Source organism: Gymnogyps californianus, chromosome 3 (assembly GCF_018139145.2).
Source record: "Gymnogyps californianus isolate 813 chromosome 3, ASM1813914v2, whole genome shotgun sequence".
Taxonomy (NCBI): Eukaryota; Metazoa; Chordata; class Aves; order Accipitriformes; family Cathartidae; genus Gymnogyps; species Gymnogyps californianus.
The window spans coordinates 48,561,858-48,691,806 of NC_059473.1; the positions used below are offsets into that span (position 1 = coordinate 48,561,858).

At 45.4% G+C, this 129,949-nt stretch overlaps 1 protein-coding gene across 2 annotated transcripts; it reads left to right on the forward strand.

The window, feature by feature from the left end:
* The first annotated feature begins 77,319 nt into the window (after positions 1 to 77,319).
* FRMD1 (FERM domain containing 1) lies at positions 77,320 to 120,872 on the forward strand. Of its 2 annotated transcripts, XM_050894836.1 has the most exons (14): positions 77,320 to 77,367; positions 87,322 to 87,486; positions 93,157 to 93,247; positions 102,493 to 102,572; positions 104,675 to 104,751; positions 106,416 to 106,602; positions 109,109 to 109,264; positions 111,558 to 111,623; positions 111,832 to 111,900; positions 112,091 to 112,265; positions 114,003 to 114,338; positions 114,479 to 114,607; positions 115,317 to 115,396; positions 117,505 to 120,872. In XM_050894836.1, exons 2-14 carry the CDS (start codon positions 87,391 to 87,393, stop codon positions 117,790 to 117,792), a joined length of 1,830 nt encoding a protein of 609 aa, XP_050750793.1. In that variant the 5' UTR covers positions 77,320 to 77,367; positions 87,322 to 87,390; the 3' UTR covers positions 117,793 to 120,872. The 2 variants fall into 2 exon arrangements, with proteins under 2 accessions (XP_050750793.1, XP_050750794.1); XM_050894837.1 differs by lacking the exon at positions 114,479 to 114,607.
* The last annotated feature ends 9,077 nt before the right edge of the window (positions 120,873 to 129,949 follow it).

Sequence of the window (129,949 nt, forward strand, 5' to 3'; positions counted from 1 at the left end):
GCACTGGGGCTGGTGCTCACACCACCCGGGGTAGCAGAGTCCCCAGCTTGCCCCACAGACCTGGCAGGGACACCACAGTGGTCACTGGAGCTGTGGAGGAGAGACAGAGACAGGTTTATGTGCCACCACACCTGCCATTCCCCTCTTCCTTGCCATAGCCTTGGCATCATTCGAACTCCCAGTGAAACACCTGGGTAGTGGCTACAGTACCATGGAAAGGTGAGACATAGGATTAATGTATCCAGGAAGTGACTCAAGTTCCCTGGTCCTACCATGTCCTCCTTGATTTGTTATCCATTATAGGTTGCCTCTGAAAGAGAAAGAAAGAAGCTGAGCTGAAGTATCTGGTCCTAGATCCATTTATCAGAGCATATTTCTACTGCTCAGTCATGTCTAGATCTGAATGTCAGGAAGGTGAAAGCACCAGGGCATTTACTCCCCCATGAAAGCTTGGGGCTGTGGGATTAAGTAAAGAATAAATTTGACCCAGTCAGAACAGTCTCCACTAAAAAAGTTGGTAGATAATAGTGAAAATGTTTAATATTGCCACCAATATGACATCTGCCAACACTATAAGTTTTTACAGTGGGCTACAAAATCAAAATTCACAGCACCAGGCCAAATCAATAACCATGAGATTATACCATACTGAATGCTGCACTGTCAAGCAGGAAACACTGCAGGCATGGTAGTCTCCCCACTGAGAGTGCTTGAGGGAGAGTGTCAGACTTCTAGGCTCTTCCCCACAAGAGAAGAGCATGGTAGAGTAGCATGGGATAAAGCCCTGGAGGGAAGAGGGTCCCAAGAAAGCTGGTTAATATTCAAGGGTCACCTCATCCAAGCTCAGGAATGATGCATTCCAACAAAGAGGAAGTCAGGCAAAAATGCCAGGAGGCCTGCATGGATGAACAAGGAGCTCCTGGACAAACTCAAACACAAAAAGGAAGCCTATAGAATGTGGAAGCAAGGACAGGTAGCCTGGGAGGAATACAGAGAAATTGTTCGAGCAGCCAGGGATCAGCTTAGGAAAGCTAAATAGATAGAATTAAATCTGGCCAGGGACATCAAGGGCAACAAGAAAAGCTTCTATAGGTACGTCAGTGATAAAAGGAAGACTAGGGAAAATGTGAGCCCTCTCTGGAAGGAAACAGGAGACCTGGTTACCCAGGACATGGAGAAGGCTGAGGTACTCAATTACTTTTTTGTCTCTGTCTTCACCGGCAAGTGCTCCAGCCACACTGCCCAAGTCACAGAAGGCAAAGGCAGGGACTGGGAGAATGAAGAACTGCCCACTGTAGGAGAAGATCAGGTTTGAGACCATCTCAGGAACCTGAAGGTGCACAAGTCCATGGGACCTGATGAGATGCATCCGCAGGTCCTGAGGGAACTGGTGGATGAAGTGGCTAAGCCACTATCCATCATATTTGAGAAGTCATGGCAGTCCAGGGAAGTTCCCACTGACTGGAAAAGGGGAAACATAACCCCCATTTTTAAAAAGGGAAAAAAGGAAGACCCAGGGAACTACAGACCAGTCAGTCTCACCTCTGTGCCCAGCAAGATCATGGAGCAGATCCTCCTGGAAACTATACTAAGGCACATGGAAAATAAGGAGGTGATTGGTGACAGCCAACATGGCTTCACTAAGGGCAAATCGTGCCTGACAAATTTGGTGGCCTTCTACGATGGGGTTACAGCCTTGGTGGATAAGGGAAAAGCAACAGATGTCATCTACCTGGACTTGTGCAGAGCATTTGACACTGTCCCGCACAACATCCTTGTCTCTAAATTGGAGAGACATGGATTTGATGGAGGGACCACTCGGTGGATGAGGAATTGGCTGGATGGTCACAGTCAAATAGTTGTGGTCAACAGCTCAATGTCCAAGTGGAGACCAGTGACAAATAGTGTTCCTCAGGGGTCAGTATTGGGCCTGGTGCTGTTTAACATCTTTGTCAGCGACATGGACAGTGGGATTGAGTGCACCCTCAGCAAGTTTGCCGACGACACCAAGCTGTGTGGTGCAGTCAACATGCTGGAGGGAAGGGATGCCATCCAGAGGCACCTTGACAGGCTTGAGAGGTGGGCCCGTGCGAACCTCATGAAGTTCAACAAGGCCAAGCACAAGATCCTGCACATGGGTCGGGGCAATCCCAAGCACAAATACAAGCCGGGCAATGAGTGGATTGAGGACAGCCCTGAGGAGAAGGACTGGGGGGGTTGATTAATGAGAAGCTCAACATGACCTGGCAATGTGCGCTTGCAGCCCAGAAAGCCAACCGCATCCTGGGCTGCATCAAAAGAAGCATGACCAGCAGGTCAAGGCAGGTGATTCTCCCCCTCTACTCCGCTCTTGTGAGACCCCACCTGGAGTACTGCCTTCAGCTCTGGGGCCCCCAACATAAGAAGGACATGGACCTGTTGGAACGAGTCCACAGGAGGGCCACGAAGATGATCAGAGGGCTGGAGCACCTCTCCTATGAAGACAGGTTGAGAGTTGGGATTGTTCAGTCTGGAGAAGAGAAGGCTCCAGGGAGACCTTATAGCAGCCTTCCAGTACCTAAAGGGGGCCTACAAGAAAGGTGGAGAGGGACTTTTTACAAGGGCCTGTAGTGATAGGACAAGGGGTAATGGCTTTAAACTGAAAGAGGGTAGCTTTGGATTAGGTATAAGGAAGAAGTTCTTCACTGTGAGGGCAGTGAGGCACTGGAACAGGTTGCCCAGAAAGGTTGTGGATGCCCCCTCTCTGGACATGTTCAAGGCCAGGTTGGATGGGGCTTTGAGCAACCTGATCTAGTGGAAGATGTCCCTGCCCATGGCAGGGAGGTTGGAACTAGATGATCTTTAAGGTCCCTTCCAACCCAAACCATTCTATGATTCTATGATCTGGTGGGTCAGAAGGAGACCAGTGTCAGCTGCTTTGGTTGGGGTCAGCCATGGCCTGAGCTAAGTATCCAGCCTCCAAAACAATGCAGTGGGATCTCCTGTTACTGATAACTTACATTCACCGGTCCATATCCTTGATTACATCCTGTTTGGATCTGGTTCTGTATATTTATTGTGTCAGTGAGTCAATCTGATATTCTAATATCAGTGGTAACAGGTAAGCTGTTTCTGTAACTATTATAAAGATGCTGTATGCTTGTGACTGGGGAGAAGGACCCTGAAACCACATCTCTATGATAAACGATGAAAACCTTTCTTGGTAAATGATAGGTAATATTTTGGGAACACTCTGGACACTGAGAGGAAATAGCTCACTATCCACCAGAGCAGTAAGCAAGGAGAAAAATAATTATGCACCCAATCTTACTCCTGTTCCACAAGCAGCTCAAATGTCCAATATGAAGTCAAGCATCATTTTAGAGGACACAGCAGAGTCTTGTTCTCCATGCCATTTCTGGAGCTGCAGCCAGGCTTGCGCAACCCTTGCAGTTAGTACTGACAATGAACTGTTATATATCTGCCTATACGTAACACTAATACGATCATTTAGGTCATGCCTGGACGAATCAGTCATGATCACAAGCTCCCTTTACTAAGCTCTGTACAGGTGCGCACTATATATTAGCCCTTTCCACACAGATCCTCCTTACTAAGAAATACATCTATGGCACTTTATTACCTTCCTCTCGAGCAAATGTGCTTAACATGGTTACTGTGTTTACTTACCTCAGTAGTCTCCATGTGTATGCATTCAAATAATCTTGCATGGATGAGGGTCATGTCTGTGAATGGTTGACATCCTCTTTAATCTTATTTCAGGGATGATGGAGAATTTGGATGGTGCCTGGGATTTGTGTAGTTATACAGTAAAGTGAAAAATTTCACCCTAAAGGAATTACCTAGTATTATTTACACAGATTATTCATTGAATCAATTTATCCTAAATATGTGCGCAGCATGCTTTATCTCATGCAGATAGGTAAGAGCTTTAAAAGTGTTTTCAGCTATTTTGAAGACCGGTTTTGGTTTGCACATTTGCAATTCGCCATGTCAGGTAGTCAGCCAGAAAAGTCCTCATTTTTGTACTTGATTTGTTTGTATTACTGTAGTTTATTTTGTCTCTTGTGACCTTGCTCTTCCCCATAAGAGTATCTACTTTGATTAGTGTAATGGCACTTCCTTGTCTACTTTCCACTGTGTGCTTAATATTTTACCTCTTTGTTCTTTTTCTTCTCTATCCGTGGCTCATTATCAGTGTGAAAAAAATACAGTACTTGCATGACATCAGTCTGAGATGATAGAATTTTCTCTCATGAGCAGTGAGTCCCTCACATCTGCGTGCAGGTGCTCCCAACACTCCTTCAGTAACTTCTTGACACCACAGTTCTGTTTCTCAGTTTTGTATTTCTTTCATGACCACTCTCACCACTACCACCACCACCATTCTGATATCAACAGATCAAATAGGGCAACAGTTGGCTTCTTCCGAGGAGTAATTTATTCTGATTAGAAAAATAACGCCCATAAGCAGAAGAGCCTTCCCACCCCCAGCAGCTGCTGTTTCCCTTCACTTAGGCAGGGGTTAATTCCTTTTTAGTTTCTTTCAAAAGTGATCTTCACTTCAACAAGCTTGTTTTTTTCATTCCCATCCTGGTCTAAATCCTTGTGGTTCAACCAGGAATCCATAAATCTTTATTGCCTCAGGCACTTCTCTTTCTGCTTTCATCAAGTGTTTATTTGTATGATAATACTTTAGTACCTTAAATCACTGCTAAGTCATTTATCATAATAAATGGCATTTCTTTAATGTTATGTCCCTGTTCTCCAACCTTATCTCCAGTTTGTTTGTTCAGATTGTACACTCTTAGATATTACGGCCAGAATTTCCGAGAGGGATTGGTTATTTTTGTGCTTTTTAACCTGAAAAGGGCTCAGCATACAGGTTTACAATGGGCTATAGGACAGCCCTACGATTATGCCACATCAGGCTGTGTGAAAAGCAGTTTAAAACACAGGAGTGCTGCAGTAAGGCTGCTGCTTCTCCCCATCTCCTCCTACAGAGGAAGGCAGAGCGATCAAGAAAGTCTTATGAATGATGTGTATCATACTCCCACTTCCACAGGCAGTATCCACAAGAGCATCCTGGCTTACCAGGTGTTGTCAGTAACTGCCAGGGATAGGTGCAAAGCAATCAGAGATCCTTCCTAAAACTAACCAACATTACTGAACTTGTCTGTCTTGCTTCCCCATTTGAAATATTTGATGAGGAACTTCCTTGCCTGGGACCACTAACAGTGATGCTCCCCTGAACACAAGGGAACGGCACAGGGCGAAGATCATTAGGAAACATGGGAAGTTCGTGACCATTTGGTAAAAACACAGCAACAACCTACCCACAGCAGGAACTAACAAAATGGGGTTTTTCCCTTCCCCTTCCTCCGCATTTGCAGCTACTGCATCTAACAGCTCCCTCCCTGCCCACCAGCGCAAGTGTCTCACAGACAAATATGCCTCTATCACATCACCTCCCCTATCCACTTGTCGTGGTTTAACCCCAGCCGGCAGCTAAGCACCACGCAGCCGCTCGCTCACTGCCCCCCCACCCCTGGGATGGGGGAGAGAATCAGGAAAAAAAAAACTCGTGAGTTGAGATAAAGACAGTTTAACAGGACAGAAAGGAATGAAAAACAATGATAAGGATAATAATAATATGACAATTGTAATACTAAAAGAATTAGACTATACAAAGCAAGTGATGCACAATGCAATTGCTCACCACTCATTGACCGATGCCCAGTTAGTTCCCGAGCCGCAATCCACCCCTCCCAGCCAGCTCCCCCAGTTTATATACTGGGCATGATGTCATATGGTATGGAATATCCCTTTGGCCAGTTTGGGTCAGCTGTCCTGGTGGTGTCCCCTCCCAGCTTCTTGTGCCCCTCCAGCCTTCTTGCTGGCTGGGCATGAGAAGCTGAAAAATCCTTGACTTAGTATAAACACTACTTAGCAACAGCTAAAACCATCAGTGTGTTATCAACATGATTTTCCTACTAAATCCAAAACACAGCGCTATACCAGCTACTAGGAAGAAAATTAACTCTGTCCTAGCTGAAACCAGGACACCACTAAATCTTCTCACAGTTTGTCATCAGTGGGTGGCGCTTTCCCAGACCCTGAGAGGCACTTTGGCAGGGCTGTGCTCAGTCTCCAGAGAGGCTCCCTGGTCCTAGTCTTCAACTCCACCACTTAATTCAGCTATGGATACTTCAACTTAATGAGTGACATTAGTAGGAAGAGGTTGGCAAGAGCTGATTCACCACTGCTGCTAATCTCTGCCATTTTGCAGGCTTCACTTGCCCCGAAAGATCTTGTCTATACCAGCATTGAAAGCTGTGGCTGATGTGACATCTGCTCAGACAAGTGCCTTGCCCTGGCTGCAACCATCCTGACTGTCATGGCAAAGCTCATCTGTGGGCTTTGTCCCCTTTCATAGCCAAACGTACAGGCCTGGCAAGCCACCACTGGAAAGAGCCAGAGTGAGAACTGAAATGGGTGACCAGGCAGTGTGGTCATGAGCCACAGTCTGACTTGACAGCAGAGCTGTTATACCTCTCCCACAGGCACGGGCTTTGGGGGAGGGAGGGAAGGGAGGATGGAGGGACACAGAAATCCTCCAGGAAAGTGCTCAACCTCAGCAGTGGCACCTTCTCACTCTTACCCGAGACCCTTTTTTCCACCACCGGGCTTTGTTGGCCAGTCAGTTCGGCACTGAGGAAGCAGTTCCAGTTGGCTCCATGTGCATTGTGACAGGAACTCAGGACAGCATCCGTAAATGCGTCTCCTTGGTCCTTACCTGTATTTCTGCTCACTCCCCAGATGGGACAGAGACCTCTCTCCCCTCAGGAGCTGCAGGCTACAGGGCTTACCTATTTGCATGATTTTTCTCCACTTTAGCATGAGAGTTTGTTTGCCATATAATAAAGATGGAGCTGATTAAAGCATGTCTGGACCTGGACTGGTACGTCATTGCAACCCCTTGGAACTGGCAGCATTAGACAATCCTCCACACCCCAGGTGGATCTTCTCCTATTGGCCTAATTATACCTACCTTGCTATCCACTGCACTGACATGAATCATAAATGTCTTTACGGGCATACATGCTGTTGTACTGCATAATTGCATAGATACTGCTCCTCATGGGCCAGATTTTCCCTGGTGAACAGCGCTGGCGGCTCCTGCTGCTAGCAGAGAAAGCAGAACGTGGCAGTCCTGCTCTGCTTCAGTGAGGGACGTCGAGCAGGCAACCGCACTGCTGTCATTTGCACGCTGCGTGAGGAGAGGCCATCTGGACGGCCGCATCCCACCATTTCCTGCAGGAAGGATTTTATCCTGAAAATTCAATAGGGTTTGAAGTTGTTAGAACCCTAATTTCAGCCCTGTGGCATATCAGTCATAGAATCATAGAATGCCAGGTTGGAAGGGACCTCAAGGATCATCTGGTCCTGAGAGGGAGCTGATGGGCAACCCTTTAAGACACTTAAAGAAAGCACCTAAAGAAACTTCAACTACTGCTTATTGGCAAATGTCAACATGGTTAACCTGCGACCAGTAAATATTCACACTCCAGGGGCTGGGAAGAGCCCACACGTCTGCATATGGCTTCTGTGTCTCCCTTGGGGCCTCAAGAAGAAAGCAAAGACCATCTCTTCTGGATGTAAAAAAGTAGCACTGGCTTTAGATGTCTGAAGGGAATGAGATGTACAGTCACGGTGGGGCTCAGGCTGCTCCCGGCTGATTGTTAATGGAGGGTATACAAAGAAGATGTAATCACTACCTTAGAGCACATACCAGGTTGCCTGTGCACAGCACCAGTAACCGTCAGCTCTGGGTCATAAGTGATATTTGTCCCTGCCTCTGTCTCCACTGAAGCAAGGCGGGGGGAGAAATGACCTCCAGAGGGAAGGAGCTGGACCCTGCTGGCTGTGAGGAGGGGTGGGAGGGCCACCAGCCTCCTTCTCCCTCCTGGTAGCAGAGTCTTTGAAATGCTGACGGGGACAACAGTCTCCTGAGACTCAAACTCCCTCAATGAACATCCCCAAAGGGCCAAAACAGCTCAATGGCTCTTCTGTGTGCTAAGGGCCTGAAGACAGCGCTGCTCCTCATCCTTCCTGAGCAGCTAGACCATATAGCCACATGGTTTAGAAACTGGATCTCTTATTTTCTTTAAGGGGGTGGAGGAAACTAACCAGTGTATAGCAGTTGTCAAAGGCTTATGTTTCAAGATCCAGAGACACTGTGGTTGAAGGCCAGCCTTGGGGGACACGAGGGAAAGGGACTCATTACATGAAAATTGCAGTATTTCGGGAGACTGAGGATTACAAATGCTAACACTTTTCTCCGTCACTCAAAATTTGGATTCTCCGCAGTGATTTCAAGGTGAAAATATATGGGGCCTATTACTTATTTCCTGAACATCCAATACCTCTTTATAAACACTGTGATTCAATACTGTTCCCACATGTGAATACCCAGCAAAGCCTGGGATGCAAAGAACTGTGTCGACCTGCATAAGCCCAGACATATATGTGTAGAGAAGAGTCTCTAAAAATCCCAACCCCAGGAGTTTTCAGAAACAGGGAAACGAATGCAACCACTAAAAGAAGAGAAGATGCAAGTGTTCTTCCCAAGATCTTAAAATAGTTAAATTTGCTCTCTATTGATTTATCCAGCTGGCTTATAAAGATAAAAATTAATGAGACTTTTTTTACAAGAAATGTTTTAAACAGTTTTAAAAATCTATCTTTCTTCTCTCCTGTCCCTCCCTGACATAAATATTACATTCGTAAATCTAGCCTGTGATAAAATCCTCTCCTAATTTATAGGATCCAGTCCCCAGAAGACACCATCTCCTGTGAAGCTTTGCCAACTACCCATCTAAGCCTGGTACTGTGAGCGTTTCACACCACTTCTTGTGGATTGCTCCATTCCTAAATGAGTTTTACAGTGTTGTGCCTCTGGTGGTTTTTCATGAGCCTTCCTCAGGCACAGCTTCCACAGGGTTTCATCTAAAAAACAACAAAAAAAAAGGCATTTAGTGCTGCTTACGTAGAGGCAATTTGCCAGCCTCTGAACAGGCATTTCCCATAACATCCTGCCCTGTTTAACCAGCTTCTTTATCACTTTGATATTGAAAGCAAACAGAGGAATGTGTGATGGGAATCATTTTTAACAAACTGCCCTTACCAGTAATTGAGTTTGACTCAAATCCACAATTCTTCAGTGCTTACGCTACTGACGAGCCTGGAATCTGAACCATGAGACCAATAAATATTGTAAGATGATTCCCAGATCCAAAGACCCTGGGCAGGACAGACTTTGGGAATGAGATTCATCACAAGCAATGTATAAATTCTGCACTCCAGTTTCCTCAGAAGACAGGCTACTTCCTAGCTTCCCTTGCTCAGTTCAACTTTCTGTCATTTAAACATCCTTTTAAAAGTTATACAGTTCTTACTGTTAAATTATGAATAAATAATATGACTTCTCCTGCCCTTTAAGAAATCTTTTCCCTGTATATAACTTGCTTAGAAGAGCATTGACTTACTACAGGAAAAAATGTACTGAGAATTTACAGTCAATTTGAGTCTGATCATTACCTATAAATCTCTTTTGACGTGACTGTTTCCTATATAACACTCTCCCATTAGTTCAGCCAAGGCTTCAAGTAGCCTGGCTGATCGGGCTACTTGAGTTTTCACATCTGATTTTTTCTTTTTCTTCTTCTTTTTTGCCATACATCTCAACTTTATACTATCAGTGTCTAGTCCCTAATGAGTACGCTGAATAACGTTCACTGAAGGCCTAGTGTCCCTTTACACATCTGCAGACTCATCCCCATTCCCCTACCAACCTCCCAGCTCACCTGAACTGCAGTCTTTTGGTAACTAGAAGCTTCCAAACTTTCAGAGACCTTTTCTTCAGACAGCCTATCTCCATCCTCTCAAAACGTCCTGAATGATGCTGCCTGATACGTCCCTCTGAAACGCAGAAAAAACAACATTTGTCGCATTATTCCCCCAGCTGGTTATTGAGTTGAAAGGGATGGAAAGAAATCTTGGAAAGCTCTACAGTTAGACCTTCCCCAAGTGTTATCTGTTCCAGCTTTAATGGAGTTACATCAGAAATGAACTGGCAGGTATACATTTTGTTGGTGTATACCACCAGCCTGGTGTGAGGCTGACCTGCGCAAGAGTGGGGCTGGTGCAGCCCATCTTCTACATTACGTGTAGCTGATAAAAATAAGGAGAAGAAAAAAAAGAAAAGAGATTCCATGCATTAAGGACCATGTTGTAAGGGAACTGTTAGACATGACCCAAAGTACCAGCCCACATAGACAGGTTATGTTAAAAAAATCTCTGCAATGTCTTTATTGATTGTAATTAATCCTGTAGGACATTTTTCACACCGGCTAAGCCTGCTGCCTACAGTATGCATGGCAAAGGTGGCACACAGGCCTACTTAAAATGCTGCTAGCCCAGGGCTAGGAGCTGGGTGCCATGCATCCTGCAATGTGCATTGATGTGAGTGAGTTCACACTCAGCAGGAGGTGGGAGCTCAGGCCTTCCACAGAAGCAAGCTACTTCCAAGCAGCTGAGAGTGGAGTCTTATTTCATGGAAGAGCAGCATCTCCAGGGGCCTCCTGAGTTCCTACATGTGCACATAACCACTAATCTGGGGTAAAAAGTATAGTCTCTTATACTACCCTTAAAACCTTTTAAAGCAACTTTATATATGTCAAATATAGGACAAATACATCATGTATAAGACAACCAAGGAACATAAAGTTGATTATCAAGTTATTACAATCCATACTATATTTTCTAATCTGACTGTTCTTCAGGAATGAACATGATAGTGTTACTCAGGTCTGATTTTTTCCCCACTGAAGCCAACAGTAGCAAAACTCCTACTGATTTCAGCTGAAAGCGCAGTGTACTTGCATGGCCTATGAGTAAAGCTACACTGCTAGTCTCAAACTTCCAGCATTATCAACTCTTGCATCTCTGCCACGAATCTCAGCATATTTATGAAAGAAAGCTAAAGTTCTTAGACTCTTATGATCAGAAGAAAAAATCAGCTTTTGTTTAAAAAATTAAACAGAAAAATAATCTTGGCTTTCCAGCTTGCAGAGGAAAGCTTGAAAACATGAGACTTGAAACTTGGTGACAAAAGTCTTAAAATGTCTCATGGTTCAGGTGTCTTGATTTTTTAGCTCTGTCTCATTAAGAGCCCACACATAGAACTACAAAACTATGTTCCTAATGAATATGCGTGTGGCAGACACTCAGTGAATAGTTTTCCCACTAAAAAGCAGATTTTGGAAGCATGACAAGAGTCCCCTAATCACCGCTACCCAATTTAGTTTATGAGTGGTGGTCAAGCACTCCAGCAGACTTTAGGAGGGTTTGGATGTTAGCAGTAATTACACAACATATCTGGATACAGTCAGTCTGTGTTCATTATACAGCAATGATATTAATTCCCTAAGATCCCACAGCCTTTATAAAATATTGAGCACTCAGGGGTAGGAAAACTGTTCCTATTAACTTTTTTGTCCAGTCTGATTTTTATTGCCTTTTTATGTTAGGCCCTCTTTAGACCACTTTGGCAGTAAATATCCTCCTAAAGGCTTTTTATACTGCCACTGGAAGTGTAAAGAAGTCTGGCTGTAAATGAGAATCAGGTCCAGTGAGTCCAAACAGAAATGCAAAAAGAAACCAACTACTTTTAAGGTTTAATCACCTTTAGCATAAATCCACCCCATACAGGAACAATAACAGCATGTTTCCAGCCATCCAACACTGGATTGTTTCTCCAATTGTCCCCTTTAATTAGCCTTTCTGTCCCCTGGTGCTCTTGGTTTATTACTTCAGTTGTAAACAGGACATTATTCAAGACTGTTTCAGGCTAATTGCACTACAAATATTAAGAGTCTGGCTGTTAAGTGGTCATAAATGAGTCTTTGTAACTACTGGATGGTTAGTAAAAATAATGAAATGCAATTGTTGCATGTAAATACAAGTGAGCAGTGTAATATTTTATAATGATGACTATTTAATTGAAATTTAGGTCCAATACTTCTGGATTTCTGACAATATTGCCATATTTGTAGCAACTGGCCTTTGAAAGCCAATTCTCTGTTGTAATTCCTCCCCAAGGAATTCTGTGTTAGATTCAACCCCAGGTACACAAACCGAATGCACCTAGACCACTAGTTGTCTTGAGAAGCTCAGTCTTGGCTCCTTGGCATAAATGCCTTACTTGGATGACCTGGGCCTCAAAGGTAATGAGCACCATCAGAAACTGTGAGCTCTGCAGTTACCTAGCATCTCTGAGAAGGGCTAAACCTACACTAGGAGATAGCTCCTAGCCTTCTGCCAGGGCCAAACTTGGTTAAGAGACAGTACTCCAGAGAAGTTTTTGAGTAAGTTCTGGAGCATGGCAATGAAGAAATCCTGAGCCTGAGCAGGATTAGTTCAGGCATTAGTTCTGGATTATCTGTGAGCTCTGGGATAGTCCAACATGTTGGCACAGTGCGGGTATGGCTAGGTTTGCTCAACCCAGCTCCATCAACTTTCATCTCACCATTCTTTGCAATGCTGTTATATGGCCAACATAGGCTACGCTTTTTCCTAGAATTTGGTGCGTAACGCAGCAAAGCAGTGCAGGATAGACAGACAGCTGTGTCACAAATGTCCTAGGCAGCAACGTAAACATCCAGAGCCACAGAGTAATGAGGATGCTGTGGTTTATAAAGTTCACTAGCATGTGCTCCAAGGAAAAACATGAATGCCAGCAATGGGATAACACAAGCAGTAAAATACACATTTCAGTAACTATCATTAGCGAAAATTTTCTTCAAGTGATCCTGCCTTACAACAAATTAGTTGACAAATAATTATGTAGCGACAGCTCTTGAGCTCATATAATCCCTGTCAAATTGCACCAAGTGAGGAGTGAGGACCTGTCCCACAAGTCATTATACAAACAAACAATTTAACATGTTGTTCTATTGTATTTAACCCAATGCTGTTGCAAGCAGAATATTTCAGTGAGTAAACCCAAGTATTTTAAACCAGAAACAAGATAGCTCGAAGGGCTAGATAAATCCCCAACATAAACATTTTGATTGGTGTCTTCATTTGTGAAGTGACTTGTTACAATGCTGACTAATTGGTTTGTAAATTTTGCTGTAGGTTCTTTTTCTTATCTCACCTACATTTTGTTGGCAAAAACCAAACAAGCATTAAGCTCCTAATGTCATCAACTAGTTGCTACAAGAAGCTGTGACCGTTTAAACTCCATAATCCTTAGGGGAGTAGCAAACTCCTCTGCTGCATTAGCTCATAAGGCCTCTTTTTTAATTAGAATTGTATTGAATGGACTAAAAATCCCGATCTCAGCTTCCAGTTACCATTCCCATCGATTCCTATATCAGGAAGGACATAGGAGCTACAGAAAAGAATACAGCCCACTCCCTCTGCCTGGAGGAGGAGGGTGTTTCCTTGACACCTGGCCAAAGGTTTGATATCCAACAGGGTGCAAAGTTAATCCCATTCCCACAAACTACTACAAAGTGAAACAAAGTGTGCTCATGAAGCCCAAAAATGCACGTGTTGTTACATTTCTTTCAGGACTTCTCAAATAATCACTGAGCAATTCTTCAGATAGCTATCCTCACAAACCCTTCTGAAAGCAGAAATTGTCACAGAGAGAGACAAAGCATCAGATCACTAGAGGTTCCTGATAGTCGTGGTTTAAGCCCAGCCAGCAACTAAGCACCATGCAACTGCTTCCCCCTCCCCACTCCCAGTGGGGTGGGGAGGAGGAAAAAGGGGAAAAAAAAGTAAAACTCGTGGGTTGAGATAAGAGCAGTTTAATAACTGAAGTAAAATAAAATACACTACTAACTAATAATAATAATAATATAATAATAATAATAATTGTAATGAAAAGGAATATAACAAAAAAAAAAGAAATAACACCCAAGAAAAGACAAGTGATGCACAATGCAGTTGCTCACCACCCGCTGACCAATGCCCCAGCAGCGATCCACGCCTCCCGGCCAACTCCCCCCTGTTTATATACTGGGCATGATGTTCTTTGGTATGGAATACCCCTTCGGCTAGTTCGGGTCAGCTGCCCCGGCTCTGCTCCCTCCCAGCTTCTTGCACACCTGCTTGCTGGCAGAGCATGGGAAACTGAAAAGTGCTTGGCTTAAGATAAGTGCTACTTAGCAACAACTAAAACATCAGTGTGTTATCAAAAGTATTCTCACACTAAATCCAAAACACAGCACTGTACCAGCTACTAGGAAGAAAATTAACTCTGTCCCAGCCAAAACCAGGACACTGGCTTGCATGATTTTCCACAGGAGTAAAATGAAACACCTCTAATCATCTGGGTCCAAGTGATTTGATCGCACAAGGAGGCTTTGTCAGGAGCGGGAATTATGGCCACTCCTCTCCAGTCCCAAGCTAATGACATAACCCACTGGACTGTCTTTCCTTACCCAGAGCTTGCCATTGAATTCAGGTTTTGGTATTGCTGTTGCAAGTACAGTTAATAACTTTAAAATAAATTAATAAAGAACACGATCTCCTGCGGAGTTCTCATCTCTAATTAAGTGGTGGCAGGGGAAGCATGTAGTGCAACAAGAAATAATTGAAACAAAGAACCTTTCTTTTTTATCAAGCTATTTAGCATTTTGGCATCCTTCCAAATACATTTCCTATAATTGGAAACATTAAATTGCCTGATTTAAATCTGCAGCCCCCTCTCAAGCACACGGTCACATTGAAGGATATGGTATTGTTCATGAGTCAGGCTCTAACAGGAGAGCAAGCTGGGAGGATAAGATGCTGTTATGTTCTACTGAAAGAGCTAGGTGAGGGGTTTTCTGCAGGGAATAGTTTCCTGAAAAATATTGTTTCAGCGATATCCATACATAATGTAAGCAAAACAAAAAAAAATCTGACCAATTTATCTTGACCTATCCATTTCAAAAGTGCAAAAACATGTAATATTTTATACAGACTATGAAAAGTATTTTCCTTTTTACCCTTTAACCTCCAAGCCTGAACACTATACAAAATGTACTATTTAGGAATGAAAGAAATATGTTGGTCCTCCCTGGGTAATTTCTTTTTGCTTCCATTTCAATTCCCCAAGAAAATTAAATACATTTTGTTTCAGGTAAATACAAACTGTTTTTCTTTTTTTTTTTTTGTTGAGTCATGTCAGACAAACAAAAAAGTCAATTACTACACAGCTCTAAAACAGATACTAATAAGAAACCCTTCTACTAATGCTCCAGGTGCAGTAATGCGCTGAAAGGTTTTTGTGTAAACACGGTGCTGTTGTATACGAGGGGATGTCTCCAGCATCTGTTCAGTCACTGGCTTCTCTATCTGTATTATGTGCCTTATTCCTTTGACTCATATTCTAAGGTTTGTATCATCGCGTACCATAATTCCTTTGGCTTTCTATTCTGCCAGGGGTAACAGCATTGGCAAACTCTGACCTCCCAACAAATTTCACCCCTGTGCACTCTCATGGACTGATCAGTAGCACAAGTTCACAGAGTGGGGCAGGATCAGACACGTCATTGCCATGAGATGTGGGAGAAAATGTCCTAGAAAGAGACGAAGTGGAGGGGGACAGGAGCCAAAGCTGAAAAAGAAAGATACTTAACAGTAATAGAGACAGGCTATAAATGCCAGCCACATGAAGAGTGAAAAAGAAGTCAGGGAAGTGTTTGCAAGTAAATATGGAAAGAAGAGTGGGAAGAGTGAGGACAGAAGCAGCAAGAAGAAAGGCATGCACCCTTTCAGACAGATGGCCATAGCTTTGGCTAGTGAAACTTCAAGGTGGATATTCCCTGCGCTGAAAGGAAAGGAGGGTCCCAGCAGGGAAACATGCACTCCCTGTTTCTCTAGAATATCCCAGAGGTCATGGCCTCCCCAGTACATTGCAAATGCTGCTTAATTGATGAAATTTTTGCAGGAAAATGAAGAGGTATTCCTGTGAATGTGCATGGCAAGAAGCTGGTTTTGTAGCTAATTCATGGACTATATTGAGGAGAATCACATGCTTTGTCCAAAAGTTTGTTTTTAATTCTTATGAAATGTTGCTAGGTTTTAACACTGTCAAGTCACCTAAAAGCATCTTTTAATGATTACTTATCATATCTCAAACAATAAATAGAAGTAGTCCCAAAGCCTCTTATATTTCTTATGAGGTGGGGAAGCATAGCAAGAAAGAGGTCTGTGAAGGAAGCACTGAGGGAAGAAGTATGACCTTCTGTACATAAGCAAGTTTGGCTAGATGTAGGTCTGGGTATAAATGAAATTTAGAGTAAAGAAAAGCAAAATCACTATTTTCCTATAGAAAATCTTTGCAGGCTGAAGTCTCTGCCATCAAAAAAATGGTAAAAATACTGTTGGCTTGGAAAAGGAGGAAGAAAGTTGCTCTGTGGTTGTACTCACTAATCAACCTCAGGGATGACTCTCTCCAAGACCTATTCTGCTTCCTTTTACACATACATTTGTTTTCAGAAAGGGATTTTCATTTTAAAACTGTCATTGAGCAGCATTACTTGCTCAAAATATTAAGACTTTTTAAGTAGCCCCTTGAGTAAGGACATTGAGAATGTGTTGCTTTGGATCCTGAAAGTCAAGGTCTGTAGTTTGACTTTGCTCTCCTAATGCTTTTCTACAGAGATTCATTATCTGAATTTTCCTCTGATTGGGCCAAAAAGGTTATAATTCTAAAGAAATACAAAACTCAGGAGGACCAGAGCCTGGGTATCTCAGGAGACAGCTAATCACTCACTGAGCTTTTAACCTCTAACCCTGATTATCCGCCACTGGAGATCATAAAAATAATAACCCAGTAACACCTTCAGTAATTCTATCTATCTTAGCCCTACATCTCATCCCAGAGAAGGAGCTGGCTAGTCTGCTCCTTTCTCACTTCTCAGCATCCCACATCCGTGGGCTCTTCCTCACTCATGTATCAGCTGTTCTTCCCTGGTATCTCAGAGAAGGATGCTGCCTTCCACATGTCTTGGTAGGTAAGGATTGCTGCTTGGAGGTCTTCTGCCCCCGAGGGCCCCTGTCCATTCCAGCTGTGCTCATGAGTGATTCTGGGAAGAAATATTAAACAGGTTCACATCACCACAACATGCAACCACTGGGTAATTGCTAATCCATTAAGAGATTTGTTAAAAGCAAAATTGCTGCTCCCTAGAGATACAGCTGATGACTTTGTAAGACCCTGACTCCCCACTTGAGAGCGAGGGCATTACCAGGTACGCTGCACAGGAACCAAACTCCCCTGCCTCAGCACCCAGTGCTTTTTGTTTGTTACGTGTGGAGTCTGCTTCTCTGTGAGATTTTTAACATGCCATCATGGAGTTTCTGCAATATTTAGAAACAACTGTTATGAAACTGTATAGTCTACAGCTGAAGAAGAAAAGGTGCTTTATCTACCGTTACCCTTGCTTTCATCTTCCTACGTTGTGTTAAAATAAAAAGTGTACAAGTGCACATGTCAGAGACAGTTTTTCCTGAAATGGACCCGCAATGCCCACATTTGTCAGATGCTTTGAATTTCAAAAAGCAACCTCAAAGGGCACTAGCAAGAAAAGGTGATATAGTTAAATGGTTAATACCTGAATGTTTATAATTCCAAGTCCATCTTTACACATACATATTAATACATTTCAAATCATGAGCTATGTTTTTAGCTGGGGGAGGGGAAGAGAATGGCTGAGGGAATGATTTGGGGAGTGTTGGTTTTTTCTGTTCAAAGCGCATGAGAATGGAAAGTCATTGGGCTTGAGAAGACTCACAAGTTCTGTTTAAAAAAATGTGTTCTTCTTGTCACTTCTGTATGGCAGTATTTTCCTATATATACTTTTAGACCAACGCTTGTTGTTTCCTAAGCTAATCATACCCATGCAAAGCAATTTAGAATCTGAAGTTAAAACAAACACGCGTCAGAGGAATATTTAGAGCTTCATCTACGACGAACTAAGCAAACAACTTGCTCCACTTGCCCAGGGCATCATTAATGATCTGGGGGTGGTGAAACAACAGTGGTGCCACAGCTGTGGTCGGAGGACCGGGCTGTATTGCAAATCTCCTCAAGCATCACACCAACTCCCCAAACAGGGCTACGGCAGGGGCCATGAAAGACATCACTGATGGGAGTTCCTTTTGAAGAGGGCAGGTGGGCCCAAAATGTACCTCTAACTATAGATTCTGGCCTTTCAAATAGTAGCAAGTTAAAGGCTAAATTCTGTGTCTGACTTAGGTCTATAGAGGGAAATAAAACAGAGCAGAAACTGACCTTCAATAAAAAGTCTTAAATAAAGATTCCTTATATCTGGAAAAAAGTTCTGCAGAACAGGCAAATACATTAAACATTATCCACTGTTTTAAAATATATTATTTTTATTGAAAGCACTGCTCTGTTACACTTACGAACCCAGAAGAAAGTATTTGTGTATGCAAAGACATTTTCAGAGCAGTTAACCTCTCTAAGTAAAATCAGAAAGAAGCAAATTGTCATAAGAAAGTGTCAGAAAACATCTTTGTGAAGGTGGTTGTGAGAGGAAAAAGAAAAGGTCCATTTCTCTCTAAAAGCAACGTCTGCTGGGTTTACTGCAGGCTCCAGAAGAGAAATGCCTTTGTGGTGTACACATACACCATACATGGATGTAAACATACATGGTGTACACATACACATACATGGATGGGGGCAGGTGTAAGTACCTTGTTCAGCTGTTGGCATCATGTCAGTGATGGAGTGCAACACTTTTTCTAGTTTTCTCTTCTGTATTTGGAAACTTAAGATTTAAGCTCAGATCTTCTCAGCTCACTTCTATGAAAAGCATACTTTGCTCCCACAACAAGCTCTGGGGTAACGTTCCTTAGATATATGTCACTGCCAAGAGAGAGACAGAATGCAAGAAAGCGGGGAAGGACAGAAGTGTTCTATGCTTTTTGTAAAATTTCACAAAGGCTTTGGTAGGTGTAATAAGTACAATATGTGCAGATGCTGGCAGTCATGACACTTCTACTTAGTATAGGCCAAATCAGCTTAGAAAGTGGATGTGTGGACACCACAGCAGGAGTAGCACAAGCTCTACTTATTTGGTGTTACTGGGCTTTTGTTTTGTTTCTTAAGGAATACAAAAGGCACGCTCCACTTGTACAGTGTGCCTTCATATTAAATTCATTTCAGAAGATTAAAGACATTGATGAGGTGATGATACAAGCAGGTATAACACTCTGATTCACAAAGGAATCCTGGGTAGAGCCAAGAGCCTGAAACCTGAGCTGGCAACACTAAACTGCAGCACTAAGGAATATCTTGGAAAGAGAAGCCAAAAACTACCCAGCTAAGATGCAGTTCACACTGAGTCAGAAAAGGGAGATCAAATCTTCAACAAAGAGCAATGAGAACAGAAGTCATTGTTATATACCTCACCTTAAAGTGCAGACAAAAGACTGAACTACAAGGTCTTCTCCAGCAGTCCTTGTGCCCCAGTTTCCCACTGAAATCAACACAGACGCCTCCCTAAAGAAGCTTGCAGTTGCTTGGGGGAGTCATCAGAAACCAGTACTCATGTCCATGTGATGGGCCTGTTAAGTCCCTGTTGCAGATACAACCAGCGATCTTCTACAAATCAGAAGAGTGAAAAATAGCACAAAATAACACAAATCCCAAAGATCATCAAGTACATCAGCAGCAAAAGGCTAGCAGACAAACACAACAGCAAGGATTTCAAAGATAATTTCAGAGCATCCGAGACTCAAGATGTCCCCATCAACACACTATAATCTCTCTACAGATGCATCAGACATGCTAGAAAATGAAGGTAGGATAGGTCTGGATAAGCAAGGGTATTTGTGACTGCCTGGAACTGTGCAAAATTTTTTGTCTCCCGAACAGCGTTAGACAAAGCAGAAGGGATTCATCCAAAGGCAGTGGTATAGCTGCAGGTAAACAGAGCTTTCTTCATTCCAGTTCTGGGCAATAGACATTACTAACTTTTCATATAGGTATGCTTTCTCATACGGGTGAGGTTCTTCATTTCCCCATTTAATGTCCCTCCATTCTTTAGAGACATGCAAGACTGAGCCTGCAAACCTCATCAGGACAGCTTGGATGCTGAGAAGCTAAATAAGGTACTTCACTGGGAGTAAGGGGACATGGTAGTTATCTGTGCCAAAGTGAATTCATTTGTTCCATTAACATACATAAAAAATCTCATTGAAGTTCATGAAAATACTCCCACTATCTCAAACAGAAACAGGATTGCACTTATTACAAGCTTTATAAGAAACACAATATTGATTTTAACAGAATCCGTCAAGAAGATATTATACTGAAGACAGCAATCTTCCCAGTGCAATTGCTCAAAGCCTTTCTAGAGCTGGGGGACATATAATACACTTGGAATACAAACAGTATAAAGACATTTTTTCCTACCAAAATACAAGAGCTGTTTGGGATTCATAAACATATTCACAACTACCCATCACTTGTCCAAACTCTCATAAATATCAGCAGCACAACCAGAATAAGAATAACATCAATCTGAATGGTATGCTTTTACTTACAATAATCTTTGTGAATGTTTCTTTTTATTGTAACCATATGTAGTCCCTGCATCTGATAATTTAGCTTTCAAAGGATGGTGGTTCTTGAAGCCAAGGCCAACATTTGTTGTTAAATTCAAAGATCCTAAAATGAAAGTATTAAAATTGTTTATGAGAGACATGTTCATGCAGTTTGTTGAATGTCTTCAACTTCTTGTAAATAGGCAACTGCTGAAAGTGATACAAACTCTCCTTCCTGAGTGGTTTGCAGCCTTCTGTGAAAAGAATACCGAAGCCTCCAGTGTAAAAGACAAGATGTTCTTTATTCAAAAAGGATGCACTCTAGGCTTGATACATTCCTTAAATTTCAGTGAAAATAGAGAAAAGCAGCAAGACAGAGCAAGTTTCAACCTTGAAAAGCAACTATTCTAGTTTTAGGGTTTGACTTGTGAAGAATGAGACATTCAGAATTAGTCCCCTCAGTTTTTCAGCAGAAAGACTCTTCCAAGTGGACCAAGAACATTCAGTTCTTCCAACTTGTACCTAATTGGGTTACCTAGTGCTAAACCACAAAATGAAATACATATATTACCTCCAGTCTGAAAACAGCCCCAGGGAATCCAGTAGAGAGAAGAACCATTTTTAGTGCATCAAACATAACAGCATATGGTTTATATTCCTTTCATTCTTAATGCATCCAGTTTAGTCTTTCATTAACAGAAACCATCTTTGTCAACAAAGCTGAGTTTCTGAAGTATAACCAATTCATTTTTAAAATATCTTTCTCAGAAAAGAAAATGTCATTTCAAAATTTAATTACAAAGCATGTACTTGATGCAAGCTAGCACACTAATTTAAACAGGATATACCAAAATTAAAGCAGAACAGATCTTGAATATTCTACGTTAGCTGCATGTTTGTAAGACTTTTTGAACCTGATCCAAGATAGCACTAAAGCATGTGTTTTCTCTTCTTTATTTGCGTGGGACTTCATATCACCTTTCCCAGTCTTTGTTGTTTCTCCTTTCCACTCCTCTGTCATTTCTTGATGGCTCCATCTGCTCTTCTGGGAAGAGTAACTATCCTGTTACTCTCTGTCAAGAAAGTCTCCTCGGTACCCTTGGTCCTTCACACCTATTGACTTGTGTTTGATGCATCTTCTTGGGATTCATGGCTTAGCATCTGGGGCAGAAGTAGACCCAGTATCTCCCTTTGAATCTGGCAGAGATTAGCCGTACTGGTCATTTCTCTGCTGTCATCACGCAGACGGGACGAGACTTCAGCACGTGCTTAATGTGAAACACAGGAGAGAACTGCTAATTGAGGCAGGACTGCAGATCCCTGTGTTGCTGTGTCATGAAGGTGGTCTGATAAATCTTGAAGGTGGTCTGATAAATCTCATCCCACACATTCAAATGCTTTCATGAACAGCATAGTTTCCAAAATTGAAATCCATATAGCAGTATAGGGAAACAACTACTCTTAAATTAAGATGTCAAGCAAACGGGTCAAGCTGCGGGCCCATTTCAAGAAATGTAAAGATCTGTTTTTGAAGAGATGGTTATCTGGTGAAAAAGAGGATTTCTAAGTAAAAAATTGTGAAACTTGGTACAATCTTATCTGTGCTCCTACGTGCTTCTTTACTACACACAGGGAGTGTTCAAAGGCAGCAACCATTCTCTAAATAACTTCAAAAGTTATTACCTTTAAATAGAGGCAGGCACATTATCTTCTGTCTTCCCAGCAAGCAGATAGTCTCACTTACCATCACCCTGCCATGGAAACCCTGCAGCACCACCAGACCTGCGTTCCTAGACTCCAGTCAGTAGGAAGGCAGCCCTGAGCCACGCTCCAGGACATTACGGGTTACATTCTGCCTTTAGGCTGCACCATGGGCACCTCTGCTCTGTCAAGTTGTTTCTGAGGTTGCTGGGAGGTAATGTTTCCAGCATCTCTGTTAGAGAATCTTTTGCTCTTGAAGTAATTTTTTCCAGACATTTCTTAGAAGCGGCAGCTCCTAATCCTTCAAAAGTAAATGGCGTTTTGACTGCAGTGGAGAACAGAGGAAAATAGCCAAGGAGGACATGGAGGACAGGTGTTTATGAGAAATAAAATATTGCCAAATTAGCACTAAAATTCCCTTGTGCAGCCAGAAGGATTTTAGCAGCTTCCCAGACCTGCCTTACAGATGTAGTCCAAAATGATCTCTTTTTGCTTTACCAGGATGCCAGCAAAGACACTGAAGCAGAGAGGTTTCGTGGACACAGCCCCACATTGGCAGAGCCCCGTCAGAGGACACTGGCTCAGCCCCTGCGGACATGCCCTGTGCCGGGCTCACAGCCCTGGTGCCCCCGTGGCCCGTTGGCGTGTGTTGTCCCCACTCCCTGAGCTCCCCGGGGTCCGCAGGTCCAGTGCAATCAGCTGGCAAGCAGCCCAAGGCCAGGGCTTCACCCTGCACGCAGGGGACTTCAAACATCCTGGCCAGCTTCCAAAAGGAAAGCAAAACCTGAACCCGACAGTGCTGAAATCGCTTGTTAAACACAGTCGCTTTTTTCCTCCCCAGCTCTCTCCTGAACCCTGGGCTCGAGGAGCGAGGGAGCAGGCTCTGAACAAATGCCCTGCTGGCGGCAGCTCTGGAGACAGCCTGGCAATGGCTGGGGGTAATACTTAGGGTGAGATGCACAAAGAAAAACGGGTGGCAAGTTTTGGGTTTAGGCTCACGGGCAGTGCAGGCACCTAATTCAACTCACAGCAGCCAGCATGCCAAGGAGCTGCTTAGGTTAGTCACCAGAAATTCAAAGGAGAAGGGCTTGTTATAAACTTTGTGTTTTGAAAGGTAATTAGGTCTGGACTTTTTAAAGTGTTTTGGTGTCCAACAGCTTCAATGGGGGCAAAGGGACAGTCCTTACCCAAAATTCCTCCAGAAACCGTTTGCCTGGATTTTCTCCTGCGAGGTAGAAAACACAGATTTAAATCCTGTAAGATTTAGGAAGCACTTGAACGTGGGCTTATAGACCTGTGACAGGGTGCTTGTCCTCCTGATGCCACTAGCTGACCCACCACTGCCTTACCAAAGGGATGCTGTGTAGTGCTCACAACGCACAGTTTTTCTCTGTGTCCTGATGCTTGGCACTGCCAGTCCCCAAGCTGACCTGGCCTTTCTGACCCATATCTATATTCTACATAGAGAATGTAGCCAGCTCGTGATATTTTCCCTAGAACAGTCACTCCAGGTTTCACATGGTTACATGAGACTGTGCAATCCTAGCCTTCAAAATCTCAGGGAAAAAATTGAAAATTTAAAGCTTTATGAGGAGAAAACAAACTTAAAAGACTTGAGAAGTTGTTTAGAAAAATAACACTATGATGCTTAAGCAAGTCTACAGGGTACTTCTGTAACACTCCTTCTCATGCACAGACTGCCACGAGCTGTGCCTGACTCGGTGCATTGCCAGGTGAGCCCGCACCGATAAACTACCTGCTGTCAACTCCCCTGGGCTGCACAAGTGGCAGCTGCTAAATGCACCCAATGGATGAAGAGTGCAGTTCCCTGTTTAGCTACCTTTGCCCATTTAAACCTCCACATGCAAAGACTTCGTCCTCCTATTCATTCGACTGAAAGCATTTATGAAATGATCAGGCAACAAAATAAAAGCGGGCTGCCTCTGTATGCTGCAGACTCTCTGAAACTTCCCCTAGTTTGTAAAAAACAAAAATGTGTCTTACCAGTGACCGGGGCAACATCTTCCCCCAGCTGTATGCAAGGGTGTGCTGAGCAATTACTAGAGAACACTGCAAGGCTCTTTTCAGAAGCACAGAGACCAGCTGGTCCTCTGAATTAGATGGGAACAAGCTGACAAAAAGGGATCTACAGCAGAACAAAAGAAACGGCAGCTGAGAAAAAAAGTCAGAGATAATGTTAATGAACTGATTTCCAGGCCTGGTGTGGAATATGGTCCCCTTCTTTGTGTGTCAGCACAAATAGCTCAAGCAATGGACACCAACCTCGTTCCCTTCCTGAAGTGGTCTGAGTACAAAAAGCAGTAAATTATGGGTTTTGCAAAACATCTCAGACAGTACTCGGAAGCAAGGTGGTCATAACTGTGGCCAGTTTGTCTGAGTCCCATGGTACCAAAGCACTATTTTACATGGGAGCTTTCAGAGAGGGTTTCTGAGGTGGGAAAATTGGCTTGAAAATAATTTTTTTTCCCATGCTGTGAATTGGCTCCTTTGAGACAATGATGGCAGAGGGGTGATGCCTCTGGTGGTACCAGACTAAACCTGGCTGGGCAGGTTGTTTCAAAACAGTCTTCAAGCTAGGGAACCCATTTGCTTTTGACATTGACACAGATCTCTTTCCCTGGTCTCTGTCGTACTGCAGAGCAGTTCAGCCGTGCCCTCCGTTTAATCTGACACAATCACCACTGCTGTAACACAGTGTGGCTTGGAGCAGCTCTGGGTACTGAGGCTCTGGCAGGAGGATAATATAAAGGTGACAGCTGTAAATCATGCGTGCTGCCCAGGACTAAAGTCCTACTTGTGCCCGATGAACTCTGCCAGAGTCAGAGCGTGTACTGTAATAACAACCCAGGGCTCTTGACAAAGAGAGACTTAACGCTGCCTATTCATTGTTCCTGTCCTGACGGTGTTATGTTGTCCATGCAGCTGCTGTACAGCCAAACGATGAGACAGCCATCACCATTAAAGCCCTCCGGCACCAAGGAGGAGGGAGAGGGGAGGAAGCCTGCCCCAGCCGCAGAGCCGGGGCAGGGGAGGGAACTGCAGAAAAATTTGAGGATGCTCCCGTCTCCATGCAGCTCTACCATTCACCCTGTTCCACTGCTTGCACAGAAGGCACATTTGTTAGCTGAAGACCTGAGTCTAAGAAGAACCAAAGTCCCTCAGACTACATCTGCCTGAGCTCATCATCTGCTCCGAGCCCTGTGGCCAGCTGCCTTGCCTACACGGTGGGTTTGGCAAGGGGTCACATCTGGCACAAGCCCGGCTGGCTCTCCTGCATGCACGAGTGACTGGCTCGGTTTGACACTGCACACTTCCATGCAGGACGGGCATGATGGGGGCACAGCAGCCTCTAGGCAGATCTCCCCCAGTTCTCAACACGTCACCCAGCAGATCTTGCAGACTCACAGTGTCCTTCCAGGCCATAAGCCCCAGGCACACAGCACTTCCCCACCTCGCGCTGCACAGCACTCCCCGAGCACGGGTCCACGCGCTGACCCTGGCCCTCTGTAAAACGAAAGATGCAGCCTAGTTTCTGGTGTGGTTTTGGCTCTCTCCAAGCAATGCCCAGGCATGTTTTGGGCCAGCATAGATGCCGCTGATCTTTCCCCACGGGCTGCCTGACACAGTGCAGGCAGCCAGTGAGAGCACGTAGGGCAGCAGGAGCTGGGCTGGCGGTGGGATGGGTTAGCTGGTGAACCCGAGTGTTCTCATGCTGAAACACTGCACGGACACAACTGGAGGCAGGAGTGCGTTAGCACTGAAAGACGGATGGGGCTCTGCAGGTACTTGCACTGGCCTGGGCACTGTCCACAGAGGTGGTAGAGGCTGTGGTCTCCCAGACTTAAAGCAACAAGTTGCTACTGACTAAAAAGTACCCCATTTCCAGTGACTGTCATGGATCAGACACATGCTTCCTGTCTGATCAATTAATCACTGCCACTGCTATTACTATGATTAATGATTTACTTCAAAATACAATTCCATTTTTATGGCAATCCCACTTACGCATACATAACAGAATAGCAAAAATCCAGCTTTCCAGGTAGCTTGCATGGCCTCAGCCACAATCCAAAACAAGTCCAAAATCCCCTACCACAAACCTCACACTTAGTCTGTGGTTGGAAAGTCACTGCAGTACGTAACTCATTTTTTGGGTAGGGCTATAAAATTTAGCAGTGGAAAGCTATTATATTTACCGAGAGGTCAGCACAAATGATCTTGGTTTTTTAAATTGAGCCAAACAAAGTAGGCTTTTCCCTTAATGGCAACAGGCAGTGACATTTTCTTTATCTGTATGATTTTGTGACTGCTGAATGAGATGGTGGGCTTAGTAGGTAGAACAAGTTAAGGATTCCCTCTTTGTGCCATGCATGAAACCATCATCCCTCTGTCTTTCAGAGCTTGAAAGACAGAGTGAACTGTGCTGAAGATGAGCATAACAGCAAAAAAACATTAAAAAAAAAAAACAAACAAACTCGCTTTCAGAGTATACTTAATAAAAGAAAACCCACAGGGAGGGAGAAGGGGGCAGAAAAGGTCAGCTAGAAGAGTTGGGTTGGCATCACCTATTGCACAGTTTTCTAGGTGTCTGAGGAACAAGTGGAACAGAAGTGTCTGGAGAAAAGACAGCCTAAATTGAAATTTCTGTCCTTCATCTGCACTTTCATAAAGCTTATGGCTGTTTGAATCTGAGGGATTTAACTCAGGTCAGTCTGAAGTCAAGAGTGATTGATAGTTTATTTTCCATGAATGCCAGTCACAGGCTTGATATCTTTTAAAAAAGATATAGTAGCTCCTGGGAGAGCTTTAAAATCCCTTCCTAGAAAGGCATGGGATCAGTAACTAGTGCTGGTAAAGGCTGCATGAACAGCACAACCCTGCCATCTCCTGGTGCAAAGCCCAATAACTTCAGTCTTGGTCTGTGTAAATATGAAAACTGCCAACAGTTACCTGCATTTTCTTTGCTGGCTTTTCGCGTGGCGGTAACACCCGGTAGCCACAAGTCCAGGGTGCCGTGCACGGTGCCCCAGCCCTGCAAAGTCTCACAAGTGAGCTTCCCGTACTGTGCTTTTGGGGAGGGTCCAGGCCATACAAACCCATGTCACATTTGGAAACGAGGAGAGCAATGCCTCCATAAATACAATGATGGGGAAAATTGACTTATTGTCTAAAGCAAAAGTGCCTGTCAGCTGTCAATCAGCCATTGAAAAATATTCATGAAGAGCAAAATCATTCACCATCTGCCAAACCTTGTCAGCAACATGCAGTTCAGTGAAAATGCCTGCAGTGATCTGTTAGCAGGGAAGGAGGCTTAATCTTCTAATTTTTTTATGTGCGAGTTCTTAAAATTCACTAATCAACTGATGTGGCGCAGATGTTTGACTTCTCTTTCAAACAGATCTGGCTGCATGTATTACCCAGTCAACATACGTATTTGAACTTCATCTCTGCCATGAATATGAGAGTGTAAAGAAGGCTTTGGTAGGACTGCATCAGGATTCAATCCTAGTTTTGATTAAATTAATGTCAAAACTCCTGTTTGGTTTCACTAATGTCAGGATTTCATACTCAGTAGGATCAGAGCCTTCTACCTATTAACTATCACAGCATGAATTGTAATGTGCAACTGCTATTGTGTACTTGCAAAGATTTGCAAAGTCAATTACTTGAAGAAATCCAATGAATGATTCTGAATCGCAAATACACTGGAAGAACTCCAGATCTATTTGTTGTCTCACCACGAACAGAAATAAAAGAATAACTTAATGGCTATTTCAGCTCTCATCCAGATTTTTAGCTAGGGCATCAGAGTTCACCTTAGCCACCTATGTGCTCATTAGTTACTGTTGAAAATACCCGTAAACCTACTGCTGAGGCTTTTTGATTGTTAAACAAAATCCTGTTTCAGCCGGGACTTTAGAGATTCCCTTGCCAGGAGCTGCACTGCAAAGGGGAAACGGACCTGTCACTCTCACGTGTTACCATCCTCAGTTACCAGCTGTGACTGGCAAACCTAATCAGAAGGTATCCCAATACCACCCCCAAGCTGCAGAGATCTCAACACCTTTTCATGGGAAAAGTCTAGATCCATATCTGTCAAGTCAGCTCTGAGTGCAAGACCCTGAGTTAGTCTCTTCTCCTCCTCGCTGCCTCCCTGCAGGGAAGCTCTCCCCTGCCTTTGCTGAGCAGCATCAGTGCCCGCCCCGCTGCAGCACCTGTGTGCCAGCACAGATGACCACCACATGTGCAGAGCCCCAGAGCAGGAGGGAGGTGGTATACTTCAACAGCAGCACCATGCCTTGAGAAGACATGTTCCCCTGTAGCAGCTGCAGCAGGTCCCACTGCATCCGAGGACCAAGACACCATCAGGATGAACCATGACATCACTCCTCACTGGAAAGCAAATGTCTGCTACTCGAATGGACACCCCTATACTTGGAAAAATGAAACAGACATTGACAGAAGAATCATGCAAATATGGAGGGAAATAAGGTTCTTTTCTGCCACCTCTCCTTGAGACAGCAGAGCACCAGCCCTGGCAAAGCAGCTTCCCCCATACTATATAGACTACAACACCCTGGACCATCTTCTTCTATTAGCCACTGTGGGGGAACAAAACCATCTGCTCTGCAGCCTCTGATCTACAGCAGACTTAATTATAGACCAAGCTCTGAAGTCCTTACCACCCTCGTTAGGCAGAGGGCTATTAACTCCGCTGAAGTTTAGCTTGAGATAGGACTGAGGAAAAATGTAAGGCCTAATTCTGTTGTTCTCATGCACACTGAAAAGCCAGCTATTCCCCAGCAAAAACTGCAAACACCCTGCCAGCAGGAGAGCAACACCCCATGAGAAAGGCCAGCACATCAGTCCCAGGCTTTCAGGATGAAACTAATAAGCTGGTATTCTTATCAGTTCTGATTTCTCATGCCAGATTTGTCTCACGAAGGGGCTGATACAAGATAAGTTAGAGGGAGTGCTCAGCCTACATGGTGGGAAGAGTGCACAAAAAGCTGCTCCTCATGACACCAGCCTGCCCACCCCACCGAGCTGGCCACCCTGTCGGAGGAAAAGGTGGAGGCCACAGTGTACTGCTACTCCTCTGCGTACCCTCAGCCTTTTCCAGACATCAGGGAGAAGGTTTTCAAAGTTATTTAGCTGGCTGAAAGCTGCAAGAGATACCCATCAAGACTTTCAAAATCTCCTAAAGCAGGCAATGGAAGTTAGGAACCAAACCTGCTTACAAGCTCATACAAATCCTACACCTTCCGACACTCACGCACCTTTGAAGACCTAGTCCACTATAGCCTTACATAAGTAACCCTATGCCCACTAAGCACAGCAGTTGAAATTTTGGCTATTTTATATATATTTTTTAATGTATTTTTATTTTTTTTAATATATATTTTATATATAATGCAGCATTCATTAGGCCTGTTTGGGACAGAAGGAACTATTCACTCTTCTCCTTCACTGCTCATCACCCCAGGAGGGCTGAGGGGGACCTTGCCCTCACAGCTAGAGGGGAAATTGCTTCCTGATGACAACAGCTGCTGTGCTGTTGTACCCTGTGGCACAGATACACAACACTGCTTAGACCGGAGACAGATGGAAGAAAGAGTTTGTTCAAAAAAAAAAAAATAAGGTGTGAAAGTTTTATATCAATTTACTCACTTTTTAATGTGCTGTTTTGCTTTTGAAATCAGGCTTCTTGGTACAAATCAAATAGATCATTCCACCAAATGACAGCGATGGTGGTCCCCCTTCCTGAGGATGTAAGATCCCAGCCAAGGGTCACTGAGATCACAGGACAACACGGGAACTGCTTTTGATCCACAAACCAGTTTTAATTTACCCCGTCTGTAAAGGTCCAAACCCCAAAACGTTTCAGGCTGTTAAGGGCACCAGGACTCTCTAGCTGGACAGATGTCCTACTGTAATGGGAGCCCTCTCATGAGAAAAAAACCCCACAGCAACAAGCTGGAGATGGAGCTTCAAAAAGCAGCAGCTTGGACTGTGATTTGCTTTCATTTACAACCTTAAAATGGTACAGCAGTTTTTAAAAAGAACTAAAAAGAAATTAGCTGCCCCATTGTTTTTATATACGTTATTGCATGCATTTTGCACCAAAGAGCAGCTCAGTGCCAACATCCACAGGAAGTTAAAATTTGTGGTATGCCTGCAATGCACAAACTTCAGCTGGTATTTAACTGTCCTCATAGCAAAGTCTTTCCAGGAGGAAGAAGTGGCTTTCCCTACTCAGTGAAGGCAGGCGATACAGGGTGTTTAGGTTCTGAAACGGCAAAAGGACATGTCACTTGCAGTAACACTCTTGGTAATGATAACAAGATATTATCGCCCTACTTCATATGCTTTTACCTAAAGCTCAAAGCATTTTACAAATGTGGGAAATTATTGGCAAAAAGGGAACTGAAGCATCAAGAAAAGATATCAAAATACACAGCAGATGTGTATCAGAGCTATTCCCTACTATCTTGCTAATCCACAGTGCCTCCGTGAATGGTTTTTGGTATTTCACACGATTTCAAAGTTTATTCTTTTACTTCAGTTGTTGATGTGCAAAGATTATTTTACCATTTTATTTTTCCTTCTGTAAACAGATGTGTTGGAAAAAAATTCAAAGCTTCCGAATGACTTGGAGACGTAATTGTATTCAAAATATAGGCTCCCAGATGCTAAGTTTTGAATGTGTGGTTTAAAACCTTACTTAGGCACTACAAGTTATAGTATAGAGTAGTTGGTGGAGCATACAAAAGCAAGTGATGTGCCTAGCTCTGCAAAAACGTGCAACCTCAGTGTACTATGGAGTTTTAAACACGAGTGAAAAAGAATTTAAAATGGAAAATCAAAACCATTTCTCCCAAAGCAATGTACCATGACCAGAACATTTTTTAGTCTTATTAAACAAAATTCCAGCAAATACTGATCCACCCACTGGAAGATGAGAAGTTATATACAAGCACGTGTTATTGCTTTTATTACTACGCAACTACAAATGCCCAATGGTCTTAGCTCCTATAATTGTGAACTAACTTTTCAAAACCATTATTTTGCTTTTTATTTCAAACCAACTTTGTTACACAATGTGTCTAAACTGCTTTCTTGCTTGATAAAGACAAAAATATTCTTGAAAATCATACAAAAATATTTGTTCACTTTCAAATTTTTTTTAAACTTGGATGAATTTAAGTTGTTTGTTTTCCTGGTTTGGATTTTTTTTAGTACAGCCAGTGAATTGCAAATCACTTATTTGTACAGTTTTACTGCAGACTTAGCACCTCAAGGTTTCTAAGCCCTCCTATTCCAAACACAGCAGTTGTACGGCGTAAAATGCCAAGATCCTTTCAATAGCACCTTGGCTAACAAGGAAGGCCACTCTGCAGCTATTGTTCCCACCTCACCTTTCCAATACCGTGCTAAAAGCTACTTAGCTGTTTCAAAGAATACATATTGCCCTTATGGCGATAGAAACACACACAGAGTCCTAAGAAAACTCCAGCAGCTGAGAAGCTATTGACTAATACTAAGTACATAACATTTGAAGGACGTACCAAGGTCAGTGGGGCTTTTACAAGAGCTGTCTGTGCAATCTCACAGATGGACCTTTATATCAGCACAGAAGCTGTGATCAGACAAAGTGGCCAATTTGCCTTGGGGTAAGAGTTTAAAACATGCCTTGATCTGTTTAAAAAAATCCCTGAGCTCCAGCATCAGTAGAGGCAGTGACAAGCAATAATAAAGGTCTCATTAAGCCTCAGTGGAACCAAATACAAATTCCCCTTGTTTCTGGTCTCCCCAACTTCAAATACTCACTTAGTTGCTTGAGGAGAGCCCTGGGAAGAGGTGGGAGCCAGGGCCAGCAAAGGTCACAGCTGAACCTCTGTTTCACTACAAGAAAATAAAGGCCTCCTTATACATAGAGAGGGTCTGCATTTATACACTCAGCTCAGGCCTGGTAAAGGGCTCTAGTATAAATAGGTCTTTGAACCAAAAAGATGTCCTAGTGCAGCAGAGTGTAATAGTACCTGACACTTAATCTCACAGTGGTTCCTTGGTTTACATGCCTGTTAACTACAGGGCATTTCTCCAGCTATCAGATTTCTGCTTGTGCTTTGGTCAAGCTCTCATGCACAAGGCTTCTGTGTCCAGGCGCGGGCAAGCTCCCTTATTTTACGACACAATGTCAGACTTGGCTGCTTTTCCTAAATGTTCAGACAGTTAGTTTAATGCCCTGAAGGGTCAATTAAATATATATATCCAGCAATATCATTAGTTTAACCAAAAAAAAAAAAAAAAAAAGCTAAAGAACCATTAGAATACAAATGCCTGAAAGTACAGATATATAATTGCTGGAATAAAAGGCTGCTGGATGTCTTCCAGAAAGCTTTTAGAGAAGGGAAAAGTTAGCTTGATCTCCTGCTAGTATGAAATGCTCTTGTATACTTCGAACAGTTTTTATGCTGTTTATGACATTTTTCCTTCTTGTCTGAACAAATGTTACAGTGAAAACAAGGATGCTGGCAAGAACTCTCAGGATTAACTTGTAGGAGCTAGTTCAGCATAAGAGAGGGCCATCAGTTGCAAGCACATCCTTCCTTTGCCCGTTGTCAGTCTGAAGAACTAACTCTACCCAAATCCTTGTTACAGCAGAATGACCCCTTTGCTCTAAGCACCAGCTACCTCTCTAGCTTTCCTCCCTTTTTTCTTCTTTAGGACTTGTAGAAGGTTTCAAATAGATAAGCACATCCCTTTCCAAAGCACTTGGAAATGGTACTGGCGACTTCTGCCTCAGCTGCTATGCTGACTTGTGGGAACTGTACAATGGCTGAAAGTCACTGATCATCCCAGCTACCATTTTCTGTGCTGACTCTGCCACAGAAAAAGCCTCTATTCCATGTCTGGGAGGTCACCCAGAGACTGGAGTGAAACCATCATATCACTTAATAGAAGCAAATGAAAAGTCATCAGGAATACATGCTGGTCTACACTTGGGAGACTCAGCTATGCCAACATCTGGATTGGAACCAGCAACCTTGGGAGAACAGTTATCCAGCCTCTTATCTGTCTTCTCAGCTGCTGAGGTCTTGACAACCTGTTATGCGTATGTCATCTGTAGTTCTCTTCGTAAAGTCTTTCTTAGTTAGAAATAGTCCAGTTTCCTGAGTAACGAGGCTGATAATTCACAAGGAAGATCTAGTCATGACGTGCTATTTTAAGTCAATTTCCTCCTCTACTTACCACGTTTAGAAAATAATCACACTCCTCTTCTGATGACTTTTTCATACTTTTACTCAGCAGTGCTCTCAGTAGCTCTCCCCAGTCTGTAACACACATGAAAGGAAGAGAAGAACAGCTGAAAAAACAAAGCAGTGGCCCATTCTGGTAGGGACAGACAGTTGGGGTTTGCTTGGCCACAATGGAAAATAACAGCTGTGCTCCGCTCTGGGATCCACAAAGGATCCCATAGGATCAAAGAAAGTGGCTACAACAGGTCTAGGGAAATTTAATCCCACTGGCATTGTGCACTCCCTGCTGTGACCCATGGCCTTTCGTCTACTCCCTCCCTTCCCTCATGACTCCCTCCCTCCCCATTTCTGCGATCTACTGTTCCAGTCACCAAGAATATTTCAGCTTTGAGTCAAAGTGTTGCTGAGGGAGAAGTTCACGAGCCTGAGTATTGAATTCATAACTATCAAAACAACCCTTGCTCCAGCTAGTCTTGTTCAAGGCTGTTATCTCTAGTGTATTGATTCAGAGCAGCCTTTCAGAAAAAAAAGGCCTTGACAGGTATGACTTCTTTTATTAGATTCTCTGAAATCAGATGAAATCCTGTCTGTTGCACCAGTTCATTCCCTGAGAGTGCCAAAAGGCAGATCGGAAATCTCTGCAAATGGGTGAACTGGAACATCTATTTTCCATTCTGTTGGTGTTTCCCACCTACCATGGGCATGCCCATGTGGTAGAGTTGCTTACTGTCTTCATTTCATCTGTGATGTGGTATGCACACAACATAAGATCAGCGGCTTAATACACAACAGAACAGCATGGCCTCCATTCAGCCTATGCAGATTCTTTGGACTTCCATGAGATTTGCATGAATGTCTGTCCCTAGCACTGAGCATTAAAGTAATGAATTAGTAACTTCTCAGCTCTATCTGCACCTGAAGGCATTTCGAAATTAAAGAGTAGTATTGTAGGTTGGCTATGTGGGAGGCAAACTCCTTCTGCCTTTACATCTTTCTAGCATCTTCTGCTGCCATCCTGCAAGATTAAGTCTGGAAAAGACTTAACTAGACAGAAAATTTAACTTCTACCCAGTGTGTCCTTGGAGCAGGGATAACCACACGCTATGTCAGCTGCCTTCTGTTTGTGGAGGCTCAGCCAATGCTCCTGTCCATGCTTCACATGGCAACGTTTCCCTAGGAAATGCCTGAGGAATTGACTCAGAGCCAAAGTTAAATCTTGATAGGAAGAACTGAGTTTCATTCTGAGCAAAGAAGGAAGACCTGCGAACGCAGGATAATTTAAGCTCACTTTTCCTGCAGGAGCCTTGATAAATCTGCCCCGCTGCATGCAAATGAGTATGCCATATGATGTGTGTGAGTCTAAGGCAAATGACCTGAAGGAGCCTGGATGATGTGGATGACTGATGGCAACTTCAAGCCATGACTCAGATTAGTGCGGATCACCACTCTGAGCTTTATAGGTTTTGAGTGGTCAGCTCAGCCAAGCAGTCACAGTTTAGAAGTCTTCAGTGTAGCCAGTTAACTGACATTATAAAATTGGCATTAAAAGCACTTTAATGTGTTTGCCTAAATGAGTCATATGATAGAGCAGCTCATTACCAAAACGCACAGCATTTAAACCCTAGGGGTTTTTTTTTGTTTTGGTAAAACTGCTACATGAATACACGGACCAATGTGTCACACTGGATTAAATTAATAACATCAACCATTTGCTAAGAGCTTTCTAGCTCCATTTTATTTTTTATCTCAATACAAATATTGTTTCTTCCATTTACCCCCACCTCCACCAAAGCCTGCCCACCTTATCCCTTCTTCTTTTTAATTTCTCTGGATCTATTTCTTCCTTTTTCCCTAAGCCATTCTTTTTCTTTCTCCAATCTGTTGTTCAGGGTCATCCTAGGCTTAGCAATATCACTGCGAAGTGTCAAAGCTTTAGAAATAATTGCTCCCAAGGTCTATGTGACTCACAAGCACAGAAATCTCAACTGAGCAACATGAGCAACCAATAAAATGCATACCCTTCATCACCACTTGTCTTGTTTGAAGACAGCAAGCAACTCTACCACTTGTATGCACTGATGCCTGAAGTGGCAGAAAGTACACTAGGAGTACTTTACAGTGTTTTAAATGGCTTATTATCATTGATCCATTTTTTAAATCCCCCTTATCAATGACCACCTCCAGCACCCAGCAGAACCTGGAGTGAGGTTCTGAAAGAACAACATGCTCTAACAAATAAAGCACCAAGTCCGGTCGTTGAACAGGGACTTCACCAAAAATTCCTCATCAACATACTAATTTTTGGAAACCCTGGCTACAAAGAAGACCAGGTTCTCCATCCCACTACCCACAACCACCACAGGAAGGAGATGGCAACAGATGTCCAAGCACTCCCTCCACCTTGCAGAACACAGCCTGCGACAGCCTAACACATTAAGCGACTACTAAGGCCATTTATCCAACAGAGGCAGCAAGAAGTGTGGCAAATTTCTGTCACAATATTGACTTTTTTTTCCTATTTGCACGTTTTATGGAATCTGAATGCACCATTTTGCAAGATCTGACCAGAACCAGTTTCTATTGCTGACATTTATCTAACTACACTTACACAAACCAAGTGATCCAGCTTTCCCTTGCACACCCACCCACTCACACCCCCCCCACACACACACAGAGAGCTTGGACACAGTTATATGTTAGTTTGCTAAACATACTTTATAATGATATTGTAATCTTCAACCAGGAAGAAAAAATCATAGTGGTCTAGCTATAAAGGATGCAGAAGTATATAAGATCCCTACATATATGCTGGCTACAAACCTGGGAGAAGAAGGTGAGCTTAGAGGTGAAATCGGCCAGAACTCACTCATGTTCCTGCACACAAAAAACCACATGGTAATTAATTGATCCCTGCTAATAAAATGCTTGGTATGTATCATCACCCACATCTTGGTAAAACTGTTTCAAGGCTTGGGCTTTTACCTATCTAAGCATTTTGAGTTTATTTTAGCAATTAGACCTTTAATCAAAATATTTCTACTAGTCAAGCTCTGAGATGTGGAGCAAGCCTCAGGGTTGGAAAATGCAGTGGGTGGAAATTCCACTGAGGCTGGCTTTTATAGATTCAAAATGCTGACATGGTGAGACTCAGATCATCAGAAAAGCTGGCCTCAAAAGCATATACCACATATACATATACATATACTTTTTATACACATAAGTATAGCTATTGTGTTCAAATAATTTTCAGAGGTTCTGATTAGAGTTGCTAGAAACACCAGCAATGACATAGAAAGTGATTTTGTGTGGGCAGCTGCAGGAAAAGGGAGTAGCAATTGTCAACATTTCTGTCAAGCATTCAGAATGTGAACTCCATGTAGCACTCGGACTTTTATTTTTATTTGGTTTCAGTAAAAGTGGTCTATGGCAAGGCCATTCTAATATGTATAAAAGTGACATTAAAAAATATTAGCTCCTAAAACTTGCAGTCAGAAAAATGTAAAGGCTGGCTCAGGTCCCCTCAGGACGCCTGCAGAAAGTCAAATGTCTGCAAACCTAGTTCAAAGTCCAAGTTACTCCAAGCAGAGTTATGGCCTAAACTGATTCACTATGAAACACCTCACATTTAGAATATTTTATCCAGAAACACATGAAAGATTTTGGGTTTGAATTCTCAGCTTAGTTGAGGACAGACCTCAAAGCATCCTGCAGGAGGCATTGCCGCACGCATGCATACAGGTAGCAATCAGACCGGAGTCCCAAAAGATCCACCTTGCAGAGCTTGTGCTTCCTAGAAAGATCCAGTGATGAGAGAAATCAGGGCCCACTACTAGTACTCAGTACTCTTCCTCTTGGGATACATTTTAAACGAAAGAGAGGAGAGCATGTGTCAATTTACAGCAATTTACAGCGTATAAATTCATGATCCCAAATAATGAAGCTCTCCATATCATCCGGTGTGGTAAAACCTAAACAATGCAGAGCAAGTCCTGAGGACGGGTGAGACTTCAAATCATGTATTTCTCAAACCAGCTGGGGGGGGTGGGGTGGGGTGTATTTTGTTCAACAGCTATCCAGCACTGTTGAAATGATTTGGCAAAAATCATTCAGTGGTGTTCAGTACGTTCAGTAGAGGCAAATAAATCAAAACTTACAACTCTGGGCAAATAAATTCCCCAGCTCATGAGTTTACTCAGCTTTGAAATATTGCTTTCTCAGGGCCATTTACCCTAACCACTGATTTTCCAGACCTCTCTGACCACATGGTCAAAGGAAAGCAATTACATGGTCACAGATGCCTGCCGTTACAGGATGTCGGACCTGTAACCACACAAAGCCCCTCCCAGTGACAAGCAAGGCTGGAATGAATGTGTCTGAGCAGAGAATGGGATAGTGCCCTGAAGCTCTTTCCCAGGTGGACTGACGTCTACATCTTAAATAATGCTAGAAATGGGGGAATTACTCAAAGCAGGATATTTAAAAAAAAAAAAAAATCCAGCTCCAGCATATTAACATAATTTATGAAGCACTCTGGATCATTAGGATTATGAAATGCCTAACTTATGGGTGAGGACCTTCCTTCTGTCTTACTAGGATCTCATTGGACCCAAAAGGTAGAAAACCTGCTATGTCTAAACCCAGGGTTAACAGGGAACTGCCACAGCTAAATGAAATTCAGCAACCAAACAGGGTAGATCTTGGAGAAATTCGTCACACGCCCCATCTTCTCTTAATCTACAAACCAGATTCACACGGTATTTTTGTGAACTGTCTGTCAGAGAAACCAAAATACATTTCCTCCAAAGAGATGGGCGAGTGAAAGTAAAATACTAACAGCATTTCAAGAAAAAAAAGTAATTGATTGTCTCATTACGGACATGCAGCACAACTTTTAGGCAGTCCTGTAATCAAATATTTACCAGGATGCATTAGCTCGGGGGGGGGGGGGGGGGTGCCCATCACGTTTCATGATGTGAAGGAGCAGGAAAAACAGGGACGCGGTTCATGCCACCCCACCGCGGAGAAGGCGGCAGAAGCCAGGAGGTGGCACTGTGGCTCTGCGGAGAGGGAGCCGGCTCCCGGCCAAGGCGCACGTCTGCGGCCACCCAAAAAAGCTGCTTCGCCTGAGGTAGCAAGGTCACCCAGACATGTTCTGAAACCACCGGGCAGCCTGTGAAGCCCTCCTCTGAGGCGCACCAGCACACGGGCAGTCCTTTTCCTGCTGGTGTCAAAGCTAATGAACCCCATTGTAAAATGATAACAAACACGTTCTGATTCTTTTTTCCCAGCAGAGGCACAGAGGTAAAAAACAAACGCCTCCGGTGAAGAATTTAGACTGGTTAGGAGCTTTTTTTCCCGTTTGTGGCAAAAGCAGGAATCCAGCAGGGCACTGATCAGGCCAGCACCAGTTTCAAAACCAACACCAGCTTCAGCAACAGGGTGCTGCTCTTTCACCTGCTGGATGGTGGCCATCAATGTGAAAGGTTTCCAGGCAGTGAAACCTGAGTGGCTCAGTGACTCCGACAGACATTTTATCCTTCTAGCCTGTGACCTGATGTGCAGAAACAAGCATTGTGCTGCTACATCCAAATTCCTCCTTCTCCAGCCTCTGGAGGATTTTCTCCAAGTCTTATCTTCTGCATACTACTCAAGAATTTTCTGACTCACTGTGGCAGGATTTTCCTGATATGTAACTCTTCCTGAGGACATGTCTTTCAGTGAACTCCCACTGCAGAAAGATGAGCCTCACAACCCTGGGATGCCCACTGAACCCACTTCATGTTGTGGTGTTTTGTCTTCAAGCTGCTTTCCTTCTGCCGGGCAGGGTCCAGCTGTCCCTTTTGGTTACCCATCTGCCTTGCTTGTGGCTCTTCTCCATCAGCAGACGACTTGAAGTTCTTCATATTCTGGACTTTTTCCAAGTTTCTGGCTAGCAGACGCCACTGTGTTACTGATCTTATTGTCACCATTGTTCCCAATCCCTTGCTATCTCCCGTGATCTGTGTTTCACAGGGGCTCCTGCCTTTGTTTTTGTCTCACTGGGCTGTTAGCCAGTGGGACTCTGACCTCCTCATGGGTCTGCAGACTCCATTCTTTGGCTCGTTTGCTCCCATTTACTGTCTGGCCAGGGACTGGTGGTCTCTTGGCTTCTGTGTCCTGTGGCATGTCATTCCCTGAAGGCTGCAGCAGGCAAACTCGTTGAGAGACGGCAGCATCTTGGCCACCCAGCCCATCAAAGCCTAGCACATTACAAGGAGAGAGTAGATTACATATAGCCAACAGAAATGGAACAACACTTGCAGGAAAATATCTGTGCTTTGCTTTTGCCGTGAAACCCTCCCTTGTCTGCAGTCCTGATTCAGTATTGTCATTGCTTTGTGAGTCCTCATGGGGAAGCATCTTTCCTTCATGTGATTTACTGTTGCATCATATGAATTCATAGGTGGTTTGTGGCCTCAACGTAGCACATAAGTTCTCCCAGATACTACAAAGCAGACCTTCTGCTTCCTGATCACAGCTTTTCAGTGGGTGTCCACCAGAGAATCCCCTTCCTGGAGATGAACTATGACCATGCTGTTCTTGCCATTAAGACGGCACTGGTTTATTCTGACCTGTACGAAGCTGTAAAGTTTCATTTTGCTGTTTGCACTTCATTACTGCACTGCTTTGCACAGCTCATATACTGTATATACAAGCATTGTTTTCCACAGTCAATTTGCGTTGACCCATCTCTCTTCTGCCCTCTGCTTCCTTTAGTTTGATCCCATTTATTTGTTCTGCATTACTAGGCTGTCCTCATTGCAGTCCTTCCCCAAGCTATCCTTCTTTCCTGCTGTGGTAGACTGCCTTGCAAAGACCTCAGGGTCCCAGTGCATACACAGACAGTCAGTGCAGAGGAGCTCTGGAGCTCCCGGAGCTCCCAGCTGAACGTGGGCTACCAGTCATATATCTGTGAAGATGTCACCCACCATTCCGGTCAGTGCCACTGACAGGTGGGATGTAGCCTTTCACTCCCCTCCTCATCCCTTGCCCTGTAAATCTGAACCTAGATCAGAGACTGAGCTGTAAGTTTTTTCCCTATTTTACCTTTCTGCTTGTCCATGAATCCACAGCTTCAAACTTAGGAAAGTCTGAAGCTTCATGCCCTGCATGAAGCATTCATTCATGCAGACTATCCTCTCCCCTCATTTTCCCTTTTTATTCCCAATTAAAACAAACTTTTTTCTCATCATATTCTTGAAACACATTGTAGCTACTTCATTTCAGAGAAAATGAGAAAGATTTCATTCCAAAACTGGATGGAAAGTTAACGTCTTCTACCGTTTGGAGTATAAGGCCCTGTGTTTGTTGACTGGAAATCTAGGGTAACAAAGCTGAGGTCACTGTTTAACTAGTGTAATTCAGGGAAGACTTTGACTCACTAATTCCAACTTTCAGCTGAACAATGCAAAATTCCCTTGGGTCATAGCCTTAGGAAACTAGCGCCCATTATTTAATTGGTTCACTAAGATGGTGCCACTTAAGATTCAGTCTGTCAGCAGACTAAATCTGCCCAAGGCTTACATGCCTCAGCACATTTCTTCATAGCAATGTTGCCATTTTGCTAGATTCATACAGCTCTTAAGACATGCTTTTAAAAGCTAGCTTACCCTTTTATGCCTAAAAATAATTGCAGGTGGGGTTTATAATTGCTAGGACAAGTTGCAACTCTTACACAGCAAACTACCCAACTGCCTCTGCAAGGCTAGCACCAGGAAATACTCCTCTAGTGCACTGCAAGAAAGTTGTTAACAAGTCAAGCACTCAAAAGTTAGGAAAAGTGAGAACAAAAGTAGTCCATGCACATCTAGACCAGCTTCTTTCTGAATACCACATGGACACCGAAATTATTTGATCATGTAACAACGTAACCTAGCATCACAGCTGGCCCTGCTTTGAGCAGGGCTTGGACCAGATGACCTCTGAGACCCTCTCCAAGCTAAAGCATGCTATGATCTATAAAGACTTTTCTTATAATTTTTGCCCTAGGGCATATGTTTTCCTCTGCACATGCAATAAATTGTGACCACCTACTTAATGAGCAGCATTTCATAATTCTCATCTTTTGCTGGTGGGTATCCTCCAGGCTTGACCAGTGTAGCTTGGTGTATGGAGCAACTCTCTGCAACTCTAGACATCTGAGTTCCATGGCCCCCCTCCAAGCAGTTTAGTTCTGCACAGTGAGAAAAAGTATTTCCCTCCATTTCCTTTTAATTCGCTACCTGATCATTTCAGTGGGTGCCTCTTAATGCCTAATGTCATTAGTAGGTAAATAATTGTTCTCTTTTCCATACCACTCATGGCGCTTTATGGTTTTCTTATATTTCCCTCTCAGTCACCTTTTTTTACCAGCCCAAGAGATTCATGAAGAGCTGAATGCATCACAAGTATTACTGAGTTAGTATTGACAACACCCGGGTGAATTCCCATTCCACAGGTAGTTAAATTAGGATTCACATTTCCAACTCATGCTGGGTGCAATACAGTCTTTCCTCTTCATATTTCTCATCCCTGCCCTGGGTCTCTAAGGGTGCTGTTCCACAGCACCTGCAGCTGATGCAAATCTGCCCTGATATGATCCCTCTCTCTGTCACTGGCTTGCTTTTGCTGTCCCCCATCATGAGGCCACACTGTCAGTTGCCATCTGCTCAGGGATCTTAACCAACTGCAGTCTATTTGCTTTTATTTGTGGGGTTATTTTTTAGTCTGCTCAAGTTTCCAAGCTAACCCACCAAGGGGGCAGAGAAGCACCAGTGGGGAGGGCAGGGATGCACAGAGGTAGATGGGCAGGAGGGAGGGCAGGACTACAGTGGTCCTCACAGACCTGCTGCTGGGAGTCCCTCATACCACCAAAAGGGTCTGGCTTGCTGGGAACTGCTGAAACAGTTCCTGCCTTTAACACTCAGCCCCAGCTCTGCTTTCAAAAGCATCAGCTGGGCCACAAGCACTGCTCAGACACTCATGGAACAGCTGCCAAACCACTAATTTACAGCCTAGCATCTAAAGCACTAATTCCTGGTTAACTTTAACAAGCCAAACTAGACTATAGCAATTCTGTACGTATTTAACTCTGGGAGAAATTAAATACCTTTGCTCCTGTCTCTATTAGTGACAATGGTGCTTTCAGCCACCATAAAAAATAGTTTGGACATAATTTGTATAGACAAGGAATCTAATTTCATTAAAATTGTGTGGCTTTTTGTTTCCCTAAGGAATATTAAATTACACTTGGATGTAATTTTGACCAAAGCAGAAGTTGCTGTCAATTGTGTTCATATCTTTCCCTGTGTGTAGCAGGGAAAATGAGTGCTAAACAACATGGAAAGCAAACCAGAACCTGCCAGATGCCCATCATAAAGAGCAAGATGTGTCCAGCCAGAATAAGATGTTCTATAAGCTCCTCATTTTTGCCCCATTTCAAGTTAGGACAGGGACTGTGCTGAGCAGGACTTAGAGTGATGTTTTATACCTTCCTTCACAGACCGTCATTCTCCCTGTCAGAAAGCTCCTAACATGATGAGATAAAGTCAGGAAAATTGGAAAAAACCCACATGTTTTTTCAGTTTTTTTTTATTATTTACACTATTGCAAGTGACTATCAGGCATGACTGAATCAGAGCACACACCTGAAAATGGAAATGATGAAGCCGCACAAGGAATGCCACAGTGCATAAAGGTGAAAGAAATGTAGCCAAGCGAAGCACACAGAGAGAGAGACAGGTTAGCACCCAGCCGGAAAAACAGGCACTCACTGTATATTTTACTAGCTCAATTTAAGTAAAACAGTATCAGCTCAAATGTCAGCTCGCCAAAGAGAGAAAGCTTTCCGGAGCAGGATCACCCTTTTAGTCTGTGTTTATAGAGTCCCAAGGTTAAGAGGCACTTGGTTCATAGCTCCTGGGAGCTACCACAGCACTGAAAAATAAACATAAATAATGTCATTAAGAGACATCTTCAGAAGTCTGCCTCTCATTGTGAGAGCCCCACATGATGCACACTTCCCTCTGCAATTAATATTTCCATTAAATCCAAGCCTCGGCATTTGCCCTCCTGAACAGAGTATTTATTTAAAATTTCCTCTGGCCTCCGAGGCAAAACCAGTGGCAGCCCCAGCTGCCTGGCTGCACGCCAGCAGTCCGCGTTTCACTCCTGTGTCCCCAGCCACGAGAGCTGTGACAGCCAGGGCAGCAGCCCTGGTTACACATTTGTACAGCTGGATCGTTTCTGAGTGCTTCGGTAGACCTCAGAAGGCAAAGGGGCCAGGATTTGCCTGCGAGGGAAAGGTGGCAGCAGCCGACCCCTGGACCAGCCTGAGTCTGAATCTATGCTGTTGTGCTGCCTCCCACAGCAGGAGATGACTTTATCTGGTGCTGTGGATAGCATCTCCAGTTCAGTGTTTCTCTGCTTCTCTGTGTCATCCCTCCTCTTCAACTCTTTAAACACATTATGGGGTCAAAGCCAAGCCTGAAGGAAACGGCTTCAGCAATTTACTAGTAATAAAGTACAGGTACATAGGGACTGACTGACTAAGTCAGGCTGAAGTTGCAGCGCTCAGCGGCGCCTCAGAAAGGACCCAGAAGAGGACATCCCAAAGGAGCCTGTGGGAGACCTCAGTAGGCAGACATGCTGCCTTCTCTTCCCCATCCAACCTCTGGCTGAAAAATTGGCATCCCCTGAAGCAGATGTATCTCTTTTGCCATGTCTCTTCCAAAGCACTCATTATCAATAACTATAACCCTCGATAGTCTTACTATCCATGATCAGCCCCTCCATTTTCACACAGGCCTTAATGAGACACAAACGGCAGCTTACCTCCAGTGAGGACTATTTCAAAAGTGGTTAGCAATGTCTGGACCTGGCTCCCCATTGCAACTAAACCCACATCTAGTGCGAACTTATCTGACTAGAGTAACTGTTTGCTTAGGGGTCTGTTATTTCACATTTTAATATGTTAGTACTATTATTATTAACATCACTGTTGTTACTGTCATTAGTTTGAATGAGGGTGCCTATCCCTGCAGAGCACACATCTGCAAACAGCGAAAGCCAGCCTGCTTTTGTTTGTTTGAAAGAGGTCTGCAGTTTTGGTTTGTAGGGCCAGACCTAATCCTAAACTTCGGAAATGTCCAAGTGTGATATATCTAGTGGTTGTGTCTGTTGACTGAAGCAGGAGTAGTCCTGACAACTGGCTAATGACGCTTTTAACCGGATTGTCCAGGTACAATTAGCTTTATTGACTGACTTTACCCCATGTTGTTTGCCAGTGAGATGAATGCACACTGTGCTATTTGCTATCTTATCACTTGGTTGAGTGAGGCTATAAAATAAAAGGAAACTATAATGAATGTATGCCTTTAACCATCTTTACAGTTAAGAAGAGTGGTCCAGCATCTGGTCACTCCTTCAGTAAATCACTGGAGATGCCCATATCCTGTTTTGAAGAGCACTCTTCTCACCTACACAATATGCTTCCACTGGGTATCACAAACCAAACATATTCATTATCTGACTTGTCTAATTTCCATCATGCTGCTGTATCTTCTTAATATTAACATACTTAGCATGTTTCCACTTAGTAAACAAAACTTGTAAAGAGCAGTAAAATGATGATAAAAAGCAAATAATTAGTAGTCCATTTATGTATTTGTGATTATTTTCTGCTGAAGGTGACAATGTTTATTTGGTTAATGATCTCTCAAACGTATTAAAAGAAGGATCAGAAATAACCTGTCTGCACTTAAAGCATGTTAGCACCTTCACAAAATGCTACTAAACCAATCTACAATAAACTAGGGTGCACAATAAAACAGTTTACAAGAAAGAGAAGGGGAACATTACATCCCATTGAAATTTCAGGGTGATTTATATCAACACAGTGTTTAGATCCCATGGAGGATTGAATTTCCACTAGGAAATAAAAAGCAACAGGAAAAAAAATCAGGGTAGATTTTGAGACTACAGCCTTTAAGCCACAAATCTCTAATCTCCAACAGATGGATATCACCATGGGTTATGACCAGTCTTCCCCAACCGTTCCTCTAAAAAGAAGGACCCTCACTAATCTGGGAATAGTTAACAACATTGCTATGACAAGCACTGTATTTTCCAGTCTTTTCCAGTGTCTCCCTCTGAAAAGCTTCCCTAGACCAGTTTCTCAAGGGAGTGAAAAGGAATACCTTCATTTCTTGTGCAAGCTTCTTCTCCCTAACTTCCAGAGCCTGGCAAGTAATTAGTCAACCTAAAATATTCTTTGACCAGTGCTAATCAACTTCGGCAACCATTCTGGTGCCACAGTGTGCAATGCCAAGGCAGTTATTTTCCTTATCAATCCCATAAGGATTTAGACCAGGATGCATAAACAAAGGAGCAGGGAATAAGGAGGTGGAGCTGGGAGACGGGTGGACCCCTGAGGACAGCGGTGTTCAAACACCATTTAGAAAGGGATTAGCAATATCAGCTCCTGGTGAGGGAAAGCCACAAAAATGCCACGCATTAAAGGTCTTGAAAAAGATTTCTTCACAGCTTCCCCTCCACCTCTCCCATTCAACCTACTGTAGACTTTGCAACTCTAATCTAGTGAGTGGCTTACCTCCAAGTCTCTTGACTGTGATCTGGCCTCTCTCTGTAAGACAGAGGATGCCATTGTTCCTCACACATTGTTGCAACTGTTCTTCCTTGCCCCAACTTTTAGAAATATAAATCAGCTAGAGATAAAGGGTGCTTGAAACAATAGTTGTTGTACAGTAGTGACAGCCTTTTCTTACTTACCATAATGAAATGTCAGAGAGAGTAGACTGAGAATAATGAAACTACAGGAGGAATAAATCCCAATCGAAAAGCCCAGAGAGCTTCTAAAACAAGAGAATCCAGACATGGAGGCAGAAGTGAATGTTTATGAGACTCAGACTCACTGCACGGTGCATCCATCCTTAGCAGAATTGTAGGAAAAAGTGACAATTTGTACAGAAAATGTATTAATACTTTGAAATGTTGTGACATTTTATGTGCCTTTTTTTATCAAAATGGGAAAAAAGATGAATAGGAGAACAAGCAAAAATGGTATGGAAGAGGAAAAAGGATTAAGAGATAGTCAATGACCCCTTTGATTCCCAAAGGGGCCACTTATCACGGGTAGAAAAATCTGAGAGAGAAATACTCTGCCCCACTCTGTTAATTAGCTGCTTTTACAGTCAAGGCCCGTTAGCCTTAGTTATTCCCACCAGCACTACCAATATGTGGGCAGATCTGCATAGACCACATGGCATTGATAGAGAATTGCCAAGACTCTGTTATTTGGCTGAATTCTAAACAAGAGCAATGAACTGTAAAAAGGGAGCGTAAGACAGCAGAACTGGGTGGATATTGCTGCGGTTCTCAGTCGCAGTCCCACAGCACAGAGGGTACCTGATCAGCAATGGATGCCCACCATGTGTCCTCCCAAGCAGTGTACAACATGCTCCTTCTCCCATTCTTGCCACAAGGCCTCATTCCTGCAGATTTGTTAGAAGTAGGAGGTAAGCAAGCTGAAGGTGTTCACTAGATGTATACAATACCCTTTAACCAGTTTGTTGGCCACTAGCTGTGTTGTAATTTCCATAGCAGCATGGCCACATGATGTTTGGAGCTCTGCTGGCAGTTGAGGTTCTTACTGCTGACCAGCCAATATGAACAGCTTAAGATGCGACTAAAAACATTAACCAGGAAAGGATATTTAGAGCAAGCAATCCTTCCCTCTCTTTTAGTTTTTGTGTAAACGTGGTGAAAGATGCCAGCTGGAAAGCTGTGGAGGTTTGACTCCCCATACTATTCTCCCCCTGTGCCAGGAAGTGACCAGGTCTGACGAGCAGTGATTCGCACTCATCCACTTAGACGTTTATAAGGAACGGATGCAGCCAGCGGCAAAGCACTGTATTCACACTGCCCTTCGAGGGCCCCACAAAATGGGGCAAGAGAGCAAGACAGATCACTGACTACTGACAGCCACCAGAACATGAAGATACCCGGAGCCAGAACTCCACTGTTTTGGACTGACACATTCCTAGATGGCAAAATGTGCTCTCCAAGACATAATTCTGAGTGTTTCTTAGACAGGACCTAGACACACTGAAGCGTATATAAGTTTGGCACCTATAATAGGCATTTTAAAATGACTGAAGCCAAATTTTCTTAACATGCAGTCGTGGTTGGAGAGAGCATCCCTACACTACATAATGCTCTGCTTTCTCAGTCTGGTTTGTATCTGACAGAAAACTTATCTTTTGAGGTTTAGCAGTGAATGACTATTATCAATAACTAAATACAACCCCCCTTCTTGTTGCAGAAGTCCACTCAGAACAATCATTTAGCATTTCTGTGGGAACTTATCTCCTCCAGCAAAGCCAGTTATTTATGACTTATGAATAAGACCTCTGTTTGCAAAAAAAACCCCCAACAATCCTAGCTTGTCTGGCAACAAGCCTGTAATTATTTAGAGCTTCATGTGGGTGTGGTGAATCAGTGAAGCATACTCCCTGTATTTATTTAACAAATAAGTACACCTCTAGCACATTTGGCTGCCAACTTGCAATAATAATGAAGTTTGTTACTGAACTAACTCATCTTGCCTAAGGAAGGGCAAAAAACAGATCAAACACACTTGAACCAAGCCGCCCTTGCATGTTGTTGCTCTAAACTTTTGAGTTCCAGCTCTCTTTGGGGAAAAAAGCCTCACACCATTCTGCGTGCAAAGATGATGTAATCTTTGAACAAATCTGCTGTTTTTAAGTCTGGGTGAGCTACTTTCTCACTAGGCAGCTAGAACCCATGAGTAGAACCCTTTGGGCAGTAGCCACACGGCACTGGAAGGCACACCGTATAGATTTTGCCATTGCAACAAAACGCAGAGCGTTTGATTTTGATTTCTGGAGGCCAATAACAACTCTGTCTCCCACAAAATTTTCAGGATTTCTCTTTCCACACACCTAATTTTAGTCATTCAGCTTCATTCAGCAGCCTGTGTCGTGGGGGTGGGAGGTAATGTTTTAAGGTTCCTGGTCAACCCTATCCCATAATCAATCAGAGATATCTTTGTTAAGACATTAAAAATATTAGTAAAATACAACTACACTAAGATATAGAAAAGAGCTGCTGTGTTTGTTTTACCAAGCCAGCCATGTCATTTGCACAATGTGCTCGCACAGTAGCTGCACATGTATATGCCATGTAGACAGGTTGTACAAAAATTGAACAAAGGTATCTGTGCATGGAATAAACCAGTCTTCTTATGGTGTTCATGATTATCAGGTAAGTGAATTAGAGACATGAGTGCAAGTATTGTTTCAGCAGGTGTTCTGTGCCTCAGAGCATGTGCTGTTGTAGTTCATTAAACCCTGAACCCATTACATTTGATGGGGAGAATTTCCTCACGGATGCTGTGGATAGAATAGTTCTTCAGATGGATTGGCAATGCCTACCCAGGTGTGAGGGGAGGACTGGTGGAAAAGCAACCAGTACCATGATCTTACGACATCCCGCATTGTGGCAATAGCTCCTTTTGAGCCCCAAATAGAAATCTTACAAACTTCTTATATAGTTGTAAAAGAAAACTATAGGTCTTTGAACTGTGAATCAACTAAAGCCCCATATGCAAGCCAGCACCTGTGACACCTGATACAGTTCTCATAGAAGGCTTTATGTCATTCCTGGAAAAAATAGCTACTGAGCACATATGATTTTCCCTTTTTTTTGGATATTTTGAGAAGGAAAGTCTTTTGAAACATTCAAAAGCCACACCTCTTGAGTCTTACCCGTATCTCAGTTAAAGCCCATGGCAAAATATGCATTGCCTGTAGTGGGACTTAGAGCTCTGATCTGCAGTCATTGTCAGGTAAAGCTGCTGTAGTTCAAGATGTAACCACCTGTAGTTGTTTCCCTGCCCCACTGCTGTGATCACATGTAAAGACCAATGCTGTCCATAGTGGCTTAATCCCAGTGCTCTGATTCAGAGAGTTGCTGTCAGATATGACGATATAAACTGTCAGTGCCTGTCCCAATCTCAGAGATCAATTTTCGCACAGAAGCGGAGCTGGCAGAAGAGGTAGCCTGTCCTCTGCTGAACTGCCCCATTCACCACTCAAAACATTAATTTAACACATTAATTCAGTCAATCATTTTTAAAATAGACTGAGCAATGCCAGCTGAGGAGCAAGCACAGCATCTGTCCTGCCACTGCCCTGGAGGGAGGGATGCTCCCTGGCAAAAGTGGGAGCAGACAGCTGGAGCTAGGAACAGCTTCATCAGGTGCCATTGCTAGTGCTGATGGGAGTGATGAATTTGGGCTCCCGAGGTCAGACCCAGCCCAGATCTCACAGAGGGAACTATTGGCTCTATGTGATTGCAGCAGAGATTGTTTCTTCTGGCACAGCGGTGTGTTGGCTCTCCTGTCTAATCTTCTCCATTGTTTTTCTTTAAGTTTGCTACTGGAATAGGAAAGGTCACAACTTCTAATCAGACACAGACAGGACTTGAGTATTACGGGTGTGTATATGTAAGCTAGAGAACGTATTCTGTATCAGAATTCATCTCAGGCAAGTATGGGACTGTGCCTATTAAATGTTTCCTTTCTGTTTCTTTTTTTCTGTCTTAAAGTATATACATATGTTTTGCTCTCAAAGGCTGACAAGTGTTAGCCTCAGATTGCCTATAACTCTGTCCGTGCCAGCATGCTAACACCATCAGAGGCTCCTCCGTTCTAACCTTCTGCTGTTTATAGTATTGTTGGAAATATATGGCTACAAAGTCACCCTGGAGACACGTGTTATTGCCTAGCCAGGTTCGGTTTGAATTTTAATACAGACAGGGCTTTAGCTCTGCTTCTGAGAGCTGATTTCAAATGAGGACTTCAGCTCCCTAACTAACTATTCTAGTTTAAGTCTCTCCAAGGGATCTGTCATTGTGAGAAAGCTGCTCAAAGTATTTAAAGATAAGATTGTTGTACCCAAGATGGCTATGTTTTCCCTGTTCTCTTCCAGTAATGTGCCTGTTTGGAGTTTTATTACACTTCTTTATTCCTTATTATATTCTTCCTTCCCTCCACCTCCAATAGCTGAAATGGATATCAGGTACACAGCACAGACAGCAAAGGCAACGCGCAGTAATTGGGATTTCTATCTGTCTCCTCTTGTCCGTCCACCAGTTATTTAAACACGGAACAGTGTTCACAGTGCCAGTGAGAAGTATGTTTGCTCCAGTGCTGATCCTCGCAGACACCAGTTGTGCACTGTCCGTCGCCAAGGCTGGAGCACAGCTGCGGGACACTCTCTGCTGACCCCAGCACTGCAGCATGGCTCGTCTGCCCATTGCTCATGCAAAGCTGGGAAGTTTCTTGGTGAGAACAGGGTTGCCAGCACAGGAGCTGGGCTGTCCGGACCCATAGCTGAACGGGTTAAGTGACTCCAAACCTTCCTTTTTCCAAGTTCTCCTCTTATCTTTTTTCCTAAGATATTGCAGGTAGTACAGATACATTTGAGAGGTGATGTGATAAAAATACAAATAAGATAAATCCGCTGAACAATACCGTCCTGAGTGGAAAACAACTGGCCACTGTTTCAGCCTCCTCCTCTGCTTTCTTATCTTGTGTGAAAAAATACCTGTGGTTCTCAGAGCACATTTCAAACATGAAGGACAGAGCGAGGCCAGGTCTACAGCACAGACTTCTGCTTGGCAAAGCTACGTCTGTCAAAGGTGTGAAGAACAGTGTTCCCTGACAGACACAACCATGCTGGTCATGCTCCTACACAGGCACGGCTATATCACCAAATCTGCACTTTCTTTCTCTAATTTTAAGCATAGAGTTTCTGACAAAACTGGATGTGTATTAGTGCTTTAAAGTACTGGTCTCATGAGTGGATTTACCAGGACTGCTTGGGGGGCTGTCACCCCAGTGCAGTGCCACCAGAGCATGGGGGCTGCCCCTGGCATGATGCTGTTAACTCCTACAGCAGGCCTGGGAATCGGTGTGGGGGGAAGGTGAGATGTTCAGCTTCCCTGCTTCTCCCTGTGAGCCTTCGTAGGAAGAGAAAGCATTTGTGCCTGTCCTGGATAGGCATCTGTGGGAGTGGAGACAGGGGAGGCCTGTGTGAGAAACTGGGATGGCACCAAAGACAGGGCATGCTCCTGAGTCTGTACATCCTCGTCCTTGACAGCATGGACAGGCATATACGTGGAGCCACTCACTCGCATCGGGGCGGCTTGCTGGCTCACGGGTTTTCAAAGCCCAGTCCTCGCTCACGTGGATTTCACCAGCTGTCAGCAATCTCTCCTCATTCCACAGACACTACTTTTTTCTCTCCTCCTCTTCCACTGCTGCCCCAGAGAGATTTTTTCAGCGTGAAATGCGTCAGCCCTGTGCCAGGCACAAATCACGGAGAGCTGTGGAGAGGAGCTAAACAGAAAAGCCTTGAGTGAAGGCACTGGAAAAATATTTGTATCTTCACCTGTGCTGTAAAAAAAGAAAAAAAAAAGGAAGACTCTAATTATGACAAAATTCAGGTCTGGCTTCCTTTGCGCATCTTTCTGGGCTCCTTAGACTGAGCTGAAGTCTGTGGGTGACCATGCCTTACACCTGTAAAAGTCCCAGAGGGATTTAATAGTGCAGTTTCCTAAGCAGCCAAAGATTAGAGAGACCCCTATCTCTGGCCTCTATATTGTGTGACTTTCCTAACATCCTTAAACATAATATTTTAAAGTTACTTTTATTTCAGTTATGGTCCTACAGCTGCATCTGGGAAGAGGCCATGTGTAACCAAGGACAGTATTTGTAGGGGGGTAGAGACACCCTGTACAGTGTATACAGGTGGGGGAACTGTATATGCTGAGGAGCTGCTATAAAGTGTAACCTGGAGTGCCTGCAGTGACCATTGCAGTGGCTTTTCAGTGTTATCTTCACCATTTCTGGCAAGAGAGACTGACGGGGTGCTGGTTTCAGGGATGCAGAGCTGGGGCACTGCCAGCTCTGCCTGTCCCAGTCAGACCTCATTTCAGCCCCCCTGGGCCTCCCCCCACCCTACCCATGGCCCAGGACCCCATGTCAGCCCCCCAGGGCCATCAGCTCCTGCCCCAGTGATGCTGCAGCAGGGTTAGTCTCCAGTTCCCCTCAGCCCTGCCCTGCTCAGCCGTGGGCCTCAGCCCATCCCCAGATATAACAGGACAGTTAAAGCTCAAAGCCAAGTTTCACACCCCCTTTGGCTGCTCCGGACAAGCACATTCAGACTCTGCTCTCATCCTTCTGCTCCCTACTGAGCATCTACACCACCTCAAAACTGGATTCACAGCGCATTGTGCACCAGCCCTTGAACCTAACTTGTTCAGAAACTGTTCTGACTCCAGCCTCATTATTTTTATACTGCTTGGTATCACTATTACAATGTGAGTAACAGGTCTGTCAAGCTTTCACACCTCCCAGGTGACAAGCAGCTCAGATAACCGCAGTCCAAATTTAACAAATTTGTTAATTTGTTAAACCCCTGTCATTTTAACAAATCCTTAAAGTCAGTGAGGCTCCAAGGATTTACCGTTTAAATACTCAGAGGCTTGAAAGTTGTGTGCTTCAACACACTGTGTAGGCTGTTTTGAAGCATCACAGGTAACAAAAAGGAGCTCAATTCTGGTCAAAGGCAACCAAAGCTTCAGCATCCCAAATTAGTCATCTGGTCTATTATTTGATCATCTCCAAAGAAAACCTGAAGGTTGCTGGGGTGTTTTTATTACATGTCTTTTTGCCTGCTTTATTATTTTAAAATTTCAGCTTCAGTCAGGCTACACCAACACCGGTGCAGAGGTCGGTGCTGCAGCTCAGCTGCCTGCACTGCTCACCCACCAGCTGCCTGCACAGTGAGCCCTTGGCAGAGCCCCGCTGAGGCCCATGAGCACTCCCCCAGGCAACTTCTGAGCCCAGGTTTGAGAGCGCCCTGTTCTGGATGCAAGAAGTTGAGCAGTCTGGGTGTCTCCTGACTGTGCCAGTCAGCTCCAGAGGCAGAAGACGGCCCTGGGCATCTTTAATTTGCAAGAACAGCTGTGGCCCTCGAGTCTTCACTGGGCTTCACTGGGCTCCTTCTGGCCCCTCTGCCATCAGCGAGATTTTCCACAGGCTGAGCGAGGCAGGATTTCACCCAGGGGTCATCCCACAGCCATGCCAAAGGCTCTCGCACTCGGCTTGCTTGGGATGCATCTGTTTTCTGCTGGCGGGATGTCAGTGCCAACAGCGCTGCTCCCGACCCCACGTAGCCCTGCCCTCACCAAACAGGTACCGGGGCTGAGCACAGCAGGCAACTTGTGCTGGAGGCTTTCATCTTAGGCTTTGAAGAACAAATAAAAGACGGGGGAACAGAAAGCCTTGACACTTCTCCGTTAAACAGGATCCGTAGCTTAATATTTATCTCTTGGTGTGAGGGAAGAAGAGGCTGGCTTGTACATTGAATGCAAAGAGGGGTAGGGAGGGGAGTGTTGTGTATGGACATTCACCGCGTTCCCAGTGGTCAAACCACAGGTATTTCTTTAATTCATTAGAGCTTACCTACAGCTCTACTTAAGTATGTGAATACATAAATAATATACAGATCATACTCCGGGCTTTGTGCAACAGTTATTCTCTCCAGCACAGCCAGGAACAGTTGTGACTCTCTTCAGCACCACTGATAAAGTATGAATCATAATGAAGCAGTAAGAAAACCCCACCTGGCTGTCCCTGAGGTCTGCGACTATAAAAATAAACGTTTTCTTCCACCTCTGCAAAATCTAAACTTTAGGCAAAAATCTTTGAAAAAGAACTGAATCACACTGGCTTTTTAAACTTCATAAACTGATAAAGTTTTGATAAATACTAAGCACAAGGCATGAAAGAAATGCTTTATATAAGGTGAAATACTTGCTTTAAAGTGCTACCATACCCCTAAGCACCCTTCAGCTCCAGGCCAGTAACAATTGCTCCTCACGTCTTATCCTTCACGTATTTCCTTCCTGAACTACAGAATAGCCAAACTGTGTGTAAAGCAGGGCCAGCTGCAAGCTGACTGTCATCATCTTGCACCTCATTTTTCAAATTCATTCAGCCCTCCGGTGTGTCATGCGATGGGATACTATTGTACCACCCCTTTCAGTTTCATAAGAGATCCAGTCATCGATTCAGCCTGAAGATGCCCAGCACTGCCTGCGGTACTGGCCAGGCTCCGGTAACACCATTTGCCTCCACTGGGACTTTCCTTCCATCCTCACAAAAGCCTGTGAAGGTGGCATGTACAAAAAGGCTGATGGATGGCCATGTTGCTTCCTCAGAGTATAAAAAGCAGCATCGGCCTTTCTCCAGGCATCAGCAGTTCCTCAGCCATCTAAAATTTGGGTGTTAATCTAGCTATCTGAGCTTCATCTACTTTATGAAGCTTCATCCGAGCTTCATCTTAATGGTGATAGAGTTAAAGGCACCTCAAAAGGACAGTTCTTCCCACATACATTAGATACCTATTTTAGCATAGGATCAGTTGCCCCCTGGAGGAGGCTTTTGTCTTCATTGATTAAAAAGTAAGACAGACAAGTAGCACAGACTAAGTGCTTAACTTTTAGAGAGCAAAAGCTAGGTAAATCTTATCCCTAATCACATATTTTGTTACCTGAGGGAAGAAGCAGAGAAGAATCCTATGAAGAGGGAGAGAGTAAATCTATGAGGTATAAAAAAAAAAGAAATTACAAAGATAAATTTGTTTGATGCTATCCTTCCCAAGCTGAGAATGAAGAAAGAGCAGCCTTGGCTTTCATGGGTACGTTTGCTAAAGGCTCAGCTTGCAATTTAATTTCCAGCCCAAGCTAAGCACCCAGCCTCCTTGGGCATTTCTGATCTTTGCATCCGAGGTGCCTGCAGAGAGCAGAGCTCATTGAAAGCCCATCCCAGGGCTCTGCCAGGCTCTCTGGGGCTTTGTGTTCTCTGTTTCCACCACAGAATGCAATGGCAGCTTGGGTCTATAGTTGGCAGCTTTGCACTGTGGTGAACTGGTGTTATACCAATCAAATCACAACCAGGCATAGCTAGGTTGTACCAGGCAGGGACTGAGCAAGTTCAGGCCCTCTGATTATATCAAAAACCCTGGAAGGGGAGTCTGAGAGGTAGGTGATTACATCAGGATCCCCAGGATGATTTACAGCCTAGGTAACATCATCTTTCTCTCAGTCCATTATTTTTATGGCATACATAGACAACTTCTTACATTATTCATAAAAAAAAAAAAGGAAAAGCAATTCTGTGATGTAGGAAAGGCTTTTAGGCTGGCATGGACTATTTATCGGAAGGTGACATGGGAGTGGTGTAATAGTGGGAGCGAGGCAGAGATTACTGGAAGTCTTATTGCAACAACCCTCTACCATATTGGCTGGGATTGCTGTAGCCACTTCATTGTCAATACTCTGCCTTTGATTATGGACACCTTTCATGCATGGATGAAGATGTGTAAGAACAGAACTGCTTTCTAGACCTATTTTGAGGAATCTGGTCAAACGCTTCCACTCCAGGAGGGTACTGATCCTGTGTCAACTTTCCCTACAAGTCCTGCAGTCCTGGAGAGCAATTCTGCACTGTAAAATCAAGACTTTGTCCATAGCAAGAAAACTCACTCTCCCCTCTCCCCCTTTTCACACCTGTAGTCCTATTTCTGTCTGTGTGACAGAACTCAAAGCATTTTAATTTGCTTTTTTGTTTGTTTTTGCAGCTCCTCACATGTGCCTGACCCTTCATTTACTTCTCAACCACAGGAGGTATTGCTGGTCTACAACTTCTCACAATGATCTCTGTCATACCTGAGCAAACTCAGCACATTACAACTCCACCAGGGACCTTGGCCTTTCCTACCATTCACGTAGGACATTAGCTACGAGGACAGGTCATGCCTGTTCACTCAGGTGAGGAACTAAAAGTCCCAGTCAAGGCTGTGATAGATCCTCCCTGTCCTTCCCCTCAGGGCCATGAGCACCCTTGGCGATCTCTCCACAAAAGATGGTGGAGACTGGGGCAGGGATGCCTGGGATTCCTGCAGCAGGCCAAGGTGCTCTTTGCCTTTTCGTCCCTTACAGGAGGCAAACATAAATGGGATATGGCAGTAGGATCATTTGCAGTAGGATCCTTGGTGTTCGCATCAGGATAGTAATTGCATGGAAAATAAAAATTGGCGGGAGAAGACGGACCATCACTGGGAGGAAGAGATCTCCTTCCTGCTCTTTACTGTTCCCTAATACCACATAAACCTTTTACTTTACAGCAGGAGTTTTGGGGTCGCCTTTTCAAAGTGCTGCTTTTCCATTTCACTGAATAGTCCTGTATTACACAAGGAGGAGTAAAGGTTTATCTGTACAAAGAGAGATTAATTTCACCTATACCTTCAGTCCTCGCATGCTTTCCTTGCCTGCTGCATCCCTTTTCAAATGTCTGCCCACTCCCTGAAAAAAATAGTTTCTTTGTCTCTCAGTCTCACTTGAGATGCGTTTCCCCATGCATGGGGCATGCAGGGCTGGCTTTCAGCAGTGGGGGCTGTGGTGGGGACTTGCGTGGAGGGAAGCCATGAGCTACCGAGTGGCAGCCACAGCTGGGTCCAGCCACCTCTGAAACCAGTGTGGGTGACCATCCATCACACACCAGAGCTGCAGCCAGGCAGAAGATCCCACAGCACCCCGGCTCAGACATATTTCAGGAAGACCAGCAGCCATTGCAGGCAGGAGACACGCAGGGGACACTCTTAGGGAGACAGATGGAGGGAAAGACAGCTGTGGAGATGTGGAGCTGGAGATGCACTCTTGGAAGGAGGAGCTCCACGTCAAAAGGGGACACCCTGCGGCCCATGGGTGACCCACACTGGGCAGGGACAACTTTGAGGGACTGTGGCTGTGGGTGACCAGTGCTGGAGCAGGGACAACCCTGAGAGACTGTGGCCATCAGGCAAACCAGTAAGAAGCATGAAGGAGCAAGGAAAACCAGTAAGAATGTCAGATGACCAAAGGAACCCCAGTAAGAAGCATGGAGGAGCAGCAGACCAAAACCATTACGTACATGGCTCAAACCTCTGGGGTTACTCCGTGTAACCCACAGCAAAAACACAGGGAGATGAGACTAGGAATGATGGAGGTATTTAACTGAAGTTGTGCCTGGGGAAGAGTAAAGAAAGTTGATTACCCAAGTATTTGTTTAATTGTTCATGTTTTCTTTTTCTCAATATCCAAATCAGTGATTAGAAGCTTGTGTTAATTGGCAATAAACTAAAGTAAGTAAATATTCCCTGAGCTGAGACTGTTTTGCCAGTAACACCACATCACTTGGCTTTTTCTTTCTTTGCCTCTTTTCACCCTTTCCAAATAATCTTCTAGCCACTGCCCTGGTGACACCAGTGGACCAGTGTTTCAACAGACCCACCAGCTTTTCTACCCTCTCTTGCCTCTCATCACTTCACCCACATTTATTCTTTGTTCTGCCTGACCCGATCAGCTCAGCCTTGTGAGAGCCCAGGCTTCCAGCTAACAAAAGATAAAGTCACAGCAGGAGTCTGGTGAGCAAAGAGCACCTGGACATGCTCAACAAAAGAGGGTTGCCTCATCTTTGTGCCCATGTTGTGAACCCAGCCAGCTCCGACAAAGAAGAGCGCGACTGAGGGCAGCTTGTGGCTTCCTGTTTGGTGACTGACAAGCTAATGGAGCCCAGGAGAAATCTCAGCATGAGGCTTTCTGCTGAACTGAGGCGTGTCATTCAAGTAATACGAACAGTATTAAATACAAATAGGAAGGAATTGGTTTGCAATATTCTGTTTGCCTGCAGCATCTCTTCTTGCGTTATTCACAACCAATTTCAGTAATTAGACTCATGCAGACCTTAAGAAGCTACTGAACAACATTTTGGCCCTTCTGCTCCAAAAGTTTTTGATAGCTTTACCTTGAATGTGCTTGAATGTTCAAACATGCTCTTTATTTCCCATTTGAATTTATCTGCCTGCCCCTTCCATTGCGGCTCACCTACCACTCAGTATTCAGAAACTGGGGAAAAAAAATTCACATGGTGTAAAATGCAGAGTGGTTACCTTGCTGTTTAGCCAGAGAAAAGCACTACAGTGCACTGCTGTTATTCAGACAAGAGACAGAACAAGCAAGAAACAGTGTATTTGAATAAAGGGCAAGCAATGGATTTCACTAGTATGCAGAAGGCCAGCACAAGTCTTATATATTAATTACATATTGGATGAGATCGAGTCTGAAATCTGTTGGGGATCTAAGTAGTGTACAAACTTTGTACTGGCTTTTGTACACTTGACCGAGAGTTTCAACCCCTACAGTCTCTGCCCTTGAAAAGAGCGGACCCTTCCCTGTGAAAGGCCACGGGTTCTCCCTGCCTGGTGAGGGTGGTGAGTGCCCAGCCCTGCCGGGATCTGCACTGAAAGGCAGGGAAAGAAGAGGAGAGCTGCTGAGTCCAGTAGTGAGATCTGCTGAAAGATACGAGCAGCCGGAGGGTAAGGAGAAGCTGAGAGAGCCAAGAAAACTCCTAGGGAGTGGTCGAGCTGAACTAACAAAATTCTTTCCCATGCACATGCCTAACACTTAAAATAATAAAAACACCTTTTAGGGACTACTGAGGCATGGGAAAGCCAAACAAAATCTGTTTTGGATTTACTTTAGTCAGCGGCTGAGGAATATCAGAGACCCTGGTACGTGAACTAGAGATTTAAATACTACAAAATTCCAGAGAGTGCAATAAAGATGGACTTTTATTTGCCAAGAGGGGATGTGCTTGTGCAATGTTCACAGCAATGGTGCATTTACTGTCACTGATGGAGTGGAGTGGTATTTCTCCCAGAACTGGTGGGATTGCCTCCTTTACTCAGCCCTTCAGCGCAGTGCAGAGTGCCTTAGTAATAACTTTCCCATAAAGCAAACAGCTCAGCAATGGCCCAGCCCAATCTCTCCATGCAGAGAAACGCTGGGACAGGACCGCAGCAGTTCATTTACATGGTTAAGCAAAGCAACTTCTAAATTTTGCACTAAATTTTGCTTCTAAATTTTAGTGGGCTTTCTCTGGGCTGTCTGTCCCTACTCCCTGCAGCACTGCAGCCAAAGCTGGACTTCACAAATGCAACAGCCGCTGCAGCCAGCAGCTCCAGCCCTGGGGTGGGCTGCACAGTTTGGTCAGCTCTGAATAGTAGTAGCTGTTCTTGCAGCAATGGACAGCCAAAAAGGCAGTGGTGAACAGAAGCACCTCCAGCTGAAAATCTGCAATGCTGATTCTTTGAAAGACACCACGTTTTTTGCTGATTGTGGCTTAGGTGGTGGTGTGGAGACATCTTAAGGAGGCAGAGAGCAGGACTGGCAGCTGGGGACTGCTCTCTCTGCACTTTGAACAGGATAAATCCTTGAGGCTGCAAGTGCTTGGGGGCAGAGGGTCCTGGAAGACAGGCTCACCTTGCATGCTACTTGGCCTTTTCCTTTGGGGAGTGCTGTGAACACTGCAAGTACACTTTGGGTCTGCCTTCACCCGTGGGAACAGAATCAGACATGATGGGGAACATGATGCAGAGACATCTGAAACTGTTAACTCAGATTCAGTACAGTGTAAACATCGCTGGACTGCTTCCAGACTTCTTGTAGGACATCTGTGTACTGCTGCAAATGGCCAGGCTTGGTCTCTCACAGCTCAGGAATCCTTCCATCATGGGGAAGGCAGCCTGCAAAGACATGTGCAACCACTCAACTGAGGAGCAACTGGATGAAAAGATGTGTTAGGAGGCGAGGAACAATAGCAGTATTCAGTCATGACCAACATAGTTTGAATGCACTGAACTGAAGATGGAAGGGATTTACTACAGATGTGTCCCAGGTTATTCAGGGCCACAAGAAGAATCCAGGCCATAACTTGATGCTGTTGTAAATCCAGCTTTAGGGCTCTCATTAGATCAAAAATGCTGCATCCTCATGCCACAGGAGTTAAAAAAAAAAAAAAAGTTCAAAGTAGCAGTAAGTGCTGTATCTACTATCCAGCCCACTTATTAACTGTAACAGTTTCACCGGCATATGGCACAGCAATTTCTCTCTTCAGATGCTGTGTGAAAGCAAGATACAAAGAATCTCCAGAACAAGACTGCAGGGGGGGAAATAGCTGAAATGACAATGCGTAACATCATGTTTGTTTACAAAGTAAACAAACTGGGGAGACAAAAGCAAACCTTCTCTCAAATCTTTAGTTAAAAGAGCCTTGTGTACAGCATGCAGCTATTAGCACCAGCACAGCACAGATGAGACAGAGAGATTTGAAACTGATGTTCCTTTAAAGAGTTTGCCATGTGCTGCTGCAGCATTAGCTGTCTCTTAAAATCCTGGTTTAGGAACAAACACTATTTACTGGATTACCAGCAGGCAAAGGCCTGACACCAAATTTATTTCCAGCAGTCGCATCAAGGGGCACTGAGTTGCAGTATCTGAGAGCCATTGTCAGCAGCAGACTGGACCTGCAGCCCCAATGGCCAACAACTGGAAACCAGCTACACAAACCCTGTCCATCATTTCTCCTAAAGATGCTTTCTGAAGCAAACACAGCGGGGGTTTGGAGTACTTCAGTGCTCTACTCCTCACCAAAAGCACCTGCGAAAGGATGTGAGCTGCCTTGTGCAACTGCAGCTTGCCTTACACAGGTGATGCTGTATGTTTTTCTGCGTGTAGAAGAAAAAAACACAAGTGACTGCTGCACGTGGACACCTTGTATAATTAGAGGGCCATGAACAGCATTAAAACAGGGCTTGCTAATGCATCCCACTAACAGGATCTCCACACCACTGATCCTTCTGCTACATCAATGTGCTACAAAGACATGGAGGCTGTGCCTGGAATTACTTACTCAATAAAGTTACTGTTTAGCCTCTTCTTAATCAAAGATGAACCAGTTTTGCCTCTGGTGAAGCCAGCCCTGCCCGTAAGAGGGGGGTAAGGTGAGAACCCCACACAAGCACATACTGATGCACTCACACTGACTAAACCCTGCAGTGGGAAGTTGTCCTCAGCGCCATTTTGCCTTCCTTGGTCTCGCTTTTTTCACACAAAAGCCTTGTGGTGGTATCCAGAACTACCACCTTGTGGTAAATAAGCAGGCTGCTTCAGCGTGAATGGGGGCTCTGGGGGCAACAGAGTAATGTTGTGGTGCTATCATTCCGAGCGGTAACCTGCCAGTGCAGAAAAAGAGAGAAAGAAGGCTTGAGAAAGACAGACGGTTGTTTCAGGATGTTAGGTCAGCTGGTGCTCCGCTTGCCCCAGGTGTCAACCTTCCATGGGAGGGCCCAGCCAAGACTGCCTGGATGCACTGGCCTAAAAGACTATATGAAATTACACTTAAGACATTCAACACTAAGGCCATTCATCTCCCGAGACATGGAAAATTCACTCTTGGATCAGAATATATCTTTGGTTCGCTTTATTGGCAAAATACCCCGGAGTACGAACCTCCCAGCCCTCACACAAAGGTCCGGAGCGTTTTGGTTTTAGAGGGGTGTGAGAAGGCGGTGGGGCGAGGGGTGGGGTGGGGCGGGGGGGGGGATTATGCCTGGCTGTTGTTCTGTTGAAAGTCGGTTTGTTTCTGTCTCATAAAGTATGCAAGAATGTTCCCATGCTCTGCTCGGGCCAGCCCCCAGCAGCATGCTTTGCACATTAGCAGCTGATGCTGGAATGCGGCGTTCCCAGGGCAACTATTAGCCCCCCATTGAGCACAGCCAGCCCCCCCCCCCCCCCCCCCGCCATTGTGCGGGCTTTGGCTGAAGGCTGCTTTGTTGGGTGATGTAATGCCATGTATGCAAACTAAGCCAGGGGCACAAATGGCACTTGGAAACTGTTCCCTGACTTCAAAGGGCGGGCTGCCTGACTCCCACTAAGGCTGCCCCGCTCAGGCCTGCACCTTCACTGCCGTATTTCACCTGCTCTCCCACCCTGCCGTTACGTCCGCAGCGACAGCCCTGGCAGAAGCGTGGCAGGAGCTCTGCTGTCGAAAGAACTCAGGTGTTGCTGTCATGTATGTCAGCCTGACTTGCTCACCCACGCATCCCCACCTGGACCTCTGGGATACAGTCAGGAGGCTTTTTTCGGGATATTTTTCTTTCCTGATGCTCGAGTATGGGACTGAAAAGAGTGCTGCACAGTAAGAAAGAAGAATTGTCCTCTCAGATCCATATCCCAGCTATGGACACAGCTGAATTCTTGCCCACTGTCTTCAATAATTCAACTAATTCTACAGCACTGTATCCTCGAGAGATATGGCTTCATATTGATTAGAGGCTTAGGCTCCAGGGAGCCATGACTTGATGTAGACCTAACAGTGTGTAAATGTTAAAAAAACATTATTCTTGTCCCTGAAGCTTTGCTGGGGTCTACAGGTAATGAATACTGAGAGGGGAATTGGAGGTTTGCCACCAGCTTCGAAAAGAGAGAGCAATGTTATTGTTACATTTAAAATCCATTTATTAGACGGATGTCTAAATTCAGTTACATAAAGTGCAGAAATGGAACACATCAGGGCATTGCGGGGACTAATCAATTCCTTAACAACACCTTGAGTTTAATGAAAATCTCAGCATCAGACCTCTCACATGCCAGATTGATTGAGAAACAACAGAAATGTGCCTGTTCCGTGAGCCTAGTTTCTGTTCTCAACAAGAAATTGGAGGAGGTATTTCAAAGGATATTAAAAAAAGGCAAGCGGAAAATATGCAGTGTTCAAAACAATCTTTACAGTGCTCTTTGGTTGTGCAACAGCACAGGCATCCCAGTTCCACACCTATTTGCAGACTACAGAGTGCTTTAATACTGACATCTTGTCCTAGCACATTTTGGCCCAGTTTTTCAAAGGTATATCGGGTGCTGGAAGATGCATATACACATCAGTGAGTTAAGTGTCTAACGTTTTGGGCCATGCTTCTTTCTATGCGTGTCTTTCAGTACCGGGACCTTGTCAAATGGTCTCAGACGTTTCCTGTAGCACTTTGAGAAGCAGGCAAATGCAGCAATGATGTTTTTACCCAGTGCAAAATCAGTAAGCAAAATGGCTAGCATTTTGGTCACTGTCGGTGACAAAACTGGGACAAGAAGCTGATGGATGCAGATGGAAGAACTCCTATTGATTTCAGGAGGGCCAGGGCCAAGGTTGCTCCCTCAGCCTCCTAGCTCACCTGCCATGCAGGAAGGTGATTTCATGATCACACAGTGTTTCTGATGGGAATGAAAACTGAATTACAGGGTTCTCCATAATAAAGATAAAGCAAAATCAAATAAAACAACAAACAAATACATGCTTGAAAGCCAAGAAATTCAAACATACTCTTAAAACAACCTTATAATGTGGAAATAGAGATGAATATAAAGCATATAACCATAAGTCTGCCCTTGTGTCCCTACCAAAACTGCAGCAGGAGGGCTTCTGCTTCAGTTATCCAGCTCCCTAAAAATAAAGCTGAGTAGAGAAACTTCCTGACCTGCTCTAGTGAGACCCAATTCTGCTTCCCTTCAGCTTATACAAAGCTCCCATTACTTTCAGTGGGAACAGCTTAGCACTTCTAGTAGTGTGAATGGATGCATTATAATGTCAGTAATAACAAATGTCATGCACATTCCATGATTAGCTAGAAAAATGATTCTAGGGTTAAATAGGCATGTCTCATTCAGATGCATGTCACTGAGCCGGGCTCATCACCTAGGTACTGGATGCCATCTCTCTCTTTTTCTCCTTCGCCTATTGCTAAACATGCTAATCCCGCGCAGCAACCAAACATCATTATTGCAGGCTTGTCCAAAAATTATGCAGAGACAATTAGCCTCATTGAAAAAGGTATCAAAGACCTCACAGTATCATTCATCTGCCCCTCAGTGCGCACGCACACACACAGGCATCCAAGGGATTTTAAACTTAGCTAAAGACAGTGTTTTCATTAGTTCACTGTGAATGGCAGTGACTTCATGCATTAAAAACTCCGCACCTCCCCCTGTGGTGTAATGCCTGTGCCCCGAGATGAATGGCTTTGCTGCAGTTTTTTGTCCTGAAAGGCTAGGAGAGAGATACTTGCCAGTCCCAAGGGAGATTGCAGCTGAACCTGCCCTATTACGATCATGCTGGCAGCATCTATTGATTGCAAAAAGCAGGTGACAGCATCCCCATCAAAATAAAAAAATAAACACAGGGATAAATGAAGCACCTCGAAGTGGCCGGCATGGACACTGGGAAAGGGGAACTAAGAGGAATACCACTGGTTTAGCTTCTCCTAGGGTATAAGTAGTCAGCAACAGTAGGAGTTTGTACTTCCAGACTGCTTTACTAGTATGAACAGCCACAGCGCTCCTGAGAAGTAGAAATGACATACTTTGTCTTTCTCCTTTATGTTATAAAAAAAAGAAGCATGAGGTGTCTTCGATCACGATGTTCCCAAATGTCACTCGCAGCATCCACACAGCATGTGGGGACAGAAAGACTAGAAGTTAGACAAGCGGATGCAGTAAGGATCCAGATGTTTGCAGGAAACTGTGTAAGTAGTCTGCTGTGGCTACAAGGTTTCTGCAGAGGTTTCCATATGAAATAATATTATTAAAGGAGTGTTTCTTTTTTAAAAAAATGCTTGTCATCTATTTTGATATTGTTTTTTTATGACCACAATGCATATATCCTATCGCCTATATTAGTTATTTTCTTGTTCACAAGTGTTCAGTAAGTATTTATTAGAAATACATGCTGTGATACGGTCATGAGAGAATATTTGAAACACTACAGAGCAATACTGTAGTGAGTCGGCCTACTGAATGAGATACTAAATCACTTCACACTTTATCTTACAGAGAACTTGTAAACAGAGAATGTGAAAAACCTGCAACTCTGCAAAACGATTACAATTGTAACTTTTGTTGGGAGACTTGGCAAAGCAGCCACAGCTCCACGAAGCTATGGAAGCTGAGCACTCGGGAGCAGCTGACAACTCTCTGCAAACCTATTGAAGAGCCTCTGGGCCCAAAAGTTCGCTCACGTTTTACAGCTGTATGAGCTGTTACTGCCTCCTAATAGCACTTCTCTGGACCACCGAGGCTGCAACAATTTCAATGCTGCAACTTTTCAGACCAGTGTCTTTCACAGGATCTATCAACAGCCTGATCTGAAATTGATGGCCATAAATAGAAGCACAGCCATTCTAAAAACTTAGCTCTTAAGTCTGCTTGAAAAGATAAGCTCAAACTTTCCCCAATTCCTTTAATAAAAATATTTACATGCTCTGAAATAATTTACAGACCACTACCATCCCCATAACAGCCCTATGGAAAATCGTTGTTATAACAGATAAGTACATTCCTACATCGGGCTACTTTTTAAGGGTGAATTAAACCCCGCTGAAGAGGGTGTGCGCAGCCTTTAGGAATCTGCTGTTGTTAATGATTAAACTACACACCATTTCCTAAAGGTGGTGCTGCAGCCAAAATGCAGTCCATAGGTGGGCAGCAGAAACCAGGCAAAGTAACTGTTCTTCTAATAAAGAACGATTACTGCCTTCAAGCATAATGCTTTCGACAGGCTGGTCTAAACTCTTGTCAGGGTCACAAGGTTAATCTCACAGCAGCCACAGGCCCCCTTGCTGGTGAGCGTGAACAATATGGTTAACATTTTTGGAACGGAGTTAAATTTCTTTGTCATTCCTAGCCTACACCTGACGGACGCAGCCCTCTTCTCTGCTTTCATAATCTGCCATCTGGAAGATAACAAATTCTTATCTAGCCCGTTGATCTTTTCTTCAATCGCTATGAATGTTTCCCACCGCTGACCGAAAGACCAGAAAACAGAGTTTACCCACCTGAAATAAACTCTGAGCTTTCCTGAGGCTAATTCCTTCAGATCCTAATGTGACTGCAAAAAATACCGGAATGTGTGACACAGCAAAGAGCTCTCAATACCAGCAGCATTCCTCCAGCTCATCACCACAACCACCACAGCTCTCATTCCTGGGCTACTGACTAAACGCAAATAAATCTTGACATTGTTTTTTGTTCACTATCTCATCATGTTTGACTTCATTCATCAGTTTATCCTCATGTAAGACTAAGGGTAGGTTAATACAGGATGGATGATGCCATTTAGCTTATGTCCCAACAAAGAAGAGGTTGCACTTTGCTTGAGCACCTACAGTGACGGTGCAGTATTTACCTTTGGTAAATTAGCATTGACAACCAGTTACTGACAATTTCAGTAAGGGATCTACCTGTCCTCATGAAGACTTGTGCCCCATGCAGGGGGAATTCTGTAAATCAAAGTATTCAGACTCAATAGTGAGATCCCTAACCTTAGTCCTTGCAATCATCTGCAAGTGCTATTTATAGCCCCAAGTCTTATCCAAAAGTTTATGTGGCTTAGCGTATTTTCTTGGACTCAGGCAAGCTTCTTTTTGTGCTCCATATTCCCGTCAGGAACTCGAAGATATCATGGCCAGGGTTTCATATCCAAATGTCTCTCTCATCCCACCTACAACTAACCAAGAAACTCCAAATTTTCCTTGTTAGCAGTGCAGACCAAACACTTAAGGTCCAGATCTACAAACACTGAGGTCTTATTCACATGCCCAAATTCATTCAAATCATTGAAGTCAGGTGCATACACAGTAATGCAGACCTGGACTATTGAGAGCTATTTATGCTGCCTAATTTTAGGTGAGGCAACCTGTATAGTCACAGAAGGGAGACAGGCCTCCCAGGGCCAGTCAGAGGTAGGGTTTTTGGTTTCCTTCTCAGACTGGCTGATGTGCCCCATCCAGGGGAGGGGGAAAGAGAATGTACGCTGGGAAAGGCGGATATATACAGAATCCCAAAACTCTTCCAGCAGAGAAGACGTACAGTATGAAAAGTTTGAGAATCCCCTCTGCTAAGTAGCATCTCTGTTGACTCTCTTAGGAACACAGACTAACCTCCCAACTGCAGTTACCCTGGCTATCTACTTCCACTCTCCCGCTTTACATCAGATCACATCACGAGCATGCAATTGCCCAGAGATTCAAGCCTTTTCTTTCTGTTGGTTAGGTGCAACTTGATGTTTTAGTAAACCTGATTAAAACAGGGGGTTTCTGCTGAAAAGGTGGTTCGCCACTGCAGCGTTTCCAACTGCAGTGTCCCTGTCATCCCTCCCATATCCTATGGGAGCAAGGTGCTTCAATTCAGCTGGCTCAGAGTGATAAAAACAGTTCAATTTTCCCACAAGATTAGTCTTCTGGGGTTGGCCAAATGGACCGATTCACCCTGCAACTGTACGATCACTAGGCTGCACACCAAAGAAGCAGCAGAAGCGTACGGCAGAGAGAAGTGGAGCAGAGCATTCCTTTTGGCTGGACCAGCTTAGCTGTAACCTGAAACCATACCATAAATTAGGTGCCTTAAACACAAATAGCAGGAATTTGCCCCCTTGCCACCCAGGAGCAATGCTTACACCACATGGCAACGACACAACTCAGCAGTGAGCCATGCTATCTGTTTGCCTCCTCAGCAGGTCATGACATCCCTGCTTTCAGGTCATGTGTGGGCAAGACAGAAGAGCAATCTTTACCATGGGCATCCCCAGTACATCAGTGTCAGTGATGCTCCCCTCCTCCTTTTGAGATGTAGGACATGCCTGGATGCATACGCATAGGTATTTATGCATGAAGTAAAACGAAGTGATCAAGACCAAATTATTTTGGAGATACTATTTTCTGTTTCAGAGAGGTGAGCTTCCAGGGAAAGAGCTAAATAGCTAGATAGCAAAAATGCTGTAGGTATCCGAAAGTACTTTACACCTGTTAGTGCAGGGACTCTGAACCGGCTTCCTACACATGACATATGATTGAGGGGGTGACAAAGGTACCTCTATTTACTCAAAAGTACTTACCCTACTAATTTTTACCTCCACAGAGTCGCAATACAGTAAATAAAACCTAATGAGCACAGATGCACACAACTGGCATATGCATGGTAATTGGAAATTAATACCTATTTCTGATTTTCTTATAATTCTTTTCAACACAAAAATTAATGGAAAAAAGTATTTGTCATCTAAAAGCAAGCTAAACAACTGAAAAAAATATAGGGTGGGCATTATAATGTGCTATATACCTTACTTCTCAATGGCCCGAAAAAGGAGAGCCCACAGCCAAAGACGCCTGGTTGAACATGCTTTGACCTTTGCTGAAATGATCTCTTCCAGCAGCTTGCTTACTTGCTCATATCTACCTGACCAAGCGCTATGCAGAGCCCACTACATGCCCTGAGAATGAGACCCCCCCCAAAAGGAACTCTCTTCCATGCTAGCAGGTCTTCCCTCTGCTAGAGCTCAGCTTTACCACTGGAGATGGGAAGGGATAACTCTAAAAATTGCTTTCACTGCTACGAGACAAGTATTTCCTCTGTCATTTTAATGGAAGGAACCAGCTATTTTTAAATATTAGGACTCAGTTCCTTATGGGATCATTTCCAAGAGGCTGCGGACATCTTCCCCCAGAAAAAAAACAACCAAAACTCAACCCTCAACTTTGAACTAGAAGATTAAAAATAATCAACAGCAGTAACAGTTTTTATGGAACATAATTGATATATACAAAGAATTAGAGAACACTTCTTACCTTTTAAAGTTTTTAAATACATTTTGGAAGCAACTTTAAGTGAACCAGGCTGGCCTGTGTTTCTCATCTTTACTTGATGTATGATGACAAAAGGAGATAACCTTGGTATAGATAGCATGATTTATTCAGAACTGAAGACAGTGAGACATGCTTGCAGTCACTGCAGATTAGTAACCCCTCTGTGTACATTTTTTATTACTTTAGGCTTTTCTCCACTTCCCACCCTTCATCTCCAGCTTTTACTTTGTCTTTGCCTGTCTCAAAGTAATGTCCTTTCTAAAGGACAGAAACCAATCCCACCAAGGATTATATTTCACAGCCACATTCTTTATTTACAAGGGGTTTTCAGTGCTCAAGACTTTTTATACTTATAAGATACTTTAGTTGTTTTTATAACTTGATGAAATGTTTATAATGTGATGAAATAGCTTTCAATTCAGAAATACTTTAACGAGGAGAGTTACAGCAGACATTTTAACACCTCCAGGCAGCCTCTAAAACTATTGCAGTTCGGTGAAATGTGATTATATTTCTTGATATAAGCTTTCAAATCAGCTCTGTTTTTTTTCAGGAACAAGTCGTTTTTTTCTTCCTGGAGAATGACAGGTTGAAACATTCAATTCCAAGTAAATTGTTTTGTTCGGGCACTAAAAGACCCACCATCCCCTCCAGAGCCAAGGCAAAAACACAAATAGGCAGGAGCTATTATTACAGGCAACAGAGCCTCTGACCGGGGCAGTGCTACTCGTGATGGGTAGGGGCAGAGCCCTATCTGTAAGTACGAGGAGGGCTGTGGGGAGCTTGTGGAGCACCTTTAATCCTGACCCCCATTTTCAGAGGCGAGAGCAAAGCCTGACTAACTCCACCCTGGGGCACCCACCCGACCGCTCAGAAAGCATTTACCAGCAATAAGGCGAGACTTAGTTGCCTCTTTTATTCATTTACTTCAAAATATGCTCTCTGGGTGGAATAAACCCCATATTTCAGGCACTTTTCCTGTCACCTCCTCTACGGACAGGTATCATAGCACTCCTCCCAGTGATCTCTCTTGGCTTTGCACAGGAGCTGGGAATTCATCCGAACCCCTTGCTCAGTGTCCAGGTAATGTGATGAGGAAGGAAGCAGGTGGGACCTACACTTTAGTAATTTTATCCAGAACATGCTGGAGAGAAGAAGAATATTGATGGCATTTATCTGTGCGGGAGATGCACACAGTACAGCAGAAGATAACTTTTTGTGAATTTCAATAGCTTCTTAAGTCAGGTACAGGCAATGCCTTTTCTTCATGTTTGGAACGGTTTTGCCCCAAGCAATGCAACAATTGGAAATATGCTTTAGCCGAAGTTACTACATTTGACCTCCATTTGCATTGACATTGTTGTAAATTCAAATTATTTCACTCTAAGATCTCAATTTGCTAGAACATAACTGACTTCTAATTATCATTTTTACAACCCTTTGTTTACAGATTTCACTGGTTCTTTCCTGCCATATTATTTTCCACTCCTGCCGCCTAATTTCAAAGCTCTTGCTGCTTTGACACAGCATACCAGTGTTAATACATAACTGATGCATTTACTAAATGGGCAGGAGGGAAAAACAGATGAGCAAGAGCAGGGTAAGCACTTGACTGTAATTATCTGTGAATAGGCTTAGGTTAGCAGTGATAATGGTAGAAATAGATTTTACACGTCAGGGTAAATTCATCCTGTGGGTAATTCAAATCATCTTAGTGCCATTACTTCATGGAAATGTTCAGCCTAGATGTGGCCATTTTTTCTCCTTTCATCCCCCATTTCTTATTTAAGAAGCAGGATGACACAGCACATAAGGGTATCTATTCTCTTCCCTTAAACTTGCAGTATTGTATCCTCATTTTTGGCTTTCTCCCCACTTTTTCCAGTGTTTTCTCATCTAGGCACGAGATTTCCCAAGGTGGGGGAATCTGCAACGCTGCCTGGTAGCAGGAGGTAGAGAAAGGGCTGGGGCATTTGCAAGCGGTGGCCTCTGTTCAGCCAATTGTTTCCTGCACGTAGGATTTTGGAGCTTGCGGAGCTGCTCCCAGGCACGTTTCCCTCCCCATGCACTCCAGGCCCCCTCCCCATTCCCCCACCAGGAACACCAGCTCTCCTTTGTGAGAAGGCGCAAGGCGCTCCCCAGGCAGGAGGCTGCAGGCAGGACCCCAGCAGCCAAGATTACATTTCTTCCACATCCCAGTTTGCTGGGGGGTGGATCAGAGGGAACACGTACAGCATTTTCAAAAAACAGGAAAGGGCAACGCTTTTGGCATGAAAAAAATCAGCGATTTTGTAGAGGAATCTTTCCTGGTTCTCCTGCCTCTTTAATAATAATCTAACGCTTTGTAATTGCAGACACTTCCGTTATTTGATCTAGGGAAGAACACAGAAATGCAGATGATAAATATGAAAAAGGTAAAACGCTGAAATTCAGATGAAAAATAAAATCTGCATTTGATATCAAAGAAAAAGCTTAACCAGGGAATATTGTTCCAAATATTTCAAAAGTCAATTAGTTTTTGTAACCAAAACCTACCCTTCCCCATCATCTAGTGGTGTTATTCTTCCTTTTGGATTAAACATATTTAAGCTAGAGAGAAAAAGGAAAAAAATAGGAAAACAATATTACAGAAAGTAATTCTAATCAGAGCAAAAATAAACACATACCTCAAAGAAAATAAAATCAAGAGAAAAGCCCTTGTGAAACCCATCTTCAGAGACAGCAGAGGCCATTTACTCCATTCGGAGGTCTGGCTTTGGCAGGATTGTTGTTGTCCTTAGGGGCTGAGAGAGGAAAACTTGCAGGGAACAGACAGCCAGAAAGAATTTTTTATTAAGGCGTGAATGACAATGCGTGTATATGTTTGCCATGCAGAGGACATATAATTATTTTAGCGTTGTGATCGAAGCCTAGCACAGACATGATAAGCACTGAGAAACCCTGGGCAGGGATTTAACAGCTCTGGCATGGTTTCAGACTTGTCTGAAAGTAACCAAAACTTCACAGTTCAAACTGCACCGTATGGTTAAATAAGTAGACAACTCCTGTGTCATTACGGTATTAAACACCAACAAACCCCATCGGGGAAGAGCCGTTATAGATCTATTATGTTTTATTTGATGAAGTACCTGGAAGTGGCATTGCTGAGACCCCAGAAGGGAACTCATACCAGCAGCTTATGCACTCTGTGCGTATTTAGCTACAGATACCAACTTGCCAGAGCACCTGTATAGGCAAATATACGTCAAATGGGTCCTATCAGAGAGAACGCGATTTAAACTCCTCATGGCCAGCAGCCATGCCACCACTAGCTGTGATCTCAGGAGGCTGTGTAATGAATACAGGTTTGGGCTTGATTAGAGCTTGGGTTACGAAATCTTGAAATGAAGGGCCCTGGGAATTTGGTCAGAGTTAGAATAAAATCATGAGCCTATAATGACGTTAAATGATTTAGTGTTACCGAAAGACTCTGTTTCTCTGTTTCGCTTTAGAAGTAAAATGAAGCTTATGACCACTTTAGTAAATGCAGTCCCACAGAGACTCTGCCAAGGGTAAGACTTACAGCCTCTGTGCTCTAGGGCCAAATTTCATTTATGAATCCATTCTCCCGACCCAGATTCCCCACATGGTTTCCAAAGGTTGTTGATGGAGCCATGTTAAGCAGCTGTTCCCTCACTACCTGAAGGTGTCTCTGTTTCAATGGCAAATGGAAAAACTTGCTGAGGAAGCACATTGGGATCCTCTGGGGTGAAAGATATAATACACAGTGCGTGTAAGGCACCAGACACAACAGGGTATAATGCAATGTCTCCTATGTCCTCGAAGTCACGTGGCACATCCCTGGCACAGGAGCCATACCTCAGTTGCCCACAAGCAGTTTATGGCTCCAGACCTGTACCTTGGCCTCACTTGCAGCGTGATGTGGTCGATGATCATCACAACAAGCATTTGACTTTTATTTAATGTAAACCGGTGTCTCAAACCTCACCAATTATAACTCTATCTTGTACACAGCTTTTGGTATAATAATGACTGATTATTACTAATAATGTAACCAATACTGTTATTAGCATATAAGCCACCCTGCAACTTTATAAGTATTTTTTATTGTTTGCATGCTATTGTAGATAAACTTGATATTTTACAGGTAAAAAAAAAAAAATTTCCCTGTCCCAGAGCTCACAATTAAACCTGATTTTGCAACATGCTAATCATGAAAGTCCTAGTATGATGAATAGTCCCACTGAAGCTATCGACAATTTTCTAGGAATAAGGCAAGAGCCAGCAAAATCAAGCTCTAACATGCACTGAAAACATCACAAAATAAGATTTTGCTTTAGCATGTATGCTAACAGAAAGCAGATTATTATCATTTCATGTGTAATACCTATGATGACTGTATACACAATGACAAATATACATAAATAATTATCATTCCTGCAAGAGCTGCATTATGGTTGGAAGGTCTCCATAACATGTGCAGCTGGTAAAATCTGACCAGTTTAAACTGAGAACGCAGAGTTCTGCAAATAACCTTTCATGCAAGACAGTCAAGTAATTTTTTTTTAAGGCTCCCTGACTGTCAGCTCACTGCAGCCACAGCTAGTTCAAACTTTCTTTAGGATTCATTTCATGCCCTCCTTTCTGTTAATATCCCTGAGATCAATCCTTTCTCTAATGAATAGCTGACCTATTCTTCTTTGATTTGCCATTGATTTCCTCTGCTTACCTCCCAATGCTTTGCCTGTTGATTAAAGGCTAGACATAAGAATGCCTCAAATTTCTGACTTCTGAGTCATCCTCTCATGACTCGAACAGCTTGAAGCCAGCTTCAGCTCCCTGAGATCATTAGTGAAAACTCCTTTTGTTTCTAGACGCCACAAACAACCCATTTCTCTCCAAGCTTAGGTGCTGCTTGTGAACTAGATAATAAATAGTAGCAACAAAATTATCTCCTATATGCATTGCTAAAATTACTGTAAGAAAAGGAAAGGGATACTTTTCACAAGACTGTGAAGGCAAACCCCAGCCTTCCCTTTTGCCCTGGGAAATCTTTCTGTCTACATGCAATGCAGACAAGACCATGAGCAAAGACATCTGCTTATACAAACTTTTACTTTTGCATGGGGTCCCTCTGACTTCAGCACAACTCTGTGTGAGACATAGGCTTACAAAAGGGGCTCTATTTTCTGAATTTTCTGAATCAAGATACTGGTTTACAAGAACCCTTCCACAAATCCACCTCTCCAGCTTCCACTTTACGGAGCAAGCTGGATGAAATTGCTTATCTGCACTGCAAGAAGGAGAGCTGGAGTTGACGCTTTGAAAACATGCAGCAGTTATTTCCTAGGAACACAGATATCTTCAGTCTCCAACACTTTGATGTCTCCTTCAAAAACAAACAGGCTAACGCTATCTCCATTTTCCTGCAGTTCTGATGTTTCTCAGGATGCAGCTTGTTTTCTCTAGGGTGACACACAAGGTCTGCCAATCCTAGGAGACCAGCTATGCAAGATATTTACTACACTTCTAATTAAGGTAATCATACCTGACATACTGTACTATATTCCATTCTGACCGTGGCCAGACTGGGAGCATCAGCTGCACATGACCCACACTTTTCTTACTCTCCTACTCAGGTTCTGTGGGAAGGAAACACAGCCCTAAAGTGAGAGACCTAAGGTTTCTGGTGGGAATGACGAGGACAGCAGGTTAACATGGTGTGCCATGAAGCACAGCCCTGTCTCAACAGCCTAGACGCGGTCCTTTGCTCCTGTGATAGCTCAAGGACTGTCACAGAAAGCCGAGCTATGAGTTTCTAAGCAACTGTAACATTTTCTTTTTCAAATGATCAAAACCCAGAAGCATGCAGCAACTGTTCAGAGCTGTTTGCTAACATTTCAAGTTCTCCACTAGCTGTCAGGGCATGACAGAAAGTCCTACTGTGACCAGAGCACTGTGCTGGCTCTGCTGCAGGCTTCATGCATGGTATTGGGCAGGTTAAATATGAACAAGTTCAACAATAGAGCCTACACTTGGGCACCAGATTCCCCGCCCTTGCATTCAATCCTGCAGTCCATGCTGGAAAGTAAGCGAGGAGATGTAGGCGATGATATTACAAGAGGCTGACTCCAGCATTGGCTGGACCACTCCATGAGAGAATCTAATTCACCAACATGACAGACCACTCTTCCAGCAAAAAAGCTGGAACTTTCTGTCCCTTAAGCAAGTTTGACCAGCTTAGCAGTCTGAAGTGCTCCAGCGCTGGCACAAGGAAGGTGCTACAGCCACAGGCAAAGGCAGTGAAGGAGACAGAAGACTGAAGATGGGAAGGAGTAAAAAGGAGAGGACAGTGAGACATCTTTCTATGGGCCGAGGGGAGCTGTCATGCAAGCTCAGCTGCCCATGAAACCACGCGTTAGGCACCTCAGAACAGCATTAGCAACAGCTGGCATGTTGAGAGGGTAACTGTATAAATTAGCCTAGGCTTAACAAAAGGACAAGCCATGAAGGACTTAACCTTGGCCACTGGGGGTCACCTCTGTTCATCTAGGACGCACAGCCCTGGAGCCATTCCTGAAATGAGGTGCCTACACATTTGCTCAGATAATGAGTAAGACGCCAATATTTTCTTTCAGAAGACCTTTGTGGGAAGAGAAAGGGTTGGTGATGAGATGTCCCCTGCGCTCACAGAGCAGCCTCACTATTACAATCCAGCTGAGAAGAGGTAGAGGTAAGTTGTCATCCACGCCAACAAGGCTGAGATTTTATCCAGTCTCATGTCCAACCTAAAAAGCAGGAGAAAAACCTGGGAGCAAAGACAGGTGACACGAGGCCCTACTTCCCTCACCCTATCAGGTGGTCATGTCACACCAGCAAGTCAGGCTCGCTCTTGTGGTCCCTCCTGGGCAAAATTCAACTCTTTTCCTGCAGAGTAGTGCAACACTGTACGAAAGCCTTCCCACCTGCTCCCCTTACACCTTGCTGCCATCCCAGTTCCCATGCGGGCTGCACCCTCAAATCCAAGTGGATATGTGGGGAAATTCAGCAATGGCCTGCTTGTGAGGGAGAGGGAGCAACAGTACAGAACTTGAGATGATGCCGGCCTTCTTTTGGAAAATTACTACATCAAAAAACAAATTGTTAGATGGAAGAGGGAGGGAGGCAAGAAGCTTTATAACATGCATGCAGCACAGCACCTCCATTCCAAGTACGTTGCCTCCTGCACACGCAGGCTCCCAGACCCCGCAGGGCGCTCAGTGTTTCCAAATCTGACCCCGACCCTTCGACCGCATCTTTTTACACTTTGTACCGTTTCCCCCTGCCAGCACTGCCCAGCCAACCTGGTTACGGCAGAGCGACCCGGACTGAATTCTCGTGCCTTGCTGTGATCACTCTTAACTAAAATTTCAGCTACGCAGACTTCGTTGCTGCCACTGCGGAGCACAGAGTACCCTGCCACGAATAAAACCGCCCCCAAACGGGGACAAAACCCCCGCCAGCCCCCGCAGGCAGCCCCTCGTCACCCGCCCACACGCGGCTCCCCCTGCGGCAGCCGTTGGGGTCCCCCCTACACACACACCGCCCGTCCCGCCGCCCCCTCTTCCCCCTCAGTGGCCGTTACCGGCCGGGACGGCCCGCAACAACCGACCGCCCCACTCCCCCTCCCGCCCCGCTCCCCTCCCCTCAGGCCCGCCCGCCGGCCGCGCCGCGGATTGACGGCCGCGCTCGCCAACCCGAGGCCACGCCGCGGGCTCGCCCCGCCCACTCCCTGCCGAGCTCTGCCAATCCGCTGAGGCGGCGGCGCGGCGGGGGGGGCGGGAGAACCCCGCGCGGGGCTGCCGCGGGTGTCGGCGTGCAGTCCCGGGGAAGGGCGGGGCGGGGCCGGGGGCGTGTCCCGCCTGGCCCCGCCCCCACCGCCGGTCCTCCTCCAGGGCAGCAGCGTGCGCCCGCCGCCCGCCGCGCCCGGGACGCTGCCTCGCTCGGCCCGGCGGGCACTGGATGCCGCCCCGGAGAGGACGCCGGAGCCCCGCGGCCGGGGCCACCCCGCGGTAAGTGCGCGGGCGGCGGTGGCGCCGCGCAGCCAGCGGGGCTCGGGCTCCGCCGTCGGGGCGGCGGCGCGGGGAGGTCCGGTGGCTCCCGCGTCCCTCTGGGGCTCCTCTGGCAGTGGGAGGGGGGGCGGGCGCGGCCCCGGTGAGTTGCCGGGGGACAAAGGGTGGGGGACGGGTCCCGAGTGCGGAGCGGCCCCTGCCCCGGCCGGCTGTGGGGAGCGGTCCCTTCGGGAGCCCGTGGGGACGGGGCGGCTGCAGGCGGCGCTTTGAGCGGAGGGACCCGCGAAGCGCCCGGCTGCGCCCGCCGCCCGGCCAGGGTGAGTGAACGAGCCCTTTGCACCGTGGACGCGAAGGCGCTCGGAAAGGTGTCTGCTGCCCGCGGAGCTGCGAGAGGCTCTTCTGTGCGTCTGTTGGTACGTTAGTGGCTGCAAAAGTAGATTTACAACTTTGTCGGTAAAGGGAGGTCTGAATGTCGCCTGGAGTGCCGCAGCGTTTTCTAGTTTTACTACGAATTTTGCCGTCAGAGCAGCGGTGAGCGCAGGGCTGAGGCCGTCGGTGTCTCTGCGAGCTCGGAGCTGCGGCTCCTGGAGGCAGCGAGGCTGGGCAGGCAGCGGCTGGAGACAGGAGGGAATGGGGCTCTGGAAGAGTTTTGGAGTCGTGGCAACTCCTTCACCTCTCGCTGTCGTCCTCTGCCACCAGTGGGTCTCGCCGGTGCTAGAAGATGAGGCGATGCCGGGGCGCGTTCCCTGGCTCAGCAATACACCGGCTGCGCAACGAGAGAGACCTCCGGCATGCCCCAGGGCAGTTGGCCATGTCCCAAAGGGCTCCTTTGGGACATAAGGTGGTACGAGTCTGGGATGCTTCCCAATCGGCACTTGGTTGGCTGCCACCTGTCTTGCAGGTGCTGAGGGAGAGTGACTGGCCATGGCCGGGCAGAGCAGGACGGCTTCGGGGCCAGCGCTGCCCAGCGGAGTGCAGGTCCCTGCACGCTGTGGCACCTCAGGCGGGGTGAGCCGTGTGGGGCAGGTAGCCGAGCACCTGGACCTGCTCTGGTGCCTGCCGCCACCTCCTCGGAGGCAGCCTCAGGGGCGAGGGGCTGGAGGCATCCCATGGGGCTAGTCTGGGTGGTCTGACCGCAGTGACAGACTTTCATCTACTGGCACGGGACAGGACGGGGAAGGAGATGGGTGTCCCAGCAGGTATATCTGCACGGGAGAAGGGGTGGGTGTCAAAAAGGAAAAAGTCTCTGTACTTTATTGTTTCTCCACCTCTTGAATTCTTTCTTGGTAACAATTTACAGGGAAAGCCTCTGGGTTTCCTGTGCTGAGAAGTCGTCATCCTCTGCATCGAGAGATGTTTCTCCTGCTGCTCGGCAGTGACGGGCTCTCAAGTTAACTCCCCGGTGACATTTAAAATGCACATCTGTTTTTTTCCACCACACCAGGAAACTGTAATGTGCTGTCTGAACCTTGTCCCTTCTTCAGAGAACTGCCATGATGCCCAGGCCCTGACAATAAATACTTCAAAAGCATAGGGCACTTTCCCAGAGAAAGTAATGAGGGTGTATTTCTAGCACTGATGATCTCTGGAGTAATGTTTAAAAAAAAAAAAACAAAACTGTTTGGACATTGGTTTCCCATTCATTTGTTTAGCTTTTTTTTTTTTTTTTTTTTTTTTTTTAGATTTTGTTCCTGGAAAACTTGGAATGACAACAGAATGCTTTGGCCTCACTCTGTTGTTTATTCCTCCCATTTAATTGTTGTGCGCTCTTAGTCAAAGTGTTCTGTTTTCAGCACTGGCGATGTTGAGAGTCTATGTAGTAGGCAGTGTTTTGGCTTCAGATAAGGAATGCCAAATCAGAAGAAAATGGAATCCAAAAGGGAAAAAAAATGTTTTCTTGCAGAGATTACTGTAAGAAAAAAAAAGAGGAGGGGAAACAAAAAAGGGCAAGACAAGTGTAAGCAAAAATAAGTCTACAAAATGCTATTGAAGAACATGAGTTGTAGTGATTCTTTTCAGTGGTTTACCAAAAAATACTGTCTTTGCGCTTTGGACAGGTTTTTTTTCCCTTAGGGATTTTTGTTGTTGTTAACTAGATTTTTATATGAACATGATAAACTGGGATAAACACCAGTGACAAATAAATTTGTGTCACCTTTTTTTCCTGAAACAAAAAATCCTAAAACAAACAAAAAAATTTGTATTTACATGTGTTTTTCCGATTTAAGTCTTTTTTGATAGCAGGTAAGGGCCATGTCATTTCATTTTTGTTTTTTTGTTTAAAAAGTAAAGCTGATGGTGGTTTAAAGCTACAGCGCTCTTTTCTGTTCCCAACACTGCAGGTAAAAAGTGTATGAATCCAGTGGTTAACTCTGTATCGGTTAGCTTTTGTAGTAAAGTCATTGCCCTACTGTTCGTCCAATGCAAGACAATGTAAATTACTTGCATGCTTACTGTGCTCCAGGGTTACACTTCTTTTCTTGCAGAAAGTCCTGTGCTACTGCACTGCTCTTTGATTATCTTGCTGGTATTTAGCAGTGGTACCTTAATTCGTAGTGTGGTGTTAGTAACTGAGCATGGATAAACGGTGAGTCTCAGCCCAAAAGAAGTCCTCTGACAAGGAGGAGCTGCTCCTTGGAGAACCACAGGAGGAAGTAATTTGCTTCTTGTTAAACCATTTCTTATGCTTGCTTTTTCTTTTTTTGCTCTATTTCCTCTTTTTGCAAAATTCAGCCTCACCTCAAAAACGCAGCGCACTCTGTAAAGCTGGTTTTTTGTTCTCTTTGTTTTTTGGGCCGTGTCTTCCCATTTCCCCATCACTGTGCTGAAGCTGATGTCTGGCAGTACTGTGTGCAGTCTCTGAAGCTGCATCCAATCATAAAGACCCTGCTGTTTGTGTTAGTTTTGTCAAGATATTGGCAGATTGGTGTTTTCACACTTGTAATAGAGGCAAGCTGTGTTCCAGGCGGAGTTTTATCTGTTCTTTCTGGAAGTCCGTCCACTTTGCATGAATCAATATTCCTCTCTGCTCTGAATATTTTCAAGACTAGCTGTATGCTTTAGGGGGAAAAAGTTAGAAGCAAAGTGATGCAGAAGCTGCCCAGTTGGTCTGAATATTTAGATGGTGATTCAAATGCCATGAGATCAGCAGTGGACTTTCTTCTTCCTCTGGGGAAGTGAGTGGGTTTTTTTACCTGCTTGTTACTGGTAGCAAAGCTGTTCCTGCTCAGAAGAGTTCTTTACATGAGATATTGGTAAAAGCGTGTCTGTTCTTATTTGTCCTGCAACTCCAGGTATCACATGTGAAGTTATAATGATGCTTTGCTTTTTTTTTTTTTTTAAAAATAAAGATTTCATAGTCTGCTTACTTCTAGAACTGTTACAAGATCTTGGTGAGAATAGAAAATGAGTTTATTCACACTTTTTTTGGACAGCTTTGCAAATATTTCAGAAGGCTTGGTGATCTGTTCCAATTCAGTCCAGCCCAGCTCAAATATAAAAATAGCATCACCATGGAATAACTTCTGCAAAGACAGTCTTGTAGAAGAGTGTCTCTCAGCTGTTGTGCTTAAGGCAAGAGTATAGTAGATCCGCTTGGGAGAAATCCTGTTTACAGCCTTGGTAGACTTAAAAAAAGGAATATATTTACAGTTGGAGAATTAACTGATAGGCTTTTGGGTCATTGCATATTTGCAATTTGCACGATATGGAAGGATGCTTCTCTCCTGAGTTGCTAGTAGAGAGACCAGGTCTTGCTGCTGCTCTCTCTGCCCTTCCTAAGCTTCCTGACAGTTACAGTGGCCGGGAAGGAAGCCTCGCTCTCCCTTATTTTAAAGACCTTGCTGCAGCTCTCCATCTGTACTTTGCCTCTCCTGTTTCCCGTAGCTACAAAAGATGAATGGTCTTTAGTAAAGATTGCACTACTTGGCAGAAGTGCGCAGGGCGAGCGCTGGAGTGCCACACTGAAGTATCTTCTGTTGCTGTCCTTCACACTGAGGTACCAGGCTGTGGCGTTTTCTTTACTGCACTCCTGGCTCTGCATATCTATGCCCATGAATAAGCTTTCTGGAAGGGTCCATCTCGAAAGAGATATGTCCATGTGTTTGAGTGGAGGCAGGCTTGCTGTTACTGAATGGCTATTGAAGCAATTCACTTCCCTTAACCTTTGCAAGATCTCATGCAATGCTGTCTTGGTCATCCAGCTGAGAAAACAGAGCTTTGCACTTCTGAGCAGGCTTCTTTTGCAGCTGCTTTATGTGAGGTGTAATGGACACTGAGGCTGGCTCACACTTTGTCCCATATTTTGCTGGTTCTGTCTTATGCTTCTGCATTTACCTAGGCCAATCAATACCTTCAGTTGCTACTTACTCAGAAACTTTAATTAATGTGCTTGATTTATGAAGTATGAGGAAGCCCTGTAAGTGATTGGTAATCAATAAACAAGTCCATTAATAGATTATGCAGAAGTAAAATTCATTGTAATGAGAAACTTCATGTTGGTAGTCAGATGTGATAGGGTACATGCTACTACTTTTACCAATCAATAAAAAGGCAGGATCAGTTGATCCATTGCTCTTCCCATGTTGGCAAGAGAATGTTTGTCCCCCCAGGAAAAAGCCATGCTGGAAAGGAATTGCATGCTCTAGCTGCAGACTTTACTGTTTGGGTATTGTTTAAAGCACGTACATTGCTAAGTTTTGCATATGCTTCTGATAAAATAATGTATTTTAAAAGGCTGCATGTTTTTGTGTACAAAAATTCAAAGGCACTTTCCATCACTTGGAAGTGATGGAAAAATGTAGTCCCTGTGAGATCCTAATTCATCCCTTTTTGCCTGGAGCCTTTAATACTCATTGTCTGTTTCTCTCAAAAGGCTCCTGAATTCAGTTTTGGTTTCAGGGAAGGATTAAGCCCAGATGATTCATGCTGGGCTGTCCTCACAGGGAGCAAACTGCTGAGGAGCTTTTTTCATCCCATGGGAGAGCCGGATGGAAGCGTGGCAGCCACCCTGCGTGTTCCTGCCACCGCTGCCCTGCCGTTGCGCTTCCGTGTGCTGTAGGAGTCACTTTTACGTGGCTACCAGAGAACGCTGCTGTCCCTGGGTAGGAGAGTTGTCCCCTGTCTTTGAGCTTAAGGACTAGGGCAGCCTACAGACAGAGTAGCATAGCAGCATGGTCCCAGGTTAGGAATGTATGTCCCCGGGAATTTTGGGAGATTCCTTCTTCCTGAGCACACTGGCCACGTTGTGGGGGGTGCAGAGCAGAAGAGTTATAAACCGAAGAGCACGTTTCATGTTCTAGCACTCACTCATGCTGCTTGACATGAGGCAGGAGAACTTCGCAGCACAAAGGTGGAGTGTGGGCAGTCATGCCTAACTAAGAACTGTGTCTAATCCTGCGATGAAGACTAACAAGAAAGCATTTTCCTCTCTATTGTTAAAGCTTGGTGTCACCAGGGAGTGCTGCTTGTACAGGAAGAAAGGAGAAAGGATGTTGGTTGGTGTCTAAGACCAATGCTCAGCGATTTCCCTATCTGTCCCAAAAAGTACAGGGTGATGGCTAGGTCTGCTAGGGCTCCACAGCCCTGGAATTTTTGGAGCCATCTCCTATTGTACCTTTTGGAAATCCTAAAGGAAAGGTGGGAGCCAGGCCTACATCCCATTCCTGCAAGAGGACTGCACTCAGATGTAACAGGTGTTGCTAGCAGATGCAGAAGGCCTGCTGCAGTTGCATCTCCCACATCTGTGGAATGACAGCCAGTTGTCTTTGCTGCCAGTGTTGCATCTGTCCGTAGCCAAGCTGCATTGGTTCTGGGATCCAAGTCCTTCAGAGCACCCAAGTGACTGGGAGGTGTCTTGGTATTCCTTGTTCAATGGCTTTGAATAGGGGCTTCCTACTAAGCAGCGCTCAGTGTTTGAAGGCAGGTGTGTATTCTACCCCAAAAGCAGTGTGTGGACACCAAATTCAGTACCTTACCTCCTTGTGGCATCCTCGCCCTTGGATGTGTCATGCTAGTCCTGGAGTGATGCTGAGGCAGATACATTTGAAAAGTCAGTGTGCTTCTGGGAATTCACTGCAGGACATGACCAGGTTGTCCTGGCTGTTGGTTGCAGGTGGCACTTTTCACATCACCTGCAGTTGTGACATAAAGCTATTTAGCTTCAGTCTTGTTTTCTGCCCTGACAAGCAACTTTTTTTCCCTCCCTCCCAATTGATGCATCTTTCCAGAGAAATCCCCATCTCAGGGGATAGTCAGAGGAGGTGGGTGGGGTCTTAAAGTTGCTGGGAAAGGCTAATATATGCCATCATTCAATCTTTTACTTGCTCAGGCTCTTTATTACTATGTTTTGCAGATAGTACTGGTGCCCTACAGTATGCCTGTGAGGGGACAAAATACTGGAAGGTGAGAGGGGTTCTCTGTTTTAAGGCCATGTTTCATCACGAGTATGAGGCAGCCCAAGTGTGGGTTGCTGCCAAAGGCAGATTTGTTTCCAGGCAGTTGTCTGTCTGTCTGTCTTGCTGCAGGACTGCCTTGATTAAAGCTTCTTAAGCTGATTGTGAAACTGCAGCCTGAGTCTAGTTGTCTTAGAAGCCTAAGATATCTCTGGATAATGTCTGGAAAATGTTAAGAAGAGTCTTAACATTTCTGGGCAGTCTTTGATGGGACTCCGTCGGGCCGCTCTGGTAAGGTTTCATCAGGAAGGTGCTCAATGCTCATTTTCTGTCAACTCTAGCAAAACCGGCTTTCCAAAGATGTTTTACTGCAATAAACCTTACAAAGCATGTTTCCAGGTGTTTTTGAGAGAAGCACAGAATTACCTGTGCTTTTTTCTCTATAGAGGAGGACTTTGTTCTGTTTTGCTGCTTTGAGTTGGTAGGTGATTACTTGTTCATCTATTTGCTTTATCCCCTTGAGATGTGGTTGTGGCAGTACCTAGAGGCTGAAATCAGGATTAGGACCCAATTTGCTGTGGTCCCACGAACTGATGTGTAAAATACAGCGCTGCTCATAAGGCTATGCGAACCCACATGCTGTTTGGATGAGACCTGCTTCCAGACAGACAGGCTGGCTGTGGCGTGGCCCCAAATTCAGTGGTGGCAGGTCATCCTTGTGCCATTGTGTATATGGGCTGTGTGAGGTGGTTTAGCTAGCCATCCTGCTGATATCCAAAGCGAACAGTCTCCTTCCTCCTCCTCCTCCTCCTCCTCCTCCCTTGGAGGGCTCTGCTGCTCTTATCCCTCTCGCTGGGGCAAACCTCAGCCATTCCTGCTTTGACCCAGTAAGTGCTGAGGTTCTGGTCTGGTGCTGGGAGGCAGCTCAAGGGGCCGTGGAGAGAGGAGAGGAAGATTAGGGTTTTTCTTAATGAGTTTTTGTGGCCGTGTTTGAGCTGTTTAATCAGAGGAGTCTTGAAATTAATGACAGGCATGTTTTCCAAAGCTCCGCTGCATGTGTGTTTAGGTAAAATAAACAGTGCTAAATAAGCTGTGCCACCACTCTGGGCACTAATAAGCCTCCTGACTGATACCAGAAGAATACAAATAAATAGCGCCTTTGACTGTTTCATTGATAGACTGCCGGGCCTTTGACCAAGCAATTACGTCTCAAAATGCACTTCTCCAGGAGCTAAGACATGAAGTGATGTTATTTAAAAAAAAAAAAACCCAACAAAAAACACAACAACAAAAACAAACAACCTGTAGGGTGTCCCAGAGGCCGATGATTGACTTCAGCTTTTATTAATTCATCTGCAGTGCATTTGCTGGAGCTTTTAGGGTTTAATTGAGGTTAAGAGGTTGGAATCTGTGGTAAACAAAAGAAAGGCATATGAGCAGTCTGAAATTGTGTATGTTTAAGTAAGAGCATTCCTTCTGGCCACTTGTTTTCATTGGGCAGTTACTCTTGGCTCACAACTTTTTTTTTTTTTTTTAAAAGGTGTAAACGTGCAATGCTAGCAAGTTAATGATTCATTACGTTTTATCACATCCTAACATACCTCTAAAGAAGGCTGAGCTTGGCTTGCGTTTGACCTCCCCCTTCAGATTAAGGATGTTGCTTCTTTAACCTCTTACCTGCTGTGGCGGGGTCCACAAGCTCGTTTGTTTTAGAACATAAGAATTAAAACACCTTCTCCCCCTCCTTTCTCACCTCCTTGCTCCCAGGGTCCAGAGTTGTTCTTTTAAAAATTCAAATGGACAAAGCAGGTGTGAGACCAGAGGAAAAGCTTTGCAGAAGCTTTGTTTTATAGAGGCTATGGGGAAGTGGGATTCAGTTTCTTCAGTTACCCACAGAAAATTGTGTGCACGTGTCTTCCATGGTTGCTTCTTTGTCCTATTTTCAGTTGCGTTGTGAGCCACATGAATGTCTTCGCTTGATCTCCCCTTGCAAGTGGAAATGTGTACTGGCCAGTGCAGCGGTTTGACAATTAAGACAAACCTCCTTATGTTGGAAAACTTGAGCTCATACTCCGAGGTCTTTATGCTGTTGATAAAGTTTATGGCACATATGACATCAGCTGGCAATAATAATGGTGACCTGTTGCCCTCGAGTCATTCTGTAGATATCTGTAATTTATATACAGCTGTTGGTAGTGTGTAGCCTGGAGCCTAAGAGAGCTCATCAGTATAATTACATCGATAAGAGAGGATAAATCTTATTTTAAGATTTAAGAGATATTAAGAGTTTTTCTTTTACTATTTCATTTAATAGAAGCTTTCACCTGTCCAGGAAGTCAAATGTGGTTTTCCTGCTTGCTTATAATTTAGAGTAATCTCCTTTTTAAAACTAATAGTTCTTGTTTAATTAAAAGTAATAATAATAGCCTTTAATAACCTCGTCTGTTTATTAATACAATAAATGCAATTTTTGTGTACTTCTGTCTCATTAGAGATGCTATACATAAAGAACTTGTATCAAAAAATGCTTTATTAAGAAGCATTACATATGCTGGCTCAGGGAAGGAGGTGCATGGAACAGCTTTTGTACTTGCAAAAGGACACTTATAGATCTTTTTCTTGTATTTGATTTAAAAAAAATTAATGTTTCAGCACGGAATACAAGTGAGAGGGGTAAATCCAAGTTCTTTTTTCTGTACTGTACTTTGTTTTCCTGTGACATTTGCTTTTCCCATCTCCCACACAAGAGTTTGATTCTGCCATATTTTTCCCGAAATAGGACAAACATGCTTTTAAAATACCAAATGCTTTTAAAACTTGTATGTAATGCACACATGCATGTGTACATACAGATATATGTATGTATGTCATGTGTTAGCATAACATGATCTGCTTCCTTGCTGCTTATGATCCCTCATCCTTGAATCCATTTTGGAGGGTGAAGGAAAAACCCATGCACCCCTTCATAGCCTGTCTCCTGAAGTGGGCTGTGCTGTGGGCGGTGGGAGAGGGTAGCGCTGCCAGAGCCAGTGCGTTTGGCTGCCTTTGCTGGGGTACATGCCCGTCCCCGGGGGCATGGGGGGCTTTGCGGGCAGGCGTCAGCCAGCAGCACCGCTGTTGCTGCGCTGGTGATGACTGTGCAAGTGTTGCTGGTGGAAAGGAGTCTTACGGTGTGACTGTTTGGGGCAGCTGGGGTTTGACTTGCATGAAGTCTTGCATGGGGATGGAGCGGACCCCATAACCGGTTGGATTCTTGCTGGTTCAGGTCTCTGCTGGCGTTCATCCCTAACCCACCTTGTTATTCTAGGGAGACCTGATTGCTTTATGGCACTCTCCTGGGACTCTCAAGTTAGTTATTTAAAAGTTGACTCTGCCCGGTTTGTGCTGCGATGCTGGTGGAAACGTTGACCATGGCGCTGTAAAACAGATACGTGTTTCTCTCTCTTTTTTTTTTTTTTTTTTTTTAAAACAGCAAGGAGGAAAACATCCTGTCAAACGCGTGCCGCGGGCTGCTCCCAGCGCCAGCAGGAGCGTGGTACTGATGCTCTCACCTTCTTGACAGGTGCGTGGGATGAAGGGAGCCTGACGCCTGCCCGGAGAGGAGACCCCAGCCCCTGCAGAGCTGCCCACCATGAGCAAGGCGCTGCTGGCAGGCAGGATGCAGCCGGAGAGCCGGAACGTCTGTGTCTTCCTGCCCACCCGGGAGCAGCTCAGCCTAGCTGTCGGGGTGAGTGGCTGGGAAGGAGGCTGGGAGGTCGCTGCATCGCGGCCGTGGCTGCGGTTCAGTTTTGTTAGCTCCCATTGTTCTCCCAAAAGCTTGGTGCCGGTCTGCTGACCGAAAGGCTATTAGCCAGCTTAGGGTAATTGGTGCTCCATTTTCTAATTGGGCAGCTTCAACTCATTTGCAGAGTTCCTTAAAAGTCCTGGTTGTGTTTTTGGACGGAGGGTCCTCTCTGCTCTTTTTCTGTTGTTACTTCTTTTTTATTCTCTCTGAGTGTTTTTGCCATTGATAATAATCTAGCAATTTTTAAAAAATTGAACCTGAAGTGCCTTGATGATTTAGCAAGCATGCCCAACACGTGGCCGTTTGCTCTGGCGTTTTAGCTATTTCTGGTTTTGATAGTCTGCAGATCGCTTCAAAGACTCTAAGGCAGAGTAAACAGCCATTGAGGGTGGGGGGGGGTTTTGCCTCCTTTGAGAACTTGTACACACAAAAACTAGAGGTAAGTCGCTTTATTTCTTTGATCGCCACTTCAAATGCCTAAGTGTGTGTGTGCACGAGTGACAGCAGAGCCAGGTCAGCTGGCAGCCCAGCGTGGCACGGTGTCCACCACGGCGCGGTGCCTCTTTGTGCAACGCCGGCTGCTCCTTGAACTTGTGAGAAACTGAGCTGACAGAGGCACTTCACGTTCAGATGACAAGCTAGCCTCAAAGGTAAGTGCTCTCTTGTGAGCGTGTGTGTGCACTCATGTGTGGGCTGGGGAGGTTTTGCTTTGTTTTGGGTGGGGTTTTTTCCCCCCCTCTGGGATGGGGAGGGGGAGAAGACGGTTGAGGTGAACTGTTATTAAGCACTTGATTGAAACGGTGGCTTTTGAAACTATGCATGTTAATCTTCAAAAATCCATGTAGGAATTTTCCTACCTGCTGTGCTTAAGTGTGACATTGTTAACTGAAACAGCCGCAAGGGCTGGATGGAACAAGGCTTTAACAGCAAAATCTGGGGCGCTCTGCTTCTAGGTTACTGGTTCAAACCAGCCCATCTACTGCCCCAGAAGGCTTTTGCAATCTGCTGACTTTTGTGCAAGCCACAAAATGATCATTTAATTAAGTTCTTGGTGGCAAGTGCACGGGCCTGGGTAATGGTCTGTTGCAGCTGACCCTAAATCTCACCTTCGTACAGCTTTTATCAGGGAGGCTAAAGATCCGAGATAGCGGAGCTCGCCCTGCCATGGGGAAGGTGCGGACTGTTGTGCAGGAGGGCAGTGTGCTGGCAGGGCTGATACCGTCACCGCTCCTCGCTGTGCCCATGCCTGAGCTGGGCACATGGCTGTTCCTGCACTGCTGGGTCACACTCCACCCATTATTAAGTTTAGGCAGTGCTTAGACCATACGGTAAATCCTAGATACCTGCAGTTTATCATAAAATCATAGAATCACTTAGGTTGGAAAAGACCCTTAAGATCATAGAGTCCAACCATAAACCTAACACTGCCAAGTCCACCACTAAACCATGTCCCTAAGTGCCACATCTACACATCTTTTGAATACCTCCAGGGTATTTAACGAGCATAAGAAATGGTCTTTCACATTGAGCACTGGCAGGGATGGAGGGAAGGTGCCGTGTCCCCCCCGTTCCTCCCTGCTGCCCCTCCAAAGAGTCGGGGTGCCTTGAGCATCGCCATCTTGTCCTGTGGAGAGGTCCCTGCCACAGCACCCCTTGGTAGCCCTTTTAAAGACATTTTCCCTCCTTGCTTCTGCTGTCCCTTGCTTTGGCAGCTGGGAAGTTGGGAAAATATGTACGTGGAGATGCCTGCATGTGAAAGGAAATAGCTGCCTGGACCAAAACATGAGACCTCAATACACAGTTGTGTCCTAATTGCATAGAGAGTGAAATGTGACCTGTTAACAGCTGGGCAAGTCACCAAAACCAGCTTTTCATTTGGCTTCTGTCTTTACCACAACACCCCTTCAAAACAACAACAAAAATTAAGATTTTGCAGCTGGAGAGATCTTTTTTTTTTTTTTTGGTAAAGGAACATCAAGGCAATTTTCTAGTGATGTTGGTAGAACCCAGATTTAATTAGCACAACCACAGATGATACTTTGTGCATTTATTAGAATAATAATGCCACTACTTAAGGTTTCCAAAGCCTTTTAACCTCTTCAGTGTGGAATGCAAATACTAAACAAGCTTGCAGCTCAGTGAGGTAGGTAGGAATGGTTATCCTTCCAGCAGAATAAATTATAGATCCTTCCAGTGATAAGCACAGTGTTTATGCAGGTAATTCCTTTCTCACCCCTCCCATATAAATTCCACCCTTCCAGATAAGAGTTTACCTATATGTGTTTTATGTAGTCACATGTAGATTGAAGCCCGCTCTTTAAAATGGATTTGTCTTATGCCCTTCACAGATAGTGCTGTTGAAGAGAGAAGAGCAGGAGCCATTTTAAAGTCTCTTCCCCCATAACTGGGTATCTCTTCATTAACTTTGGTGTTCACCTTTCTGGATGTATAGATGAATTTGAGGGGATGGTGAAGAGGAAAACTGTCTTCCCAAGACCAACTGTGAACGTGAGGAGAAGCAGAGCAGTGAGGAGAACTAGTGGGTGCTGCAGTTCACCAGTCGCCCCGAGGCCGGCGAGGTGAAGTGGGAGGTTTCTGCTGGGGAGAATGGACATCAGAGCACAGAGGAAAGCAGTCTGCCTTGCTCCAGGCAGCCCCAGTGGGGAGATGGAGTATGAGCACCAGGGAGCTTAGGCAGGCTGTGAGTGAGCATGATGCAACTAGAAATTGTATGTTTGCACCAAAGATCTTGGAGTGGTATCTAGTTTGTTCGGTTTTGTGTATCTGCTAGCATTGTGGCTCATCTCCCTGATAGTTTTGAACCTGTTGATCAATATCAACTAGTTTTTATGACTAGGTTTCAGAAAATTTTCTGGGATGGTAGCAGCTGAATAAAGGAGAGAGACCTATGCTTGCAAAGGTCTGGCTGCCAATGAGGGAAGCAGGGCAGGCAGCCACCCTACCTGTGTTTGGGTAGTTCAGAAGCAGCCACAGCAGATGTTGCTCCTTGCCTAGCTGCTTTAGAAAAGGTGGGAGTGTGAGCAGAGATTTTTGGAGGGGAGGAAGTCTGAGGTCCTGTGTGTTGGTGAATGGCAGGCATAGGTCTCAAGTCTTTCAGTTGTTCTGTGAGCAGGAGAGCTAATGTTTTAAAGCATATGGACCAAGAAAAATAGAGATAGATAACCAATACGCATGAATATTTGCACGCAGAATGACCCTGGAGTAGCAGTTACCTTCTGTAAACTTGCACTTGGCTTCACTTTGGACTAAATTTCACGTGTAAAGAAGCCCTGAGTCTGACGTGGGGCAAAGCTGAGTATCAGTGAAAGGAATGATTCATGGCGTGTCTGGGATGGAGCTTGGCACAGGAACCAAATGCAAAGGGAGGAAAGGCCAAAGAGAAGCACGCAGATGAAAAACGCAAAGGGAAATGTTTGTTGCTTTGAGCAGAGGGGAAGGCAGGAGGAGGGAACAGTGATTACAAGTGTAATCGGTATTGCATAGCCTTGAAGGCTGGGAGTAAAACTTGATACAGAAGGGAAGTGCCAAAAGGAGAATGGACAAGGTGGTAGCTCACATACCTGCTGTGCAAGAAATCTGATTAAATCACTGCTTTAGAGCTGAGTGTCACAAAACATTGAAGTGCTCAGTTCCCTAGAACTAAGTATCTTAAAGCAGGTTTTTCCTCCCTTAGGTGTGAAAGCTTGCCACTTACAAAATTCATCAAATCGTATAGCTTTTACATAGAGTCCTGTGCTGCCAGTGACTCTTGTATGCCCATAACCATTCTGGCTAGGGGTAGGTCACCTCTTCCTTAGCGAGTCCTTCCCAGGTAGGAGAACATGCTGAGAGCTTGCTTCCTTGAGAAAGGAGGCAGACCTGCGCCCAACTTTTCCTTCCAACTGCATGTTCTTGGCAGTTGAGCAAATATTGCATTTAGGTGTGAGACTGTAAGGGTGCAGTCTCACACGGAGACCCATAATAAGACCCAGATGTGGTTTTGGGTCTTATCAGAACTGTGCACTACCCTCTCCCCTCCCAAAGCACACAGAGGCACATGCAGAAGTTTCAAAGCTCCTGATAAAGTGGTAGTGAGTGGCTGGCTAGTGATGCCTTGTCAAGTAGAAGAAAATGAGTACTTAAATGACCTCCTGTTTCCCATTGTCCATGTCCAGTGACGTGGTACATCCTGGGGCAGGGAGGGGAGCGCAGTTGGTTTCTGGGGAGTGTGGCACAGCTGCACTAAAAGGGTTTGAAGAATTATTGTAGCAATTAGTTTGATGGCGGTGATTAGTTTGTAGGAAGGTTCAGTAGTCGACTTCTGCTCCGTCACCTTTGCCGCTGTGAAGGTAGCGCTGCAGTGTTCCCCCTTGGGAAGGCTGCTCCTGCTGCTGCTAATCTGCATCGTCCAGCAGTGGTGTAATGAAATTCAGAGGTTCTGGCCCATTTCGCAGCTGCAGCTGGCCGCACCCTGGGCTGAGCTGAGGTTGTCTGTGTCAGCGTTGTTCTGCTCTCCCCATCCACTCTTGCTCAGAACTCCTTCCCCCATGCCTCTGAGGGTTGGGGGCTTGGGGGTTTTTGTTTGTGCCTGTGGTTGTCTGTCTGTCTGTGCTTCTGGAGTGGTGCAATGGGGCGGGGGGTAATGAGGCTATAGGTGGGGGGATATTTAGTGGGGGAATTTTCCGCTCATGGTACACATCTAGGTCTGCACGTGCAGGCAGCCAGAATCACACTCTTGCTGGGGGGAGCCTGTGCTCTGAGCAGCCCTGCTAGAAAAGTGCATTCAGTAGCTGTGCCGCAGTGCCATGGCGCTCTCTTGCCCTGTGCTGTGATTGCAAATGCTACCCAGCCTCTGGTCCCTTGCAGGAGCGTATGCTGACAGCTCTGCTTTCCCAGTGCTTCCTCAGTGCATGCACAGCGTTATGGGAGGCAAGGGTACTGGCAGGTCTCAGCATGGCACGGAAATGGGCAAGAGCTTGTAGGCCGTTGGTGACAGCTTCAGAAGATGAAGATGTTAATTGCTGTGTGGCCAGAAGTCAGCAGGGGACAGAACAAGCTCTTCTGTGTGGGGTACAGAGCAACCTCATCTCTCTTCAACCCACGAGCTATTTCTGCTCAAACCATGCAGTCCTGGGTTGGTTTGTGTACTTTTGTTTTTAGTTCTCCTGAATGAAAGTTTTCTTTTTTGTTGTTTTTTCTCTTAACCTCTCAAAAAAAAAAAAATCTACAGGAGAGTAGTATTTTCATTTCTGTAATTACGATCATGCTTTTTGTAAGAGCACCTGTGAATAGCCTGGTCAGTACTGCACAAAACTAGGGCTCCAGCAATGCTCCAAATTTTTACACAAAGATGCCAATAGATAGGAAACTTTAAATTCCTGTCTTACTGAGCTCAGCCACTTTGCACTGTGAAGGAAGAAGAACGACACATTGATTATTATTCTGTGATAATAGCAATAATACTGAAAACAAAGCTTGTTCTGTGGGGTGGTGTTGTGGGTTTTTTTTTTTTTGCTATGGTACCCAAAAATGTATTGGCCAATGTAAAGAAGGAGAATTGCTCCATCCAGGTGTGTGAGCCATCTGTAATGTCGGATTGGTTGTTTCTTTCAGGTCAAAGCCACTGGACAGGAGCTCTTTCAGCAAGTTTGTGATTTAGTGAAGATTAAAGAGCCTCACTTCTTTGGCCTCAGCATTGTTAAAAGTAAGCAAATTCAATGCATGGAGCAAATGACTTGGCAAACGTCCACAGACCTGCTTGTGTATTTACAGTGTGTGCGTATATACACAGCGGCCGTGCCTGCGGGGAATTTGATTGTAATAAGGTCACAAAGTATGTAGATCATGCACAGGCTTCTCAGAGCTCTTTTGATCTTTGGTATGTGGGCAGACAAATTGGGAGAAGGGGGGCTTTTGTTCTCCTCCTTTGTTCTTACGTTCCACCTCTTTGTGGCGTTTTCTTTCTCTCCTGTAGCCGAGTTGCTAGCCAACATATTTGTCACTGAATTCAAAACTGTCAGTAGTTGAAGAGGAGGTGAATTTTAAAAGGACTTTGGGGCTGAAAGTGTCACTTGTCTTCTGAAGTCACATGCAAAGAATGTGGCACCAGGAGGAGGAAACTCAAATGGTTTGAGAGGACTGAATGCATGTGTGGGGGACATTGGGTTTTGAAATACCGCATGGGAAATACAAAACTTCTTAGTCTGTGGGTTGAAGTTCAGTCTGCTTGGTCCTACGGCTTAGTGTTGATCAGGGAACAGTGTAAGATGATGCCTTAAAAGAGCAAACTGATATGAAATAGTACATTTCTAGGATGGTGTGTGCCAATGCACCCCCAACTCTTAGTAGTTAGAAATGGATCTGTTGTCCTCCTTATCCTGTCTCTCTGCATTTCCACAAGTGTGGAAAGGACTTTTGTTCCCTCCAAAATTTTTCTCAAGTGTGTTACTATTTACTACTGCAACTCTAGATACTGTTTCATTGAAATGAGAATAGTCATTTATGAGTCCTTCTAAATTGACTTTCTTTTGCCTCCTTATGAGTATGTGGGATAAAATAGTTTCTCTTAAGTTTACTTGTCTCATTTCCTTTCTGCTGTCATTCTCTAAGAACTCTTAGGTTTTTTGAGCACAGCACTCAAGCTAAGACTGGAGTAAGCTGTTTATCTCTGTGAGGTTTGTAGAGTGTCCAAGAGATTCCATCAACGTAACTAAACTGGTAGCTAAGAAATATATCTGTGCATTTAAATCAGCGCAGGTTTTTTTATGTGACGAAGGCCTGAATGCTCTTAACTTTTTTCACAAATTGACTGTGTTCCTCTGAGTTCACCCCTCTGCCGCCTTTTTATAACATCAGATTTTGCCTATTCCACTTGCAGGATGTCTTGGGTGAAATTGGAGCTCATGTCCTCCCCTGTAAGGCAGGGCAATTTCATTCCCATTTTCTTTGAATTAGGTGCTCTTCTCCTGTTCTCCTCGTGTTTCTTTCACTTTTTTCCCCCTTCGTATCTTTCTTGTTTCATATTTTCTGTACCTTGCTTTTTCCTTCCCTCCCACCTTTTGCGTGGAGCAGTTTCCTTCACCCTGTCAAGCACAGGGGCTCTGGCCCCAACATACTTTATTGTGGCACATGCCTTTCAGCCTGTTAGAAATGCAGTATAACTACCCCAACCCAAAGAGCATAATAAAGGTGTGCTGACTGGACCTTAAAGTATATTGCCCATAGCTTTAACATAAACAATCTTCTCGCTTCACAAAAGCGTCCTTCCTTTTCAGAGAAGCTAATTCTTCGCAAAGCTCTTAGAAAAATGTCAAGGAAAAGAGTTGCAGGAGCCCAGTAGCATGAATTAACCTCTCTTTTTTTTTTTTTGTTTTGTTTTGTTTTCCTGACTATTCCTCACTCCTGCTTGCTGTAGCTCAGTTTGTAAAGCTGCTTAATTGAAGGGTCCGCGTGCTCACCCAGGCTCCTCCTGACAGCCATCTCCTTCTGCCACCCAGGCAGGTGTCAGGATTTTGGGTGAGGAGGAGATTTATTTTTGTTTGTGCCTCTGTTCAACAAACTATTGGGCCTGGACAACAGGAGAGAGGAAAGTGTCAGCAGTGAGTCAGCCTGAATGGCCACAGCCACCAGGAAGGCTGCAGCCCACTCTCGAGAGAGGGAGCAAATCTGATCTGTTTGTTATTGCTTCCTCTGGTCCCTACCTTTAGTCTGTGAAAGTCCAGTGAGCTGCTGACTGAAGTCTTGTGAGGTGGGTTTTAGGGTTTTCTTTATTTTGTTTTTAAAACAGCTCCAGGTTTATAACTGTAGAGCTGTAGCAAAGGAAATATTTTGTTTTCTGTTCCCCAACTTGATTTTCCCCCTCCTTGTTTTGGCCAACAGACTGGTGATTGTCTCCCTTGCTGCCAGTGGTAAGTGAGGTCTTGCTTCTATTGCAAATGTAGCACTCTCCATCTTTGGCATTTGGAAGTAGCCTGTAAGGCGTTGCCTGCTTTTCAGGGATTTTTAGTTTCACGGCAAGCTATCATCTCAAGAAAGGGAAGCAGCCTGGTCAGGTTGTGGGGAGGCCTGGGTAAGTTTTGCATTGCCCAGGGTTGTCTTGTGGGTACTTAAGTCAACTGCTTTGGCCAAGGGCAGCAAGTCGGTGTACATCCTGCAGAGGCTGCGAAGGGAAGGCGTGGGGCTGGTCTGCAGGGCGAGGGCAGGTTAGATGTCAGAAAACTAGAGAGGAAGCCTCTGCATTTCAGACCAAAGTATTCCTCTTCTGCATCCTGGTTTCACCTCTCTACACTGCAGCTCTAAGATGTCACTTTTTAAGAAACAACTGCTCTGTTTTAATAAGGGTGTATTTCCCGGTTTCTTAATGTGTATGTATTTTTGGCAGTCTGATGCTGCCACATGCAGAACAAGGTATTCTAATCCCCTTGCATCCATTACCTTGCTGCTAATTTGTCAACAAAACCCTGACTGTCAGCAGTAGCAAGAGAATGAAAATTAAAGGATTTCTACAGAACTGTAACCAATCACACTGGGTGGATTATCTGGATTAGGAGCCCATTTGACCTGCAGACGTTGTACAGATAGACTAATGCTCAGCTGGTCTCATAGTAAGTATGTGTGTGAGGGGGAGAGGTTGGGCTCCTTAATCATAAACAGAAGTTTAACCCTTAAGTGTGGCAAAAATGAAAACAGCACCACAAAGCACTCTGCAAACTGCAAACCACGAATGCTGCGAGATCTAAGTTCTAGATCTTGGAGCGTGTCTTCTAGCATTCGTTGCCTAAATTTTTTGCCTTCACTTCTGACTGTTACAGATGCTGAGGGCAAGCTTCAGGATTTAAGATAACAGTAATGGTGGCAGAACAGAATTTTTCACTCCTTTTCTCTTGAGCCTTCTTTTTCTTAAGACGAAAATGCCGTCAGCCAACTGTATTGGGGGGAAAAAAGGTTGCATCTATAAGAAGAATTTGATCCTTTTGAAAATTAAGTTCAGAAGTATATATTAATGGGAAGCCACACCAGCACAAAGCTTGGGACATGTTGCTCTTCTAGTTTTGTCACAGATCATCAAGCAGGCTATACCTTGTGTTCTGCTGCTGCTGAAGTGCATTTTTTCCTTGTAGTTTGCTTAGTGAAAGATGCAACCCTGCCAGGTCCAAGCTGGCTCCATAGGCTTCAGCAGCTGGGTCTTACATTGCAGCTCCTCCTGCAGAGTCAACCTTATCTAGTACCCTGTGGGAGGTTTCCCTCTTGTTATCAGAAAGTGTATGCAGCAACACAATTCAGTCTTCTAAACAAAAACTGATTGTCAGCAGACAAAGAACAGCCAGGCCTCCTTTGTTGTTATAACCCGGATCCCTGCGATCCTGAATCTTGGGCTTCTCTGTTCTAGGAGCAAACTTTGCTTGACCCAAGCAGATGGAAGCCTTCGACTGGGAAGGAGCAAGCCTGCAGCTCCTACACCCTGCCACTGTCTCTCTGTGTCCTCTTACCAGTTTGTCAGGTTGGCTTTCTAACAAAGCCAAATCCCTTTGCTTCAGCTCCCCTCCCTCAAGGATCATCATTCAGTTATTACAGCTATGGCTGGTTCACGTTGCCAGACCCATGCCTCCCAGTCCTCCTTACTTGTGTGTTTAGCCAAGGAGCTTGGTGGTTAACTCTGCCAAGACCACTGTCTCCAGTTAACTCTCCTGTGTCTGTGTGTCCTTCAGTACTGAAGCTTATGGACGGAATACGCTACCACATTATTTTTATATTGCATGGGTATCTGTTATAACAAAGGGTCTTTTAAGAAGACAGGTGACAATTGAAGTTCTCCAGAACACCCTCAGATGATTTCTATACCCCAGTCCTTCCCCACTATCCCTGCTTCTGCCTCCTCCCTCAAATATCTGCTTGGATAGTTGCATTTCCTTTATGAATTGCTTCTGCATCCTAACCTAAGAAGATACAGCTCTATTATAATGACTTTGTTACCTCCAACAAGAGTTAAATGCAATGTAAGGAAAACGTGGGCAGAAATGTGCCACCTAGAGGGAATTGCAGGAGTTCAGGTGTTAAAAAAGTGTATAACGCTCCTTGGAAGTACTTGTATGGTCTCTTCCTGGGAAGGCATTTCTTTGCCTGCACCTGCTGTCAGTTGTTTCTCTTTCAGCATCAGTACAACATCCAGCCAAGTGCTCTCCTGCCTGAGGATTGCAAGGGGTTTGTTTGCTCCTGGATGAGCAGTGCTGGAAATGGTTCTGCAGCTCTTCTTGTGCAGAAGAGTCCCCGGTGATACTGCCAAAGGTCCAAAGGGCTTTGCCTGGGCATGCCTTGTTGCTAACTGCAAGATGCCAACATAAAATTCCTGCAGTACCTGCCTGTCGTCAGGAATGACTGAGCCTTTATCTCAGTCTTCAGATCTCAGTAGTTCCTAACAGCCACACTACCTTGGGCTTCTTTATATTGCCTCCTTTCACTCTTCCCTCTATGTACCTTCTGTTCATCCCAGGTAAAGTGACCTCAGCCAGGACCTCCCTTGCTTTATTCCCAGCCTCTGTTGTGGTTCTTCCCTTCTTCACTTGGGATACGTGTACTTCCCAGCTAAAGCTTAAAAACACAAGGTTATCCTGAACCAAGTTCTTCTAGACCCCTCAGTAAACTAATCAACCAGGTACTGAAAAGTGGACAAGGTTTCTTTCTGTTGGCTTGAAAGGTAATACCAGGAGCATCGAGAAGTTATGTAGAGGTGGTGGGAGCAGATGCCATGTGGATATTGATGTTCCCAGGCCACCAGCACTTGGAAGCCTGGGGAGCTCCACATGCAAAAGGAGTGTGTAGCCATCTCTGCTTCAATAAACAAACAAAAAACCCCATGCTGGTATTCAGGGAAGCTAAACAGGTTATGTGAGGTCTACAGCATGTGTTGTGAGGTATTTTTAAGCACTGGGGTTTTTAAGCTTTAGCTCTCCCCTACATCTCCCCTCCCCAGCATCCCTCTGTTCTGCTCCCGGTCTCTTTCCTGTTGCCTCTCAAGGGAAATAGTGGTGTTGCCATGAGGCTTCATGCAGCATCTGGGAGAAATTAAGCGCTATAGCCAAGGACAATTTTTTTCTCCTTCTCTTTAAGGCAGAAAATGCTTGCTACATGGAAGTTTGGCTTTGCACTAATTCATATTTTATTTGAATCCTAATCTTCTGGACTGTCTAAATAGTTATAATATTAAAATATACTTGGCTCAACCGAAGGAGTTAATGGGACGTTCCTGGCTGCCAACGGGGCCTGAGCGCTGCTTCTTGGTAGGACAGGACTTAGCTCTGTGGAATTTCTCAGTGCTCCTAGCCCAAAATGGGCAGAGGAGGAGAACAGGTTATTGGCATTCACCATTAGTTAGCTTTTCTGCAGGGAACTTACCTTTCATAAAAAATGAAAGGGGGAGGCACTGGTTAATGCAAAATAATGGCTTTTAGAGTAACAATGACTCAGAACTGATTTGACCCTGTATTACAGGCATAATTTTCTATTCCCGTTTTCCCTGCAGTGTAAATACTGCCTATTGTAAATCTGCATCACTCACTGGAACTGTGTCACTTTTTTCTGACTAGAGACCTGGCCCATTATTTTTTTGCAATAATGTGCGTCCTATATTTGCTTGAATACGTAAATGTGCTAAGCTAATTTTGCAGAGTAGGAGCGCTTGAATGTTTGCATTTCTGGTGAGTGCTTAACTTGAAGTGAGATTTTTACAGCACAAACTTTCCATTTCATTTGAGGGCTCTTAAAAGCTGAAATTGGGAGAAATGTGTAAATTGCATTACTGCAAACTGGCTGGCTGTCCAGATGTGTTTCTTGGGATTGCAGTGCAGTGCACTGGTGTGTTGTGCCAGGTCTGGTATCTGTGCACACTTACATGAGGGAACCCTTTAAGAGAAGCTGAGGTGATATACTTTTAAGCTCACTGACAGCTCTGAGACGAGATTCATGAACGCAGTGTTAGTAGCTGCATGGGGACGGGTACGTCTTTGCATGCATGCGTGCTTCTAAGCCAGCTTCTTAGTACCTTTCAGTTGTTGTCCTTCAGCTGAGGGCAGTGAAGCAATGACAGTTTGTACCTGCTGAGTATCCAGCCCTGTTTGGATCCACAAGTTGGATGCATTCTTCCCTGGAAAGGTGGCCATCTGTGCATTTCTATACTGTCCTTTAAAGCACTGCTCTGGCGTGCTGGAATTTGGTGCCTTCATCTCTGTTAGAGATGCTTGTTTTCAAACCAGAGACAGTTTTAGCATCTGGCAAAAGATCTCTAAGTTTCACCACTAATCAAGTTTAAGGGAAAAAAAAAGCCCACAACCCACGTAGGGCTGGGAAGGGAAATACTTATTTGTTTTTGTAGATGGAGGCTTACGCTGCAGGTTGACATTCCAGCAATATTAACTTCATTAAGGCAGGAATGCAGCGCTGCATTCTTGCACGGGAGGGAGGAGGGGAGGATGCTGGGCTGGGCTGGGCTGGGGAGGAGCAGGACCCTCAGGGAGAGCTGATAGATTGGGGTGTCTTCCTCCTTCAGCCTCGCTTATTCTTGGGGTTTATGTGCACCTCTTAGTAGGCGTGATAATGACCTGGAGTCCTCAGGCTTGGCATCTGGGCCCTCCCAGAGTCATCTCTCTAACCTAATTAACATGACAGAGATAAATAGGGGCTATGGGATGTGGGTAACAAATGGCTTTACTGCAGTGGAACTGCTCTGTCATCCTTTTCCCATTTCTGTCCCAGTATCCATGTGTGATGGGATGGCTCAGGGTCTATCACCGTGCTTGCTGTTCCCATCTTTCCCTCACAGCTGAGGAATAACTCACGTATTTCCCTAAATGCCTCTGGGTATGGGATCGTTCCTGAGCGAGAAGGAAAAACTGACCCCACAGCTTGTTGCAGCCTTGGAGGTTCCCTACCCTCTTTACAAGATGGCAGCTAAACACCATGGTGCTGGCAGAACCGATACAGGCTCTACCCAGCACTGCTGTGCCATCAGGAGCAGCCCCAGTCCCGCTGCGGGAGCCCGTAGTGGAGCGAGCGCCCTGCCCTGGGACTGACTGGGTGCTGTGCTACTGTTATCCCACTCCTGTCGCCTGCTGTGCAATTGCTTCCTAAATGAGCTTTTATTTACTTTTTAAGAAAAGCTTTACAGGGAGACGCTTATCAGCTTGGCAGCTGACAAGGGACAGAGACAAGTCCAAGAGATGGACCAAACCCATCTCTCGCACTGACCAGGACTTCTGTCAACCTTTTCAAGGCAGCATTATCTGATCTTAGTGGACTTAAAGAAGCAAGGATTGGGACCAGCATAGCCCCTCAGCCGCCCTATCTTACAGGCATAAGTGAAGAGGCAGGTACAAGATGCAAGGTACAAGACCTCTTCCTCTCCTTGTCAAAATAGCAAAACAACTTCTATATCACCTTGTGTGCTACAGCACTTAAATACCCACCACTAAAATTTTCGGGATTTCTGTACAACAATTTCAACAGTGCTGTTAAATACTGTGTTGTATGTGTGTGTGACATGTCAAGCAACGTGGTAAATGGAAGTGTAATTATATTAAAATTACAGCTGCAATCAGTACAGTGCAGGAAAGATCATAGAGATGGAAACGGGACTTTTTTGCAATTGTCCTCTTTGTGTCCAGTGTTACTGGTATTTTACGCAAGGCTTCCTGTTAGTGTGGTATGTGGACCAATTCTGGCTAGCACCAGGTGTGGTTTATTTCACTTGAGGTGGGAGCTGAAGGAGGTGGTGATAGGGGGTTATTTTGCTTGCTTGTTTTTTAAAAGCTTGCAAAGGAAGTATTTGCTGTATCTGCCCCTGTAAAGAACTGGAATGCTCTGGGAGGAGCCATCAGAAAGCAAAAGCCAAAGCTTGGAAGTCTGGGCTGGTCTTCAGGGGCAGAAGGTTGTTTTGTGAAGGGTTCTTTTTTTTCCTTTTTTTTCTTTTTTCCCTTTTTTGCCCTGCTCCTTTCATGTCTAAGGAACAAGCTCTTCAACTTGGCACTTATGTCACCTGTCAAAACACTTCTCTGGGCAAGACCAAAGAGTAGAGGGACTGGTCAGGTGAACGTGCTCAGCTGGTATTGCTGCTGAAGCCTTAAATGCCCATCAGGTCTTTTTTTTTTTTTTTGAGAGACTTGAGAAGGCTCAGGGAAAAATCTTTCGCTGGCTGAGTTGTTTGGATTTGATAATTGGTAAGCAGTGTTATAAAACATTGGCTTTGAAAGCAGTACAAAGCTCTTTCAAGGCAATGTGCTGTTCGGGCTGTCTCATGTTCACCCTCACCTGGGTGGAGAGCAAGTCCTGGTCCTTTGAGGCAGGCCAGGTTTCCCTTCCTTTCATTCATCTTTCTGCTCTATGAAAGAAGTCGGGTGTGAGCAGGAGATGTCAGACCTTCTGAGGAGGGCATTTGGGTTTGGTCCTCCTCCTTCTCACCATTTCAGAGGATCCCATTCATATGTAGAGGATGAAACCTGTCAAATACCTGACTCTGTCCACTTGCTTATGTTGCGTTGGACCATGGTGCTACATGATGGCAGAGTGGAAGTTTGGGTAGGGCTTTCTTGTTTAGTAATAATAAAAAACTGTATCTGCTAAACTGACAGTACAGTTAGCTTGGTAAGATGATGTTTCCCTTCTGTAAGCGGCTTCTTGCTTATAAAGCAAGAATTCTGCATTTCTGGCTAAGGTGTTTGGGAAACTTTAGCTCAGCATCTCTTGAATCAAGGCATAGCTGACCTTCCTCCCATACTGTCTGGAGTAGCACATGTACTTAAGAGACTCGGTGCCCTCTCTTTTCCCTGCCCTGTCTATTCCCTGGTCAGCTTTGTTTTAAAGTGTATTGCTTGGAAACAACTTGTATAGTCATCTAAGTATTTAATAAAAAAATAATTTCTCATTCTTTAACATTAAATGCTTTTTCCTCTTGTCTTTCAGATAATGAATATGTTTTTATAGACCTGGAGCAGAAGCTTAGCAAATACTTTTCAAAGGAATGGAAGAAAGAGACCACCAAAGTAAGACAGATGTTTAGTTTCAGAGGCTACTGCTTTGGTATTGGACTACACTGAGATGAAAGCTCTTAAACTAAGGTCCATAAAGCATTTCTTGAAGATGGTCTGCAGAATGCTGTTCAGTAGCAAGATGCAGTGACTTGTGCACGGCTGTACAATTAATTAAAAGAGCTAAAACAGCCCCTTACACAACTTTACCTGAGCAATAGTAGCCACATGGTTGCTGCTTAGCTGCTACAGGAGTGGAGAAGATCATTTGGTCAGTATTCCTTTTGAACTTAGCCGAGCCCATGAAGAGTCTGGAGACCTCATTGTTATCCTTAAGCAGAACAGCCTAAAATGACCTTTTGTGACTTGAACTTGATACGAGGGAAAGGGCTGGAGCTGTGACTCTTCCAGAGTACATGCAAAAGGACAGTGGAGTGAGAGGAAGGATATTTTGTTCGAGAAGAGTCTTAGTTCTTTAAGGCTAGCCAGCCCTGTCAAGGGAGGGAAAAGCTATGTGAAATAAAGACAAGCCTATGTAATTTTTTAGTGCTGGTCATTCAGACATGATAATGCCTATTTGTGTGTGTCATTATTAGAGGAGCCGCAGTCTAGAACAAAGTGTAGTATGCAATTACATTCAGATATCTTAATTAGCTCATTATGACTTTTTCCACCTTCCATAAAGTTTTTGTTCTGCAGAGTAGGCATGCTTGCCTTTTCTGCTGCTTAGAGAAGTTTGCAGAAGACTAGTGAGGTTTGGGGATCTCTCTTAACCCATACTGCTTCTCCCAAACAAGAGAGGGTTACTTCAAAGACAGCTGCCAGTCATGCAGATGGCTGTCTGTCCAGCCAGTGGGGGTTTCCTGAGGCAGGTGTTTCTGGTCACCTCGGGATTGGTTACGCTTTGTGGTTGCTTTGAGGCTGGATTCTTGCAACACTTTTTAAGACAGGATAAGTGTCGAACCTCTGGTGTGAGGTGAATCATAAAAGGCTGAATGAGTTGCCATTGGCGGTACTGAAGTCTGAGAGGAGTTAGGCTATTGGACTGGGTTAGCAGCAGGGATTTAATTCCTATGAAGAGGTTTCAGGTGGAAAGCCCAGTCCAGCTGATAAAATAGGGTGACTATGAACAAGTTCCAGAAATAAAATGTAAATATTTGCATGATGATCAAGAAGTTGCTGTCTGCATCAGATGTGCACAGCATTCCATGTACCTTGTCCCAGTGAGATGGGTCTGACCAGCAAAGCCTTGGAACTGCCTGTGTGAGCAAAGTTACCTGTATGAACATTAAAGAAGCGAGTGGCAAAGTAGGAAAGATGAGAGAATGAGCTAGTAAGATAAGATGTTCCTTTTTTTTTTTCCCCTTTTTTTTCCTCCTGTTTAAACAAACCTGTAAGTCTGAAAGGTAGACTGTAGATAAAACAACAACGGAACTCTTGCCAGCTTTCTTCTAACAGATATCTTCAGTGTGAAGCAGACATCAATGTCTCCTTTTGGTCTGTGGCTGCAGGAAGGTGTGAATAACTAAACGTTAGCCCTGCCAAACAAAAGGCGAGGAGTTAACATCAGGCTGGTGCGCCTCAGCCTGGGGCAGTAAATGCTGAACGTAGCAGTGCGTGTGTCCCTGCTGAGTGATGTGGTGCAGCGCAGAGATAGCTGGTTACTCCTAGGTGTGCCCTGGAAACGCCGCAGCTGCGCCAGCGTGGCACGCTGCCCTGCCGCCTTGCCTGGTGCTTTGAGGCAGGCTGTGTTAAACTTGCTGTGTTCAGCGCTAATGCGTCTGCGGCGCTGCCAGGTGCTGAGCTAGGTAACTCTGGGCCAGGCTGGGCATCCCCAGGCTACGCTGGGACTCTTTTATACCTGCTCATCCCCCCCCATCCAAAATCTGCCCTCTCTAGGACGTTTTGCCATTCAGCCTGTCTAAATGTTTTATGATGCCTCATTGTTGTGAGCCACCAAGACAGTCAGATCCCCCTTAAAATTTGCCAAGAGCTAAGAGTAGAAAATTAAAAGCAGTATGGGGAGTGAGCTCGGGAGAAGAGAACGTTACCAGACGGGGGTAACAGCAATTTTGGATGCTGAACGTTATTTAACTTGTCTTCTGTGTCTGCTCTAGGGAACAGAGAAATTCAGCCCTCCTTTTGTTGCGTTCTTTAGAGTACAATACTACGTAGAAAATGGAAGAGTAATAAGGTAAGTTCCCTTCTGTGGTAGTTACTGTGTTTTGAATTATTCACTGTATTCTTAAAAGGCAAGAAAAAAAATGTTTCTTGGTTAAGCGCATCTCTGTTAGCTCACAGAAATAAGCTTAAAAAATCCACTTGATTTTTTGTTTTTTGGGTTTTTTAAGACCTTCACAGACTTCCTCACCCAGCCATGAATGGTTTCCCCCTGAATCATATTCCTTATCCCTAGGAAAATTGTGACTGCTTTTCCATCTGTGTTTAGAGAGCAGGTTGAATGACGACAGTATCAAAATATGATTAACACTTTTTTGCTTGCGTCTTTTGGTTGTATGAAAAGCATCTGACGAATATACCAAAAATAGCTATTTATACTCCAGAGCACGTGCTAATAATTTTGGATCTGGTTTTTGGATCTGAGCAGTGCTCTGTGCAGTCTACTCCTGGAAGTGGACTTTTGTAAATGGACAAAAGAAATTACTTCATAAGTTAGAGAGTCTTGCATTTGTAGTCCATTCACATGGAATATGGGCTGCACTCAGAACACCACCACCCTCACTCACGGTACAGAACAAAGGATGAGGTAGTTAAAAATGAACAACTGACAGAATTAATTTGCATCAGTACTTCTGGCGTGGCTGTGACCCCGGGGTAAGCCAAAAGCTGGGATCATTTAGGTGGATTAAAATCTTTACCAAATTTTTGGCATTTGTTCTTGTCTTGAATAAAGCTTGGTGGTTTTTTGTTTTTCTCTCTCCATAGTCTTTCATTTTGAATACAGGGGTGTCTCTCTTCTGGAGTCTGTTTGGCTGTTAAGTGTTTTTTATTTAGTTTTGCTTTTAGGTACAAAGGGAGATTGCATATCATTCTACCACCCCCAATGTATGTATCCTTTAGTATCACAAGCAACTTTCTCTTGCACTAGTAATTTAATTGGAGAGGTTTGTGGAGTCACGCAGAGGTAGTTACATGGCCCCTTCAAACTACACACACACACTTTTATGAGCAGACTGTAGTGTCCAGCACCTCATCTATACATACGTGTCAGCAGCCTGCTTCCCATGAGCTCTTACAGCAGGGGGGTGTGTGGGGGGGTACCAATGCCCCATGGTAGTTATGCCTTATCAGACTATCCCTGTTTAGCAGCTTAAGGAAGACAAAAACAAGCCCAAGGCTCCCATGTCTTTTGATCTACATTGCAGGGAATTAGCTGTTGAAAAGTACCTTGAGCCTAAGGCAAGGTGAAATGAAAAAGCAGTGCCAGGTTTAGAGGGGAAAGGAGGACAGGTGTGCAAGAAACAGGACTGGGATTCAAGGGAGTTGACTCTCCTGACTGCTACAGGCTTTCCAGAGAAACAGAAGTGCTTGATGTAGTCAGTCTCCAAAACAGGTGTGACATAATTTTTCTTTCATCTACCTTCTGCCCTAACTTCTTAGATCTCATGCTCCTCAAGATAGGAGCTACCGTTTCCCATGTTTGTACAGCACTTAGTGGGAGAAGACCTTGATGTTGGCTTTGTGCTCCCTACACACACATAACTGTATCAGGGTGGCATTGGCACACATCAGGGATGTCAAAGTTTAATCCCTCCTCTCAGAAGGAAGATGTGTTTGAGGGGCCTTATCTGAGCCTGAACTTTCTTTTCTTCAAGTAAATTTGCCTTTGTCTTGCAGCGATAAAGTGGCACGGCAGCTCTACTACTGCCATCTCAAAGAGCAAGTACTTATGTCTCGGTGCAACCACAAAGAAGAAATCTACTTCTTGTTGGCTGCCTACAGCTTACAGGCAGACTTGGGCAACTACAGGGAGAAGGTCCATGCTGGCAAATATTTTGAACCCCAGGCTTATTTCCCGCAATGGGTAAGTTTCAGGGGACCTTTCTGTCAACAGATTGTGCACACAGCACAAGTTATGTCAAGGTGGTACCTGACTGCAGCCAACTTCCCCAACTCCCACTGCAATGATCAGGCAGAGTGGTTGAACGTCACCCTGAATTTCCCTCAGGAGGTATCTCCTCTCTTACCACTGGATGAAGGTGCCCGTTCCTCCTGGGCTTACTCATGAGTGAGCTGGGTGGTGTGTACCCTTCCTTGGTGAGGGAATGTGTTGGTGTCAAATGAATAACTCCGACAGTGCGGCCGTCTCTGTTTAATTCTTCTATGGCTTAAAGAGTTGTGTGTTTGCAGTGGTACATCAGCAAGATCTGCAAAACTTAAGCTCTACAGAAAACCTCAGGGCTGCAAAGCCAAGTCCGCTGCCCTTTGTTCCTATCTCTGTAATGCTTACCTCTGGGATGGATAGACCCAAACCCTAAGGGGTAGTACTGCTGTGCAGTGCTTCTGGTGCTTGCTTTGTCATTAATCTCTGGCTCAACTGCAGTAAGAGAACAGGGAAGAGCCTGGAAATGGGCTTGCATGTTTGTTTATAAGTGTGTGCACATGGGCTTGTGCCCTTCAAGACTTACAAGCAGCTTAGAAAGCCAAGTGTTGGTTTAGTTGTCAAATGAAGGCAAATTAGCTAAGACTCTGCCAGAGCTGGTTACCTGCAGAGTTCTCCTCTTGCGGTGAAATGTCAAGAAAACTTGATAAACACTTTAGTGTCCATAAAAATAGAAAGGGAAGCTAGCTTTGTTACACACAATCACTGTAATTGTCTGATGATGTCTGCTGGAGCAGGATGTTCCCTCAGACCTGGACAGACCCTCCTCTGCAACCTGATTTAGTTCTGGAGCCCCCTTCTCCACTGTGACAGCAGATTTTAGCCTTGGGATAGCTGTTGAAAAGCCCAGATGCCTCTGGTAGTTGGCTGCTTGTCCCCAGGCGAGTTGCATCTCCCCTGAAAGGTGGCACTGTCCCCTGCTTTGGGGAGGAGGTTCAGAGCAGTGACAGGGGTTGTGTCAGGGAGGCAAGGCTGGTAGAGTCTCCTTTGTGCACAAGTCCCTGCCTGCCTGCCTTGCTATGCAGAAATGCACCTTTCTCCTAGACAACAGGCGTTCATCCCATGCCGTTCCTTGCTATGGGGTGCCTGGCAGGAGGTGGCTAACAAAGAACTGGAAAAGGTGGGTCTCATGCGTGCCGTTTCTGGGGCAGTTAAAAGTCTTATCACAGACTATTGCTCATCTGGCAAACATTGCAAAGGCCAAGGCAAAGCCTGGCTCACCTGCACTGAGCCACAACCCCAAGCAAGTATGTGGATGATTTATTACATCATTACAAAGAGCAAAATCTGGCAGGCATGGGGACGCTTCTCTCCCTGCCCCTGGGCTCCCGTGGGGAGATACTGAGCAATCTCCTCCTCCAACGCAATCTTTTCCTCCAACACGTGCTTGAGATCATTTGGCCGAGGGCTGCCCAAGCCTTGTGCTAGTGAGGAGAGGCGGTGCTGCCCTGGGGTGATGAACCCGGCTTTGAACTGTGGAGCTGGCGTGTCTCTTTCTGCTGACGTTGCGCAGCTGATGGCATCGATGTTGTCCTCCACCGAGGCCAGCCTTCCTCGTGGGAGGGCAACTAATCTGGTAAGGCATGCAGAGGAGGGCAGAGGCATTACAGAACAGAGTAAACAAGGGGCTTAATATAAAATGGAAGTGGGAACTGGGTGGTGATGAGGTCTGGTTGTTTTGAACCAGGGCAGGTTGTTCTCGGGTACCTGGTAGGATCTAGTTTTAAATGCCCCCAATGGTGCGAGATTTTGTGAATTGAATTCAGCCAACACCGCTCTTACCTGTCACTGCTGCTCGCAGCCTGGAAGGGGCCAGTCTGGCACAGGAGGGGGCCGAGCTGCCCTGTAGCCTTGTATGGAGAGGGCATGTGGGCAGGCATGGGAACTGGGCACTCACAGGGCAAGAGCAAAAGGCCCAGTGCGGGGTTTTTCTACTGCTTAGCAAAGCCACGTGCCTGCCAACCACTCCTGACAGATAAAAAAATACCTTGAGATAGTGTTATCCACCCCTTTGAGGACGGAAAGGCTAAATAAGCCTAATGTGTAGTTTCTGTTCTTAAAAGGACCACCTAGCATTTCTGCAGTGTTTGGAGATGTTGCTGTTGATTGTGTTGGCATGCAGAGCACTTATGGATGCCAAGAGTTAAGAAAAGTAATTCCAGTACTTAAAAATGAAAAGAGCTGACACGACCTCTGTAGTCTTGGTCTGTTATGATTTTGCTATCTAGGATCTGTTTGGAGACATCGCTATCATCTGGGCTGCTTTAAATGCTTATCCTCCAGAGAGGTAGAGGTGAGCATGGACTAACATCTTGAGGGACTGTATGAACCTCCTCCACCTCCAGTCTCTGCTTTGCTGTTGATCACAGCTGCCTCCCATGTGGATCGCTGAAGACTTGCTGACCTGTTTGTTTTCCTTGTGGTTTAGATAATTGCGAAGAGGGGGAGCGACTACATCTTGAAACATGCCCCAGAGATGCACCGAGAACAGCAAGGGCTGAGTGCTAAGGAAGCAGTGCTGAAGTTCATTAAGGAGTCCTGCCTGCTGGAAGATGTGCCCGTCCACTTCTATAGACTGCAGAAGGTTAAACAAAGACCTTCTTATTTTGAACTTCTCTCCCATCATTAATTGGGTGCACCATTGCATTTTTCACTTTCTGTTTATTTGAGGGATGGTTGCCTCTGATTCGGAGAGGCCAAACAAGTCTAAAATGTTCAGCCAGTGAGGCCTGTCCCCACAAACAAATCTGTTGCCGATATGCAGGTATAGCTGGAATCTAGTTTTGTTCCTCAGCCAAGAAACTGGCCACAGGAATGGCAAAACTTAAGTTTTGTCCCTGCCTGTCAGTAGACTTGCACCAGGGAAATCACTGAGAAGCCTTTTTTTTTGTTGTTGCAGTCCATTGAGATGGTGACAAGAGGTTGGCCAGCTTTCACGCAAATGCCATGTAATAACTGAAGGTGACACTGAGTCATCTCGACTTTCTTACCCCCCTCCCCCTCCAACCCTGTCAGAATGGTTGGTGTTTTTTCAGCTGTATGTCAGTTTTTGGATTCCTGGATTGTTGCTTGTCCCTGAGTCTTAAACTCCTTACCCAAGCCTGCTTAAACAGAATGCACTTCATTTTGACATGCTAAGAGAGTTTAGGTCTAGAAATAGGACTAAAGAGAAGTTTTCTGTTCCACTTAGGTGAGTGAAACCTGCTCATGCAATTAGGAATGGCTTGGACCTTTTTTCCCAAATAGAGATACCCCACTTTGTCAGACTCATAATTGAACTTCTTGGTTGTTTGTGCTTAGTGGGAATTATGTCTGGGAGGTACCAGTGTCCTTTGACCGGATCTAGCAGCTCTAGTTACTAGAGAAACATGCATTTTCTGGAGGAAATAAGTTCCAGTTTGGTCTGTAGTCCAGGCTTAGTTTCAGTTCCTTGCAAACAATAGATGCTCCCCCCTACCTCTCCTCTGTCCTCTCTGTTTTGATTCTAATGCTGTTAATGATGCAGTCATAAGAGGGTTGGTTACACTTGAATGCCATAAGAAATCCAGCTGGCAGGACATGATACAATTTATATCCGAAAGCACCAGGGCTCTAAAATTGGTTGCTCTTAATACCCAAATTCCTGTCTGACTTGAACTTACATTTTATGCATTGCTAAGTCCTTCATGTGTTGTTTGATCCACAGTGTGCTCTTCTTCCTGCTGTGTGACACAGTTATCTCGTGATGAGATATCCTCCTCCTAGGTGATACCTGGGTCACAAAGCTCCTGATCGAGCGCACCGGGGTGCCAGGCAAAGGTGTCAGTGCGTTGGCTGCCCTGAGGTTTCAAAAGCAGTTGCTTTTGTCTTACACCCTCCTCATGGCTGCTACTGAGGTTGGGAACTCCAAAAGAAAACACAGCACTGAGCCCTGTATCTCTCCTCCAGACCAATACTGATTTACGAAGCTCTTTGCCTTAGGAGGCAGAAAGCATTTCTTAGTGACTTTAAATTGGAGACATGGATGGTACCAGGGGCAAAGGGTGAGGTAATGTGATGGCGTAAGGCTTGCATCTTGACAAGCCAGATGAGGAGAGAAGGTTTTGATGTAAAGTTTGAGCTCTGTGAGCCCATAAATTTTTACCCAAAAATCTTATTCCTCCTGCTCCTCCTAGCAAGAAAAGTATGTGTTCTCCTCCCTAACTGCCATGCCAGGAGACTGAAAGAACTAGTTTATGATATTTTTTGGTCTTCAAGCAAAGGAATCTCATTAGAGACCGAGTATGTCATACCAAGATACAGCATGAAGAAAAACAAGGCAGTATTCCAACCCAGCTGCAAACATTTAAAACCACCTGCTCCCAACACCTGAGATCAAAAGGTTAGAAGGAAGGTCCCTGTAACTCTGGGCATTGATTAGCTCCCTCCCAGCCAAGGGACACCCAAGGTCCAGCAAGTCCCTGGATGGGAACAGCAGTGCTGTGGCAAGGAGAAGGGGACAGGCATCCCTTCTGTTTTGAGCTCTCTGTCACCTGGAGAGTGGTGCATGTTCATGGAGACAGCAGAGACAGTGTGTGGCAGTATGAGAGGTTACAAGGTACCTCTGAGAGCAGTAATTGTCCATGCCCTCGAATCACTAAAGCTACAGGATTCCCTGTCCAGGGCAGCTAGGGTGTTTGCTGGTGAAATTCTTGAGTCGCCCAGCATGAGGGGATTTTAGGTGCAGATATTTCAGGGGTCAACAAGGCAAGGTGCACTTTACAAACACAATAAAAACCAAATGAGCTGATGGCATCTGCCTGATGAGCAGTCCTGCTACCTCTCCTGCAGTAGGTGCCAGAACAAGAGCATGGTCTTTGTAGATTAACCTTTGACTCCGGGCTCTTCTGTCCTTTTAGGATAAGAAGGAGGATCGCCCGACGGTTATCCTGGGCCTGACCCTGAGAGGAATGCACATCTATCAGGTAACAGACTGCTGTGAAAGCCGCCTGGTGGAGCATTAACTCTGCCCAGCTACCTTCTCCTCCCCCCCACTGCAGCTTCTCTGCCTCCCCTTCGAGCGCCAGGCTCCACATATCTCAGATTCTTGGTTGTTTGCAAATTCTTTGCACATTGCTGACTCCACCCTGTACCTGCCAGTCCCTGTGTCACTCCGAGTTTGATGTGTTGCAGGAGGTGAATCATGTTCGCCAGCTCCTCTATGACTTTCCCTGGTCGCACATCGGGAAGCTGGCATTTCTGGTGAGTATGACGGAACGGAGTCCATCTGGCAGCGAGCTGTCAACCTCGGACCTGGCAAAGCTGTCGGCCTGCCCACACTGCCATGTCAAGACCTGTCACTTGTATGCACAAGACCGCAGCTATCTCTGGTGGCTGTGTGGCTGAAAACATGCTCTTGCTCATTTCACTGGCATCTCTCCTCTTTATGCAGGGGAAGAAATTTGAGATCCAGCCAGATGGTTTGCCCTCTGCACGGAAACTGGTTTACTACACGGGTTGCCCCTTCAGGTCGCGGCACTTGCTGCAGCTCCTCAGCAACAGTCATCGGCTCTTTCTGAATATCCAGCCAGTGTTGAAGCAAATCCGAAAACTGGAGGAGGCTGAAGGTACGTGATGGGAAGAGCAGGTGACTTTGGTAAGGGGAAGAGTACAGCATGTTAAGCTCTGCTGCTGCTTCACGGTGGCTGCTCTCTATCTAATTAATGGTGTTTCTGCCTTATCAGGAAGCCAGTGAGAGAAATAGAGGTGTTAGATATGTTTCAAGTCCATTACTGGGAAGTGTTTATGGTTCCCACATTGCTAGACTGTGATCAGAAAGTGTGTGTGTGAGAGCAGTAGAGGGGGAATATCTCTCTTTAAGAGGAGATCCTCACTCTTTGTGCTCCCAATTTGCGCACATTTGACACATGCTTCTGAGTGGAAGTAATTTTGAATAAAAAGCTTTCCATTACGATAAGATCTTCTTGTGTTCAAGGAGCAGTACAAGTTGCGAGCCTGTATCTTAATTTTTTAGTGCCCTTTACTAAACACTGCACACAATTTAGCCTGTAGTGTCAGACAGTTAAGAGCTAGGAGTTGCAGGTGCCAGAAACAGCCTGAGAGCAAATCAGGACTCCAGAATTTGTCTTTTCTGATGGGGTCCCCTCTCCATAGCAATGTGATTTGAACTCTGACAGTCCCTGGTATCCTTCCAGGCAGACTTCAGTCATTTCATCACCTCTCACCTTGCCCCCTCCATTTTCCATCTCTGCAAGCTGGGTCTCCTACAACTTCTCAGCCTACTTCTCTCCAGTGACTGTTTTTAATGCATTGCATAGCTCCTCTTTCAGAGGACTACGTCCCCTTCCCTCTAGCCTTCTCCTGAATGCTTTTTTCCCCTACTTCTTTCCTGACTGCTGTTCCCCGCATTCTCCGTTCACACTTTCTCTGTCTTCTCTGGGGTATGTAAACCTTATATCGTTACCTTCAAGGTCAGCAGAAGTCAGCCAGCAGTAGTTGGTCCTCTTGTCTGAGGACATAGGCCTGACTCCTTCCAGGGAGAAGTCAGGAAGAAACTTGTTTCTGGTTATTGCCCATCTCCACTAACTCTAAGGAGCTTACATCCATCTCTGAAGTGGTGATCGCTGGTTGTGTGGAATCAGTGTACAGGGCGAGCCCTTGGTCTCATCTAGCTTGGTTATTTCTGTCTTTTCCTTCAGTGGGGCTATAGAAGTGGCCTTGAGCTGTGTGGGCGCAGCCAGTGGCATGTGCCAGTCACCTGTAGAAAGGCTCACTAATCAAGTGCCTGTGGGCAAAAGGCCCTAGGTTGTTTTGTGTCTACTAGTGTCTTGTGGATTTCTTGACCACCCTCAGCACGCCTCTCTAGGTAACAGATACAAGCCATGGGAGAAGTAATTAATAAATCATTAATAAATGCCATCCATGGGGATCCTGTTCTTAGCTGTCTCCACACGTTGGTAACTGTTTAAAGAAACAATCAATGCACTCTGTTTTTAAAGACTGAGCACTTAGGTTAGATAAGTAATTCCCTTTTTTTTTTTTTGACCTTTCCTTCATTCTGGAAGCTACTATTTTCTGTATCATAACTGCCTCTGCTTGCCTGTTCTAATTCAGGATATGCTGGGTTTACTGCAAGTATGACTGACTAATTCTTTTACAACCAGCTGGGCATCCCAGTATCTGTTGAGCACACAAATACAAAACTGTCCTTGTATTGAGTAGCTGCAGCAGTTGTTTCTTAATTGTCGGGTTGTGCCAGTCCCAGAACTTACTGATTATTTTTGCTACCCTTCCTTCGGTCTTGCTTAAAGTTCCCAGTGGTTTGTCTCGCCTTTCTTCCTTAGAGAAGAAGCGCTACCGGGAGTCCTATATCAGTGATACGCTAGACATGGACCTGGACCCGTGCGATAAGAACTCGCGCGGCAGCGGGAGCAGTGGGGGCAGCCGGAGGGATAACCGTCTCTCACGCCAGTCCACGGGGAGTCACGGCAGCTCTCACACATCAGGCATCGAGGCTGACTCCAGGCACCGGGTGTCGGTGGAAATGTCAGTGGATGAGCCCTTCAGCATTGACCGGGTGCATAGCAAAGAGAAATCCTGCAGCTCAACCATCAGCTACAGTAGCTCTGGCATTGACAGTGGCAGCAAAGGGCGGGCTGAAGACGACTCTCAGGATGATGGTAAAGAATTTGGAGATGCAGAGCAACTTCTAAGCCCGCTCTTGCCTTCTCCTTCAGGAGAATGGGGAGTAAGAGAACGTGAAGCAGCTTGGAGCAGAAGTGTAATGCTAACCCTTCTCCTGCCGCTCTCTTCCTCCTAGAGCTTGAGCTGGCAGTAGATGAGCCAGAGGAGGTGCCTGTAGATGAGCCTTTAGAGGGAGACCAGTTAGAGGAGGCCATTGTGGGAGAATCTGTTGAATCTCTTCCTCTAGATGCTGCTAGCTGCCAAGGTGAGATGGCTTTCTGCTACTGCTCAGTGCTTTTCTTTAGGCTCTAGCAACAGGCATAATCTGAGGGATCTAAGAAAGCTGCATCTTCTTCCAAACAACGGCCAGTGCTACTTACTGCCCTACTGCAACAGGATTTGAAGTCAGCTCATCTAGAGGTTAAAGGCCAGCACCCTGTATTGTACAGTGCTGCTCTCCTCTGTGCTCCTCAAGGTCTCCCTTCTCCAAATTTGCTAAGTTTATACTCAGTTAATGACAAAAAGGTAACTGAGGTAAACCCTTTTGTAGTGAAGGAATTTGCTTTAACATCTTGTATACCACAAAACAGCAAAGGGGTTCAACCACAGATTAATGGGCTAGTCGCAGGAATGAATAGCTAAAGTTTTGTGTCTTGTGATACAGGGAGTACTAGACAATGGGGTCACCCAGGAGCTGTCTGGCCTTAAGACATACAGCCTTTATAGCAAAGCAAGATGGGTGAATATGGGACAAGTTGGTGAGAAGCTGTTTTCTTGAAAGTTTTTAAACATTGATCCTTAGGGGCAAAAAGAGGTACTTGTGAGCAAAACTCCCAGAGCACTGAAGGTGCTTACTGATGTATATTAATAGGATAGCACTGCTTGAATGTGGCCTGTGAGAACAACTTCCTTTTTCCGCAGCCCACAAAACCTCAAACCTGCAACACTTTTCATTTCCTCCTTCTCCTTTGCAGCTGTGAATCAGGAATCACTGTCTGTGGTGCAAGTCACGCTAATAAAAATGAGAGGCCAAAGTGTGGAATCCCTTCACCAGGTAAGGGGGGGTGCTCGGCAGGAGGGTCTGTGTGTGGGCATTGAACCAAGGTCTAGTGTAATGGAGACAGCTGTAAATCAGGTGATCTTGTTTGGTCTGGATTTGACTGATTTTTTTTTTTAAATGGTGTGACCAAAACCAGCTGTTGGCCAGCTACTGCTGTCAGGAATAGGATGAGAGCAGTGTTTGGGTCCACAATAGTATAGAGAGGTTTGGAGTGATCAGCGGGGAAATCTTGCAAGCCAGCTATCGTCTGCCTTAGGCTTCCAGATGGGAAATGGAAAATAAACCACTTCCAATTTTTCGGTGCAATATAGAGCCAAGACCATCCGTGCAGTTTGGATGTGGCTGCAAACTTGATCATATTCCTGCTCCTGAAGCCAGAAGGAGCTCACATCAGAGCAAAACCAGATGCTCAAGCTCTAATTACTGTCATTTGTGTGATTATACTATGTGTGCTGAAGTCTTTGTTGTCAATTTTCTTTTCATCAAACCCTTGAGAAAAGGCAACTATATATGGTAAAATATGTCATATCATAAGTTGTGCTTGGAAAAAGCTTATTAAAATGGCTTTTTAAAGCCAAACAATATTTCTTTTCAAAGTATAGCTGTATCCACTGGGTAGAAATGTTGTGTGGGGTTTGGTTTTTTTTTTTAGAAAAAAAACAAGCCTCCACCATTTCATCTCTCTCTGAATCCAAATTAGCCTTATCTGCTAAAAGAATTTTAAAAACCTGTTCGTCGTTTTCCCCTTTACTCCCTGAACTTTTCTGAACAAGGACTTCAGTCACTTCTTAGGACTTTTTTTTTCCTCTTTTCATGCTTCTTCATAGACGCAGTCAAAAGTGATAAGAAATTTTTACTTATCAGCAAAATAGTCCGTGAAGTGCTATAGGAGATTTAAATAAAATCTTGGTTATTTTTTCCAAAGCTGAAAACTGTGCAGTACAAATCATAATGAACTTATTCCTGTAATTGAGGGGAATGACTTAAGAGTGCAAGGCAGGGAGTGGGCATCTTGCTTAAAGTAATGTTTTTAATGTTAATGCTTTTACCAACACATGTTTATGCTATTAACTGATCAGGAGGCATCTGTTTTATAAGAATGTTTCTGATCAGCACAGGACTGTCTAAGCAATTGCAAAGACCTGGCTGCCACTTCGATGCATCAAATATTTGGTGCATTTTTTTAAAAAAGAACCTTCCTTACAAGGCCATGTAACTAAACACTGCAGGACTGGGTTTCCTTAGCATTGACCGGACCATACAGTGTGTGCCTGTTTCTGGGAGCACAGCTGAGCCAGTGCAGGGTTTCCTCAGGGTAGTTTTTTAATTCCCATCCCATGGAGGTGAGAGAAGTGATACTAGAGGAAGTTTTCTGTGTTGCCAACAGAAGTATCTTGTTTAAAAGTGATATTCCTGTAATCAGCGTTAATATTAGCATTTAAAAGCTGATTACGAGGAGACAGAGCAAGAAAAAACAGGTGGGGAAATTGGAAACGTCTCGAATGGTCAGTAATTCTTCCACAGAGGCCGAGTCACTACAGCTTGTGTAGCAAGACGCTGCCTCTGGGAATTACTGCTGGTTTGTTGATCCTGTTTTCTTCATTGCTGAACAGTGTTATGCAGATGAAACTGTATGTTGCACTTAGTGAATTTTGGACACCGTAACCCATTAGTTTGCATGGTTGCCTTCTGAACCTTCCTTTCAGCTCATTAGACTTTTACTAACTCAGTGTGTTCAAGCAGTTGGGGTAATTTTTTGTTATGTGCACTTTGTCCATTTGAGGATGACTGCCCAGATCTGCCAAGAAGTGTCAGGTCATTCAGGTGTCAATACCTGTCAAGTGTTTCGTCAGTTGTACTGGACACTGAGGACACAGTGCAGACAGATCAGGATCTGGCTCAACATGGCAGGGCAGCTTAATGCACTTGTAATTTCTTACTGGTTCACAGCTTCTTCATTAAGCCAACGTCCTTCAGAAGGCTGGTGGGGCTGTTTTGAAGGAGTGGAAGAACAATTTTGGAAAACTTGTAGCATGCATAGCCAGCATCCTTAAGCTGTGTCTGAGCTCATTGTTTTTATTCGTGTCTTACTGAACTGGCAGGTCAGATCACCCAAAAGCAGGAGCTGCACAGACCAGCACAGCCAGAGTTTGGATGACATCCGCCTTTACAAGCACCGGCACCCACCACTAAGTGCCACGTTGTCTTCAGACACGTCCCACAGCTACACATTTGGCTGCAGCCTGGAGGATAAGCTGTCTATCTATGGCTGCGTTTATTCCACAGCGGACTGCAAAACCAAGTCTGCCCTTTATGGGAAGCGATCCATGAACTGCCTCTCCTTGGATCTTCTGGGAGAGGACCAGCTCCCGGAGGAATTTGTGGTGTAATGAGATTGGAGTTCTTCCATACCAGGAAACAGCTCATCATGGAAATATATACCTCATTAACACGTGTGATGTCACTCTGGTTCTTGCAGGAGATTGAGAGAAGCTTTGTTATTCAGCTCCATAATCAGTAAGTGGCATCACTTCTGCAGACCTGACTACAGGGCAAATCAACTGGAGTGTAGCACTTAACATTGGCATTGGAAGTGTCTGTCTGAGCAGAAAATGGAAGTGGCCTGCACCATTAGCAGTGACACTACCAACATAAAAACCAAAAACAGTGGACCAAAACTGACACTGAGCTAGTAAAGTAAATACTGTGTCTAAATGGATTTATCAGAAAGAAATTTAAAGTCTATGTCAGTTTATCTTCCTGTGTTTCTCTTGTGGTCCATTTATGTTAATGCTAGTGTACAGATAGTTTGGTTGTCTTGAGTTTGTGCTGCTGCAACACTGCCAACAGCTGTCAGGCCAGGATATACTCTGAGCACATTTGGAGGGCTGTGTATGGAAGTATCTAGCCTGTTCCTGTTCTGATGAACACAAGTTGCCTATTTGCTTTATTGGGAGCAAGACCTGCTCTGCCAGGAGTTTATTCTCTTATTTTTGTTGTTGTTTTGTTTTGTTGTAAGCATCCAGCCAAATACAATGTGTGTTCTTTTTTTTTTTTTCTTCAATGCAACAAATGGAACTGTCTGTCAGCTTTCTACTACTGCCATGATGCAGATTGGTAAATAAATGCTTCTATCCTTGGGGATAGATGGGGGAGGGGATAAAACAACTGAGCTGCTTCTGAGAGTACAGAAGACAAGAGCGTTAATTGACTGGCTCTTGAAGACAGGAGTGTGACTGGAGAATCTGTCCAGGCATGATCACCCCTTACTTTGAATCACACTTTTATGTTGTTCTTTTCTTTGTTTTTAATAAATCTGTTCCTTAGAAATTTTTCCTCTGCTTAGGAGGCAAGTATGGACTAGAAAAAGTCGCTTTGGAAGGACAGACAGAGTGACTGCATCCAACTTAGTCATGGATAGGTCATGCAAGTGTGAGTGCGTGGTGCTGCAGGGCTGGTGATGGTGGAAGCGCAGCGTGTTTGTGTGCCAAACCAAGGGTACTTGTTTGGTGATTTTGAGTGGTGGAGCTGGCTGTGCTGGCTCTCACTAGGAAAATAATGATAATTATGCTGTTTGATTCAAGCATTTGGTGTGGAAAACATCCTGCTACCTTGTTACATCCAAATAAATGTATGTTTGTTTGATTTCCTTCCCTGTCTTCCCCCAGTACCTCCTCCCCTCATCAATTCCCAGCTTTTGGTAAGCTTGTACTTACAGGCATGTGTAACCTGTGCCCAACTTTTGACAACCTTGCAGGTGGAAGCTAATAATTTTTTGGCAAACTCTAGAAGCAGACTGATGCTAATCTGCTGGTTGAGGAAGTGTGTGTTGTGCAGTGTTGATCACTCAAAAGCTGAAGATAGCCGAATTCAGGAAAGGAAGGAAGCCAGACCACGATGAGGAGGGTTTGAGCTGCTGCTTTGAGGGTGTACTTGCAGGCTTAGTAGTTGTCTGGTAAATTGCATTTGCATAAACTGTTAAAACAGCAAATCCGTGAAGTCCTTCATCTCACTATGTCTGTGCAGGTGAGCATGGTGTAGAGACAGCATGCAGGTGCATCTGCATTTACTGAAGTGGCATCAGTGGCTGTATATCCTCTGAGATGAATTCAGCACCAAAACCTAGCTGTGTGTTTGAGGAATGAATGATGGGCACAAGCTCACTGTAGCCACGACTTAATTGACCGTGCCCTCTTTGATCACACTGTTCTTTCTTTTTGTAATGAACAATTAGGAGCTCTGTGTTCACCGTAGCCTCTTTTCCTTTCTTCCAAGCAAAGCCAAAATGCCTTTACAGAGTACTTGAGGTATGTTTACTGCATCCAAAATAAACTCTCCTTTACCCATTTAGATCCATTTAGGACATCTGGCTGCTCATGAAGAGTCCAGTCAGGCCTCCCACTGTCGGTTGCTCCCTGTTACCTGGGGCCTGTTTGGCTGTAAGCCGTGGGAGACGGGCATGGCCAGGATCGAGGAGGCCAGTGGCTGTGCTGCAGGGAGCAGCCTTGTTCTTGCAGCCGCCGCGGAGCTGGAGGGATGGCTCTTGCTGCAGCAATGCCTGTCTGTCCGTGGAAAAGGTGGGGGGGTCTGGAGCGATGGCCCTGCTAAACTGTTGCTCTCCCACCTGTGCAGGCATACAGTTACTCGTTCTGGCAATGTTTGTTAACAGGGAAAAAAGCTCAAAATTCAGTGGGTGTGGTTGTTTGGAAAAGTGTCATAAAACACGTGTGTGCGCTACATGCTCACATCCGTGCACACTTGTCTCAGACAATCCCATTCATACTTACTTCAGCCGAACCACCTTACTGAAGTGTTTATTGCCACCAAGCAGCTTGTTTTTTTCTTTTTGCAGTTACCAAGCATTCAGTGGATTTGGTGAAATGCTGTAATCCTGCTGTCGCTGGTTACAAAATACACCAATGCCTGAAAACAGTGTAATTGGCTCTTGCGTGAGCATCCACTGCCTTATGTGTACATGGGGTTTTCTTGTATTTTTTCATGGCTGGTGGGGAAGGCAAACTCTCCAGGTCTGACGGTCTTCTCTGTGGTCTGCACAGCTCCCTCCAGTACTCTAAGTTACATATGCATATGAAGGGGAGACCAGACACTTTTGTGTGTAGACTGAGAATGAATTAATATCTTACAAGCACTGTGAATATCTATTATGCAACTTTTTGTATTCATATGAAAAAACTGTTCCTATCAGTAATAGATGTATTTTTTGTTTGTCTTGGATTTAGGAGGTCTCTTGTTATTTTTGGTTTTGATTAGTTTGGTAGAGGGTAACATGTAAGCATTTATCAGCTGATGTTAGAAACTAGCTGCCAATATTTGTACATATTTGTAAAATAGTCATGGTATAATAACTCTGTTTTAATGGTAAAAGTTTCTCCTTTCCATGAAAGGAATTTCTTGTTTAAAATAAAATATAAATAATTATATGTACACCTGCAATAAAGTATGGATAGAAAAAGGTAATTGTGTATCTTTAAATTTTTTTTTTCCTGCAAGAGTTGCATGTCAGTGACCTCTTCTGTTGAGATAGGTAGGTTGTAGAAATGAATTTGCTGCCAGACTGTAATCCATGTGAGCTCAGCTTGTGATGGCAAACCTAGAGGCACTGTAGTCACTGGAACAACTTTTCCTCCTTGCCTCTCAGTAGCATGATTCCAAAAGGGGCCTCTGTCAGGCACTGAGGACCCAGTCGAGCGGGTTGGAGTCAGTGGGAACACTAATAGGAGCTCAGTCTAACTGAAGAGACAAGTTAAGCTGCTCGTGGTGGTTAGTCAAGAAAACCGAGCATGTGAATTCCCAAGGGTGTAGAGAGATCCTGTCAGCATCCTCCTGGGGGCTGCATCTGAGGATAGGCACACCAGCCCATGTGATGCGAAGTGCTGCTGAAGAGTGCCCTGCTGTAAGTCATCTACCCTGCTGGCCTGGAGTCTGGCATGGATAAAAGAAAGCCTGGGACATAAATCTATGAAGGAGTGCCATAGTGTAACTACTCACATCTCTTCTCGAAGAAGCTTGCTGACTGGGGTTCCCTCATAAGTGTGTGTGGTTTTTTTTTTTTCCTTTTCTCTGGATATGTGATGGACTGCTAAAGCTAGCATTCAAAAAAAAAAAAGTAAACTTTTTCATGTACTTTGATATTGTAGTGTTGCCCCTATTCTTATGACTTCCCCTCTTGTACTTCATATTTCTGTCCAGTACCTGCTGTGTTTCCAGTATATAAATTTTCAAGGGCTTTAGAGACTCATCTAGCTTTGGTTTGCGGATGCTGGAAGGAGGTAGTTTGGTTACACATGGAGCTTTATGGAGGTAAAATTAAATAATAGGCAGATATTAAGTCACTTAACTCTGAAGGGCTTTGTCACTTCTCTTTGTTTCTCTGCTTGGCAAGTCATAGCACCTTCTTGCCTGCTAGGGTGGACTGCTGCTGACCAGAATATATAGGATGAGTCTGTCTCTGAAGATGGGACTTCTCCCGGTACCAGCGAATCCTGTGTGGGTTCAGTAAAGTGATACAGCGTGGGATGGGGGAAATGTTGCGATTGCACCGGATCTGCGTTGAGGCAACTCAAGTGCGGGACCTGCATGGAGGTAAGGTCTGAAGGCATGTGCTAAAGCTGATGGGTAAAACACCCCAGGTATTTTGGGTGAAGTGAGAGCAGTTCCTCGGTGGAGTTCTTGGCAGCAAGGTCTGAGACACTGAAGGCTGACATGGTGTCTTCAGAGCCTGAACACTTTCGAGCAAGAACTGGTCATAAAGTCTCACAGCAGTGGGGAAGCTCCCTGGTGTAGCTCCTTGCCCACCAGCAATGGTGCTTCCCCTGTCTGGGTGTCATGTCTCCTGGTCAGTTTGCCCAGGCTTCTCCCGGCAGCTCTCTTTCCACATCCCTACCCCTGTCTCCTGTGCCTCTACAGCTGCCTCTGCCTGTACCTCGGAGCCTCTGCTATGAAACCTGCCCCTTCCATGGATGTCTTCCCATGCTGGTGGTGCCCAAGAACAGGCCCGTGCCTTCTTGTCTCTCCTGAGGCCCACCAGCTGGAGGGGGAGGAGGAAGGGAACAAACATGTCCCCTCGAGGCTGCTCCCAGGCCCTTGGCGGCAGTGGGGTGAGCTGAGGCACAAAAAGGTGTCCGTGCTGTTGCTCCCAGAGAAGCCTGGGTGCGGCTGGGAATGGCCGAGGGGCAGCCTGGCCCCGGGCCGGCCCCGTGGCCTAACTGCCCTGCCTGCTGGTGCTCCCGTCCTCCCGGCAGGCACCGTTTCTCTCCCCTGTGTTAACAACGGGGCCCGTAGCCCACGCGTGGGGCTGCGCGCCCCCTTCCCGCAGGGAGCTGAGGGGCCCATGTGGGGCGGGAGCCGGAGGGAAACGCCCGGGCCGACACTCCGCTCCCCGCCCGCCGCCGCGGGGCCGGGCCGGGGCCGGGGCCGGGGCCTGGCCGGGGCCGTGTGGCGGCAGTGCCGGGCCGGGGCGCGGGGCGGCGCCCGAGGAGCGCGGCGGCCGCTGTCCCACGGCCGGGGTTTCTCCGCCGGGTTTCTCCCGCCGGGGCTCCGGGCGGGCCGGGGCCGAGGCGGGGGCGCTGGCAGCCGGCCGCCCCACGCTGCCCCTCCCGCCGCGGGTGCCGGCTGAGCCGAGCGGCCTCACGCAGAGCTGCGGGGGGGGCCCAAGCGGTGCCGGGGGCCGCGTCCCATGGGGCAGGGGAGGCATCTCGGGCAGCTTCTGTCAACACATTGCCGGAGACCAAACTGCCCGCTGCCCCCGGGGCACGGACACACGGCCGGCCATGAAACGGGAGGAGCCCAGAAGGCCCACGCAGGCCAAACCGCCGGGAAGTCGGCAGTTGAGAGAGCAGAACCCAGGGCTGGCTGTGGCCATTAGACACGCACTGAATCCTGCACAAAAAGTGTATTAAGTGGTCCCAGGTGACGGGGGCAGCATCTCTCGGGCCCGAGGGAAGCACATCCAGTTCCTGCACAGAACCTGTACGCCCAGACTACACTGGGCACAAAGCTGCTGCTTCTTAGCCTCTGCGAATCCTTGGCAAGGGATGCTCTAGGTGTGAAAAGATATTAGTTCAAAAAAACCCTCCAACAAGTCAGTTTATCGAAGACAAGCCCATTCAATGCAATATACCCCTGGGATGGGAAGTCCCAGAGGCATAGACAGTTGTAATCCGAGAGGCTGTAGTTGAGGCAGCGTGGCTGTGTGTCTGCTGTGCCTGCTCTGTGCCTGTAGTTTCCTTCAGTGTGGTGCATGGGGCATTGCTGGAGACAGGATAGGTATAGACAAGCCTTGGGTACCACTCAGTGAAGCAGTTTTTCTTTCATCACTGAGCTGCCTCCTCTTGGGGCAAGCATCCTTTCTGCAGAACCTCTGCAGGCATCAGAGCAGCATCACTGAGTATTTCCCCTAGCTGCACCCAGGAAATCAAACGTACTGAATTTTTAATGACATCTGCATGCTGTTGCAATCACTTGCCCACCGCCCAGCTCCACCTCCACGACTCCCTCGGGTAGCTGAATATTAGCGGTGGGCTGCTGTCTGTTCACGGCTGGGCCCTTTTGCCTTTGCTGTGGACCTTCAGCCCAGTTGCAGCTGGGGCAGCTGGCACAGCAGCTGGGCCTGCGGCTTGGCAAGACAGCACAGGGGTATGGGGTGCCTTTTGCACAGCACCTTCCCGGCACGGCACGCTCTGCAACAGCCCCGACCGCTGCACCGGCGCTGGGCTTTGTCATGGAGAGGAGCAGAGGAAAGGGTGAATCTGGTACCGGCAAGGTGCCGTGCATCAGCAGGGACGGACTGGAGGAGACGATGGGATGATGGAAAAATGAACGGGAAGGACTTTGTTTCCCCACGGATGATTTCACTTCTCACATCCAAACATTTTATAAAGTAAACCCACCTCAATGTAGTTCCCACCCCTCCTTTGCTGGCACGTATTGTGTCCCTGCAGCTCATTTTTGGGGGGCACGCTCCAGCCCATGGCCGTGCTGCATTTTCATGCTGCCCGTCAGCCAGGTACCAGCTGCGTCTGTCCTTCTCAACCCTGAATTTGGCTCTGCAAGGAGGACATTGTAGTCGTTAGAGTAGGATCCAGATAGCAACCCTTGCATTCGAAGTCTGTTGTTCTACTGCAGAGATGTAATGAGCAAAAATCGTATTTATCCTTTCTGGTAGACTGCAAGGGCAGTTGAATATGGGCTATTGGAAAGCATAGCTGTGGTATTTTAAAATTTTGCTTTATTTTTATTCCTGGAAATATCAGCCTCACATTTTTATTTTAAATCTCATAAATACATTTATACCAATCTTTATTTTTCTTTCTCCAATCACTGCTGTTCTCAATATGCAATAAGATAATTGGATATGGCATGTGCTAGAAGCCTTAAGTCTCAAGCCACCATGTGGAAAATACCACTGAACACTTTAGCGACAGCAGAGCATTCAGTGTAGGAAAAATTAGTTTGCATTAGCCACAGAAAGTACTCAGCCTCTTTGCTATAACCAGCTGACAAATAGGCTGAGCTGTTTGACAATCGTGGCAACAGTGACCGATTCCCACAGCCACATTCCCCACCCTTGTAGAAAATGAAGCTTTGAATGTGGCTCGCTCTCTAACCAAGGGGTTTCAGACTGGAAGGGTTGCATTGAGGCAGCCCCTCCGTGCTCTTCTGCTGGGTGCCAGCTTCAGGGTTACCCCCTCCGCACCGTCTCAGACCCAAGTGCATTGAAAAGAGCTCCGGCTATTGGGATGGAGATCCCTGAGCAAAAACATGTGCTGTAGGAAGCCAGGTACTTTTCTCTCCTTGATGCTAACTTCAGGGGATGAGAGCGAGGAGGCTTTTTGCACTCTTCTGAGACATCCATGCTTGCCCACTGCTGGAAATAAGGTCTGTGGTGCAGTTTGTTGTTGTTCCTGGCGGTGGTATTGAAATCTTTCTTGTCTGGCTTGTGGGCTGTGCTCCTATATTTAGGGTTAAATTGCCCTCTGTGTGTATGGAGGAAGCCTGGGAAGCCAGCCTGGCGCTTGTCTGTAGCGTCTGCCGAAGTGGATCCTGAGCGCTCTGCCCCTGTCCCCTCCTCTAACACACATGGCTACTGCTGGGGTCAGGGAGGGTTTTCTGCCCATATGGTCTTTCTGTGGCTAATGCAGACTTTCTGCCGATGGTCTTTTTAGGCAGACATGAACAGAGGACTCCTATAATCCCTCTAAGTGCTAACAAGATGCATTTTTGGGAGCTTCCATTCTTGGGATGGTCAAGAAGGACATGCCAGTCACCAGAGGGGGTGCATTAAGGCAGGTGAGGCACCTGGGGCTAGGTGGACAATATTAGTATTGCCAACTTTGATCGCATTTCTTGCAGGTGTTGCAGTACACTACGTTTTCTTTTTAAAGCCCCAGCTCCCTGAGTCACGCTTTTGCATAAGGCTCACAGCTTGTAGTAAGAAAAACAAGGAATCCTTCTGAGCCTACCTGGCTGAAGGGAAAATTTGGCAATAGGACTGCTCAAAGGGCCTATGCCAGAAGGGCAATAAAGAGAGCCCCAAGTATGGGTGTGGTTTTGAACGTCTAGATCCAAACTCATGCTGAGGAAATACTTTCAGGCTGGGGGTGCGGACAAGGGGCCTTCCTCTGGAGTGGCCGTGCCCCTGGCCAGTCCCAGCCCAGCCCGGCTGCCAGCGCTGGCATTCAGCTAGCCACATTCTGCAGCAGGGGATGAGCGGCAAGGTTTGCTGTGGGAGCAGCTGCATACGATTTTGCTTAACGTGTGCACTGCAAATAATAGAGGGTACAAACCATTGCTTTCCAATCTGCTTCAACACAAACCGCTTTGAGATCCAAAGCAGAATTACTGCTGAAAAATACAGGGCTAGCATGCTAAGGGAGGCTCTACAGCCATGATGCTGATTTTATCCTGTTTTCAGAATAAACAGAGGAGGGTAGGAGCTCTTGAAGGCTGCCTTTTCCAAGGACATTGCCAGAGCATCGGCTGAGCTTTCAGACAACCCAGCACCTTTAAGGTGAACAAGCTTTAAAGACTCCCCAAGCTGCTGCCCAGACTGCTGCTACCACCACTCTGGCCCTGCTTCGTCGATGCTGTCCTGCAGGCTCAGAGCTGGCTTTCTGACTCCAGGCAGGTGCCCACAAAGCTCTGAGTACAATTTCTTCCCATGTAGAGGATGCATGGATAAAACGCAGAGCCCTGTGAGGCACAGTGACAGCAGGGACAGCTGCTTCAGCGGTGATGTCCCAGGTATGGAGGAGCATGACGTGGTTTCTGGTGTCCCTAAGCCACTTTCCTCTGCCCAAGGGCAGGGGCCAGAAAGGGTTTCTGGTGGGTCAGGTGTTTACCTTGCTGCAGCTGGTAGCAGGTCCAGGTGGAGGGTGCTACAGAGGAGGACAATCGAGGCACAGGAAATCAGCTTTCTTCTGAGAAGAGCCAGGGAAAGGAGAAGGTCTCTGCAGACCCTCTGGGATAAGTTACCAGCAGGCTCCAGCATTGTGATCCTGTGGATGAGCTGCCCAGGAGAGAAGTAAGGAGAGCCCTGCTGGGGCGGTGGGGTAGGGCTTGCTTGCCTCTCAGTCTTGCCCAAATGTTGTTCACTGTAGGAGTCATAAGCAGTTGCTGGGATGGGGCTTGGAAACTCTTTCTTCCTTCCCCCTGTCTGGTGTGTCCTAGTGGTGAAGCTGGTGACTCTTCTCTGGGATGTGCTGGTATAAGGAATAACTTGCAAGGACTGCTGGGAGCAATGGCATGAGCAAAGGCAGCAGTTGCTTGGCAGGACCTTGATAAGAGTCTCTTGTGATTCTGTGATCACTGCATCATTATGCCAGGACTTATTTTACCTCTGACTGTCCTTATTTTATCTCTTGTCTGCGGCTCTTATCTTGCCTGGAGCTTGGGGCTCTCCTAGGAGAACGGCTCTGCAGTCCTAGTCTCTTGGGCTGCAGAGGACCTTGGCCTCACACAGGTTAATTGTCCAACAGCGTCCTCTCCCAGGGCACAAGTGCTGTGGCTGCTGAGCCTGACCTCCGGGGGCAGCCCCGTCTGGCTGTGGACCCCAGAAGCCTGGCAGCGTGAGCAGCCAGGTGAAGGTGGCAGCTCAGGATGTGGTGGTGGGACACCTGCAGGGACTGACCTGGTGGTGGTGCACTTGGTGCGAGTGGGTGGGAGACACCAGGGGACTTCTCCAGGGGACTCTCGGACCTGCTCTATTAAAAGCAGGTGCCTAAACTGACACTCTGGCCGGGGTCTGGCAAAACCTCAGCCGAGGATGAGACCTCAGCTGCCTGGTGCAAAGCGCCACTGAAATCTGAACTCCCGGGGTTGTTTTCAGGACTTCAATGAGTTAACGTCATATGAGTCAGTGTCACGGCATTGGAGCTCCCTCAGGACTCTGTGCCCTTTTTTCTTCTTCCCTTTCCACTCCTTATGGGAGGTAGGTGGTGTCCAAAGGTCACTGGCCTTCTGGGAGGCCAGATACTTTTGCTTTTTTGTGCCTGTGGTGAGGCATCTCCTTGCCTTCAGGCTTCCTGTCGCCGCACCACCGTGTGACAGCGGCATCGTGTGTGACCCAGGCACAGCTGGCCGCAGGAGTCTTGCATGTGCTGTCTGTGCCTGGCCATGTCCATGGCAGCCCTGGCAGGGCCTGACCGGTGGTGCGGGACCCTCTCTGGCTGTCACAGAGCATTTGGGGGTCACCATATACTCTGTTGGTATCCTGAGTGCTTGGCTGGGCTCTCCAAAAAGGTGTCCTGGCTGAAGGCAGTTTGGCGCTGCCTTGTGCAGCGCTAGGCTTGCCTGCAAACAGGCAGAGGTGTTCCCAGTGGCACCTCCCCTTCCTTGGGCTTGGCTTGGCCTGTTCTGCAGAGGGACCACCTCACCGTCCTGTGGCAGTGCATGGCTCACTTCAGGAGAGACGCAGCAGGAGCAAACCTGTGAGCGAGCGTGGGTATTCACCTCCAACAAGAGGAAGTGGATGGAGAAATATGAGCGTTGAGAAGACAGCTGCTCTGTTGGCCTGAATTTGGCCAGAGGGAACACCTGTAGCTACTTCTAAACTCATACAAGCTCCACAACCAGACTGGATGCAGTCCTGGTGATGGAGAGGCAGGAGGCAGTACCTGTGTGCCCAGCTTCCCCAGGCACTGAATTTCCCTGCTATGTAACTTGACCAGAGAAGGTTTTTTACCAGGATTTCAGGAGCTGCTGTATCCTCACCAGCAGGAGCCCTCCCGGGACCTGCGCAGTGACTGTGCAGGTAGCTCGCTTCTCTTCCTCTGCCCCGTGTTCCCATGCAACTGCACATTTTTACATTTTTGTTATTCATCAATTCTTCTGCCTTTTGTCTGTATGGCATGGGAGCTGAGCTCATGATTTGCAGCTGGGATTGCAAAGGTTGTGACGTTTTGATGTGCCCAGATTTATGGGACTAAGGTAGAAGGTTTTAACACGAACCTGCTTGTGCTGAAAAACTGTAGGCCTATTGCTTGCATCCCATGTCCCGAAAGTGGCTGTTGTGAGTTGCTTGCAGGCATGCAGTGTCCACATCAGTGTGTCCATCATAAGTCCTCTCTCTTTGTTCACGTGGGCAAACAAAAGAGCTGATGGTGATGAACGTGCAGGTACAGCTTCTTGTGTTCAGGCATCACAGTCTCATCCTGTCGCTTGCTGTTGCAAATGCTATGCCAAATTTAGCAGGTGAACCACATCCTGGTAAGGAAACAGAAGTCAGGGTCAGATCTGACTATGGACCTCTTCTACCTCCCTTCAAATTGCCCATTCTCCACATCACAGCTCCTGGTCTGGTAGCTGGTATGGGCAGTTTCAGAGTCTTCATGAACCAAGGTAAGAGGAGAGGTAAAGAGTGCAAGGAGTACATCGCTGTAGTGTCTTGACTGATCTAAGGGGCTTGCTACCAAGAGGTGTTTCTCTGCTCTCGTGGCATTAGATAGCCAGCAGCAGCAAAAGATACTGCTGTAACTTGCAGCTGGTATGTGCCCACGGTGAATCTACAGCAGCTTTTCACAAAGAGGCATTATGAAGCCTTTCTTCTGGATGGAGACTGGGAGGGCAGCGGATGGGGCACATGTCTCTCCATAAGACAGCATCAGTGGGGGCTGTCCAGAGGTATGATGCCCTTTAAGGGCCCTTGCATTTGCTGGAGGTAGCCTGGGCAGTGCTGGTACCTTCCCAACACCCAGTCTGTAGTCTCTCTGGGCTGAGCCCTGTGCCAGCTCCGTGAGGTGTCCCCATTTAGATACTGCAATATTGAATTGCCTCTTGTGAACTTTGTCCTGTCTCTGTTGGGAAGTGCTTTCTGCAAGTCAGACACTGAAATAACTCGTCAGATCTGGCTGCCTAAGCTTGGTTGTGTTACGAAGCACTGAGCGTCGGCATGTTAAGCACTGGCTAGCTGTTCTCCATGGATTCAGCCTTGGCAGCAGACCCAGCCGGAGCAGCATGGGCTCCTCCTCCAGCTCCTTTTGAAGCAGCGCGGGGATGAGTGCGTGCATCTGCCCATGCTGAGCCACCTAC

Coding starts and splice junctions, on each gene's coding strand:
- FRMD1 (XM_050894836.1), top strand. CDS start 87,391: ATGAGCAAGGCGCTGCTGGCAGGCAGGATGCAGCCGGAGAGCCGGAAC. Junction 102,573..104,674: donor GGAAGAAAGAGACCACCAAA/GTAAGACAGATG, acceptor TGTCTGCTCTAG/GGAACAGAGAAATTCAGCCC. Junction 111,901..112,090: donor TCGGGAAGCTGGCATTTCTG/GTGAGTATGACG, acceptor CTCTTTATGCAG/GGGAAGAAATTTGAGATCCA.